Source organism: Aethalodelphis obliquidens, unplaced genomic scaffold (genome assembly GCF_003676395.1).
Source record: "Aethalodelphis obliquidens isolate GAN/ISIS:26980383/991018 unplaced genomic scaffold, ASM367639v1 scaffold8, whole genome shotgun sequence".
NCBI lineage: Eukaryota > Metazoa > Chordata > Mammalia > Artiodactyla > Delphinidae > Aethalodelphis > Aethalodelphis obliquidens.
Genome location: NW_020837952.1, coordinates 36,378,898 through 36,523,076, shown reverse-complemented (window position 1 = coordinate 36,523,076; position 144,179 = coordinate 36,378,898). Strand labels below are relative to the sequence as shown.

Here is a 144,179-nt window from a genome sequence, read left to right as displayed (position 1 = left end):
ACAATCTGATGAAAACTAATATACCCTCTCCCAGTAAACTGTACAAGTGCCCTATGTAATCACTGAAGCTTCTGGGTACAACACCTAGTTAAGAACCCCTGCTTTAGAGTGTTACATTAACTACTGAAGTTGATTTTGTCACAAATGATCTCGACTTTTACCTGCAGCATGGTCTGCCAGCTTTCCTTTAGAAAGCAGATGTTCTCTGAAAGGAGAATTATGAGATCTTGAGATACCACATGCTAATTTGCCCCCATGCAAATTTTAAGCTCAGTTTACCCAATTTCAAAGGCAAATACTTCCGTGTTAGTGCACTCGTATGACCGTAAGAACTCCCACACTTTGTCACATTAAAATCCCCAGTTAAGCCATGATTTTCTTATTTTCTTCTCAAAGTTTCCCTAACTGTTCCAGCCACAGTGATATTACCAATTTTTTTCTTAAGAAAAAGGGGAGCACAGTCTGTTTCCACTCAGATTGCATCAGGTTGGATTAAGTAAGAACTTGAAGGTTGCCCAGCCCAAACATAAGAGTTGCACTGAGTCATAAAAGAGAATTCCAAGTGAAGACAGTTACTAATAGCTAGGAGAATGCTTGGTGAGCAGACATGCAGAACCTGATCTCCCAGTGACCAATGAGGGGACTCGGACCAGCCCCAACCGGGGCAATTGGGTCAAAGAAATTGTTGTTTTATAATTCTGAGTCAAAACGAGAAACTTGAGGTACTTGGGACACTAGCATTGAGTGTCTCTCTTCCACACGCATACCCCAATTCTTCTGTTCTCTAAGCTAGCTCATTTTTCTTAAAAGAATAAAGACAAAATTTCAATAGTCCTCCTCTCCAATTTCAGAGAAAACAAAGCCTGAACTAGAATAAGAGATGTATGTTTCAGCTGTCTTCAGGAGGAAGGATGCTTTTCTTTAAGGAACTGTGACTGATTTACATAAGAAAAAGTGCTCTTGGTTTACTCAGCTACAGATGATTGAGGCCTTTCCTCCTTCACTTCTGAAGGAGGAATATTTGGACATCGCAGAGAACTGATTCTGACATCTTTAGAGAGTGGAATCACTTGGCTGGGTTCATTTCCTGGCTTCTGTGTTTTTATAGCACAGAGTTTCAAAGACATGTAAAGCCAGCACGCACTTATAATTCTCGGTCTCTATCAAAACAAATCTGCCATTTAGCTTCACTTTTTCAGCGAGGCTCATTACAGTCCTAAATTTGAACCTCATTAGAGAATAAAATCTACACCTGTCTTTAGATCGTTCCTAAAAACTAACTCTCTTATTTCTTTGAAAATGCTACTGTACACAAACTTGAAATTCATAATTAATATTATTGAGTAAAAATGTTACCAGATGGTTTTAAACTATGAAAGAAAAAGTGTGTAAGTTTTCTCCTCATTGCCCTTTAAGAAATCAAATTGAAGTTTAATTCAGGTAGGAAACAGGTTAATGACAATAAAAAAGTTTAATCTAGACCCTTGTTATGCAAAGGGTGTTTATTGCATCAACAGTGTCAATATCACCTGGGTGTTGATTAGAAATGCAGAATCTAGAGCCCTACTGGAGATCTACCTACTCTTGATATGCATTTTTTTAAGATTCCCAGGTAATTTGCATATACAATAAAGTTTTATTTTTATTTTTTTGGATTTCAATGTATCAAGGTCTTTATTTACAACTTTATTGGCAAAAAAGAAAAGGAATAGTTTAAAACAGTTTAACACAGGGCATTGCAGCTGATCCTGGCAGACTAATGAAGTTTCATTTTAAATGTCCATCTAATTGTCCAAAGATATACAATACTGAATCTGCATACACAGTTTCCTTTATGAAGTACAGGCTCATATCTTAGGCAGCCTTTTGAACATATAAATACAAAGGAAAGAAAATCACTCATTAAAAACTGCATTAAATGAAGGGTAATTTAAATTTATGTTGTCCTTCTAATAACACATACCCAATGAAAATCAAAAGCTGGAAAAGCAGTTACACTTCCTACTTGAGTGGACAGTTAAAATAATCAATCATTTTCTGCAATGACCATTATATTTTTAATTTATCATGAACTACTCTGAACTTACTATGAGATGTAGCCAAAGTCAGAAGACAAGATGTAGGGAGAATATTCCTTTTTGGGGGGAGAGTAAGCCCTCCAGAATCAGCATGGGAAACAAACATCCTGTTGAATTCTAGGTGGAAAAAAATTAATGTAGTCAATTTCAACTCATGCTGAGCTGGCTTAATTTTTTCATTGACTTGTTTGGTGTCATTCTTCTAAATCAAGTGTGTTTAATTCTTCTTCTAGTTCATCCAAATCTTCCCCAGTAAGAAGACTTCCGTCAACAGGAACAGAATCAATGGCTCCATTTTCCTGTCCCTCCCTTTCGTTGTCCTCTTCCAAATCACTTCTTTCACCATTTTCAGCCCTACCTCCGGAAGCTTCACTTAATTTGTTTTCATCCTTTTCTGAAGTATATGTGCTGAATCTTTCAAGACTGGCTACAGTAATACCTGTCTCATCTACATCTCTTGGGATGTACAGGCTTAAATCTATGTCATTTATGCTTACTGAATCATCAACCTCATCACCACCTGTTCCCTGGGTATAAAAGGTATCATCAGCTTCCTCCTCCTCATCGTCAACCAGTTCAGAACGAAATTCAAACACCTCACAACCACTAATCACTAATGCTTTCCCTGCTTTGAAGTCTGCTTTCCTTGTTTCTATATCTTGCTCAAGTTTATCAATCTTTTCTTGTCTTTTTCTCTTCTTCCATGCAAGAAAAGATTCTAATGTAACTTTGTTAACATTTGGACCTACGGCAGAATGCTCTCTTTCAATTAGATCTTCTAATGAAATTTCATCTTCTTTTTCTTCTTTTTATCTTTTTTAAAGACAAACTCAGGAGAAAGTGCATGATGATACATGCAAATATTACCCCCTCTAGGGCATACCCCAAACCAGCCATATTTGTTGTTTTCAATAGCTTCAAGGAAATGCTTGCACACTATTTGAGTTTTTGTTTTTTTCTTTTCCACCTCACCGTGCTGCTTGTTTACTACTTCTTCCAGTTTTTTCTCATCCCAATTGTCCATAGTATCTTTATCAAGCTCTTAATCTCTTGCATCAATGTAAACACTTCGCCTTTCACATTTTGTCTCCAGAGTCAAGTCAAGAGAGAACTTACACTTATCTCCTTTAGTACACTGTCCTTACTTGAAGAATGCACATACCATGGATTTGGGATCTGCACCTTTACTTATTTTTTGAGCGGCAACTACAGGTTTGAACAACTCATTTAGCTCTTGCAATTCCTTCTTCTTGTCATCTTTCTTCAACTTCTTTTCAGCTTCACTTTATGCTACCTAAAGTGGATTTTGTTGACCAAGTTTAACTTGATAAGTGACAGCCTTGATAAACTTCTGTTGCTTTGCTCCTTTCTTATTCTTTAGATCAGAAGTTTTGTCTTCGATAATCTTCTCCTTTTTCTGCTCCGCCTTTTTGCTGCCCCCAGCCTGAGCCTGTTTCTTGGGGGGCATGGCAGAGACAGGTGGCACCCGCCAGACTTAAACACAGCTGGACTCCCTCAGGGACTCTGGCCCTGCAGTAGGAGAAGGAGGAAGACGCCTACAATAAAGTTTAAGGAACACTGATCTAAGCCACCTTTGTGAAGCTATCTAGAGACACAAAATGTTTCATCCCTTAAAATGCACCATCCTGTGACTAACGCCAGCTACCACGGGTATTTACTGTCCTCAAGATTACAGCACTCCATGTAAATTCTCTGAGCTGGACAGGTTTGGAAGAACATGTCCTTGAAGAAATCTAATCAAAAACAGAAAGTCAAAAAGATACTCAAGTTCTTCATGGCTCTGTTAAGATCCTTGTGCAAAAAACATTACTGCAGAATGACCAAATAAAGACAAGAGTATGATTCAACTAAAACTACCAGTTTTAGTTGCAAAAAAGAAAATTAAGGGCTCAAAATAATGAATTAAAAACAGGCTCACTTTGTTTTACCTTATATATTTATATTGCTAATTTAATTTATTATTAAAATTAGTATGTAATAACTTAATAACTTCAGTCCCCAAATAGTAATGCTAAATATTTTGTTGTTCTTTTTTTCATTATAAATAGAGGGTCTGAGAAGCAATACTAAAACTTTGCTCATATAGTCAAAAATATCATTCAATGCCAGGTACTGCTCTAGGTATTTAAGATACAATCAGTAAAGAAAAAAAAATTGTCCACTTTGGTGATGCTTACATTCTTGTGTGGAAACATCAGCAATAAACACCAACAAGAAGTAAATTGTATAGTAGGTTGGAAGTGATAAATGCCATAAAGAGCAGTGTTGGGAGTGGGGAGAAAGTTGCCATTTTAAACAGGACTATAAGTTGTGGAGGTACCATTTGGGCAAAACTTGAAGGAAGTGAGAAAGGCAGGAGAAAGTAGAGGAAAGCTTAATTGTTTTGGTCAGTGAATGATGCATGTAAATCTCTTCCATGTATTTACTATTTTTCTTTTTTCTTCCAGTTTCATTGAGATATAATTGACATAGAGCACTGTATAAGTTTATAGTGTAGAGCATAATGATTTGATTTACATGCATCATGAAATGATTACCACAATAAGATTAGTGAACCTCCATCACCTCATAGAGGTACAAAATAGAAATTAAAAAAATGTATTTTTCCTTATGATGAGAACTCTTAGGATTTACTCTCTTAATAACTTTCATAAATAACATACAGCAGTATTAATTATATTAATCATGTTGTACACTATATTCCTAGTGCTTATTTATCTTATAATTGGAAGTTTGTGCCTTTTGACACATTTCAACCAGTCCCTCTTCCCTTTATCCACTGCCTCTGGTAACCACAAATCTGATCTTTTTTTCTACGAGTTTATTTGTTTTTGAAGTATAATTGACCTACAACACTATGTTAGTTCCTGGAGCACACCATAATGATTCGATATTTCTCTATATTATAAAATGATCACCATCATAAGTCTAGTTTCCATCTGCCACCATACAAAGGTATTACGTTACTACTGACTATATTTCCCATGCTGTACATATCATACCCCTGACTCATTTATTTTGTAACTGAAAGTTTGTACGTCTTAAGTTCCCTCATTTATTTCACACATCTCCTGACTCTCCTCCCCTCTGACAACCACCTGTTTGTTCTCTGTATCTATGACTCCGTTTGTGTTTTGTTTGTTCATTTATTGTTTTTTAGATTACACATATGAGTGAAATCATACAGTATTTGTCTTTGTCTGACTTATTTCACTCAGCATAATACCCTCTAGGTCCACCTATGTTGTCACAAATGGCAAGGTTTAATTTTTTTTTTTTTTTTGCGGTACGCAGGCCTCTCACTCTTGTGGCTTCTCCCATTGCGGAGCACAGGCTCTGGACGCACAGGCTCAGCGGCCATGGCTCACGGGCCTAGCCGTTCCGCGGCATGTGGGATCCTCCCGGACTGGGGCACGAACCCGTGTCCCCTGCATCGACAGGCAGACTCTCAACCACTGCGCCACAAGGGAAGCCCTCATTCTTTTTTTATGGCTGAGTAATATTCTGTTATATATATACCACATGTTCTTTATCCATTATCTATTGATGGACACTTAGGTTGCTTCTATATCTTGTGCTATTGTAAATACTGCAGTGTGCATATATCTTTTCAAATTAGTGTTTTTGTTTTCTTTGGAATTGCTGAATTGTATGGTAGCTCTATTTTTAATATTTTTGAGGAAACTCCATACTGTTTTCCAAAGTGGCTGCAGCAATTTACATTTTGATTAACAGTGCATGAGGATTCCCTTTTCTCCACATCCTTTCCAACACTTGTGATGTGTTGTCTTTTGCTTAATAGCCATTCTGACAGGTGTGAAGTGATATTTCATTGTGGTTTTAATTAGCTTTTCCCTGATGATTAATAATGTTGAGCATCTTTTCATGTGTCTGTTGGCTATCTGTATGTCTTCTTCGGAAAAAGGTCTATTCAAGATCTCTGCCCATTTTTAATCATGGGGTGTGTGTGTGTGTGTGTGTGTGTTTTGATGTTGAGATGTATGAGTTCTTCGTATATTTTGGATATTAACCTCTTATGAGATGTATCATTTGAAAATATCTTCTCCCATTCACTAGGTGGCCTTTCATTTTATTGATAGTCTCCTTCATTGTGCAAAAGCTTTTTAGTTTGATGTAATCCCATTTGTTTATTTTGATTTTGTTTCCATTGCCTGAGGAGACATATCTGAAAAAAAAAAAAGTATTGCTAAGACAAAGAGTGTACTGCCTATGTTTTCTTCTAGGAGTTTTATGGTTTCAGGTCTTACATAAGTCTTTAATTCATTTTGAGTTTATTTTTATACATGGTGTGAGAAAGCAGTCCAGTTTGATTCTTTTGCATGGAGCTGTTCAGTTTTCCTAGCACCATTTGCTGAAGAGGCTGTCTTTCTTCATTGTATATTCTTGCCTCCTTTGTTGTGGATTTATTAATCATGTAAGTGTGGGCTTACTTCTGGATTCTCTATTCTGTTCCATTCATATATGTGTCTGTTTTCGTGCCATTACCATACTGTTTTGATCACAGCAACTTTGTAGTATAGCTTGAAATCAGGGAACATGATAATTCAGCTTTGTTCTTCCTTCTCAAGATTATTTGGTTATTCAGGGTGTTTTGTGTTTCCATACAAAGTTTAGAATTATTTGTTCTAGTTCTGTGAAAAATGCCATTAGTATTTTGACAGATATTGCACTGAATCTGTAGACCGCCTTGGGTAGTATGGTCATTTTTTTTTTTAACAATATTTATTATTACAATCCATGAGCATGGTATATCTTTTCGTTTGCTTGTGTGGCCTTCAATTTCTTTCACTGGTGTCTTATAGTTTTCCTAGTACAGGTCTTTTACCTCTGTAGTTAGATTTATTCTTAGGTATTTTATTCTTTTTGATGCAATTGTAAATGAATTGTTTTCTACACTTAAGGAAGAGCAAGGGAGGGAAGTGTTCTCCTAACTTATAATATGATTGTTGATCCACTGCTTTAGTGATAGTGTACAACCCCACTCTATAATTTTATATATCATCCTTTCTGGTGAGCCATACATTCAGCCAAGAGTGAACTCAGATTTTATTTTTCAGTAGCCCTTATTTTATATGTAATTACATCTAGAAATTAAATACCTGACAATAACATTATTATGTGCTTACTATGTACAAATTTTATCTTTTTCTAATCTTGGAAGAAGATATATATTTTTTAATTTTTAAATTTAATTTTATTTATGTTTTTATACAGCAGGTTCTTATTAGTTATCCATTTTATACATATTAGTGTATATATGTCAATCCCAATCTCCCAATTCATCACACCACCACCCCTGCCCCCACCACTTTCCCCCCTTGGTGTCCATACGTTTGTTCTCTACATCTGTGTCTCTATTTCTGTCCTGCAAACTGGTTCATCTGTAGCATTTTTCTAGGTTTCACATATATATGTTAATATACGATATTTGTTTTCTCTTTCTGACTTACTTCACTCTGTATGACAGTCTCTAGATCCATCCACATCTCTACAAATGACCCAATTTCATTCCTTTTTATGGCTGAGTAATATCCCATTATATATATATACCACATCTTGGAAGAAGATACTTTTATCCTTATTTTAGAGATAAGAAAACACAGGGTCTGAGATAATGAGATGGCTCCTCTCAGAAACAAAAGTCACATTTTTTTTTACTAAGCCACACCCACAATTTGAGCTCAATGCATTATGTTAGACACCTCTAATCTCTAATTTTGTTACAAGTTTACTTATGGGATGGACTACACAAAGTTGTTACTATAGACTTCATACAGAAGTAATGGACACAAAAAGAGGCCACACAGACAAATAACTGATGGAAGCTCAATACTTAAGCCATAATAGAATTTCAAGGCCCTAAAATAGTCTTTATAATACAACCATTTATCAGTCTTTTTTTATCTACAACCACTATCATTTTCCACACATATAGTTTTTTTCATTGACTGAATTCTTCCTATGAGTTGGAGACTATACCATGTATTCCAAATATATAATTGCATTTTATCTAAATGACATTATTTTATAGATGAGAAAACAGGCCCAGGAAGGTTAAGCAGGCTTGCATCCTTAAGTTTCATGATGAATGGTGAGTCTTAGCTCCATATTTGGAGATCTAGAAACTTCTATGTAAGGAACTGTTTAAGGTACTCAGTGCAGAGGTAAGAAATAGTCCATCAGAACATGGTAAATCTAGGGGTGGGTAGGGAGTAATTATCTTGGACTATGCACAGGAAGTCAGGAGAAAACACAAATCATGCCTCTAGAAAGAAGGTTCAGGAACCAACTACATTGCATATTAGTACAAATCTGCCATTTTTGCCCATCAAGTCCCCAGCAAAGGACCTAGACTCTCTAGGTGACATGACATATCTTTATAAATCTATCCTTGGTGGGGGGTGGGGGGCAAAAACCCTCTCAGGGTCTGAAACGACTCTTAGTGTCCCTGGTCATCATAAGCAGCTGGCAAACTGAGATGAAAAAGGAGACTAAAAAATCAAACAGCACTGTTTGTAGCTCTAAGTACAATAAGCTATTGATGACAGAGATCCTGAGTCATCAAGAATATACTGAAGGAAACAGAGATGTGTGCCGTATATGACAGAAAGCTTTTCATTTCAAATTGTTAAACTGAAAGTCTAGGCACTTGATCTGGCAAGTTTTATGAGCCCTACTGGAGCATGCACTTTATGTGGAATTCTCATTTCCTGACAGCCCTGGATAGATCAGACCGAGCTGTGATAATGCTCATCTCTGTGCATTATAATGAAGCTGCCATGGTAACTCTAGAAGTCACTTTTTAAATGTGCAATTTTAAAAGTTCATTTCTCAGAAAAAAAGATTAGCACAGCTGTAACACTCATAATAATCTAATGAGACATGAAAGGAACATTTGGGCAAAAAAAACCATATAGACTGCTCAGATTTCACAATTGCACTGTCCTTCTGAGAATGACATGGTCCACTCATGACTCCCCTAATCAGGGAAACAAGGGGGGCATTAGATCAGAAACTTAATTAAATTTTGGTGCGTATAACCCAACAGTAGAACTCATTAAACTCCTACTTAGCTCAGTATGCTTGCTAAGTAAGCCAGAGTGCTTGAATGAAAAATTTTATGTACTTGTCATTTTCATAATTTAAGGAGCTAGGTATAATAAATGTTCCTAGCATTAGTTATTTAGGAAAGGTTGATTGTACCTTTTATGACTGGTCACAGGAATCATACTGGGAAGGAAACAAATGTGACACATCTGAATTGAATCCATTTCCAAAGTAAAACCCTCTATACTCAGCCCCACCCACCTCCAGCTTTTTGAGAAGGAAAAAGCATAAATCAATGCCCAAGGTCTCTGTACCTTGTTATGGAAAACATTTATCTTCTTTTCTAAGGGAGATTGTAACTTTTTAAAAGTTCATTGTTGTTTGGAGACTGAATCAGTGCCACTGATCTAGAGCAATGGCATGCTCAGGAAGCTCCCGTTATCTCTGGGACCTCATAAGCACCAGAAGCATACATTCCTCGAGGCATGATGTGATGATTTCTTCGAGTGGCATGTTTAATTGGAATGTCTTTTCCAGTGTTTTCCTTGAAGGCTTACAATTTAGGACCAGGGCCCTGGCTGCAAATTCAAATAAGTCAAATTTAATAAATATTTATTAGCAGAAGGCTTTTATGGCCATCTGCTAATAGAAGAACCTTAATCTATATGTAGCATTCAATATTGCTCAGAAAACTGTCCTACAAAGTTCAAGTAGTTATTAACCTCACAAATGCCTTTTTTTTTTTTTTTTGCAGTACGCAGGCCTCTCACTGTTGTGGCCTCTCCCGTTGCGGAGCACAGGCTCTGGACGCGCAGGCTCAGTGGCCATGGCTCACGGGCCCAGCCGCTCCGCGGCATGTGGTATCTTCCCGGACCGGGGCACGAACCCGTGTCCCCTGCATCGGCAGGCAGACTCTCAACCACTGCGCCACCAGGGAAGCCCCACAAATACCTTTTAAAGGAACTAAGCTACATCGTCCAGGAGTCACAGAATTCCACTTCCCCACTTAGCCTGGCTTTTCAAAACACCCAACAGTGACTTGATCATTGATTTCACCAATTTCGTTAAAGAGAAGGACAACGGAACTGTTTGCTTGATACACCACCCCTGCTCACACACACACACACACACACACACACACACACACACACACACACAGTTCCTACACCAGTCAAGTGAATTGATTGACATCGTGTGGAGAAAACGATGAGTAAAAATATATTGAGTCATCTGTTTTGACTTCATGTCAAACCAGCCTTGCCATCAAAACATTATTTTGGCCCTCTCAATAATTTCTAAACATGCTGGTGGCAGTGGAATCAGGTAGAGGTGGACAAGTTTCCTTGAAACTGATTATATTACACGCAGTGGAAAAGAAGTAGAAAATCAAATTAGGCCAGTCAGCCTGCTTAGTAGACTTCCATAATATTTGGTTGTCAAAGGACCAAGAAATGTTAGCTCAGACTTCTGCCCTGAGAACAGTGACAGGGCTCATTCTACCTCACACATGTTTAACTTGAATCTTTTATAAGAATTGTGGCTAGTTTCTTGGGGCACTTCACGACTCTCACAACTTGAAAACTTAGTGGCTGGAAAGTTCTATTCAGCAGGTAGGAGCAAACACCGGTGAACTCAGAGTCCCTGCCAGTTCTGTGCCCCATTTAACCCATAAGATGACAATGGTTAGAGAAACTCCACTCTAATCATTTACATTAATAGCAGCTACCTTGTCCTGGATTGTGTTTTAAGCATTGGGCCACAGAATGAAAACGACAGAATTCCTACTTTCAGGAAGTTTGCTCCAAAGTGAACAAACCACTGCTAGAGTGGGAAGAATGGACCCTCTTTCTACTCAGCCATTCACATTCATCCATCCCCAGGTGCCTCACTTCCCCCTTCCATCTGAAGGTTTTCCAAAGTTTTCACATGTTCACCTTCAACCAAACCACTGCCTTCTTGATTCTATCAGGAGATCTAGCAACTTATTTTATCCAGTAAAAAAAGAGACATGCAAAATCATGGATTTCCTCGACTCCTGTCCCCTCTACCTCAAAATGTATACCTTGGACTAAGTGTCCCCAGTTCTTTTCCTGTGATGCTATCTTTATCCCTTGCAAGGCTATTACTCATTTTCTAAATATCCTCTCTCATGCTGCTGATCTTAGCTCCTTGTAATCCATGGACACGACTGGCTGTTTCATACCCCAGTGCCTCTCTGAACTCTTCCACTCAGCTTAGAGCATTCTTCCACAATTGCCCTGCAGGAACACTATCACTCAGCTCTTACAACTCATCTTCCACCTCTCCCTTTTACACTCTGTGTGCTCCCTTATCTTTTCTTTCTTATATTTTTGACCTCTCTTTCTCCACTGAATCTATATCCCCTTAGCCTTCAGAGGGGTGTAAGTCATCCTAAAGAAAAACTGAGAAAAATCAATGCTTTTCTTAAATGTTACTCATCAAATTACTATAATCTTCTCTTCCCTCCATATCCCACAAGAAGGACATTCATTAGCTCTACTTTCTTTAAAAAGATTTGACTTGGATCTTTTAAATTATAAAATGGATGTAGAAAATGTGGAAAACATGCTTAAGAGTTATAAGAAGAGAAATAAACACCCCTTGTAATCCCACCAGGTAGAGAAAAATGCTAAGATGATGGAAGGCAGGATACTGTTGGCATAAGTGAGCAGCCTCCAGAAACAGACTCAAGGTTTGAGTCCTGGTTCAGTCACACATCAGGCGTGTGTCTTTGGCCAAGTGACCTCACCTCTGTTCGTTTCCCCTTGTGCAAAGTGTATAAAAGCAGCCCTTCAGGGGATTTTTGTGAAAATTAAACAGGTTAATGTAAGCGCATGTAAACCCCTTATAATAACTGGCACTAGTAAATAGAGCAATAAATACGTTCGTACCTTTTTATAGTTGATATGTATATTTCTAGTCTTTTCTCTGCATGTATACTTAAATAGTTTTTTACTTGGGATCTTGCAATCCAAATTAACAACTTGATTTCTTACGTAACAGTATCGTGCATCTCCACTCCCTAAGTCTTTATTTACTCTTCATGTGATGGCAGCATGGCGTGGGCACCTGTGCAGCAATTCAGCCACTTGGTCAGAGATAAACTGTGATCTCTAACAACATGTGAAGAGATCATCCCTAATTCCCAATCTTGTTGAAGTTTTAATACTACTGACCTTCCCTTACTGAAACTCCTTTCTTAACTTCACTGACACTGTTCTCTCATCGTTGTTTTCCACGTGTCTTGGTCTCCTGTGAGACATTTGCCTTCTGCTGTTAAACTGCTAAACATTGTCAGTTCTTTTCCAGAGCACCAAATGCCTATTTCCTGCTTTGTGCTCTACTTCTTGCCTTGCATATATACATCATCTACTTTTCAAACTTAAGATTTTCAAAACTAACACTATTTTCTTAAAAAAAAATCTTTATTTCATTGTTCATCCAACTACAGTTAATTGCATTACCACCATGCATCCAACCATCTTAGTCACTGTAAAACTTTTGCTTTCCCCTTGAGGATAGCCTCACTCAAAGCACTTTATCTTGTGTGAAACTGAACTTTTATAAGTTCTCCACACCTCAGAACTCATCTTTCAAATCTGTTCTTACTCATATAGTTCCTATCTCAACCACTGGTACCAAACTCCACCTGGTTTCCCCAGCCAGAAATATTGGAGTTGTCCTCAACTTCTAACTTCACTACTTCTTCTGCTTCCTCCAAACATGACTTCCTGTCACTGTGACCTCCTTCCCACCTACCTCTTTATTTCCTCTGTTCTCCTTTATCTGAGAGCCTCACACTCCTCTGCCTGTGTTATTGCAATTGCCTCTTGTGGTAGTTTGAATAGTGTTTCACAAAAATGCATGTCCCCCTGGAACCTCAGAATTTGTCTTTATTTGGAAATAGGGTCTTTACAAATGTACTTGAAGTAAGAATCAAGATGAAGTAATTCTGGATTCAGGTGTGAATGTCTTATAAGAGACAGAAAAAGATACACATAGACACATACAGGGAAGCGGACCATGTGAAGATGGAGGCAGAGATCAGAGTGATGCTGCCACAAGCCAAGGAATGCCAAGAGCCATCAAAAGCTGGAAGAGGCAAGGAAGATTCTCCCCTAGAGCTTTCAGAGGGAGCGTAGCCCTGTTGATACCTAAATTAAATTCCTTAAGCACAAAATTTGGGGTAATTTGTTATGGCAGCTCTAAGAAACTAATACAACTCTCAACTAGTTTTCCCCACAAATCCACCCTCTGTGCTTCTGCCAGAAATATGAGACCACACTATTTCTCTGATTAATGTCTTTCAATACAATACAAACAAAGCTCTTACCAACCTGGCTTTTCTTCCTTTTCTTATTCTCTTCCTGCATTCTTTATACTTCTGACCCTCTGTGACTCCTGAGCACAAGTTTCATTCACACCTAAGTGCGTTTTTGAATTCTACCCCTTTGTTTGGAATTCCTTACCAGCCTTTCTTCTCATGCTATTAGCCATCTATCACAACCTAGCCTGGGTGTAATCTTCTCTGTTTGGTCCCTCTTAACTCTTCTCTCTCAAGTTCATTTCATGTTCATGTTTTACATTTTCTTCTATTATTATGTTTATCACACATTGTGATCCTTTGCTTATATTCTCTTATTCATCTTTATAGTCCAATACATAGTAGGTACTCAACATATATTTGTTGAATGAAAGAATTCCTTCTCCCTTATAAATTACACATAACTAAATGTATATCAATTTTAATTCAAAAGGTCAGTTTTTAGTCTTTCCTCCCAGTTTGCTCCCCAATCTTGTTCTCTTGGTTCAAAAGTTCAACTATCGGGCTTCCCCGGTGGCGCAGTGGTTGAGAGTCCGCCTGCCGATGCAGGGGACACGGGTTCGTGCCCCGGTCTGGGAAGATCCCACATGCCGCGGAGCGGCTGGGCCCGTGAGCCATGGCCGCTGAGCCTGCGCGTCCGGAGCCCGTGCTCTGCAACGGGAGAGGCCACAACAGTGAGAGGCCCGCGTACTGCAAAAAAAAAAAAAAAAGTTCAACTGTCTCTCTTAAACGGTTTTCCTGCCTCCATAGCCCTGTTCTCCACTTTGTTTCTTCTTCCACCGTTAATAGGGTCTTTCTGAAGCACATCTGGGATCATTCCCTCAGCTGGAAACTTCAACAGTTTTCCATTATCTTAAAGATAAAGCCCTAATTTTATACCATGACTTATAAAGTTGTTCCAATCTCTCTCCATCATGAATGCCATGCTCCAATTTCACTAGATTTCCTACAAATCCTTAAACCCTATCTCTATGTTTGTGTTTTCATATCTTTCTTCTTCAGCTTTCTCCTCCTGGTGGAGTCCTCTTCCTCCACAATGGGGCTCAAGTGCCTCCTCTTTGAGATTCTTCTCAGATCCTGGGGTGGGCATCAAGGAATCCATTACTCTTTCTTCCATCTTCTTGCAGAACTCTGTCAGAACCTCTTCATTAAAACTCAGCACAGTGTAGCATAGTTGTTTGAATACATTACATAGCTGTCTCTGTCTCCCTGAACTGTCCCACACAGATTATGGAAATTTCTAAACTTGGGACCTTCATTGTAGTTCGATATCCAGTAAAGAGTAGGTGCTCAGTAAGTATTGTTTCAGAGTTGGCTAATTCTTCTTCCCTCTTAAGGATTTTACTAATTTGTTTTCAACCATAACATATAAATATACAAACACATACAAGTGTACAATTGTGATGGTTAATTTTATATGACAACTTGGCTGGGCCACTGTACCCAGATAGATGTCTCTGCGAAGATATTTAAAGATGAGATTAACATTTAAATCGGCAGGCTTTGAATAAAGAAGATTATCCTTCATAACAAGGGTGGGCCACATCCAATCAGCAGAGGTCTTAATAGGAAAAAGATTCATGCTGCCTGAGGAAGAGAAAATTCTGCCAGAAGATAACCTTTGGACACGAACTGTAACTCTTCCCTGGATCCCCAGTCTGCTGACCTACTCTGAAGATTTTGGACTTGGCAGTCTCCACAGTCCCATGAGCTGGTTCCTAAAATAAATCTCTCTCTATGTGCACATCCCACTGGTTCTGTTTCTCTGGAGAGCCCTGATGAATACAACAGTCAACACGTACTTCTTATCACATGAAACATTTCATTGGTTCTCTTTCCACACAAAAGTTTCTAAAACACAGTAACACACAAATATTTATAAATAAACCTCATGAGTTTAGATTTGGAAATCTTTGTTTGTGAAGGTGTGTTTGTGACCCAGTAGTCCCGAAGTCACTCTAAGTGTGAGTTTGAATCCTGGCTCTGGCAGCTGGGTGACCATGGTCAAGTTACTTGGTCTCTTGGTTTTCTGTGACTTTATTTTAGAATGAGGTCAAACTACCTACCTTATATGATTGCTGTTGTGAGGATTACATGATTTACAATGAAAACATGTAAAGTGCTTAACACAGTGCCTGGCACATAGTAAGTGCTCAATGAACATTAACTGTCATGTTAATAAAGCCTGCTCTGTCTGCCTAATTGCTTCAGTTTATTCACTTCCCCTTGTTAATTTACCACTGGAAAAAAAATAGGAATTATGTTTCTCTGCAGTTCCGACAGTTTAAAAATTAATGCACAATAATGTATTATTATAAAATTCAACTATTAAATTTTTTTAGATGGCTTATATTTCTTGATGTAATGATATTATATGTGTATTCCTAGGGTATTTTTTGTTTGCTTATTGTTTAAACAAACATATCTACTTTGATTCTAGGATATAGGACATGGGAAAAGTTCAAATATATAGGTAAAAATAAAAGGTATCTTCATTTACTAAAGCTATAATCAAGACAGAGACATTAATTAATTACTTAAGAGAATAAAAATGTTGTTTTTGAGTTTGCTAACTATTCTTCCCTGCAGAAGAGTTGCTACCATTCTGTCTTGAGCTATAACATATGCAAATATATATGTAGTTAGAGCCAACTCTGGGTTTTCCTTGCTTATGAAAGAAAATAGTGGTTCAAAAAGATCTGAAAAGAAATTTTGTTTGGCCTGGAACTGGACCACATGATTTAGGGGGCATTAGTGGATTTATTTTGGAATATGTATGTATGTTTTAAGCCTTAATCTAAAACAAGACAAAAATCAATCTATTTCTTAGCACAGTCCTGCTTATTATTTAAGAATCTGTCTCAGAATTGTGTTAATAAGATAGGAGAGTCAATCAGGAAGAAAGGAAAGGGAGTGTGTGAGAGTGTGTGTGTGTGTGTGTATGTGTGTGTGTGTTTCACACATCATTTTCATAAGACATTGGTTTTTCCTCAGTACTTTCTGTTTTCCACTTATGGCACTGAGTTCCTCTTGCCCTTTCTTGATAAAGCATCATGTCCCTAGGTATATACTAAATGTTGAAAGAAAACATTCTTTTTTTTCTTTTCCCCCTTTGAGTATGTGAAAGAGTGATGATGAAGACAATTCCTATCTTCTCTCATGCAGTTCTCTCTTTAGATCATTACTAATAATTTGGCAATCAAATGCACTTGAAAGATGTAGATGAAATAATCTTCATTCTTTTTATCAGTGGCAAAAGAATTTCTGATTTACAAGCGGATCAAGAAACAGACACACATTTCACTGAACTATATTAATAAATATATAAAAGACCTACAAGCATAAATGATAAACTGAGCATAAAGCAATATAAAATAAAAATATAAATATAAAAGGGCCCATATTCCTGAAGTCACTTAAGTCATTTCTCATCTTCCAATCAGGCTTCATTAAATCAATACAGATTGATGAGTGTTTATCTCTTTCTTGTAAATTTCCAGGAAGAAAGATGCCTCATTTAAGGAGTAATTATTACCTATATATGTACATATATGCATATATATATATATATATATTATGCTATTTTTAAAAATTCAAATTAAGTTTTAACTTGTAACCTTGCATTAAGCATTTGCTTCTGTTTGAATTCTGATAGGACAACCTCACTATAGTCTTATGATATCAGAATTGTTATCTTGTTTGTAGAAAGAAAAAAATGAGGCACAGACTTTCCTTCATTCCACAGATAATTAAATTTTTAAAAAGGGTTTCGCTTTTTAAAAAAATTTTAATACTAGGGTTCTTTGTTCAGCCCAAGTCATTTTTTTAAAAAGTCTAAACCATTTCTCTCAAAAGTATTATGAATGGAGGGAAATCTTCAGTTGGCATAATTTTTCTCTCTCACACCTTACCTTTCCCACCCCAAATTTTCTTTCATGTTTAAATAAAAACTGCTTAGAATCACACTCCATTGGTATACTGTGGTAGATACAGATTAAACTAGCCCCTTATTGTCAGTATTTCTGTATGCAAAAATCAGTTTGGTTTGAAATCTTTGTGCTTGGGTGTTTATTAGACTTGCTGACTAACACAGATGCATCTGGTGAATTTCCTCAGCTTCGAAAGGACTTGAGAAACAAACCCAGAAACCCTTTGAAAGACAAGCCCACTAGATCCCAAGGCAGTTGTCTGATATCCATGGTCAGCTTAGTTTGGCTGATTTCCAGAGGCTGGAATGTGAAATGTTCCCTGATAGTTTCATCAAGCCCTTCTTATAAATGACCTGTGTCATATCTTTAATTAGACTCGTCATCCTTCATACCCCTTCCTTTTTTCCCCACCTGGACCCGACCCCAACTTTTCTCTCTTTTCTTCCAACCTAATGTTAACACCGTGGGAGCTGAAACAGCATAATATTATCAAACCCATTTTCCTTTGACTGATAAGCAGAACCTTACTTCTACGTCTTTTAATGCCTAATTTCCAATCAGGCCTTTCCTCTAATCTCTCCTATGCTTCAGTTTCTCCTTCAGTGCAAAAGGAGTTTTCCTTAATGCATTCAACAGATGCTCCTTCCCAATGCCATCTTTTCAGAGCGCTGAAAAGTGCCCTATTGTGGAGCCTAGCGGATATGCTTGAATATACAAACACAGCAATACTTCTTTTCTTTATTGACTTGCACTGAAATCTGTGCCTCTACTAAATAAAACACTTCTCTATCCCAGTATCAGGCCGCCCATGTGCTGAGACATTTGTGTCTCCTTTAAATGCATCAAAACTTCCCAGGTTTGCCTCCAACAATATTTTAACAGATAACACACTGCCAAAACCCAATCAAATGCTTTCCAAATCTTCTCGACAGCATTATTGATGACAGATGCTTAGCCTCCACATTTCACCAAACCGTGGGACAGTATTAGAAATAAGATTGCCTCTATATGATTATGTAGGAAGACAGCATATGTAATTCCTGCTCAACTCTTGACCCCTGCAAGAACATAAACATTTAGAAGAGTTCCAAAGTACTAGAATAACTATAATTGCACATGGTTTTATGTGAACTGTTTACTTACGGATCCCCTTAGCTGAAGGGGAATTATTTATTTGCTTTTCTTTTCATAGGAATCATGTGTCATTCTACTATATTTATAATGCCCATTTTCAGAGCTTACCAAAGAAAGGCAGCTAATTTTTCATGAGTGAAAAAGCTCTGAAAATACATGTACTCAGGGCTTGAAAATGCAATTTCTCAGAAGTCTGTTGTTGTTTCCAGTTAGGAATTTTTAAACTAGAAATAAAATCATATATTGTTTTTTCTAATTACTGTTTGGTTCTCTGTGATGTTAATCCTTGATCTGTAAATATCAAAAAGGTCATTAATATTGCACAAGATGTGTTACTAATGTAGCTGCTTATGTAAAAATTTTAAAATTTGTAGGTAGTTATAATTTAAATAAGTCTTTTGGGCACCAAAATATGCTATCATAATAAATAGCTTATCTTGGATGTGTGGAATGGTGGTCATGTTCCCAGCTTCTTAAATACTCCCAACTATTACCTTCCTAGATTATAAACTCCCTGAAGATGGGGATTATGTCTGTCCTGTTCACTTTTGTATACCCATTGAGAAGCATAGAATCTGCTGCCATAATTGCTACTCAATAAATATATGATGACTATCCAGATGACTAGATGGATAAACGGATGGATGGATGTATCTAGCTAAAGCATATTACAACTTTCGTCTTTTTTTTTTTTTTTTTAAAGAATTACACAGTGAGAGTTAGTATACATTATGGGTAAAAGCCTGGCTTTAGCTCTGGTTATACTTAACAGCTTTATAAAGTGGAAGGTTCTTAAAATCTAGTGCAGTTTCCCCATCTTTAAAATGGAAGTAGTAATACTTTCTACAACATAAGACTATAGAGACAGTATTGTGATGGTGCTAAGCACATTGGTTCTGGGTATAGATTTTCTGTATTTGAATCTATGTCCTACATGTAATAGCTATGTGTCTTTGCTCAAGGTTTTTATGAGAATTTGGTAAGTTGATACTTACAAAGCTCCAGCACCTAGGGCTTAGTAAACACTTAAAATAAATGTTATTTTCATTGTATGATACTATTTTTTTCTTTCTTGAACCAAATAAGGGTTTTTTGTTTCTTTGTTTCTCACTGTGACTAGTTTAAAAGAAAAAAATTCAGTAATTGTAATTTAAGAGCTGTAAATATGAATTCATCAGTCAAGTTGCAAATGTGAAATAAAAGGGCTTTAGGGCTAGGAGTGGTGATGGAAAAATAACCCTTCAATGTAATAGGGCTTTACAGAAAAAGATTAACTTGTTTTTGCTATCCATCTATTCACCTACTTCAATCAATTATTTATTCAACAAATGTATTGAGCCTTGGCTCTATGGAAGGCACTACTCTAAGTGTAGTAAATATAGTTAGCAAATAAACAGAAATCACAGCCTTCGACAGTGCTTAGGAACATGTATGTGTTGTGAGGGGTGTGTGTGTGTGTGTGTGTGTGTGTGTAGAAAACAACAGTAGGCAAAATAAGTAAATACATATTTTGTCTAGTGCTAAAGTAGGTTAAATTCATGTAGGTAATTCATGTTAAGGAGAAAATAGCTGAGAAAGAGAGAATTTTGGCAGCATAATTCTCCCAGAGTAGACAGGGGAATCTTCATTTACATCGTGGATTTAGAATAAAGATCTAACAGAGGTGAGGGAGTGAATCATGCTGGTGTCTTTGGAAAAGACAGCCAGGCAGACTGAGAAGCAGCGGGAAAGACCCTGAAGAGGAAGCCTAGCTAGTACATTCCAGAAACATCAGGGAGGCTGGACTTTTTGCAATCAAGTTCCATAAGGAAGAGAGTAGTAGGAGATGAAGTCAGAGAGGTAGGTGGGAGTGGGCTGGACTGTGTAGGGCCTTGTCTGTCAAAGGAATAATTTGAAATTTCACTTGTGAATTTGAAGGTTTTTAGCAGGAGGATGAAATTATCTGATCAGCACTTTAACAGGATTATTTTAATTACTGTCTTGAGAATATACAGTAGGGAAGGTAAGGGTGGAAACAGAGTCAGGAGACTTCCAAAAATCATAGTAGGAGATGATGTGCTTTTGGACCAGGATGTTATAATACGAAGATTGTACAAAGTGGACAAATTCAGAAGCTAGTTTGACGCTAAAGCCAAGAAGACTTATTGACAAATTAGATGTGAGAAAGGAAAGGACAGAGAGCCATTTTTTAAAGATCTGGCGCTACTGGAAAGATAAAGTTACCATTAACTATTTGGAAAAGCTGAAGGAGGGAAATGAAAAAATATATATATGTGGTATTTAAGCATAAATGGTTTTTACTGTACATATTGTTCTCCCACATAATTTTTCACTTGAAAATATGTCTCAGAGAGTTCCATATGATATATAGAATTCCTTTAATTGTTGCATGATATTTTATATGATACCCTCTTGATGAAACTTAGAGCATTCTCAGTTTTATTGCTGTTATCAATAGCTATGTAACCAACATCCTGGGCATGCCTCTTTGTGCATATAGGTGAGTGGTACTCTAGAGTCAATGTTTATAATCAAATATATGCACAATGAAAGTTTAACTGATACGTCACACTTTCCTCTAGGAAAATGGTTCCAGTTTATACTTTCACTAATAGAGTAAAAGAATAAAATTAAAGGTTTTTTTTTTTTTATTAAGGTAGAAAGAATTTGCAAAAGATAACTTCCTAGTGTTCTTTGCACATAAATAAAACACTGGCAATATGTTATGGACGGATTAAAAATTATTGATTTTTCCTAACATACTTCCACATAGTAAAGACATATCCATGGGGAAGCTTGGCAAAGTTCCTGCTGTGATGAAGATAACACTCTAGGGGGTATAAATTTTGTGGACTCAGGGTTTTGTTTGGATTATCTAATATATTAAAGAGAATTTTATTTCTCTCATATTCTCTAATTGCCATGTTCTCTTTGAGAAATTGAAAATGTATACCTAAAAGTCTAAAAACTTTTTGCATTAAAAAACCAAATAACTAAAATGCAATAATTAATTACAAATCAGGAAAATATTTTTCAATTTATAAAACAAATATTAAAATTCCTTATAAAATTTCTTTAAAATGAGGGAAAAGATGCCTAATAATGGACAACTCAATAAAAATAATGCAAATAGCCCCAAAACATATGAGATGCTTAAACTCTCACAATGACAGATTTACAAATGAAAACCATAGTGAGATAACATTTTTCATTCACCAGCATGCCAAACATCAAGGACTTACACCATTAACTTTTGGCAAGACTCTGGGGAAACAGGCACTTTCATTTACTGCTGGTGGGTATGCAAAATGCCATTGTAAGGGAGTTTGGAAATATCCAGCAAAATATATGTCTTTATTCATTTTTTTTGAATTTTATTTTATTTTTTTATACAGCAGGTTATTAGTTACTTATTTTATACATATTAGTGTATATATGTCAATCCTAATCTCCCAATTCATTCCTCACCGGCCACCGCCTTACCCCCTTGGTGTCTATATGCTTGTTCTCTACATCTGTGTCTCTATTTCTGCCTTGCAAACTAGATCATTTGTACCATTTTTCTAGATTCCACATATATGCATTAATATACGATATTTGTTTTTCTCTTTCTGACTACTTCACTCTGTATGATAGTCTCTAGGTCCATCCTAGAGACTCTACAAATGACCCAATTTCGTTCCTTTTTATGGCTGAGTAATATTCCATTGTATATACGTACCACATCTTCTTTATCCATTCGTCTGTTGATGGGCATTTAGATTGCTTCCATGACCTGGCTATTGTAAATAGTGCTGCAATGAACGTTGGGGTGCATGTGTATTTTTGAATAATGGTTTTCTCTGGGTATATTGCCCAGTAGTGGCATTGTTGGGTCATATGGTAATTCTATGTTTAGTTTTTTAAGGAACCTCCATACTGTTCTCCATAGTGGCTGTATCAATTTACATTCCCACCAACAGTGCAAGAGGGTTCCCTTTTCTCCACACCCTCTCCAACATTTATTGTCTGTAGATTTTTTGATGATGGCCGTTCTGATTGGTGTGACGTGATACCTCATTGTAGTTTTGATTTGCATTTCTCTAATGATTAGTGATGTTGAGTAGCTTTACATGTGCCATCTGTATGTCTTCTTTGGAGAAATCCCTATTCAGGTCTTTGCCCATTTCTGGATTGGGTTGTTTGTTTTTTAATATTGAGCTGCATGAGCTGTTTATATATTTTGGAGATTAATCCTTTGTCCATTGATTCATTTGCAAATATTTTCTCCCATTCTGAGGGTTGACTTTTTGTCTTGTTTATAGTTTCCTTTGCTGTGCTTTTAAGTTTCATTAGGTCTCCTTTGTTTACTTTTGCTTTTATTTCCTTCACTCTAGGAGGTGGGTCAAAAAAGATCTTGCTATGATTTATGTCAAAGAGTGTTCTTCCTAGGTTTTTCTCTAAGGGTTTTATAGTGTTGGTCTTACATTCAGGTCTTTAATCCATTTTGAGTTTATTTTTGTGTATGGTGTTAGGGAGTGTTCTAATTTCAATCTTTTACATGTAGCTGTCCAGTTTTCAGCACCATTTATTGAAGAGACTGTCTTTTCTCCATTGTATATCCTTGCCTCCTTTGTCATAGATTAGTTGACCATAAGTGCGTGGGTTTATCTCTGGGCTTTCTATCCTGTTCCATTGATCTATGTTTCTGTTTTTGTGCCAGTACCATATTGTCTTGATTACTGAAGCTTTGTAGTATAGTCTGAAGTCAGGGGGTCTGATTCCACCAGCTCAGTTTTTTTCCCTCAAGATTGCTTTGGATATTCAGGGTCTTTTGTGTCTCCATAAATTTTAAGATTTTTTGTTCTAGTTCTGTAAAAAATGCCATTGGTGATTTTATAGGGATTGCATTGAATCTGTAGATTGCTTTGGGTAGTATATTCATTTTCACAATATTGATTCTTCCAATCCAAGAACATGGACTATCTCTCCATCTGTTTGTGTCATCATTGAGTTCTTTCATAAGTGTCTTATGGTTTGCTGAGTACAGGTCTTTTACCTCCTTAGGTAGGTTTATTCCTAGGTATTTTATTCTTTTTGTTGCAGTGGTGAATGAGATTGTTTCCTTAATTTCTCTTTCTGATCTTTTGTTGTTCGTGTATAGGAATGCAAGATATTTCTGTGCATTAATTTTGTATCCTGCAACGTTAGCAGATTCACTGATTAGCTCTAGTAGTTCTCTGGTAGCATCCTTAGGATTATCTATGTATAGTATCATGTCATCTGCAAATAGTGACGGTTTTACTTCTTTTCCAATTTGTATTCCTTTCATTTCTTTTTCTTCTCTGATTGATGTGACTAGGGCTTCCAAAGCTACGTTGAATAATAGTGGTGAGAGTGGACATCCCTGTCTTGTTCCTGATCTTAGAGGAAATGCTTTCAGTTTATCACCATTGAGAATGATGTTTGCTGTGGTTTTGTTGTATATGGCCTTTATTATGTTGAGGTAGGTTCCCTCTATGCCCACTTTCTGGAGAGTTTTTATCATAAATCAGTGTTGAATTTTGTCAAAACCTTTTTCTGCATCTATTGAGATTATCATATGGTTTTTATTCTTCAATTTGTTAATATGGTGTATCACATTGATTGATTTCCATATGTTGAAGAATCCTTGCATCCCTGGGGTAAATCCCACTTGATCATGGTGTATGATCCTTTTAATGTGTTGCTGGATTCTGTTTGCTAGTATTTTGTTGAGGATTTTTACATCTATATTTATCAGTGATATTGGTCTGTAATTTTCTTTTGTTGTAATATCTTTGTCTGATTTTGGCATCAGGGTGATGGTAGCCTCATAAAATGAGTTTGGGAGTTTTCCTTCCTCTGCAATTCTTTGGAAGAGTTTGAGAAGGATGGGTGTTAGCTCTTCTCTAAATGTTTGATAGAATTCACCTGTGAAGTCATCTGGTCCTGTACTTATGTTTGTTGGAAGATTTTTAATCACAGTTTCAATTTTGTTACCTGTGATTGGTCTGTTCATATTTTCTATTTCTTCCTGGTTCAGTTTTGGAAGGTTATACCTTTCTAAGAATTTGTCCATTTCTTCCAGGTTGTCCATTTTATTGGCATAGAGTTGATTGCAGTAGTCTCTTATGATGTTTTGTATTCCTCCCTTTTCATTTCTAATTTTCCTGATTTGAGTCCTCTCCCTTTTCTTCTTGATGAGTCTGGCTAAAGATTTATCAATCTTGTTTATCTTCTCAAAGAACCAGCTTTTAGTTTTATTGATTTTCGCTGTTGTTTTCTTTGTTTCTACTTCATTTATTTCTGCTCTGATCTTTATGATTTCTTTCCTTCTACTAACTTTGGGTTTTGTTTGTTCTTCTTTCTCTTGTTCCTTTAGGTGTAAGGTTAGATTGTTTATTTGAGGTTTTTCTTGTTTGTATTGCTATAAACTTCCCTCTTAGAACTGCTTTTGCTGCATCCCATAGGTTTTGGATTTTCGTGTTTCATTGTCATTGGTCTCTAGGTATTTTTTGATTTCCTCTTTGATTTCTTCAGTGATCTCTTTGTTATTTAGTAATGTATTGCTTAGCCTCCATGTGTTTGTGTTTTTTACATTTTTTCCCTGTAATTGATTTCTAATCTCATAGCATTGTGGTTAGAAAAAAGGCTTGATATGATTTCAATTTTCTTAAATTTACCAAGGCTTGATTTGTGACCCAAGATGTGATCTATCCTGGAGAATGTTCCACATGCACTTGAGAAGAAAATGTAGTCTGCTGTTTTCGGATGGAATGTCCTATAAATATCAATTAAATCTATCTGTTCTATTGTGTCATTTAAAGCTTGTGTTTCCTTATTAATTTTCTGTCTGGATGATCTATCCATTGGTGTAAGTGAGGTGTTAAAAGTCCCCCACTATTATTGTGTTACTGTCGATTTCCTCTTTTATAGCTTTTAGCAGTTGCCTTATGTATTGAGGTGCTCCTATGTTGGGTGCATATATATTTATAATTGTTATATATTCTTCTTGGATTGAACCCTTGATGATTATGTAATGTCCTTCCTTGTCTCTTGGAACATTCTTTATTTTAAAGTCTATTTTATCTGATATGAGTATTGCTACTCTAGCTTTCTTTTGATTTCCATTTGCATGGAATATCTTTTTCTATCCCCTCACTTTCAGTCTGTATGTGTTCTAGGTCTGAAGTGGGTCTCCTGTAGGCAGCATATATATGGATCTTGTTTTTGCATCCATTCAGTGAGCCTGTGTCTTTTGGTTGGAGCATTTATTCCATTCACATTTAAGGTAATTATCGATATGTATGCTCCTATTACCATTTTCTTAATTGTTTTGGGTTTGTTTTTGTAGGTCCCTTTCTTCTCTTGTGTTTCCCACTTAGAGAAGTTCCTTTAGCATTTGTTGTAGAGCTGGTTTGGTGGTGCTGAGTTCTCTTAGCTTTTGCTTGTCTGTAAAGCTTTTGATTTCTCCATCAAATCTGAATGAGATCCTTGCCAGGTACAGTAATCTTGGTTGTAGGTTCTTCCCTTTCATCAATATAAATATATTGTGCCACTCCCTTCTGGATTGTCGAGTTTCTGCTGAGAAATCAGCTGTTAACCTTATGGGAGTTCCCTTGTATGTTACTTGTCATTATTCCCTTGTTGCTTTTAATAATTTTTCTTTGCCTTTAATTTCTTTCAATTTGATTACTATGTGTCTTGGCATGTTTCTCCTTTGGTTTATCCTGCCTGGGACTCTCTTTGATTCCTGGACTTAGGTGGCTATTTCCTTTCCCATGTTAGGGAAGTTTTTGACTATAATCTCTTCAAATGTTTTCTTGGGTCCTTTCTCTCTCTCTTCTCCTTCTGGGACCCCTATAATGCGAATGTTGGTGTATTTAATGTTGTCTCAGAGGTTTCTTAAGCTGTCTTCATTTCTTTTCATTCATTTTTCTTTATTCTGTTCTGTGGCAGTGAATTCCACCATTCTGTCTTCCAGGTCACTTATCCGTTCTTCTCCCTCAGTTATTCTGCTATTGATTCCTCCTAGTGTATTTTTCATTTCAGTTATTGTTCAGTGTATTGTTCATCTCTGTTTGTTTGTTCTTTCATTCTTCTAGGTGATTGTTTTTTAATTCTTCTAGGTCTTTCTTAAACATTTCTAACATCTTCTTGATCTTTGCTTCCATTCTTTTTCTGAGGTCCTGGATCATCTTCACTATGATTATTCTGAATTATTTTTCTGGAAGTTTGCCTATCGCTACTTCATTTAGTTGTTTTCCTGGGGTTTTACCTTGTTCCTTCATCTGGTACATAGTCCTCTGCCTTTTCATTTTGTCTGTCTTTCTGTGAATGTGGTTTTCCTTCCACAGGATTCAGGATTGTAGTTCTTTAAATTTACAATTAAATAGACTTTTCTTCCCCTAAAGTTATAAAGGAATTTATTTATGTTTTAGTCTAGTACTTCTATGGTTTTACTTCTGATATTTCATTTTTAAACATTTAGAGAGTATTCTGGTGTTCGAGGTATGGTTTGATTAGAGGTATAGATCCAATATTGTCTTTTTTCTAGCTGGCTGCCCAATTGCCTCAATACCATGCACTTACATATTTCTATTTGCAGATGCTACCTTTATCATATGCTAAATTTTCATACATATTTGGATCTATTGGTAGACTTTATATTCTGTTTTGTTGATCTTTCTATTAGTAAATCTACTGTTTTATTATATAAATTTGTAATATGATTTAATACTTGGTAGGGTTAGTACCAATAATATCTCTACCATTTTTTCATAACTTTCCAAAATATTTTTACTTTTTAATTTGTCCTATGCATTTTTGAATCACTTTTCTTAGTCCCCAAACAAAACAAACTACAACAATCAGCAAACAACATACCTTTCCCCCCCGCAAAAATCCTAGAACAGGAAGAACATGGCTTATCTTTCCCTTGATGAAGTATATTTTTGTGTCTTTCAGAACTGATTTAAAATTTTCCTTGCAAAGGATTTGAATATTTCCTATTAAGTACTTCAAACAGTTATTAATGCTTCAAAATCACTGAACCTTAGTGGTATAAGACAACCATTTTGTTATGCTCATAGATTCTATGGATCAGGAATTTGGAAAAAAAAGAATGGTGACAGCTTGCTCCATTTTGCATGACATCAACTGAAAAGAAACAAAGGCTGAGGTATCTCAATTGCTAGAGACAGGAATCATCTGGAGGCATCTTCATTCACAAATCTAGCAGTTGAGTCTGACTGTTGTCAGGAATCTCAGCTGGGGCTGTCACCTGGAAACCTATATATGGCTTCCCTATGTCGTCTGGGCTGACTCATGGCATGGTGGCCTTGGACATCTTACATGGTGCTCAGGGATCCAAGGGCAAGTGTCTCAAGGGAACCAGACGGAAACTGTATCACCTTTGATAATCTATCTTTAGAAGTCATGTAGTATCACTTCTACCGCAGTCACAAGCCCATCTAGTTTCAGGCAGAGGGACATGGACCCTACCTCTTTTGATAAGAGGAGTGTCTAAGTCGTATTTTAAGAATATGTGGGATGAAAGATATTGCTGAGGTCATTTTTTGAAAATACAATGAGCCAGAGGATTTTTCCTTAACATTTTTTTCTGTTGCCTTTATAGATTGGGCCTTTTCTTTCATTTTATACCCTAACTGGGTGTTTATTATTTAATAAATGTTCCTGATTTCTGTATATGATTTCTATATCCTACAACCTTATTGAATTCTGTCGCTTTCTTTTTTGTGTGCTTGATTCTTTAGGGTAATTAGTTATAAAATCAGATAATCAGCAAAAACAGTTTTATCACTTCTGTTCCAATTTTTGAGATTTTTTTACTCTAAACTTTTACTCTTGCAAATTGTGTTGGCTTTGAGCTAGTATAATGTTAAATGTAATGTTGACTGTGGATATCCTTGCCTTTTTCCTGACTGTAGAAGAAATGTCTCTTTGTTTCCATTAATTAAAATGCTACAATTGAAAAGACCATATTTTCTCCACAGTCTCCTCCTTTTTTAAAGTTGTGCTATGGTGTTTGATATACAGGTAATCATTACTTCACATTTCCATTTTGAATCACAATCTTAACTATTATAAAGTGTCTCTTTCTTTCTTCCTCCCTCCCTTCCTTCCTTCCTTCTTCCCTCCCTCTTTTCTTTCTCTTTCTTTCTTTCTCTCTTTCTTCACTTTTTGGTCTTATTTCTACCTTATCTGATATTAAGATCACCAACCCTGATTTTCTTTTATGGCTTATACTTTCTTTCCTTAAACACCTTGTAGGTGTTCCTCCACTGTCTTCTGGCATTAAAAGATACAGTTTGAAAAGTCTGATACTGTCTTAGCCTGTTTGGGCTGCTATAAAAAAAAATCAGAGACTGGAGTAGTCTGTAAATGACAGAAATTTATTTCTCACAGTTCTGAAGACTGGAAATCTAAGATCAAGTTTCCAGCATGGTTGGGTGAGGGCCCTCTACTGGATTGCAGACTTCCTTGTTGTATCCTCACATGAAGAAGAGGCTAGAAATCTCTCTAGAGCTGCTTTTATAAGGTCATTAATTCCATCTGTGAGGGCTCTGCCCTCATGACCTAATCACCGCAAAGGTCCCACCTCCTAATATGATAGTATACTGGACGTTAGGATTTAACATATGAGTTTTCAGGGAGACAAAAACATTTAGCCCATAGCAGATACTAATCTTATTTTTTTTTCCTTTATAAGAGGGTTGACGTTTTTGTCTATCCAATGAAATTTTCTTTGCCTTTAAAGCCCAATACATTTATTAGGCTATGTCCTGGGGCCAGTTTTTCTTGGTACACAGGTTCAATATATAGATTCACATCTTTTAGTTCAAACAATTTTTTAAAATATGTTTTAAAGTATTAATTCTCTCTCATTGTTTTTCTTCCTTGGAAGCTTCAGCTATGCACATTCCTTTACCTGTCTTCTATATCCATCATTTAAGATTTATTTGTTTCCATTTCATTTGTTTGTTTTCCTCTATTTGTCAGACCCTTTACTAAACTTTCCATGTCACCATTTTCTTTCATTTTTGAAATAACTTTGTCCTTTTCTTTTCCTGAGTTCTGTCAATTTCTTTTTTCCTTTTCTGGTTTTCTAGCCATTACCTCTTATAGTCTGACTGTTATTCCAGGACTCTTGTACTTCTGCTTTGTAATCTTTCCTTATAGGTGCAAATAATAGGTGCAAAAAATTCTTATTGGGGCTTCCCTGGTGGCGCAGTGGTTGAGAGTCCACCTGCCGATGCAGGGGACACGGGTTCGTGCCCTGGTCCGGGAGGATCCCACATGCCGCAGAGCGGCTGGGCCCATAAGCCATGGCCGCTGAGCCAGCATGTCCGGAGCCTGTGCTCCGCAACGAGAGAGGCCACGACAGTGAGAGGCCCACATAACGCAAAAAAAAAAAAAAAAAACAAAACAAAACAAAACAAAAAAATTCTTATTGGAATAATGGATTATAATTATTTGCTATATAGTACAGAAGTATTTTAGTGAATGTTGCTTTGTATTGGAAATTTTCTGTATAATTTTTCATGTTTTTTCTTACACTATATTCCTATTTTTTGGTTTTTTGGTTGTCATATATAGATTAGAGCAAAATGTTCCTGGATGTGAGCATGGAATGGAATGGGGTGAGAGCAGGAATAGTTTCCCTGATTCACAACTCCCACTAGAATGGTATGGACACTGGTATAATATGGAAACTGATCAGTAAGAACAGATATTTCAGGGGGAATTCCCTGGAGGTCCAGTGGTTAGGACACAGCACTTTCACTGCTGTGGGACTGGGTTCAATCCCTGGTCGAGGAACTAAGATCAAAAAAAAAAAAAAAAGCTATCTCAGCCAACCATTTCAGTTTTTAAAATAAAAAAAAAAGTGTTCAGCAGTGAGTTTATATTGAAAATCAGCCCTGGGCTCAAAAATCTTTCCTTACAGTGTGCTACTTCTATGTCGGCATCCTTCCTTTGCCACTTGGAATCTAAGTTGGCTCTGGAGGGCTTCTTCCTCCAGCCCTGTATCTCCTCAGCTTATTCTCTCAGCTGCTGTTACTGAGGGACAGTAATCCACTCACTTTTAGAAAGTACATTATTACTGATGTTTTCTAAATACACTCTCCTCTGCACTCATCTCTGGCCAATTTCAAGTCTTGCTTCTGTCCCCAGCGCTCATGTCCAAATGTCTTTCAATGCTGTGTTCAGAGCACTTGCGTACAGTTCGGGACCCTCACCTCTTGGAGAGTAGATACGTATTTTGCTGTTGGTTTCTGGGATGGGCCTCTGCAGTGTCAGCACTCTCCAATCGTCCCAACTACTGCATCATGGCTGCCCTGGGGGCTTCCTGCCTGGCTCCGCTGGTCTCAGTTGCTTTTGGCAGCATGCACACATAATTTGAAATTTATGGGCTTTCTCTATCTCCTATTTTTAAGTGAAACTGGAGCTTGTGATTTTTTTGTTCTTTTTCTTTTCATTGTCTTGTTGCTCTATTTCCAAGAGAAGCAGAAAGATTCAGAATTGGGCTGCCACCATGCTCTTCCAGAATCATAATTAATATAATTATTTTTGTCATAGTGAAGATATGAAGGATATTCTCACTTAAGTCAGGTAAAGAATGGACTTTTCATGTGGAAATATGAGATTCTCTAAAAGACGGATCCCTGGGCAAAATATATTCCCCACTGGTGACTTTTCAAGATGTGCTCTGGACATAATTGAGAGAGCGCAGCTCGATAAACTTATTAGGTAAGCAAATCTATGCAGAGAGTCTGTCACACCCTGAGAAATAAAACTGGGTAGAGGAAAAAGATTCAGATTTACATGTTACAAAAATGCTGTTCTTTATTTTAATCGACAGAATTGAATTAGACTCCAGCATCAGCATGCATTTCCCATTGTTTTCTTTTTATATTAACTACAGGAGACTCATTAGAATTTCATGGATGTAATTGTTTCTGGGTTACATCCTCAATTAATGACTATAATTGAAAAATTGGATAGGATTTGGATAACGTGACTGTAATTTAAGTGTAAGACAGACGTCTGGGCCTCTATTTACAATGCATTTGTTATTTCTTTTCTTCTACTGTGGAGGAGTATTTACGAGAGGCAGAAATAAATGCATTTCAAACAGCAATGTCTCAATCAAAACAATGTGCATATTGTGTGCTGGGTACTGTCTTCTCGGGCTGTTTTGTGACTCTGCAGGCCTTAGCAGGATGCATATGCATAAAAAGAGCTTGTGCTCAGATCTTCTGGGAGGACTTGGGGGAGGAGAACAAGCTTCAACAAAGGGGAGGTGGAAGAGAAGGCTATCTCTGTCCTTCTTTATGTTCTGTTACAACACTGTTCAAAACCCAGCATCTCAGCCTGCACTTGCCAAGGATTCCTTAATCAGTTTTAGATTATGTCATGGGGAAAGAAAAAAGGACCACCTCCAAGCTCTTAATTATGGCTCTTCTCTGCTTTCCTCTCCTTATATTTCCCCCCAGAAGTAGATATTAACCTTATTAGCTTTTTTGAGCAGTGCATCACTGATTATCTATACACAAGCTTTGAGGCAGCTGCGAGGGGCAGCTGAACAATTACCCAGGGTTAGCCAGATTTGCTCCAGACTCTGGAAACACAGAAGTCTATAGACCAAAGCTCTTGGGTTCAAGGATGTCTGCTATTTCTTCATCCAAGGTCAAATGTGGACTGTGTAGCTCATTATGTGTCTTTCTCAATACTAATGACCTTTCTTTCTCTGTGGGTCTTATGATCTGGATGAAAGGGCAAAGACAGTATCAGGATTGAAGATGTGATGGATGAGCTGGAGAGGCCAAGATGTGTGGCTAGACTAAACCACCATGGAAAGAAAAGAGAAAGTGGGACAATGAATAGTAGGAATAGAGAGTTAGGAAACAGAGAGGATGGGAAGGGAGGGGCCCCTGATTCAGAGATGATTTATCAACAATGATAATAACTTGACACCTATGGTACCTCTTGTTGTGGCTCTCATGCTAATTTTGTGAGCCGAGGAGTATTTCCTAATATGTCATCTCTGCTTCAGAAACACAAAGGTGGGTGCTTGCTAGAATGCAGATTATCAGACCCTACCACAGTCCTATAGGAATCAGAATTTCTGGGTATGGTTCCAGGATACTTCATCTTTCCAAGATCCTAGGTGATTCTGATAGACGTTGGAGTTGAGAGCAACTGGGGAGGAGGCAGTGGAAAGCAGAAGGAATGACATGATGGTGATGGGCCAGAGAAGGTGGCTGGGAAGGTATGGACTGAGAGCAGACTCAACAGGCACATATTCAGTTCTTACAGAAGGGGGGCTGGTAATCAAGGGAGTTCAGTGTCTTCCTATAAGTTATGCATCTGATAAGTGGCAGAGCCATAGTTTATACTTCTAAGTCCAAGGCTCTTTCTTTGTACCAAACCTAAGTCAATACGGTTAGGAAAGTGTTAGAATTTGGATGGCAGGTTACGGGAAGAAGGCAACACGCCTTGGATCCAGGTCTCAAATTTATCTGTTGAGATAGGGACAATTTCAGGAAAATAGTGTGGAGGCAAAATATGTTCTATTTTTTTTGACCTCATATTCTAAACTCTTTTTTTTTTTGCATATTTCATGAATATTTGGGGGCATGGTTGCATATTAGATGTAAAGTTACACACTCAACTTATTCTTTTGTTAAATTGATGGCTTTTAAAATTTAGCATGGTTCTAGCTCATAATATTGTAAAACCAACATTTGATATATTAATTAAGGTGTTTTAGTACATATTAGCAAATACCCAACTAATAACTTCTTTTAAAACTCTATCTGTATAGTATTTAAAATCACCTTGCCAGCAGTACTACACAGAACTTTGGAAGTAATGAATTTATCAATTTTATCTTCTGCTCCAGACAGATGCCTCTTTCCATTGCCTTCCTGAGTCTTGCTGTCTTGCATGTCTGCATGATCTCAAATCATCACGTTTACCGGATTGGCTTGTTCAGCACTGCTTTCCCAGTGGCACAGCCTGGGTCACTCTCTCTCTTCAGTATCTTTTCTTGTCCCTCTCTGCATTTTGCCACTGAGCTGCTCCTCCAGCTTTCATTTCTGGCTGAACTTTACCCACGGAATTTGGATCTCTCTGCTTTTAGTGGTCATAACAAGCTCCCCTCTCTCTTCATCTATTGAATGTGACCATCTTTATGAATAGTCTTCAATCATAATGCCCCTTATTGACATGGTGTCAGTAAAATGTTTGATTGATAAATAAATTAATAAATGATTTCAGATCACTAAGTAATTAGATGGTTTTTAAGTGCCCAAATGACAGGCATTAAAAATGAACAAATAAATATAATACCAATACTGATTTCCTCTATGAAGAAAATAAAACAGAGTAAAGTATTAGAGAGACATGAAGGTTTTTACTCTCTATGTGGGATGGATAGGGAAGATCTTCTTGAGAGAGGAAGACTTGAATAATGAGAAAAAGTTCATTTAATGGTAGAAGAGTGTACAAGGGAGAGGTGTGCAAAGGCCCTGAGATGGGGATGAATTTGAAGCTCCGGTGGGAACAGAGAATAAGCCCCCATAGAGCAATAATAGGAGAGGTTAGAGAGGTAGGCAAAGGGAAGATTCTACTGACTTTTCTAGACCACAGCCAGGAGTATGATGTATATTCTAAGTGGAATGGAAGCCACTGGAGGAGGTTCCCAAGGGAGGAGCCTGATCTAGCCCCCCCATCCAGGTTCTGGGGAAACTGAACCTCTTCAGAGAAGCATTCTAGACATTTAAGCTAACCTAGTCCTTCTTTTTACAGTTGTAAAACAGACATAGTCATTCTCTGATGATTGTCTTTTGTATTAGGGTTCTCCAGAGAAACAGAACCAACAGGATGTGTGTGTGTGAGGAGAGAGAGAGATTTATTTTCAGGAATTGGCTCAGGTTATTATGGAGGCTCACAAGTCTAAAATTTGCAGGGTGGGCTGTTAGTCTGGAGACCCACAGAGTAGCCTAACCTACAGTTCAAGTCCAAAGGCCATCTGCTGCAGAAATCCCTCTTACTTGGGGGAGGTCAGTATTTTGTTCTATTCAGGTTTTCAACTGATTGAGTGAAGTCCACCCACATTCTGGAGGGCAGTCTGTTTTATTCAAAATCCTCTAGTTTAAATGTTAATCTCATTCAAGAGATCCTCACAGAAACAGCCAGAATAACATTTGGCTACATATCTGGGCACTATGGCCCAGTCAGATTGGTACATAAAATTAACCATCATGCTTTTCTTATAGGACAAGACAAAGGAAGAAACATTTTCCATTTTAAGAAGTAAGTCTGTATTTCATCACAGGTGGATTTGCATGTATACAATTTTGATGTTGCAGTAAATCAGCAACCATAGAATTAACAATCTCCTTCCAATAATTGTTATATTTATTAAAGTTTTTTCTGAAATAAATGTTAAAAGTATAGTAATCAGACTGGAAGAGTGAAATAAAGAACAATAGAACATAGACCAGGTCAGGATAAGAAGAACAGAAAGGAAAAGACTCATAGGAATTTACTGATGAGATTCCTTAGTAAAAGAGAGTAGAGACAGCTAGTAGGAACCTAAGTTTTGTTGATGCAGAATGGGATGATGAATATTTTTTTTTTCCAAGAGAAGCACTTCATGCAAATGAATAATGGAGGTGAGGCTTATCAGCATGCTGGAAGCTTACAATTATTCAAATTATGCAAAGCCACCAAATATGTGAAAATCAAAACAGAAAGAACCATTAATTCCCATTCTGTCCCCTAGCATTCTAGGGTTTTACCCACATTTGTGAAAGAAAGATACTTCAACCTTGAAATTAAACAGAGAACACAGTGTGGTGATTTAGTTACACATTCACTATTTAATTGTTTTAAAGGTGATCTAGGCAAATGTACAACATTGAAGTATGCATGTTTTTAGTGTGCAGTCCAATTCAATTCATGTCTTGCATGATGGATTTGGAGTTTCAGAGCATTCTAGTTAATAGAAAATGTGTTAATTAAGATCAGTTTAATAATGGTGTTTTTGGAGAATTAAAAACATGTTTGATTCAAGCACCACATTTCCATACTGGAAAGCTACAGTGCTTTGAAAATGAATATATTGGACATGACATATGTCCTTAACAAATCATCCTTCAAAAATTGGATTTCTGTATTTTCTAAGTTTGAATCCATCTGTCAATCCACAAAGGACCCCTCCCTTTCCTCTCTCCCAGCCGTCCCCTTCCTCTCCATACACCTGTGACATCAATAGCTTAAGACAGTGGCTGCCAACTAGAGTCCTGGAGACCCACTGGGGAGAGAGGCCCCAGAAAATGTTGGCTTTTTGTTGAACTGGAGAAGAAATTCACAGCATAAGCGTCCCTCTGTTAGTTCCCATTGAGCTGAGTCCCAATTATAATGTGGCCACAGGGACCCCTTCCTGTGTGTCCTAACAATGTCTCTTTTAAAGATGTCAGGAAAATGGCCTAATGGTAAGTTCCATCAGAAAAGAAATATCAGACTGAGGGGATCTGATAGTCTGGAAAATCCACTGCCACTAGCAAGCATTTATGTTCTGGGGCGAGCTACCAATCTTGTTGTGCTGATATTCTTTCATCTGTAAAATGGATACAACTATTGTTTATTGAGGTTGTACTATGTGCTATGTACTTTCATGCTTAATCTCTCTTAATCTTCATGATAACATTATGAAGTAGGCATGATTATACACTTACTTATCCCTTTGTAGAAGAGAAAACTGATGATTAGAGATGTCAGGTATTGACCAAGATTGCACAAGCATGGAGAAAAGATTTGAAAGCAAGCCCTCCTCAGTGCTTGATCTTAATTATTGCACTGATTTCCAGTATGCTACTTAGCACCTACCTCATAGTGTTGTTTCTGGGATGAATTTATTTAATGCATGTAAAACACATAGCACAAATACCTGAAAATAAAAGCTAGCTTCAGCATCCGGATACAACAGCAGCAACAACAAAGTCTTCTTAGGTAAACTTTTTACTAATCCCCTTCCAACATTCCCCTCACCTTTCTTCAGTGCTAATGAATTCAGAGACAGTACCATCTAATGGGTATCTGTTCATGTAATCAAGACCTTTTCATTATTCCCTAATTATTTTATGAAGAATATGTTCCTCTACAGTTCTGTTGTTTTATGTAGGGAGAGTCAAGGAGCAACAGGTTTTTGGTTAGAAGATCAGCATGGATTCTTAGCTCTTCCACTGGACTTTGAGGAAAAAAATCTAAGTTCAGTTTTCTTATTTCTGAAAAGGGAATAATGATACCTGTTCTTTGCTCCTGTCAGCTCTAGAATAAAATTCAAATTAAAGCAAGCATATGAAAGGCTTTATAAACGTCAATGTGCCATAGAAATATAAAGGTGGTGTTAGCAAGGGTTATGACATCTTCTGCTTCCCTTTCATTCATCCATTTTTGTGTGTCTATCAACATAAAAAGCAAGAATTTTTGACTTGCAAATTTTACTGTTAGACTGAACTGTTTTATGATACAATCAAAGGAGGATGCATTCACATTTTATTTTTATGTGAATAAATTAAGGACAATTGTTTTTCCCTTTTACTTTTTTTTCCCCCTTGTGGCAAATGAGCTCATCTGTTGATGTTTAGACCAAAGATTCAAATTTCCTTCTGGAAAGTATTTAGGCTATAAAAGCTCATGTGAGCTAATCAACCTGTGTGAGGTTGTTTGGTTTGTTTCAGATGGTGTTAGAGGTCGGCCCCCCTGAAGAAGACTTTGACACAGAGATTTGAATATAAGAAGGCTATTAGGAAACACTCTTGGGTTCAAAACCTGGAGTGAAAGAGAAGTAAATAGGATTGGGCAAAGGGAAAAGGTTACTTTAATCAAACTCAGAAAAGGTCTCAGCTGACCCCATGGGTAACTCTAACATGGGATGATCCTTCAGAGTTGCCCTGAACTGGGGAGGAGGGACTGAATCTTTGTACTCTCACAACAGCCAATCTTGGATGCAAAGCTTCCCCATGGAAGATGACATGGCTTAAGGTGAGTTGGCTTTCTTCAGACAAAAGCAATTCCCAGAAGAGACTGACAGCCAGGAGCACTTGCAGCTGCTGGGAGATCATGCCCTTTAGTTCTAAATGGGACCCTGTGTAGCATATTACAATATCTACTACAGATAGCAATGTACCTGCTTTACCAGATCTACTTAAGATTCTCATCAACACCTTCCTGGTGAATTATCATGCAGACTCAGGTAAGTCATTACCTTACGAGTATTTCTATCTAAGTTTAGACAGAAAATAATTCTTATTACATTATGCTGAACCTTATATTAAGCGGAAATCTGACACCAGATTCTTTAATGCTTGAAAAGAGAAGATTCTGAGGGAACTGTACTGAAGAGCTCGACTTAGCATTGGAACCAAGTGAGAATAGTACAATATTTGGAGCTCATAAATGTTTGCTGGAGGAAGAAAATGTTGGGTGAAATGGAGAATTTATGTAGCTAATGGCTATAACACCAATCTTTACTCACAGTCACAGTTTTCAGCCCCTGAGTAAGAATAATGCCTAATACTTCTTGAATATTCACTACATACTGGATACTGTTGTAAGTTCATTACATAAGTTAACTATATTAATATCACAATAACCCTATGGGATGGGCATTATAACCACATTTTACAAGTGAGAAAATAGGCTCAGAGAGATTAAAATGTATATCTAAAGTCACATGACCAGTAAGTAAGGAAAACCAGAACACTTACATCACATAAAGGGAATGGTAGTAAAGGAAATTTGCATCTCACATTTTAATCCTTACTCATTTTCCTAACCTTTTCTTCTTCTCTTTGCCATATGCATTAGTTTCCTAGGGCTTCCCTAACAATGTAGCACAACTTGTGTGATTTAAAACAACAGAAATTTATTCTCTCACTCTTCTGGAGGCCAGAAGTCTAAATTCAAGGTATTGGCAAAGTTGTTTTTTTTTCTAGAGAGCTCTGAGGGAAAGTCTGTTCCATGCCCTTAGCTTCTGATGTTACTAACAATCCTTTGCGTGAAGACATACCACTCCAGTCTCTATCTCCATCATCACACGGTATTCTACCTTCGTGTCTGTCTCTAATCGAATTAAGGCCACCTTAATAAAGAATGATCTAATCTTAATTACATCAGCAAAGGCATTGCTTCCAAATAAGATCACATTCACAGGTACCAGGGGTTGGGAATTCAACATATCTTTTTGGGGAATACAATTCAACCCATAATATCACATAATTGTCAAGAAGATTAATTCTCAGAGAACACAATAATTCAACCAATGAATATTTCTTATGTGCCTAGAATGTGTCTGGTATCATGTTAGCCACTGAAGGGAGAGTGATTAACAAGCAAACTCTCTACCATTCAGTCAAAATATTTATTAAGCATCTATTATTTATCAGGCACCGGTCCAAGAAGAGAGAATACAGTAATTAACAGGATAAAGTCTCTATTCATAAGGAGTTTATCTTCAAGTGAGACGAGATAGACAATAAACATATTAACAAATATGATAATTTATACCAACATGTGTTATGAAAAAATTAAAGTAGGAAAATATGAGGAAGAGTGACTGGGGAAGGGTGGGTAACTGTATCTAAAGAGTCAAGGAAGATCTTCCTGGGAGGGTAATGTTTGAGTTGAGAGCTGAGTGACTAGAAGAAAGTGGCCATGCAAAAATGTTGGAGCAGAGAATCCAAGCAGAGGCGCAGCCAAGGGTAAAGACGCTGGTTGGGAACAATGTAGAATGTTTAAGAAAGAAAAGGAAAGCCATTTCTCTAAAGTGTATGAACTAGGGAAACATGAAAAGAAACATGTTAGAGAAGTAAGTGGTTAAGGGGTTTGGCTTTTATCATCCTTTTCATAGGAAGTTACCTAGGGGCTTATTAAGGACAATATCTTAAATATAAGTTTTAGAAACAAAGCTCTGGCTGCATTCTGTAGGGTAGACTATAGAGGGATAAGAACAGAATCAGGAAGACCACTTAGGTGGCTACTAGATGAATCCAAACAAAAGATGGGAGGACCGTGGAGTAGGGTTGTAGCAGTGAAGTTGGTGAGAAAGAGTTTGAACAGAGATATATTTTACAATTAGAGAGGATGGACCCTTCTCATGAATTAGATGCAGGGTTTGAATAAAAACATAAATCAAGGATGATACCTCTTCATCAAAAAGCTTATGATATAATCGGTGGCATCACAGAAAGGGATAATTTTAATTCGTTGTGATAATTGCAAGAATAAGCCCAGATGGAATTCCCAAAATCATCTGGGAAAACTTGAAGGGAAGCTAGAGTTCCCTCAAGAGTTGTGGGGATGTATCTTTCATAGCTGATGTTTTGTCCTATTCTCATTTCAAAGGCTGGCTTGCCTTTGAGAAACAGGTTACAGATGGTTTTCTGCACAGAGAGAACCCATATCAGAACACAATGTTTTGATGAAGACTCCCATTTCATGTCTCCTGAAATGTAACTGAGTGTGTTTTACAGTATTGGGGAGCCATTTGATGAGTTGAGGGAGGGCTGGAACCAGAACATGAGATTGACCCTAGCTGTCTCTCTCTGACTCTAGGGGAACAAGACTTGAGGCAATGGGGTGTTGTTCTTGAAAAGAACCTCATGTGAGAACATAATGGGCAGACATAATTTATTTAAGGCCAGTCTCTCAAGATACTGTGGGTCTTTAGCCAGCACAATTCCTCTCAAAATGTATAATGGGCTCCCTCAGAGAGCACAAGAACTCAGGGTGGAATTTGAATGACTTCATAAGCTCCCAAATCCCATTTCCCTAGACAGCATCATCTGTATCAGTATATAACAAAACTATCAGTAGCATAACCTTAATAATTACAATTGCTGTGTATTTATCACATTAAGAGAGAAATATACTATTGCCAAACGGGTACAGAACTTCCTATAATACCTAAGCAGGTTGTAACTTTACACATACACTGCTTTGTGCTTACCTCACTTTATCTTTCCAATATTAAAGTTTAGTTTGACATTGCCCCAGGCTGTTAGCTTATCTTGCTGCTCTTCTAGGCTTCTGACTACTAATTTATGGGTTGTTTCTCTTGAGGATCTATCCCTTTACTGTATCTTCCCCACCATTGACCATCCTGTTGATTTGCTGCTGGGGTTCTATTTATTTCACCCCATCTGCATGGTAAGCTATTCCAACGTACATTTTGTTAGTCTCTGATTTAGTGGGTGGCTTCTGTGATATATTTGTCTGAAAATATGTTAAGTCTTTCAAACAAGCCATGATCTCTTAGAACTCTGCTTGAAATACCAATCATTACCACCATTTGGAATAGTAAGTTAACCTCACTATTGTGTGCTTTTCTATAAACATAAAACTTCTAAATAAAATACTCAGTGTAAATACTGACTAAAGTAAACTGTAAAGGAAATGTCTAAGAAAAAAAGATAAACTGGAACAAGATTTAAACAATTACAACTGGGTAAGCACCGATTAAAGTATTTACTTGACTCTCAACCATGTATATGTATTTGCATATATATCCACATATATGCATGTATATAAAATCAAACTTCTGATATTCTCTCAGAATTAATTTCTATATCCTAATTTTTACTCTTTAGGTTCATAAATCTTTCAGTGTTGTGCTAGAAGTTACTAGTATTTGAAAGCTTAATGCACATCTACTTTGGGCAGTCTTTTGTATAGATACTCAATCCTTAATTGAGTAAAAAGTAGTTAGCATTTTCACTATCTTAGTTCTTTCATTAAGCTTCTCAACTGACTACCTAAGGCCATCCTATTTTCATGTGATAAGGGAAACAAAAACAAATCTTTTTGTATCATTTTCTTCTAAGGCATACTGAGAAAAGGAAATTAATATGTATTGATTCTCCTTTCTTTTCTTAGGACTGATTTAAGAAAACTGTGAATTCTCACATTTGCCCATTTTGCTAATTTCTGCTTTTACACTCTACTTCTGAAAAATGGTCATTGACTTTTCTATAACATGTTTAAACTGCTGCCACTTAATTTTAAAGATGCTGAACTCTGCTGCCATGAAAGTTTTAACACATCCTGAGCAAATCACACTGCAACTATTTTAAGTGAAACCAGAGAATGGCTTACCCCAAAACAGTAACTAGTTTTCCCGGTGGAGATAATTATTCCTTTCAGTATAGTTCAGAATAAAAATCAAGACCATCAGTTTAGAGTATAAATAGAAATCTACTCTAGGTTCTCTAGGTTGTCCTAAGCCTTGGTGAGTGCAAGAATGAAAAAACAATCAAAATTAAGTGAAAAGAAATTCTAGGCAATATATTTTTTTAAGATGTGATAAGAAAAAACCTGAAAGCCCACTCTCAGACCTTACAATTTCTAAGAGTGAAAGGAATGTCAAAACAGCATGTATAGGAATTTTTTAAAAATCTGAATACTCAGGACTTACCTCTGTGAAACAGCTACTGACTTGTAGAATTTTGGAGGTGATGGTAGCCAATCAGAATAAGCAGATTTTTGTCAAATATCAGATTCCAACATTAAATACACAATCAAAATCAAAGTCAGGCATCAGCCCGCATGCCCCACATCTTTCCTGAAAAGCAAAAGATATGAACAGAAAGGATGACAACATGTTACCATGGGGAGGTCATCCAAAGAAATCATAACTAATTAAGCAAACACCATTAAAAATAAATTATTGTACTGTCACTGTGAACTTTCCTGTTATATTAGCTCCTAGATATTTTATTATTTCTAATCTCTTTCTGCAGGTACTGATGCTTTTTGATAGTAAGTGAGAGCAAACCAAGAAAAAATGCACATTGTTCATTAAGTCATCTCGTAAGTCTTTCAAGAACGCTATTTGAGAAATGTTGATTTCCACATTGCTATACCCTTTGGCACACTGAGATGTATTAACTGGTGAGTAGTACATAAAATAAAACATCAACATTCTAAGTTTCATATTCATGACAGCTAATGAGGATTAACGTAGTGGTCTTTTTTATAGATACATGTTTTGGAAAATGTCTCTCTATATATCATTAGTGTATAATGGCATCATTTAGAAATTTAGAGAAAAACATAGCAATTTTATCTTACTTAAAATATTCTTCTGAAGGGATTCACTTTCAAGTAATTCAATGTTCCTGAGTGCTGGTGACATTATCTTTTCAATAATGATTAGACAAAAATGAAATCATTGTATCATGGAAAAATTTATTGCAAGTTGTATATAAAATCATTTCCCTCTGTTGCAGATTTTATCTTTCCTTTGGAATTACTCTGAGGTGAACCATTACAAATGATTATTGAGGGATATAATTAAAGTTGTGCTGCCTTCTGATGTTTGGGGGCATTAAATACCCCTGGTTCTTTTGATGTTTTTTGTAACTTATATTTCTTTCAAAGCTTAGGTAGCTTAATTTATATGACTAGGTGACAGTGTACTTCTTCTTATATGTCATAGAAAACTGATGAAAAGATGAGAATATATGGCTCATCATGATGATACTCAGGTATAAAGAAGTATTAGATAAAATGTAGAGTAATTGGGGAAAAGATTTATGTCTTGTGCCAGTCATAGGAATGTTAAAAATAGCTTTACTTTCTAACATTGAAAAAGAGAATGTTTAGTATCTATTTTCTTCCTTATATTTACCTGTACCATACATCAGTACATGCGCGCATTCATTAAACTAAATGTGGGCTTTTATTTTGTAAATCAAGAAAATAGAAGCAGTTTCTATAGAGGAATAGAGAGGAAAATGAATGGAGGGGACCAGCATAGCTTTTGTTCCTTCAAACTCTCTGCTTTTGTTATTGTTTTTGATTACTTAGTGTTAGAGAAGCTATTTTGATGAGAGATTTTGGAAATTCATGTATAGCATATTTTGTTTTGGGATCCAGATGACAAAAGCTAGCAAAAAATTTTGGAGAAGGCAATTCTTACCACATATACCAAACATTCTACAATGTTGTTGCTTCGATAACATTGACAGGTAGCCTTCTTTGTGCCAATGTTCTTGTAAGGGGTAGCAGCAATGAAAAGGCTCTTCAAATGACTTGTTGTGTATCACTCTTCAAAAGGAAGATCCAGAGCAAAAGCAGAATGTGATGGGTATCACGTATGCACTGTAGCTGATAGTTTGGGTTGCAAACACACTTATATGTTGGGGGAATGTCCTAGAAAACATGTGGGAATCATAAAGAGCCTGGTGGTTCTGCGTGAATAAGTGAGGGTATTTTATAGGAATATTGGTTTATTGATTTTATTGTAGGTTTATTTGTACTCATCAGATAAAGTGGCTTAATATTTGGGGGTTGTACATTTTATCCTATCTTAGTTTTAATCTCTGGATTAAAGTCAGAATAAAGTGTAGATCCCAAAATATTGTGTTAGGATACTTTGTGTTAGCTGTCTCAGTGATGTGTGATATAAAGGTTTGTTTCTCACTTAGGGGAAATCTGATGCAGGTCAGATGTCTTCCATTTTGAGTTATGCTCCGTGGAGGCCATGATTACCATGTTCACTGCAACAGAGGGAGGAATAGAAGAGGCAACCCACTCCTGGTACCAAAATCTGTATTAGTCAGCCTTCTCTAGAGAAACAGAATCAGTAGGACATAGATAGATTGATGGATTGATACATGTCTATCTATCTATCTATCTATCTATCTATCTATGTGTCTATCTATCATCTATCATCAAGAGATTTATCATAAGGAATGGCTCACATGATTATGGAGGTGAGCAGATCCAAAGATTTGTATGATAAATTAGCAAGCTGGGACCAGGAGAGCCAATAGTTTAGTTCCAGTCCAAAGGCAGGAAAAAAAATGATGTCACAGTTTGAAGGCAGTTAGGCAGGAAGAATTCTCTCTCACTTGGGGGAGGGCAGCCTTTTTGTTCTATTCAAGCTTTCAATTGATTAAATGAGGCCCACTCACATTAGGGAGAGCAATCTGCTTTACTCAGTCTATCTACCAATTTAAATGTTAATCTCATCCAAAACATCCTCACAGAAACACCCAGAACAATGTTTGACCAAATATCTGGGCACCTTGTGGCCTAGTCAAGTTGTCACATAAAGTTAACCTCAAGTTTACACCTTGCAATTGGGCACCCATACAAATCTCCTTAAGCCATACTTAACCTTCAAATAAAGATAATACCAAGGTCATCACTCTACCTAAAATGATACAACTATCCTGTGTATAATAGAAAACTCACTAACTACTTTCCCAGAAGAGGAAGTGAAGCTCTTGAGTAATGTTTACTCTTTTTGATATCCTGCATTTAAATATGATGTACAGTTAACAGTACTTAAATACTATGATATAAAATCAAACAATCAACATATTATTTTACGTTACAAGGGAATAAGAAAGGGAAGAAAACAGACATTTGCTTAAAATTATACACACACACAAACTATCTGTTACAGTCTTAACAAAATAAGGAGGAAATACTTATGACAATTATAGTCCTTGGTGAGCCCTAAACATCTCCAGTATGATAGCTGAAGTTTGAAAAGTGAAAAGCACATATACAAGTCAAGTTTTGTACCAAAGCTTCAAAGTCAAACAGACGTTTGTACTTTTGGACCATATGAAGCAGTTTTATTTGAGTATCAATTCTATGTTCTTTGCCTAAGTGAAAAAAAAAAAGATTTTTATGTCTCAGTTCTGGATGACTCTTCTATTGATTTTTTGCTTCCCACACTGATGATATAGCCACATTGGCTATTTCCTTAGGGAATCTCAGACATTTTCACTATAGAGTCTGCATTAATCAAATATGAAGTTATCCAGGTTATTCAGTAAGAAACGAAAGTCCACAGTAGATTCTATCATCTTGTAGTCATTTTTGAGGTGTAGACAAGCCTCTTCACCAACTATTCCTCTTCTCGTAAAAGTACATTTTTGGGATTCAAAAAACAAAAAAATTGTACCACATGGACTTATTCCTCTGTTTACCCACAAAGTATGGTGCTCCTATGTCATCTTCTCATCCAAAGTATCCATCATACAGAAATAAAATTGTAAGAAACAGGTCTACTTCTACCCTTAAAGACTCTTCCTTCCATGAGTCTTGCTCTCTATCCAAGACTAAGCTAAATACCAGGTATGCTTAAAGGTTTCTTGTTTATCCTCCTCTCAAACAAAACACAACTATATAAAAAATTATTATTATAACTATAGTAATAATAATTCTTATTTTACTGAAAAGCCACAGTTGAGAAAAAATGGATGAAAACCCAGAAGAAAGGAGAAAGGAAGGAGAACAATCAGAAGCATGCTGCCAAAGGAACACAAATTAACGAGCTGATTTTACTACCAATTACTCAAGTGATTTCCTAGATCTTTATTTACTTTTTTATTCTCCAGTAGTTTGATTGCAGCAGTTACCTTCTAGTGTGGCTCTCTTTATATGATACTTAAAAATTTGATAGATTTAGTCAACTAATAAGAATACTAAATTTACGTTTGTCATCATATGACTAGAACAACAAATATTCTCTGGATTAATATTTTTCTACTAAGTTCTCTTGGAATCAAGGACACATGGCTTGACCCAATTAATATACAAAACAAAGTTCTCTCTATCACAACTTATTCCAATAGATGTGTTCAGTGGGGGGTATTAAGCAAGTCACCTGGTTCTTATTTAAATAATATTCTTCAGTTAAGCAAACCCAGGGTTATACACTTTATGATAAAGATTTCTTCAGCATGCAGAAGGGTGTACAGAGTGTGTATACATCTGTGTGTTGGCATATGTATTTGTGTGTATGGATTCTGATGCAAAACAAGATTTAAAATTAATTCGAGATGGGACACAATCAAATCTCCAATTCAGTTTTGTAGTGTTCCTGATCAGCTTTTTTCTTTTTTTTTTGACTCAGCGCCTTACCTTTAGACTTTGTTCTGAAAGAATATGGTCACTATCACTACTTTGTGACAATACAGATTTTCAGTCAACATGTTTGCAGTATGAACATTTCTTCTCATACTGTACTTATCTGCTTTGATGTTTCTGACTCTTTCCTTACATAGGATTTCTTGTGTTATTTTCTTCTCCCAGATCAAAGAAATGTCACAAAGCCCAGGGATTTCATATCTTAGTGTACAGAAAATTCAAGGGTATGAAGTTTAGGAAGATTTAAAAGAAACATCTGAGTAATGCAACTCTGATAGCCAGGTGTTACTTGCAGCTTTATATTATCATATAGGGATGATAGAATTAAGATGAGGTCTGGGAATCACAATACATTTTTTTTTGGTACAAAATACAGTTTACAAAGAACATTCATATATATCATATATATTCATATATATTTATATATATACATATAAAATATATAAATATATTCATACATATTTACAGCAACTCTAAAGAAAGGTGGAGCAGATATTATCTTAATTTCACCAACCATAAAATCAGGAGCCAAAGAATTTTTGAAAACTAATATTTTAACAGTGGGACAATGATTAGAAACTATCTAATCTAGTGTATGTCAAACAATGCTAGTCCAAGTTTATACAGCTGGTAAGGGGTAAAACTAGGACTCTGGTATTCCCAGCCGAAGTTCTTGAGTAAGAATTGAGATTCAAAAGCTGGAGAAACCAGATATATAGATGAGATCCAAAAGACTAGAGTGAGACCATAGGCAGGCAATGGAGCCAGTGGTCAGAGTGATTGAGTAATAAGACTAGAGTAGTTTGAACAGGCAGAAGACTCCTAGGTCATTATTGGAAAGTGATGGGGGGCTATGAATTGGAAGTGTGCTACGTCAATCATCATGTTGGTATAAAAGCACAGAATCAGAAGAGACGATGTCTCCATAGAATTTCTGGACTGTGAAAGAAAGAACTTGGTCATCAGATTCACTAGTCAAATCAATGTTTGATCCAGACTGACTCTGAAACTCAAAGATAAAAATTAGTATATTTAGCATTTGGATAGAAAGAGTCACAGGCACTGCTGAATCATAGACAAGATTTAATACCAACGTGGCAACAGGCATTGACAGAGTGCTGGAACACTGGTCACTCAGGTGTGGCCTTAGGGAGTTGGCTTGCACAGAGTGATTCTCAGATAAAGTGAGAATGTTGGACTAGGGAGGGAGGGCATTAATAAAATATTTTGAGCTGTGAAGCCCTTTCTTCAAAGGATATCATGCACGATTACCTAGTCTGTAAGAGAAGCATACATTGTTGAAGGTTGGTGGGGGACCCAGACTCCTGCTCTCTCCCACTCACCCCATAGTTAGCCCCTAAGGTACACTTCGGAATCCCTCATGACCTACAGAGCATTGTTTAAAAATCACTAGATTAGATGATTTATAATAATACTTTCACTGCTAACAATACTAGGTGACTGTGGTTCTAGATGCAGGCTTTTACATTTGTTAATGAAGGTAGAAGGGGTGTGTCATTGCTCTAATTTATGATGTTTGTCTATGACTTCTTGGATAAGTCTTGCAGGGAAGAAGATCCTAGCCGCCATCTGACTTTTACAGGACTCTTAAGTTTGGGGATATGATAGAGAATGAGAATTAAAGAAGCAAAAATGTATGTCAAGGTTATAATTCCCACTTCCCAGGGTCAGGGGATTCATTGCCTTCTTGGGCAGTCGGGGGTGGGGATCAGTCCTTCCAGACAGCCTGAGGGATTGGACATTGAGAGCGTAAGTAGCATCTGCTGTCACATCAGGTATGGTTTTCTGAACACGGAAAAGCTGAGTCTGAGTAGAGTGGACAGTACTGCTTCATTTTATTCCCTGACTTCGGGATTTTGGATGTATATCACCTGACATAGCAGTAAGCATGGTATTTAGCACGCCGTTTGGAGAGTTAAGAGACTAGAATCTGTAGCCCTGGTTTGCTAATCCTTAGTTTTTTGACCTTGGGCACGTTAGGGTGTTTGGAGGAATAAATGAGCTAAGTGGCAGTACTAACCATATAGCCAAGCAATATAAATAGTATCTATAAATGATAGGTACAACTAGTCCATCAGCAATCATAGTGGTATTATAATTTCTTCTCTGTGACTAGTCTTTTCAGCAGCAAAACTATAATAACAAAATACCTAATAAACCCTTTTCAGGGGGTTTCCCTAGTGGTGCGGTGGTTAAGAATCCATCTGCCAATGCAGGGGACACGGGTTCGATCCCTGGTCTGGGAAGATCCCATATGCCATGGAGCAACTAAGGCCATGCACCACAACTACTGAGCCTGTGAGCCACAACTGCTGAAGCCCACAGCCTAGAACCCATGCTCTACAGCAAGAGAAGCCACCGCAATGAGAAGCCCGCACTACAATGAAGAGTAGCACCTGCTCGCCGCAACTAGAGAAAGCCTGTGCGCAGCAACAAAGACCCAACGCGGCCAAAAATAAAATGAATAAAATCAATCAACCAATCAATCGTTTCTGGGGGCGGGGAGCGTCTTTTATTTCTATCCAGGCAGCTTTGTGATCTTTCTAGAGGTGGAGTCACATTTTGGGGGGGATTTAGCAGCAGAGTCTCATGCGTCCTCTTAGGCCTGATCTCAAAGGGTTCTGCAGGAGTCACTTTGTCACCTATTTTTGTGTAAGTGGAGTAAAGGGAACAGAGGTATGATTACTTGGTACATGCTTTAGGGGCAGGTATGGGACAGCACCCTAACATTCTTAAAGACAAAATACTCTTATCTGAGGTGACAACATTTATTATCAAGGAAGTAGAGATCCTTTGTTGCTGATATAATAAGCAGGTGACATCAGGCCACAGAGGACATACATTTCCATAGTGCATCAATATTTCCTTGATTTTGCTGTTACTGATAGGAGACATATAATTGGCCTTTGCTCATTCAGGAATCCTTATCATTTGCATGATTTCAGATTTTAATAAGATAGTTGATTGACAGAGGAAAACTAGACTTTGAGGGAACTACATAATAGACTATCCATAGTGTGGAATCTTAGAATATTTTCTAGCAAAATTTGATGGAATCCTTCTGAATAAGTTCAAACCAGGAAGAAACAATATTAAATAATCCTAAACATTGCAATGGAGTTTGGGACACTAAGGTTGATTAGGCTATTTGTTTTGTGATGTTCCCCAGGGTTATTTCGTTGAGAGTTTGCCATTAAGTGGTCTAATTGTGTCAGTGGATGGGGGCCTTTTCAATTTGCATAATTTCCTCAGGGGACCGTAGCTGCTAATTTGGTGATTAATTATCCATATTACACATTGTTTATTTGACCATGCCTAGATTAATTTCTTTTTCCCAGCAAATCACATTTAGATATAAATTTGCATATCTTGATTACATTTTAATGCCTTGGCTATCATTGTCTCTTCCCTGGACACCTCATCAGATTATAGAAGAGTGCTCAAGCAGAGAATGATGGAATGTCTTAAATGACATTGCACATCAGTGGACAGATAATGCACATGACTTATTTTAAATGAAGAATGTGTTCTTCCATAATCAAGTGAGTTATGACATCTAATGTACAATACATTTTGTGTTTTTACCATTTCCATTTTACCATTATCAATAAATTAAAAAAAGTCTTAATTTACATTTTGAATATTGCTATATATTTGTTTATCTCTTTTTCTGTCAAAATATTTTATTTCTATTCATTTGTAATCTTGTATTTTGCTGTCAATTACTTGCAAGCTGGGTTAATATTTAAGTTCTCTAATTAGTTAATCTTCTACCCAATTTTTTCCAAGATTTAAAACCACCAGGATTCTGGTGGCACTAAACCATAGGTTTCTTGTAATCAAGGACTATGTCTCAATTTTTCTTTTATTTAATTTATCTCATAGAGTGTCTTTACTGCTATCATTATTGCAAAAATATATAATAATTAATATTTATAGCTACACATTTTTGAGCACTATCTGGGTTCCAATATAGTGTTAAGAGCTTTACTTGCATCATCTCCTTTAGTTGTCAAACCATCTTATAAGAAAAGTATTATTTTCCTTGCTTTACAGTGAGACAATGAGTTTTAGAGACAGACAGAAAGGAATTTGTTCAAGGTCAGATAACTAGGAAATCATGTAGCTAAAATTAGAAACTGTTTTCCTTCCTCCCTCCCTCCCTCCTTCCCTTTCTTTCTTTGCACCATCTCTTCACAAGTCATGACCATGTATCACAACCAATCTCTTACTATCAATAGTCTCTTATTTAACATTTGTCTACCATTTTTACTCCACATCTTTAAAAAATGTTGGTTTATTTCTCAAATATCTTTTAACCATTCTCAGGCTGCAACCTGTTAGTCTCCCAAATATTCTTACCATTTATATTGGCTTCTACTCACCCTACAAGCATCCTAAGGCTCAGTTTCCCTACATCAACTCTGTGAATCCTTACCTTCCAGCACCCAGAGCTAACCAGCAGAGCTGAGGGTGTCACAGAACTCTGGTATATCCTGTATGATTATCTTAGTTTGTAACTTTACCTAAGCTTCATCGCTACTTAGAAATTTTTGTATACTCCTTGCTGCAAGAGTCACATGGCTGTTTTAATTACCTTACAACTTCTTTATGCCATTTAGTATATTCTGCTTTATGTTGTATATATGTGTGTGTGTGTGTGTGTGTGTGTGTGTGTGTGTGTGTTTGTGTGTGTAGTTCTAGACCGTACTTCTTAGAGGTCAGTCCTCATTTTTAATAAATGTTTGTAGCACCTATTATATCTATTAAATTTTTATTTATTTATTAACAAATATTTATTGAATGAATTCTATGTGTTAGAATGCTCTAAGCATAGGGAATCCTGCAGTATCCCAAATGAGAACATTTCCTGCTCTCATGAAACTTATATTCTATCAAGAGACATACAAAAAATACATAAAGAGATAAATAATCAAAATAATAGTAGATAATAATTAAGTTACTTATCCCCTACAAGATTGTTACCATTAATGACAATAGAAGTAGAAGGAATCCTTGGATAGGAGTCATGACACCTCAGGTCTAGTCACAACTTAGACATGAATTAGGTTGCATCAATTGTTCTCTCTCGGCCTCCATGTCCTCTCCTGTAAAATGAAGGAGCCAGCCTGGATAATTATAAGGCACTCCCTTTCCAGCTTACTACAGTATATTTCTAAGATCTATGATGCTGCCATTCATATCTAGAAGCCCCAATTGATGCATCAAAGTATGCAGAATATCTTTGAAAAGATACTGTAAATGCCTTCTGGGAACAGTTTCATTTTAATAACGATTATGACAATAGGAACACTGTGTCTTTTATTAAATTTGTCTGTTCTCTGGCGTTGATAGTATCTTCAGAATATAAATTGCACAATATAATATAATAAAACACAGTTTAGAATTGTTTTCATAATAGTGCATGCCATAGTACTCGGCCATAAACTAAGAACTGAAAGTACATCTTGTTCTGTAAACTCATAATTTTCAGCTGTCTAAAAACTTGGTGTAAAAAGGAAATTAATAAGAGAAAAACATTTCACAGCATGCATGCACAGCATAAAAAAAAGATTATGATCTTCGTAGGAAAAAAAAAGCAGGGATGTCATTTTTCTGGAATTTGATAACCTAGAAAAATGTTTGTATTTTTTAATCTTTTGTTTTTGCTAATAATTATTGCTGTCACGTGTATTTATTCATTGATTCTGTAATTCTCTTAACAAGCATTGGTTTAGCAGTTACCATGTACTCAGCTCTACTTTAAGATCACCTAATGTGCAGATTCATTAGACATTAAAAGAAAAGGTGGCCCTGGAAGCTTGGAAGTCATGAGATTTACATTAAGGATAAGTGAATATCTTATCCAGCTGATAAACATCAGCTGAAGTCGAATACCTTTAATTTGAGTTTTGCCAACCTGTAGGATTAGCTTAAAAGCGATTTTTTTTTCTAGTAGCATTGCTAAATTAACTTTGGGAGATCATTAGTTAACATGGGCATATGGTAAGTAAAAGTACAGATTGGATGCAAAGCTTGTTCTGGTAATGCAGTTTTGTTAATCAACTTTCTTGCCATTGGGACCAAAATTATGGGTTTGCTTTTTGTGAAGCTGGATAATATAATAATGGCATTAATAATATTATTATTTATTGTACACTTAACATATGTCATGGGCTTTATTCTTTCATTGTATAGGCATCATTTCACCATATTCTTGGGAGAAAATAGAAAAAAAAACAGCAAAGTTACTGTCTTCAAAATGCTAACTCAGGAAGCTCATAGTTACAAAAGCGTGTGATAAATGCTAAGGAGTGTATGGAAGCACGTACTAATGGTAACCAGACTAGCCTTAGAAGAGTTAAGTGGACAAATTTACACATTGTGTGTGGTTTATTTTTGTGGTATTTTTTAAAATTCCTATTGGAGTATAGTTGATTTACAATGCTGTGCTAATTTCAGGTGTACAGCAAAGTGAATCAGTTACACACATACATATATCCACTCTTTTTTAGATTCTTTTCCCATATAGGCCATTAGAGAGTATTGAGTAGAGTTCCCTGTGCTATACAGAGGTCATTATTAGTTATCTATTTTAGATATATTAGTGTGTATATGTCAATCCCAGTCTCCCAATTTATCCCTCTCCGCCCTTACAGAGTTTTGATTGTTTAAAATCTTAGGTAGATATGACAATCTACATTATACAGATAAAGAAATTGAGGCTGGAAATGATAAGTGACTAGACCAAGATCATGCAGGTAGAAATTTTGACAGCTGAAGTTTTAACCCTTAGTTCCAAAGCACTTGCTCTATTTGCTACAGCAGAGGTTGCAATCCCTGTCTCTTTCCCAAATGCTTGCTTGCTGATGGCTGTGGGGAAAATGATTAAAGGAATGTGAGCAGAGCAATAGAAAAGCAGATAAACAATGACACAACTACACATGAATATATACACATATACACACTATATACATAAATATATATACAAACTAATAAATGCCCGTATTCACACATACACATACATATTCTACTTTTTTGAGTCAATGGACTCATCCTTCTGCAAAAAAATGGTATAAGAGGAAAAAATTGGCTTGCGGAGCCAAATGACAGTATTTAAATTCCATTTTCAACACATGCAAAGTGAAACTGCCTCCTTTAGAGGCTCATGTTCCACATCTGTAAAATGACATTAATAATAATAATATTTACCATTCCCATATGTTGAATGTTACACATTCAATAATGCACTTGTAAGCCACTGTAAACATTAAATGTTCTACATATATCAGTAGTTTATTTTAAAGGTGGTGATTTGTATGAAATTCTCAGATGCCAATGTTAATCTACCAGCCTCTCTGCTCAGGGTCCAGTCTAGGTGAATTTGAGGCAGCAGTAGATGAAATAAAGAATTACATGAATAATTACATTGCTCTTATCATGGTATTTTTGAAGATTCATTTTTATACCAGCATGTGGAGTCATCTGGATAAATAACATTTTTTATGTAGAAGACAAATTGTGTTGCTAGATTCAATGGTCTCAGTTCACCTATCCAGAACTATGACACACTGATAACTCTGCCAGAAAACACATTTGCTCCAGTTTCTACCTTTATAGACATTATTCTTCATCATCTCCCTGCCCTCTTTTTTTTTTTTTTTTGCGGTATGCAGGCCTCTCACTGTTGTGGCCTCTCCCGTTGCGGAGCACAGGCTCCGGACGCGCAGGCTCAGCGGCCATGGCTCACAGGCCCAGCCGCTCCGCGGCATGTGGGATCCTCCCGGACCAGGGCACGAACCCGTGTCCCCTGCATCGGCAGGCGGACTCAACCACTGTGCCACCAGGGAAGCCCTCCCTGCCCTCTTAAAGCTGTAGTGTCCTTGGGATTAGGACATGGACTTCTTTCCTTCCCAATCTACATTCACTGCCTTGGTGATCTCATCCACTCTGATGACTTTTAATGCCATTTAGATCTTGAACATTTATTTTTTCAATACAAACTTTACCCCTGAGCTCCAAACTCATATACTCAACAGCCTACTTGACATCTCCACTTGGATGTCAAAAACACATCTCAAATTTAACACGATCTACCCTGAACCAATGATATTAATACCATTCACTCTTTCTTGTCCTTCAACTTTCTCTCATTTAACTTAACAAAATGTTATCTATTTTGTTGCTCAGATCAACAACTTTCATATAATCCTTGACCCCTTTCTTACCCTCAAATGCACATGTAGTCTATCACCACATTTGACTCTACTTGCATAATTTGACCCGTTGTAGACTCCAGGGTTGCCATCAAAACTATCCTCACCTTGCATCTGGATTAGACAAGAACCTACCTGCTGTCCTTGCTTCTACCCTTGCCCTATTCTGTGGTCTATTCGACACAGCTGCCAAAGCAATTCTCTTAAAATGTAAGCCAGAGCGCATCACTTCTTTGCTAGAAACTTTCCAATGATTTCCCATTCCACTTAAAACAAAAATCAAAGTCCTAACAGCAACCTAGATGACCTTCATTTGCAGCACCCTCCCCCAAGCTCTCCGACCTCCTCTTCTTTTGTCTCAATCTGCTCCAGTCTCACTAACTCCATGCTGCCCCTTGAAGCCCCAGGCACCCACTTTTGGTCCTTGGCAATAACTATTTCCTCTGCCTAGAGTACTTTCCCCCAGATATCTGAACAGAGCCCTCACCTCACTCTTGTTTTACCAAAGTACACCTCTGTGAAACATGCTCTGGTCATTCTTCCTAAAATTACACTATGCCTATGTTTTATATTACTTTTTCCTGCTCCACATTTCCTCCTTGACAGTTATCACCATCTAATTACTTTATATTTTAGTTATTTGTCTGTGTCTTATCTACATCCCTGCTTCATGGAAAATAAGTTCCAAAAGTATTTTTGTCTGTTTTCTTTGTCACACTACCCTTAGGACTATAACAATGCCTGTAACATAGGTGCTCATAAGTATTTATTGAATTGACGAATTAATAAATTTTGTTACACACATACACACATATCAATAACATATATGTGAGATATGTGTGTAACATATATGTTACACAAAAACAAATCATACAAATGTGCCCTAAACTTGAACAATCTATATAAATATCTCAAACATCTATTCTATTTAATTGTATAGGCACAGTCTGAAGACAATTTGCATCAGAAAAAAGCCTGTATTCATTCCTTAAATAAAGGACTGTTGGGAATGTTAGAGAGAAATTAGGACAATCTGAAGGCAAAATTAGTTGTGTAAGTTTGCAGATATCATAGAAATATGCAGGCCTAATTAGCTTAAAAATTCTCCCCAAGACTACCCTACTCAGCTGGTGGGCAAAACAAAACATCATGAAATGTAACCATTGCCACAATGCGAACCAGAATTTCAGCATAGATTATTTAGTTGTAGCTTCAAGTGCAGTTTGCTTAGTAGTCAAGCAATGCAGCAGCTCTGGTGAAAATATGGCACATTCTTTGTGTAGCAATTAAAGTCTGCATTTTTAAGTTGAAGTTAATAAAATGGATAGAGTTGCATTTTCACCCAGAAGTCGGTACCATCAGAAGCTGGTACTATCCTCATAAAAGGAAAACAGGAACTATTAAGTTGACCTAGAAATATATTAAAGACAATTGAATAATAGGAAGTAAGTGAGAAAGCACTTAAGAAATTTTAAAATATATATTGGAAGGTCTTATTAATTGTTATCTAATTCTATAGTACCATGTTGTATCTAATGAATGTTTGCCTTGCCTTCTTCTTTATTATAAGGTTATAGAGGGTAAAAATCATAAAGGCAGGTAATTGGTTACTTAGTGTCCACACTTAGTCACGTAGCATATTAGAGTAGCAAGTAGGGAGCAAATAACAAGCCAGAGCTGGAATAAAATTCCAGAAGCATGGTCTTCTCAAAATTATGTGGTGGCCTGAGGATTTCCCCAGGAATCTCCATTTAGTTGGTATAAAAGCCATCTGGTAATCCTGAGATAACCAGATTTAGGGTGCATTTCTGGAGTAATGTATTTATTCAACAAATATTTTCTGAATTTCTAGTATGTTCCCGATATTATTCCAGGTGCTGGGGATACTGAGGTGAACAAAAAATTCCTTTCCTTATGAAACATATACTACAGAGTGATGGATAGTCAATAATATATAGCATTGCATAGTATCAGCATTGCATACTATTATAAGGTTAGATAGAAAACAATAAAGCAGAGATAGAGCAAAAGGGAGGGGTGATTTTTCTTTTCATTTTTTATGACTTGGAAAGAAATTGTGTCTCTGAAGAGGAGACTAGGGAAATTACGTGGTGGAACTGTCCATGGGACTATACGGAAAAAAACTCTCCAGGTAGAGGGAACAACACAATTCTGGGAGTGGTGAGGGAGGGAGGGCATGTTTGGTGTGTTTGAAGAATATCAGGAAGCTGATGTGGTTGGCACCCAGAGAGTTACATCGTGTAGAGTTTTGTAGGTCAGGGTCAGATCTTTGGACTGAGTTTTGAATGAAACAGAAAGTTATGGTGAATAACAGAGCTATGGTGAATAGCTATGGTGAAAAGCTATGGTGAATAACAGAGTGTCTTTACACGATTCATGTTTTAAAGGATAATTATGGCTATCATGTGGCAAATGCATGATAAATGATGTGAAGTAGAATTGGGAAACCATTAGGAGGCTATTCCAGTGTGCAGAGGAGACATGATGGTGGCTTGCACCATGTATAGTGAAGAACGGGGAGTATTTTTTAATACAACATGAAGATAGAGCTTATATGATTTGGTAGCAGACTGAATATGGAGAGAGAAAGCACAGAGCAAGAATGTCACTTAGGTTTGTGTTATTTACTAAGGTAGAAAACACCTGAGGAGGGTAAAGTTTGGGGGATGTTGAAACTCAGAGTTCATTTTACAGATGTTAATTTTGATGTTTCCAGGGAGGAACGTTGAATGGGCAGTTGTACAGATGAGAGTGACGTTCAGAGGAGTGGACTATAGATTAAAAAAAAATTTGAAGATGTAAGTATATGGAGAGAAGAGAAGAGCGAGATGCACCTAGCAGACACCAGATCCATTAGGAAAGTATAGCAAAAGCAAGAGCAGAAGATCTGTCAGGAATGCTGGATTTTAGGTTGGACACAACTTAATTCTCTTGAAGATTTATTGCATGATGTCCTTATCAGCACAAACACTCAGACACAAAGCAGCAAGCTGTTTTCAGATCTTTTTCTTAGTCTTTACAACACCTGTGGTCCTTGGCTCAGGACTATGGATTTTTGCTAATAACAAGACAGGGTTGAGCAATCAGGTCTTTACAGAGCACCATGCACATGGAGAGTATACAGTCTGAATCAATTAATTAATGATAATTAATTTATTTTCTTTTCCCCCTCAGAACTGAGATTCAATATTCCCAATGTCCTCTAAGTGTTTGAAAACATTAAATCAAATAAGAAGGCCTGGGACTTACAATATAAATGGTTCCTGGACAGTGGGTGCAAGTCCAACTTCGATCAGTGAAGGCATCACTTCTTTTGGTGCTTGCAGCTTATGTTGAAATTTTATCTTATGCCAATCCATTTCTTTTCTTAAGAAAACAAAATATCTTTGTCCTGAAAATAGTTTCCTTGGATGCCCCACTGTGTTATTGAACCAAACTTGGGCCTACTTGCTTGATGCACAGCAAAGAAGCTAATCTACTGACACCAGGTTGTGGTGAAGGAAAGTACAGCATTTATTTCAGGGTCAAGCAAGGAGAATAGGCAGCTCATGCTCAAAAGACTCAAAGCTCCCTGATGGCTTTCAGGGAAGGATTTTTAAAGAAAGTGGGAAGGAAAGGATCACAGGGAGTATGATCAACTCATGCATAATTCTCTGATTGGTTGATGGGGAGGTAACAGGGTGATGTTTCAGGAATCTCAATCATCAACCTTCTGGTTCCAACCAGTCTGGGGTCTACATGCTGGTGGTGAGCATGCAGTTAACTTCTTCCACCTGGTGGGGGTTTTAGTATCTGCAAAACAACTCAAAGATATGGCTCAGGATATTATCTATAGCCCTTGAGGAGGAATCAAAGGTCCTTGACTTTGTTTTATGGCTAAACTATTATTATTTTGTCTTGTTTGACTGCTTTTCTTTGTTTCTGTATTTTCTCACCTCTCTGATTAAATGTGCTCTTTGAAACTCGGAGAAGGCCTAGGAAGCTAGTTTTCTATAAACAAAGGTGGGGGACAAGGCAGGGGGGAAGGTGGTCTTCCCCTGGGAAGGCCCCACAGTGTCCTGATCTGTTTCAACTGGTCCTTTTCTTCAATATGTAAAATGTTTTAATGGGCTTATATCCATATGAATTCAATAGGTCTTATCCTGTATTTATGCAATCAAAAGTTTCTCCAGTGTATAAATCATCCTTCCTCATTTTCTCATCACCTCTTGTTACTCTGACCCAGTGACTACTGGTTTAGTGTGATGTCAAGGTCAATTGGACTTCACTGTCATGGTGAGATTATACAACTATGAGTTTTGGTAACTATTGTAAGGGGAGCTTGTTTATGATAAGAAATGTTGGAAAAATGAGACATCGCAAGTGGAGATATGATAAATTGACATGTCAGAGGTTGCCTTAACATTATATATAAATACTAATTATTTAATGTTATTCACTCCACATTATAAGCTTATGTTTAACCTATAATGTATTCATTCAACAACTAGCGAGCAGGCTTTAGTTAGACCCTGGATGTACAATGTTGTAAAAACAGAAACTAGGTTTACCAGTAAGCTTCCATGCAGACAATAAACAAGTAAGCACCCTGTAAAAATATAGCAAATTACAACTTATGAGGGAAACAAACAGTGTGCAAAGAAAGATGGGACTTGCTTAGGTAGAGAGACCAGAAATAGCATTTCAGAGGAAGTGACAATTATATTGAAACTTGAAGGATTTTTAAAAAAAGAGTCAACTGTGTAAGTACTGAGGGAGATGGGAACAGTGTATCAAATTCCTGAGACAGGTGTGTTAGGAAAAGATTAAGACATTTGTGTTGAAGAGGGGAAAGACAAGTAAGTGAAGGAAAAAATAGAACAGGTGAGGTTGGGAGGCAAATGAGGTCTTTAAACCTTGGTAAGCTCGTTAGTATTTCATTTTGGAAGTAGACCAAATAGCAGCAAACACTAGCTTTACATGAATCAGTGCTTGCCTCTTCAGATCAGAGTCCTTTTACCCTTTAAAATTCCATACCAATTGATATGTTATGTAATAGCATATTCCCTATGAGCTTTATGATTCACTTTACCCTGGAGATTATTCATTTATTCCTAATTTCTACCATATTATTTTTAAAAATCTTGAACCATAATAAGTACCTAATGTAGGTGTTAGAATCAAAGAGGCCTGGTAAATATGTATGGGTAAGTAGTTAGCTGTGTGACTTTTGGCAATTAATCTGAGTGTTAGTTTTCCTTAGCAACAAAATGGTAATAAAAATATTTACATAGTCAAGTTGTTGTAAGAATTAACTGAAATGATACATATAATGTGCAAGGTCTCAATAAACAGAAGATTATTATTGTTATTGTCATTATTATTATATTATTATTATTACGGCAACTATTGCCCTTACGGCTGTTAGATAAAATCATTTTCTTTTTGCTTTAGAATAAAATATAAGCTTAAATATTTATCTTAAACAATGGCAAGTTCTGAGCAAAGTTTATTTTATATGCTATCTGAGGGGAATAACAGAATATAAATAGAGTAGCCTCCCCAGAGGGATGGCCCAAGTGTATAAAGAGTTCTGAAGGTAATTGTGGTTTCTTCCTAGATTGGAAATAGTTATTCAAAGATTTACAGAAATCCAGCTTACCACACACCTATGTACATGGTTTTTTTCTTCTTTGCGTCTTTGTGCTGTATATTAGAGGAAATAAAACAGCAGAGAAATTACAAGATACTATGAAGCACTTCTTTCAATTAAGTTTCAGAAGCAGATTGTGAAACTCATTCTAGAGAAAGAGTGAAGAAATACATAAGTTGTCTCTAAAGGCTTGTCCTTACACTGTAGTGAAGCTTTGGAAATGAAGCTGACAGTATGAAGGTATGAAGGGCTTCTTTGGGATGTGAATGGAGGAATGACTGTATAATGTTACTTTGAAGAAGTTCTGTTTTGACTAGCGGTATTTTTCAATGGTGTATAACTCTTAAATTAAAAATAGATATTTTTATAGATATGGTAAAGAGTTAATCCTAACATCTTAGTTAGGGAAAAACAAATTAGTGAGTTGAGTATGTCAAAATGTCTTAAGAATTATCTAGACAGGACTCAGTCATTGTAACTGGAGGGGGCAGACTGGTCACTTTATATGTGAGTAATGCAGAAAATATACAAGGAAAGTAATCCTGAGGAAGTTGTATACACAAGAGGTTTGGTTTGAGAGTCAAATCCCAATGGCAAAGGTCTCAAAAAATGTAACCAGAATGGAGACTATAGGATTTGCTATTTTAAAACATTTCTAAATTCGATTTCAATATTATAAAATTTAGTGAAATTTATTATGTATGCACTACTTGTTAAACCAGAGGTGTACACAGATGAAAAAAATTGTACCTGTCCAGGAGAGATGACACATAAATAAATGAGTGTAATACAATGAGAAGTAAGGTGTATAGATGACGGTCTAGAAAATGTCAATGGTTTAGCATTCTAAAACTTGGCACATAGCTGGATTTAATTCTTTGTTACATTATAGTACATATGCACACACATGTGTGCAGTAAACATACATGTGTGTGCATTTATATGCAGTACATTATGGGGTTATGACGCTTAGTGATAATTAAGAAAGCTCCTCTAGAAATAGGACATCTGTGACCCTATAACCTGGTTCTAACACTTGCCGGGAAAATTATTTAAACCCTCTAAGCTTCCATTTCTTCACATGTGAAACAGGAATATTGGTATCTATTCCATAGCCTTGTTAAGATTACATAAGATAGTGCTAGTTAAGCACTGGCCCAGTGACCGACACAGGGGATTTCAAGAAATATTAGCTATTACTTTCATGTTGCTTTTGTCACTTTTAGTAGTAGTAGCAGCAGTTTTATAAAATCAAGGTGACTAAAAGAATAGTTTCTCAGTGGCTATTATTCTCCTATCTATCTTAGAGGACACATATCGAGAAGATCTTTCCCAAACTTTCATTGTATCAAGAATAGAGGGACTTCCCCGGTGGCGCAGTGGTTAAGAATCTGCCTGCCAATGCAGGGGACACGGGTTCGAGCCCTGGTCCGGGAAGATCCCACATGCTGCAGAGCAACTAAGCCCGTGCGCCACAACTACTGAGCCTGCGCTCTAGAACACGCGAGCCACAACTACTGAGCCCGCATGCCACACTGTTGAAGCCCGTGTGCCTACAGCCCATGCTCTGCAACAAGAGAAGCCACCGCAATGAGAAGCCTGCGCACCACAATGAAGAGTAGCCCCCACTCACCACAACTAGAGAAAGCCTGCGCACAGCAACGAAGACACAACGAAGCCAAAAATAAATAAATAAATTTGAAAAAATAAAAAGCGTTTAAAAAAAACACATTTCTGTGACATTTGCTAAGTGCCCAGCAGTGATCTAACCGCTATACAAGTATTAACTCATTTAATCAGCATAATAATGAGATAGCAATGATGATCATTATACTGTGTCACATTGTACTAACGGGGACGCTTCTCTACTAACCACTGAATGGGAGGAAAGGCAATTTCCAGAAAATTAGTGCTGACAGGATAATCCCTTAAATACACTCTCTCCCTCTCTCTCTCATATTGGAAAATAGATCCAGATTATACTACAACTCTCCAACTTTCCTTCTAATAATATGTCATGTACATCTTTCTACGGTATTACCCATAGATCCACCTCATCATTTTTTAAGTTTATTGAGTTTCAGTTTTGCAAGATGAAGAGTCCTTGGCACGGATGGCGGTGGTGGTTGCACAGCAACATGCACATTCTTAATCCCACTGAACTGTACACTTTAAAATAGTTAAGTAGTAAATTCTGTGTTATGTGTATTTTACCTCAATAAAACACTGGAGAAAAAGAAAGTCTATAGAATGTCAAGGCTGTACTAGATTTTGAATGATATATAGATTACTTCAAAATCTTTACTTTTATAAGCAGTGCTGCAATAAATATCACAATAATTTTCTTCAAACACTGATTTTCTGTAGAGTATGATAAGAAAATAACAACTATCATTTATTGAGTGTTCACTGTGTGCAAGGCACTACACTTTATACAGATAATCTCATTTGAACCTCACAATAACCCTATAAAGTTGATAATCCTTGCCTACTCTTTTCAGATGATGCAGGATGTTCCTTGCGCAGGAACACCTGTTTGAAGTGGCAAGTTGGGGCTGACATCCAGTTTGAACATCTTTTACCAGCAGTGGCTCTGAAGTTCCCTGCCCTGAGGTTTCCCATAACTTGTATGATACAGAACCAGGGTTGAATTCAGGAAGTCTCACATGAGAATACACTGAATCACTACACAAATGCCTCCTGTAGAACTAAATTCCCAGGAGCACAACTGCTATGTCAGAGGGTAGACACGTTGAAGATGTTTCTTTCAAAAAGAGTTTCACTTTTTACTCTCCACCAATGGTTTTTGAGAGTGTCTGTTTCCTCATGCCCTAGGTAACCCGGATATCACAATTCCTTTTTTTATTTGTTAGGTGTTTATTATCATAGTGCAAAAAGTTGCCAGACAATGCTATATTTTTTTCCTGGAAAAAGTCATTGTGGTTCTTTTATCTAATCTATGGTAATTGACACTTTTCTGTTATTTGACTTTTTGTCAAAAGTAGATGTTTTAAAATCTTGGAAAATTGATGTTGTGATGGCATTGATTTTGCTGCCTGAGCAACCTGGCTTGACATACATTGACACACTTGATAAAGGGATTTGGTTACACAAAGTTGTAGACTTCTTTTGGATGACATTTTGAAATTTTTGAGAGCAGACAAAGATACTTAAATGCCTTATTGTATTTTTAAAGGCCGTTTCATCCATTGCAAGGCCATTTCCCTTGGTATGAACAAAATCAATTTTATTAGAATATTTGCCAACCATAAGCTGTATTTATAGACAGCATATGTGCTTTATATCAAGCTACTTCAAAGCCTGTGTTAATAGAATCATCAAGGCCCTCCAGTCCAGGCGTACTTGTAAATTGTTAGTGTGTCCTTTTATCTTTTAAGATCTTCTGATGTGGAGAGTGGATAAAGGTTTGGAACAATTTTTAAAGACTCATGTAAAATTTCATCCATGCAAAAGCATTTTACGCAAATGCTTTTTCTATTAGATTAGTGCAAACTTTACCTCTCATTTTAATCTAGTCCATGCATTCACATTTTTAATTGTTTACCATCTTTTCATGCCCAATAAACGTGTTGCCTCAAATAAAGAATTAGATCTCATTCTCAGTTCAACAGAATGACTCGGAAGAGTCTCTGATAACACACATATTCAGTTTTCCATTTCTTTAAAATAGATATCATGGCAACCAAAATTTTAAAATTCAATAGTACAAGCAGATTGTATGAAATCTCTCCATGTCTAAGACTTTTATTCTTATGAGCCTTCCTTAGAGTACCCGTAATACATTTGTGTTTCTCTTGAGCCTCAAGCATGAGAGCAGTTGCTTCTTTTCATTTGGATACTGAGTTAAGGTGAGTATTAGGGCTAGATATGTCTAATAATCATAAATAAGTTTTGCTCACAGTTATGTCAACTCATATGTTCTTTGTGGTTTTTTTATATAAGGTCAAGCAAATGAAACAGTAGGACATATGAATAGTTCCAGCTCAATTCTTATTTGGAACAATATCATTCCTGGCTACAAACAACAATGTGGTTCAGGTTACATCCTGATTCAGACACAGAGATAATAAGTGATCAGTTAGACCCCAATGACTGCAAGCAGTAGAAACTAATTCTAGCTAATTCATACAGAGAAAAATGGACATCAGTTAGCTGGATGATGAGAAGAGCAATGGGAAGGTGATGAGAAGAGTAAAGAGTCAAGCTACTTCTACACTCAGAAGATCTGTGGGTTTAGATTACAATAACTACTCCAAATGAACATGCTTCACCTGATATTTTTTCCTGCACCAGCATCATGCTTTTCAAGATTTAAAGTCTTCAAAGAGAGAATCTGATTAAACTTGCTTAGGTTAGGGGGTAAGCAGTAACACACTGAATAAGAGTTCTACCATGACTGTGCATAATAGAGGCAAGATAATTCCTTAAAGTACTAAAAGAAGAAGAGTGAGTGGATACTAAGCAAACACAAATCAGAAAAAAAGTATATTATGGCAGAAAACGAATCATTCCTGGAAATAACTCCATTATTTGGCAACATATTTTTATTTAAAAAATTATACACATTTTATAACAAGTTTTTTTAAAGTACTATCTAGATTTAATGTAGAAAGATATATAATAAAACTTACTGAATAAGCATTGTTTTTTAGCCATTTTTGGACATGGCAGAATAAACATTTATTTCATAATTCTGGCCTTGCCACTAACCAGCTGTGTGACTTTGGGTCAATAATATTATTTTTCTGGATATCCAATGTTTTGCCTACTTAAAATGAATAAATTGGGCAAAGATCTCTCTAAGGTATCAACTATAGCATAAGCATGATCCCTGGATCCCACTTACTTTTTCAACCCTAACCCGAACTGGAAAGGTGAGTAGTTTATGGCCATGCTTTCAAGCTTTGGCCATAATGAGCTGGATTAGCTTTTCTTGATTAACTTGTCTTGTTCCAATAAAATAAGAAAGAAGTTCCATAATTATTCTCGGCAAGCATCCAAAAATATGCCTCACTATCCAGTTCCAATTAATAATGTGTGACTTGTTAAAAACAGATTTTGTTCATTTGAAGGTTTTAATAGCACCCAGTTTCAACTTAGTTCTCTTGGGAAAATATTTAGCATGCATTTAGCTAGCTTGACACACACAACTAATTAATTTGTCTAAAGTGAACTATTATATGAATCATAAACAAAGAACTGAGAATTGAAATAGTGCCAGAATTAAAGCTTGAGGTAGTTTATGCTTAATTAGCCTCAGGTTGTTTTTTTGGTTCCTATTTCTATTAAATAAGGTACATAGATTAATATTATATCATTCTTCAGGCAGAAAACTGAAAACTCACGGAGTAATGGGTGCTTTTATGTATTTTGAGAAATTGAAAGAGCTTTCAGAAACGTGATTTTTAAGAAATATGTCTAAATGGCACAGATCAACTGATGATGGACAGGGTGACAAACTAACATGAGCTGCTATGCCTCACTCCCTAGCTCAATCCTAGAGATGCGCAGAAACGGGAGGGAGGTTGATGGATCTAAGTAGAATATTTACGTTACACACTTATTAAATGTTTAATACTTTCCATTTCTTAGTAGGAGTATTCATTTACTGTAAAAAATCTTGGGAAACAGAGCTGGTTATATTCTAGTGTAAGGGGGAAACAGTCCTCCAAAGTAGAAGAGAACCAGGTGCAATGAGAGGGAGAGGTACGAGGACAAATCTTTAGTTGTGATGTCTCCCTGCTCCCTGTCTTCCACTGGTATTGCTTTGGAAAACCATTGTCCAGCCAGTAATTAATGCAAGATAGAAAACCAGCATGCTGTTTTAGCTTGGGCATGGGATCGTATTATATCATCGGGCTGAGATGGGGTGTAGATAACAAGAAATATAAGTAGATTGGTTGGCCATTGCCATTTATTACTTCTTATCCTCACCTCTTTTTATGAAACTGAAGGTGAGAAAATTATATCCCAGTAAGATAATATTGGTGGAGGTAAATTTGCCTGGTAAATAAATTTGCCTGGTGTGGAACAGTTTGTAAAGACTGTACCTTGAGACACTTCTATTCCCAAGTACTAAATTTATGGGTGGCTGCTAAGTAGGGCCTGGGCTACTTTAGCTACTTCTCCCCACACTCATCATCAGCCTCGTGGTTGATATGTCCAGGGGAAAGGTTACCGGAGGGAAGCACAGCAATTTATATGAGGAAGACAATTGCTTCAGAAGACAGATATTTAACATCTTGTATGAGAAGAAGCAGAATTTCTTGACCAGATGAAAAAAGGATTTTAAAAAAAGAAAAGAAATTATCTTCAAAAGATAAAAAAAAAAATATTGGTATAACAGAGTAGGTGTTTATAAAAAAGAATTAATTCAAAATACTGGGTATGAAATGTATAATAATTTGAACAGACAACTTAATGGATGAACAGCAGAAAGAAAACAACCAAAGCATGAATTAGTAAACTGAAAGATCAGATTTAGAAACCCTTTTCATATATCTTAGGAAAAGATCAGTAAGGGATAGAAAGAAGGAAAATTAAGAGTTAAGACATGTGAAAGCTAGAGGAATTCTCAGTAGATGTATAATGGATTTTCCATAGACAGAGAAAAATAAACAATGAATAAATAGAAGGAAATAGTTGAAGAAATAAATTACCCTAATTTCTCAGATTAAAAAAAGAAAAGAAACTGTCATTTTAAAGGAACACATAGAATGCCAAACAAAAAATAATGAATAGAGCAAAGTAAAACTAACCAAAAAAAAAAAAAAAACCCTTAGAAACATTAAACTGAATCTTAAGAATATCAATAAAAGACAGGGGAAAGGGATGCTCTAAAAACTTACAGAGAAAGAAATACATTACTTCCATAAGTATAAAATTTGGATTTGTGTCAGACTTCTCAAAAACTTTAAAAACAAGGATGAAATAATATTTTCAAAGAAAAGAAGCTCTAACATAGAATTTTATATCTGTCTAACTCTTTACACAAATGTGAGAGTAATACACAATCATTCCCAGGCATATATGACCTCAGAAGTTTTATCAATTTAGTTTACTAATTTTAAAAGGAACCTCAGATGAAGTATTTCATTAAAAACAAGAGCAAGAATTCTGGTAGGATGTGGCAAGATATGAGGACTAAGGATGAGTAAATAATTTAGTAGAATTTAATATCTTCTTTAAAAAATCTGCCCCAAAAATGTGTATAAATCACAATCCAGAAGTAAAGTCCTATGGCACAAACATGAAGTAAGAGTAGGACAAGTTACTAAGCACTTATCTTTTCCATGAAGAAGATATAAATAATAATACATTTAGAAAATTGAAATGAAATATTAAACATAAATGAGTCAAATAAATTAAGCCCAATTTTAAATGGTATAAAAATATAATGCAGGGCTTCCCTGGTGGCGCAGTGGTTGAGAGTCCGCCTGCTGATGCAGGGGACGTGGGTTTGTGCCCCAGTCTGGGAGGATCCCACATGCCGCGGAGTGGCTGGGCCAGGGAGCCATGGCCGCTGAGCCTGCGCATCCAGAGCCTGTGCTCCACAAGGGGAGAGGCCGCAAAAGTGAGAGGCCTGTGTACCGTAAAAAAAAAAATATATATATATATATATGTGTGTGTGTGTGTGTGTGTGTGTGTGTGTGTATATATATATATATATATATATATATAAAAAATGCAAAACTTTCAAATAAACAAAAAGCATGAACAGAGAAAAAAGAAATAGAGAATGTGGTAAATATGTAACATGAAATAAGATGGCTAAAACAGCCATAATACAGCTGTAATTGCAATAAATGTAAATAAGTTAAATTTATTGATCAAAAGAGCATCTCAGATTGGATGAAAATGATCTGTCACTCTCATAATTTTAGTTTACCAAGAAACAGACTTTTAGACAGTGATTTGTGTGCAAGAGGTTTATTGAGGTGAGCTCTTAAGAACAATAGTTGTAGGGAGTGAGGGAAGGAGGATTGAGCAGAGGAAAGTTGAACTGTGATAGAGTTTCAACAAAACACACAACTGATTCCACAGGGACGTCTAAAGCTGGAATGGTCTTTCAGATATGTCCAATACTTGGGAAAGGAGGTTGGAACTTTAGGCCAACTCATTAACCAGGTAAATATTTGGTGTGGGCTAACACTAGGAGGTGACATAACCTTGAATGAAGCAGTTCCCTTTGGCCAAGGGTAATCCCTGGACAAGGACTCATCTGTAAGTCATAGAGGGGTAATAGTGCCAGTGACTGAGAGAATGAGTTTCTCAGTCCTGAAACGGAGAGGGTTGGTGAGGACAGTTACAGTCGACACCTTGAGCCACTCAATTTCACTTGCTTCATGAAATATATTCACCCGTCTGTGAACTACTTCTATAAAACTCTAGCTGGTCTCTTCCTGGGAAAACTTCAAGAAAGATTAGTGGGGCAAACTAAAGTCCCTGCCCCTGTAGTTAGTGTTGGGACCACAAATGATACTCATCATCTTCCTGTACTACTACTCATGCTAATCACATCTCAATTTCACCTAGTATCTCTGCTAGTCTTGGTGACACTAACATCTATATGAGGTCTGAGCCCCTAGTTCAGGATATGGCCGCTACACTTTTCATTTACTACTGAGATTGATTAAGGCAGCATCAAGCAGCCACCATGGATAACTAAGTGTCACATACATTCTTTCTGCCTCCAGGTATAACAGCAGCCCTACCTCCTCTTGATAATCAGGGTCAAATAGCTCCATCAGGATGGTGTCTCCTTCCCTGGTCTGCTGAGTTTTCAACATGAAGAGCCTGAAGTGACTAGGGGTTAGCCATGGCTTAAAGTTTCATGGAAGTGAAAGTGTTTCCATCTGGGATCCAGAACCTCTATATCCATAGTGCTTGGAGTTGCAGGAATGGAAATCAAATATTTCCCAAGTGGATCAGTGAACACAACAATAACTATACTAGTTCTATCCCTGGGTTCTTGCACTCTATTTTTTTGGGTCACAGCACCCCAACATATATTGTTGATTTAGAGTATATACTATGACTGGAAGATGAGACCCTGTTCTTTCTGGGTATCAGAAACTGATGCCTCAGTTTGAGTGGTGCAGTATGTGGTAGGACCAGTGGATTCCATGGTAATGTATCACTGCTGGACCTCCTTTGCTGTGAAAGGAATCCCTTGCACTGAAGTGATACTTTGTGGGATTCCTTGTTGCTGGAACAAACTTTATAAACCTTCAGACAGTGATGTTAGCCACCAGTACTTGCCACCAAGTGCTGGTTGGTTTCACTGAGGCATGGTACCAAATCAGAAGCTCAGTTGCTGGAAAAGTAAACATTCTGCAGTGTCAGTACCTAGATCAGACTTAGTGATATATAATCAGAACCATCACTTCTGCATAATTTAGTTTTTTAAGGGAGGCACCAATCTCCACCAATACCCAGATAAAATATTGGTTTGCATTAACTATTTTAGCTAGGTTGATGAGGGGAGTTTTCAGAGTCTTCCTCTTGGCTTTCCCCACTCTGATAGTTCTTATCCCACAGACCAAGGAACTAATGTGTCAGTTCTGCTAACTAGCAAGTATATGTATTCTAATTATTTAGTTGGTGGCTGGAAAAAGTGACCACTGGGTGAACCCTTGAGCTCAGTGAATCTACTGGTGAGCTGGACCTAGACCAGAGTTCTTTAGTTAATCTCCATACATCCTCATTCTAACAGGGACACCATAATCATGTTTCAAGTTCCCAAATATCAGTATCAACTCAGATTTTGTATCCAACATTTTCAAATATCTGTGCAGTTTGAGTATTCCCCTTTTCCCAGTGTAGTTACCTGCATCAATGATCATAGTTACATTTGGGGAAAGACTGAGGGAATCATTACAATAAATACTTGTAATTACTACAGAGTTCTCCTCCTAAGGACCTGGTATTTCTTCCAGTCATTGGGTTCTTGGTCTAAGGTGTGGCTCAGAGCTAGAAAGTGGCAAGGAGTCATGATTTTACTGGATTGGATATCCTCAGCTTCCTGATCATCCATCCTTGAATTATTTTGATTGTATAGACTGAGTAATAACCTTCTGTGTTGCTGATCCATCTTGCTTCCAGGGTACTGTGTTCTATCAATATATAACCACCTTCATAGCTTTCTGTAGGTCAGCACCACCCGTTTTCTGGCTGCCATTGAGGTCTTTTTGCTTATTTCTATAGTTGCCGCCACATGCCTTCTCATAAATACCACCAGTTGGTCTCTGTTATTTTGAGATCTTACCATGTCCCATTGTTATCAGTCTGTAACAGCATCTTCTACCACCAGATGGCAAGCTTCTCAGTGATGCGGGTGCCCCACTCAATAGTGCATTCCTTAGAACTTTGGAAAACCAAGTGTCTCTGGGCTTTCTCATGGAACATTGTTAGATGGTGGTTTTCCTAGTTATTCTGGTTATCACTGAGGGGAGCTATAAGCCAAAGGGGACTAGTCGTGGATACAGGTTGAGAAGGAGCCAGGGGTTTTTAGTGGATGAAAACAGCAGAGGTGAAAACAATGAACTAGGTACAGTCCTTTGGAAACAGTAGACTTTATTCTGCTCAATAAATTAGTTCTTTGTCTTCTTTCCTTTATTTAATATATGCACAGCTGACTGTAGCCCAATGATACTAACAAAAAATTGAAAAATTAGAAAACACAATACTCAACCTTGGTTCAGAGTTCTTATTAATTCTAAACCCAAATATATCCAATGATTTATTTCTGTGAATTATTAAAATCCACAAATTTATTCTCTTAGGAAAGAACTTATTGGCCCCATTTTAAACTTCACTAAAAAGTAAGAACCATGGATGCTGAGATGTTTTCCCTATTGTTTACTTAACCTAAAGTCACAAAGACATTTTCCTGTATTTTCTTCTAGAGGTTTTATAGTTTTCAGTTTCATTTCTAGGTCTATGATATATTTTGAGTTAACTTTTGTATATGGTGTGAGGTATAGATCAAATGTCTTTCTTTTTTTCCCCTTATGCATACGGAAATCTAATCGTTCCAGTATCATCTACTGAAAAGACAATGCTTTTTTTCTACTGAATATTCTTCTCTCCTTTGTTAAATGACTATATATATATATGTGGGTCTATTTCTGGACTCTATTTTTTCACATTGACTTATTTGCCTATCTTCACATTAACACCATACTCTTTTGAAGTTTTTCATTTTGGGGTGCTTTTACTTTTTTTCTTGCCTTATTGCCTGGTTAGAACCTCCAGTATGATTTTGAATAGAAGTGGTTGTGAGTGGATATCCTTGCCTTGTTCTTGATCTTAGGAAGTAAGTTCAGTCTTTCACAATGAAGAATAATGTTAGATGTAAATTTATTATAGATCGCCTTTATTAAATTTTTTAAAAAGTGTCTGTTGCTAGTGCGCTGACAGTTTTTTAAGTAAGTAATGGGTGTTGGATTTTGTCAAATGATTTTTCTGTGTCTAGTGAGATGATGATATATTTTCTTCAGTCTGATAATACAGTGAATTGCATTGGTTTGTTTTCAAGTGTTAAACTAACTTCACACTCAAGATAAATCCCAATTTGTCATGATGTATTATTCTTTAATATATTGTTGGATTCAATTTGCTAACATTTTATTAGGAATTTTTGTATCCTTCTTCCTGAGAGATATTAGTCTGTAGTTTTCTTTTCCTATAATAACTTTGCCTGATTTTGATATTAGAATAATACTTGCCCCATAAATGAGTTGGAAAGATTTTCCTCTGCAATTTTCTGGCAGAATATGCATAGATTTGTATTTTTTCTTTCTTACATGTTTGGTGGACTTAGTGAAGTTAACATATTTTTGGAAAATTTTAACTTGATATTCAATTTCCTCAATAAATATAGGACTATTCAGATTATCTGAGAAGACCCAAATTACTCTTTGATACTGTTTAACTGATAGTCTTGCTTCTGAAGAAAATTGGACAAAAAGAATTCTCTAGCATTAGAGACTTGTAAAAATTAGAGGAAAAAGAAGGTAAGAAAAATAGAATAAAACCAATTGCAAAAGAAGTTTTTAAAATTCATGTGAATTTTGACAGTGGGAAAAAAAGTATGTCAAGGGGTTTTCTTAATCTAAATACATCTAAGTTTGTAAGGTTTGTTCTTATCAGATATCATTAATTTATATATGCCATATAAAGTTTATGGAGATGGATAGGTCATGATTAGTAATACATAATATTTCATATTAGTACTGATATAATCAAGATAATGTAAATGTCAAGAAATAAAACTCCTTTATTCATGCATTTATTCACAAACTCACTTATATATTCATTGATTCAGTATCTTAACACATTCATGAACTTATTTATTCCCAAATGTCAATTACTGAAGATCTTTTATGTGCCAGACACTATTTGAGGCCCTGGAAATTTAGCTGTGAACCATAAAGACCAGCATAAGAAAACAAATAGGAAAACTTCTGATGACCATAAATACTGTAATAAAAATAAGGCCAAATGATGCAAAAGAGAATGATCCAGGGGCTGCTCTAGATTGGGGGATCAGAAGGGTATTAATAAGGAGATGGAATTCAAGCTGACCTCTCAATGACAAAAAGGAACTTGTCACGAACATATTTAGAGGACAAATAATTCATGCAAAGGAAACAACTCATGAATAAAAGAACATGACGGAATGAGCTGGGCCAATCTGAGGATCTCTGAGTCCAGTAGAGCTGGAGGAGACTGAGGGAGATGCAGACAGTGGGAGCTAAAGAGAAGTGGAGAAGATCTACATAAAAGGCACTTTAGGCCAAAGTGTAGTGTAATTTAGTTAGGAGAAATGGGAATTTCATGGACAGTAACAAGCAGAAAAGTGACATATGACGTACACTTTTAAAAGGTCGTCCAGACGCTATGTGGAGAATAGACTGGGGCAAGAGTAGAAATGAGGAGATCAGATGAAAGATGATGGTAGCTTGAACCAGGGTAATGGTAACAGATATGGAAATAAGTGAATAGATATGTGTTACACTTTGGACATAGACACAACATGCTGCTGGACTGGATTAAGGAGTTGGAGAATATTTCCCTCCAGCTGACTTGCACATTTTTGGCCTTAGTGGCACATGTGGTGTTATCATTTCCTCAGATAGAAGGTACTGAATAAGAAGATTTGAAGGAATACAAATTAATAGGTTTTTTGGGATATCTTAAGTTTGAGGTATCTAATGGATATTCCAGTGGAAATGTCAAATAGGCATTTGAATTACATAAATTCAGAGTTTAGGGTGATGTCACTCACTCATTCACTCATTACACAAAAACTTACTAAGAGACTATTATATGTGAGGTAACTGTGACAGCAATGGGGATGTTAATATAAGGAAGAAGTAAGGTCATCTCTTCAAAAAAATTCACCTTCTAGAAAGGGAGACAGGCATATAAATGCATAATTACTATACAGTGGGGTGATATAATAAAGGAAGGAACAGATCACTTTAAATATCAGCTGATGGCAAATCATTTCTGCTTGAGGGAATTGATAAAGCAGCTGCTAAAATTTTGAAGTTGATAGTATTTTACTTTTAGTGCAGAAATGATGCCAAATTACTAGAGTAAAATTTCTGAAAATACTCTTGTAAATGTGTATGAGATCTTTGAAAGTTAAGCTGAATATCTTCAGAAAGAAACCATAGCTCTCATACACATTTACAAGAGTATTTTCAGAAATTTTACAGACAAATAGAAGAATCAATGCACCACATGCACTGAAAGTAGAGCATTTCTCACGTATTGCATGTGGTCCAGTTAGTTTTATCACCTTTTTTGGATAACGTTATTATCCAATGAGTAATTCAATGGGCATCAATTTCCTTTCCATCTTCTTTAATATTGTCTAGGCAAGTGAGAATTTGTCAAGGTATATTTAAAAAATAGCAATAAGTGCCCACATCCTCCAGGCAGTTTCCTGGCAACACTTATATAGCAAATCTTATTTTCAAATGCTTGCTGCTGCTATCACGTACTCTACTTAATTAAGGACTTTGTGGACTTCTTGTCCTACTTCTGTCTGTTTCTGCTTCACATATAGCCTTGAAAGCAGCAAGCAAATTGCTTGAAACCAAAAGTTCAATTCCTTCTTGCACCCTCCTGGAAACTGTGAGTGTGGGGCAAGAGATGGGTGATTAGGTAGATAATTTGCCTCAGTCAGACAGGTTATGTATTCCCAGCAGAGTTAAGAAATAAGAATGCTCTAAATGGAGGAAGCAGTTTTCCTGTCAGTTTTCAGGTCCCTCTTCAGGTGTGTAGTGCAAGGCCTAAAATTAAGTCCCAATATTATGTGCTGTCTTGACATCTGGTGAAACCAGGAGGACCTCAGATAGCCTAACCACAAGCTCCCCTTCCAATTCTGCTTCTGTGAATAAGGTCTCCTAGCCAAGCAACCCTTCTTATCAAGAGGACCAACTGAAGTTTCTGGTTATGCCTGAGAAGTCAGTTTCAGTTCCCTCCCAGTCTATGGGATTATGCAAACAAGCCAATTATATCCTCCCACAGAGCCAGGGGTCATCCCACGCTCTTGGTACTACAAAGCCCACCTCCCCCAGCTGTTCACTCTGTTTCTGAGTGCAGCCTCCATGTAGCCCTGAATTGAATGCAGTGTTTTACTCCTCTGGGCTGTGAGTATACGTGACTAATAAACTGCTGTCAAGCTCATCCGTTTGATGTCAGGTGTTGTGCCTTTGGCCATCCCCATAATATTAGGGCAGGGATCTCTTCTTCATGAATGGGGTGACTAGGGGGTGGTTGAAACAAGTTGGTACTAGAATACACACAGCTTTTTGCCCTGGACAGGAACAGAACACTTTAAGAACAGGAGGGGTACACCTTCACCCCAAGAAGTGTGGGTTGATATCAGCTAATTTCCAATGTAACCAAAAGAAATAACTTGCTTTCTTTGCCAACATAAATTGTCCTGTTTTCTGAAACTTGATGTTATATATACACAGTTCTGCTTTCTTCCTGCCTCTTTGCCTTTTGATATGATCCTCTACCTGCACCAGTATCTTAATTCTCAGTTTTGCATAGATTAGTCCCTTTTCTAATTAAACTTTCTTTTCTGGGGGCCTTTCCAAGATACACAGCCTTCTCACACTGTGCTACAATGGGTGTTCAGAAGCAGGCGTTCTGTGAAAACAAATCCTTTCCATCCTCTCTTGGCCCTTGACTTCTACAATTATGATCCTTCAGGTTTTGATTGGAGTCTATTCTTTGCTCGTCAACTCCTGCCAAGTTCAGTAGTTAGGATGCTTGCATGTGGTCTCATTATTTTGTTTGGAGTATTATCCATTTTTAGATCACCAGGCAATGTTCCTTCCAAAAATGTAAAAACTCCACCACAAACGAGAGCTATTAGGGTTTCTTTCCTGCTCCTTGGATTAGCACTGTGAATTGAAGTTGACTAACATCTATTACCCACATGGGTATGTCTGCGAACATTTGACACAGTAAGTTGTGACCCACTTGCAGTTGCCTTCAGTCTCCAAGCACATACAGTTTTCAGAAATAACTGTTGATGCTATCAGCTTTGTAGCTATTTTCATATACATAGGTAGCCACTCTGTAGTCACACATGTGCACATACATACACACTCATGCATACTCCATTTTCATACATACAATAGATTACTTGTTTGTTCCCCATTCTCTCTCCTCTGCTGCAAAAATATTCCATTTCCATTTGATTCTAATGGAAAATGTTCTCCAGAGTGAAAGGGGGCACTTGGTTATCTAATAAACTGGAGCTGCAGTGATAACACATTCAGAGTTGTCAAGGAGGAGGAGATTGATTTCTGCAAATGGAATCAGATGGCAACCAAAAGTGATAGCTTCAAAACTATCTCCCCCTTCTGTTTGACATCGATCTTTTCTACATGTGCCAGCTCATTATCTGGTGGGCAAAGGGGAATTGCGACTTGACGTCATCCATGGCAGTTTTACAACGGAGAGTGGAAGGGCAGACTGTCTGGTACTGATTGACAGAGGTTTTTAGCCCACAAATGATGGCATGATATACTTATCTGGGAAGAAAAGTATTTATTTGTGGATCAAAGTTGCATTTAAATAGCTGGAGATCATGTTGTAAATGGTGAGAAAACCTACAATATTCAATTTCAGTCTACGCTAGTATTTAAAAAAATAGGCTTGTATTAATATGACATTTCTCAGCTCATACTTTGATCTGCTCTGCAAACTGAAGACAATTTTATTTTAGTCTGAGTCTTTGGAGCACTTTGGTGTATTTCCAAGGGCAGATTAAAGACAATTCATGGGCTGTGGAATGCATCACAGTTACCCAAGTTAGGACCTGGTAATTGATACAAATGAATGAATGCATTTACTATAGAAGGGTTCTGATATCAAGCAGGGCTAATGAAATTGTTTTAAATGGATCCTTTACCTCATTTAAAAAAGAGTGTCTGTAACCCCATCAATTTACATTAAAAGGTCCTTTTGGCCTTCCAGGGAGATCCGTATATGCATTTATTTTTGACAATCAGTATATACATTTATTTTTGAGTTGTTGCTGCCCTCTATTACACTTGTGTCTGTCACAGTGTGCTCTCAGTGTCTGGGAATTGTGTATCACATACTTTTTGCATTAACACTGGAGATAATACAGCTTTAATAGAACTGGAATCCTGTGGCACACGGAACAAACAACTCCCTGCTTCTAGGCAGAGTGCACTAATAGTACATCAAAATACACTGCAGCATAGGCATTGAGTCCACATATTCAGTTTTTTTTTCCCCCTGGTCCCACACATTTTATTTTATTTATTTATTTTTTAACATCTTTATTTGAGTATAATTGCTTTACATTGTTGTGTTAGTTTCTGCTGTATAACAAAGTGAATCAGCTATATGTATACATATATCCCCATATCCCCTCCCTCTTGGGTCTCCCTCCCACCCTCCCTATCCCACCCCTCCAGGCGGTCACAAAGCACCGAGCTGATCACCCTGTGCTATGCAGCTGCTTCACACTAGCTATCTATTTTGCATTTGGTAGTGTATATATGTCCATGCCACTCTCTCACTTCGTCCCAGCTTACCCTTCCCCTTCCCCATGTCCTCAAGTGCATTCTCTACACCTGTGCCTTTATTCCTGTCCTGCCTCTAGGTTCTTCAGAACCATTTTTTTAAATATTCTATATAAATGTGTTAGCATACAGTATTTGTTTTTCTCTTTCTGACTTACTTCACTCTGTATGACAGACTCTAGGTCCATTCACCTTACTACAAATAACTCAGTTTCATTTCTTTTCATGGCTGAGTAATATTCCATTGTATATGTGTGCCACATCTTCTTTATCCATTCATCTGTCGATGGACACTTAGGTTGCTTCCATGTCCTGACTATTGTAAATAGTGTTGCAATGAACATTGTGGTACATGTCTCTTTTTGAATTATGGTTTTCTCAGGGTATATGTCCAGTAGTGGGATTGCTCGGTTGTATGCTAGTTCTATTTTTAGTTTTTTAAGGAACCTTCATACTGTTCTCCATAGTGGCTGTATCAATTTATATTCCCACCAACAGTGCAAGAGGGTTCCCTTTTCTCCACACCCTCTCCAGCATTTATCATTTGCAGATTTTTTGATGATGGCCATTCTGACTGGTGTGAGGTGATACCTCATTGGAAATAAACACAGAGTAATTCTCTTGTCATCTTGATGTAAATTTTACTTACCTTTTAAATCATAGCTCATGTCCTCCCTTCAGTTCTCAACCATTCTCCGACTTCTATGCCCCACTTCCATGATCCTTACTCTCAACAGATAACTTTGCCCCTATGGTATGAAAAAGATAAAGGCCATCCATAATTAGTAGAAATCCTCACAAATTATCTCCTCTCTCTCTCTCAACAAAAACTTCTTGAAGAGGGGTTCATATCAATTCCACTTCCTCTTCCTCTGCTTGTTCTTCACCTATTGCAATTCAGCTTTTAGCCACACTGTTCTATTAAAATAGGCTCCCAATACAATCAAGGAGGACTTTCTAACTGGTAAATGAAATCACTGTATTCCTGCCTCTCTCCACACGATCTCTGTGACATTTGGCGTTACAGTTCTATCTTCCTTTCCCTTCCTCTTCTTCTTCCTTCTCATCCACAATACAATTTTCCCTTGCTTTAACTTTTTAAAATGCAGATTGTTCCATTTCTGATTGCCCCAGGGACTCCTTTGCCTATGCTTCCTTGGAGTAGAGGTGAGGGAGGCTTATGCTTGGTTTTAGGTATTCTCAGAGTCACATGGCACCTGGGGCTGAAGGGCTCACCCCTACCCCCTTAACACTGATTGGCTCCTCTGCTTTGCTTTCTGTCATGCCTGGTATGCCCTCTGTGACCATTTCAACTCCAATTTGGTAGCCAGGCTTGGGGATAGAAAGTGCTTATGTCATTACTTGGTATACAGTAAGTGCTTAATTAAAGCCAGACAATTATGGATGGATTTAAGTGATTTAATATAAATATTTTAATATTTTTTATAATTTGCATTTACCATTAATTCTCAATAATGCTTCCTCCTCTTTAAAATAATTTAATTTATAAACAAATTAAAATTATCCATGAATTATCCTATGTCACTACTTTCTTCATTCCTCTATATTAATCATTTCTTTTATTAAACTTGGATCAATAGTTCTTTATATATATCATCAGAGTTCCAGTAAAGCCTTTTGGTAATTTCCTGTATAATTAAAAAAAATATGTTTCACAGAGCAGGAATCGTAGAAGAATTTTAAGGTAAAGTTAAAGGTATTTCTGAAATAAAATGGAAGTTATACATTTGCTTTGGATGAGCATTTAGTTGGACTAAAAGTAGCAATTAACAACAGAAATCACCACGCAAAGCATTTTGGGCTTTAGTTTTTATCTTCAAGTTAGGATCTACCACCAAAGCCTTTGAAAAGACTGCTAATAGGCCAAACGATGTGTCATAACCTCTGGCTGGTGTAAAGAGGTGATGAACATGAAAAAAAAAATAGAGAAATGGGGCAGTGAGGTTTAGTAGAAAAATATAGAGGGCCTAGATTCAAGTTATATCTCCAGCACTCATAGCTCTGTGATAACTCAAACTCTCTAAATGGGACCCTCCACGTTGGGAAGAATTCCACCTACCTATCTGTCTTCTAGTGCTGGAAATTTCTTCATGCATGGTAACTGCTATATACAATGTAAAGGATTATTTAGACTATCTTGCACCCAATAAATGCATATTATCAGTTGGCTAAATTGAATTGTCTTTTTCCTAAAAGACAGTACTTTCATGGACCAGGCAGATCAATCCCATGCTGCCTGAGGCAAATCATTTTTATCATAGTAACTGTTACTTTTACATCCCCAAATTTTACTTTGTTCATCTATAAAAAGGAATCATTAGTAACACTTGTTTCATGGGAGAGTTGTAAGGATTCATTGAGATGATACACGTAACTGGTTGGCAAATAGTGAGCAGTCGCCATCTCTGCCTACCTTTCTAGTCTTATTTTTAATAATCGTTTCTCATGTACCTTAAGAACTCTTCATATTGCCCTGTGTTCATGTTCTGAAATGCCATCTTCTCTCACCTCTGCTAGGAACACTGTTCTTCCATCCTCCTTTCTACCCACATTCTTCCCATAAAAAAAATGTACCTCTGTAAAGACAATTCACTTCTCCTTCTGGTGCTTGTCACTTCTGACCACCAGGCACGTTTTGAATCAATCTCTAGAATAATAGCCTCCATTCCAAAATAACACCTCACTGTGTGAACAGTATTTTCACTATGGCTTTAAAAATGATAGGCAAGGTAGAACATCAAGCAACATCTGCCGCTGCTTCCTCCCCCAGCCCCTACCGTTCTAGGACATTTTTTTATAATGCTAATCTTTGAAAAATACATAGAAGAGTGCTGTTAGAAAAGAGTGATATTTTAAAATCATGGCTAGACGTACACGACTACAAAAATCCTAGGAAAGCAAAACTACAGAAAAATGGAAGTCTATTACCATGCGAAACATTCAACTTTAAATTACTTTTTTATTTTTACCATATTAATCATTTTTGAAGTGTACAGTTCAATAGTGTTGAGTACATCCATATTGCTGTGCAACCAACCTTCAAAACTCTTTTCACCTTGCAAAACTAAATCTCTGTACCCATTAAACAACAATTTCCCATTTCACTCTCCCCCCATCCCCTGGCCAACCACCATTCTAGTTTCTGTCCTTATAAATTTGACTATTCCAGGTACCCTGGATAAGTGGAATTATCAATATTTCTCTTTTTGTGACTGACATTCCATTTAGCATAGTGTCCTCAAGTTTCATTCATGTTGTAGCATGTATCTGAATTTCCTTCCTTTCTAAGGCTGAATAACATTCCATTTTGTTTATCTATTTATCTGTTATTCAACTTAGGTTTTTTACATCTTTTGTCCATTGTGAATAATGTTGATAAAAACATGGGTATACAAATGTCTCTTTGAGACCCTACTTTCAATTCCTTTGGATGTATAACCAGAAGTGGAATTGCTATATCACATAGTAACTTTTTTTTTTTTTTTTCTGTTTTTCTTTTTTTGCGGTACGCGGGCCTCTCACTGTTGTGGCCTCTCTCGTTGTGGAGCACAGGCTCCGGATGCGCAGGCTCAGCAGCCATGGCTCACGGGCCCAGCCGCTCCGCGGCACGTGGGATCTTCCTGGACCGGGGCACGAACCCGTGTCCCCTGCATCGGCAGGCGAACTGCGCCACCAGGGAAGCCGAGTAACTTATTTTTAATCTTTTGAAGAAACACCATATTGTTTTCACAGCATCTACACCATGTTACATTTCCACCAACGCTGAATGAGGGTTCCAATTTCTCCACATCCTCACCAGCACTTGATGTTTGTTTTGTTTGTTTTTATAGTATCCAGCCTAATGGAAGTGCTTCACTACCCTTTTTGGGGTCTGCCATTGATCCTTTTTGTAGAATCTTTCTTCTAACACTGGCTCCCTAGCCACAAAGAGCAGATCCAAAAACACAAAGAGCCACAAAGAGCAGATCCTTGTGCTGGTGCAAGTTTCTAGGCCTCAAAAAAGCAGAGATTAGCAGATGTCTTTGACTTTTTGGCTATCGAACTCAAATTTCCAGATACATACGTTGCCTCCTCAGGATTTTTGTTCTGTCTTAATTTGGGTTTACACTAAGTTAATCCCTTAGACTCAAGACTGTTCAATTTTCCTGCCATTTGTAAAACACTGATTACCTCTTCAGGCAGAATTAATGTACCCTTTAACTTTTTTCCCAAGACTTTCTATACATTGCTTAAGTTGATACATTACAGTAAAATTATTTGCTTATGTATTTCTCTGGAGCAGACCCAACAGACCCCACTTTGTTTTGACTAAAAGAACTTTTTCTTTTGAATAGCCTATAACCAGCTAAAAACCTATATTCCACAGACTCTTACAGCCAAGGCTACCCACATGACACAGTTCTGATTAAGAGAATAACTGGAACATTGTTGGTTATTTCTGAATAAGTTTTGTTTTCCTAATGTAGGTATAACTTGTTTTCCTAATGTAGGTATAACTTCCTTCTTTATAACTGGAATACAGATGAGAGGATAGACATGGAGCAGCCATTTTGGAGGTCTGTGGCAACCGTGAAAATAAAAGCCATATGTGAAGGATGATGAAACAAAAACATAAAAAGAAGCTATAATGATGTAATGGAACTTCCAGTACCATGCTTAGCTGTGTACTATGGATTTTTAAAAAATATGATAAAATATCAACCTGTTTGGTAAAGCCACTGTTTCCCAGTATTTTTTTCACATCACAAAATATATAGAAAATGATAATATTTGATACTTACAAGGAAAAGGCAACTCAGACAAAGTTGAATATTCAGAATGCTCTTTTTGCTCTCAAGTAGAAGTACCTTATCTTGTCACACCTATAACACATCGGCAAAACAATAATGTACTGTGTAGCATGCCTGTTGGGAATCTCTGACTAAACCACAACAGTCATATTGTTTTTTCAAGGAGCTGAACATAATTTCTTACTAATAGAGTTTCTCTAGCTAGACAATGAGATTATTGAGAGTAAAACTATGCATTATTTATCTTGTTTCTCTCTTACCCAGTATGCTGCTAGAAATACAGTAATTACTCAACAAATATTTATTGAATAAATGAAAAGAAAAAATAATTCATTATTTCAGACTGACTGGTTTTCTCATAGTTCTGGATTGTGCTCCTTTCTGACTAAAAGGCGTTATTCATTTTCTCCCTGCCTGGAAAAACTTCCTAATTCCTCTCCATGTACCCAAATCCTATTCATTCTTCAAAGTTCTTCTTAACTCTCATCTCTTCCATAAAACTCTTCTTAACATTTTGGGTCAGATCATACCATTTTATTCCTTTCTCTGTACTTCTATAATTCATGCTGAAAGAAAGGTTCACTGTGGCCTTAAAAATACAGGTGTCCTCCAACTAATGACCCAGCTTTTCCAGGTCATATGCTAGCCATATTTCCTAATGACAGAAGGCTGTACTTTGGATATTCCTTTTCTAAAAACATATTTCATTCCATGAAAATACAAACAATTGACAAAATAAAAAATTAATCAAGCAAACAATAAAAAAAATAAGAATTACATTTTAAATGTTCTCCTTGGGGCAATGCTTTGTCTGAGATAAATCAGCTGCAGTTTCCTAAAGTATGAATCCAGTAAAGTTGGGATAAGCACACTAAATTAGTCAGAATCTCCCTAGGTTAAACACTGAGATTTTTCAGCTCTTAGAACTGCATTTAGAGATATTATCATCTGTCCCAAAATTTCTACTGAAAATTTGATACAAGGTAGGCTTATAAAGGTCTTTGGATGGTAAACTAGAGCTGGGCCTTTTATTTCCTGCAACAATTCTCTCCTGTCTAATTCATCACATTCAATACTGTGGAGAAAACTCACCTTTCTGGACATAATTAGATGCTTTTGGATCAATGCTTAGAGCTTCCCCTTGAGCGCTAGGAATTCACTAGTATTCCTCTTGCTACAATCAAATTATTCTTTCCTCACTCTAAAATATCTTTTATTTTTCACTTTTCCTGTTTTTCAGTATTTTGGAGAGATAATATTTTACCAGAATTTTTGCTCAGGTATGTTTGATTGTACATTCATATCATCAAAAGTTATTGCATTTATATCCATGTATTTAGTGAACTGGATACTGTTTAAACAGTCTGGTGTATCACCCTCCTACTGCTTTCTTTTAGCTGGCTTTGAAGAATTACTCAGGCCTCAGTTTGAGTCTACCATGAGGAACACTGCCATCTAACATAGTACCTTTTTAGTATATCCAAAAGGGTACTATAATATTTTTGAATTTGATATATTTAATGTTTCTAGAATTTGCAGCCTATTAAGACCTTTATTCTTTGTTGGAGTATCATTTGTAGGTAACCCCTTTAAAATCTCTACTGATAAATACAGCAGGACTGGTTGAGATGTTGAAGAAGGGGCAAAGACTGAGAAATGTACACTAGCCTTAGACCAAAATTTTCTACTGTAGCTCTTAAAATTTTTGTGACTTTGGACAATAACTAAGTCATTATAAGTCTTTGCTTTCTCATCTGGAAAATGAAGCTGGTTCTAAACTTACCTACCACACAGAGTTGTTATAAAAATTCATTAACATATACAACATGCTTTGTAAATTGAAAACTTTATTGTGAAAATCCAACTACATATGTTAGTATCCAGTATTCACACATTGACCCACATTCTCCCTATGAAAGGGAATAGTGTTTTTCATATTGTAGGGCTATTTCACTATTTTGAATTGTATTAATGTTCTTAATCATTTGGTTAATGTATCCCTTGGATATTTCTGGGTTGGTTTGCTCCCAGTTTGCTACCAAACTGAAATATTACTGTACTGTACTCTGTTCTCATTGAGGGAAGAAATGCTTACCTTCTTGCTTAAAGTGATTTAAATCTGAAATAATGGGCTTTACACCTTCAAATTTTTTATATTCCTTGATAACTGGATGGGTAATAAATGTTCTAAATTTGTTGAGCATTAAACACTCATGGCTTATAAACAGACTTTATTTGGGGTTGTACTCTTTGCTTATCTTTTGGGTTTTCATATCAGATACCTTTCAGTCTTGAAGAAGCAGTTACAATAAAATATCTTAGAGGGAATTCCCTGTCAGTCCACTGGTTAGGGGTCCATGCTTCCACTGCAGGGGGCATGGGTTTGATCCCTGGTCAGGGACTAAGATCCCACACACTACGTGGTACAGCCAGAAATAAAATAAAATAAAATAAAATATCTTAGAACTGAGCAGTCACTTATCACTGGTTAGAGATAATCCGTGGCCCTGTACAATGTGCCCATGGCCGGTTCTGGTAGTTTATTTTGAAAGGTTCGTTCACAGTACCAAAGAAGCCCTTTTAACAGGAAGCTCATAGGGCCTGTTTACCAGGTAATTCTGCCACATGCATTCAACTTGCAACTGTTTTTAAATTCAGAGCCATAAGGCCTTCTGCAGGTATGGCTTTCAGTAGGTTGTAAAGTGTTTAAACAGATGGGACATTGTTATTAGCGTGGATAATATATTTTCATCATATTAGCGTTGAAAGTGATTTTCCAGATAATGGCTTAGACAAATGTTTGTAGAATCTGTCTAGTTAATTCACCAAAAATGCAGCCTGGCTTTCAGGAGCAATTCTACTTTTATTGAATGTTTTTGATTAAACATTTAACTCCAGTGAATTTCTTACCACATTGTTAAAGAAACTCTATTGCTTTGTTTTCTTCTTGGAGTCATTGTTATTGTATTATTTAACCTAATAGTGACTTCTGACTAATCCAGAAACCCATTTTAAGCTAAATAGCTACACATTTTACTATATATTAAGTGATTTATTTAAAAAATAATCTCAACAAAGGTCTTTTTATATTTCCATAGGTATCATGGAGTACAGGGCAAAGTGTTGTTTGAACTTACTAGATGAGATACTGTAGCGGGGGTCCAAACCTGATGAATTGTGCACTCTTCAACCTAAGAGTTAGCCACAGAATAGCTATGTCATCTATTTATTCCATCAGCAAATTAAGTGTATCATACGTAGCAGTCACTGGGCTAGGTGCTGGGGACACAAAAGATAAATAAGAGTACCTTTTCTTTGTGAAGACAAGGAAATGACTGACATTTAAAAATTACATTTGCAACTTGTTGTAATTAGGGCTCCGTGGGGACTTAATACTTATGAGCTGAGTGGCTGAGTTACATAAATTGTTCTGTCTCAGCCCCAATTTCCCCATTAGGATGGAGGATATTAACCATATAGGCTTCCAGAGTTGCTGGAAGAGTTAAATGGGATATGGCTGGCCTGGTATAAATGGAAGCTGTATAGAGTGGGAAAAAAAAATAACGAAGATTTGAATAACTTAGAGTTCACAATATTTACACACCATTTATGTCCTTCCCTAAATTTCTCAGCTGATAAATATTCTAGCAACTATTTCAGTATTGCTTTGATTAGTTTTGAGGTTCTTTGAGTCTCTAAATTGCCAAGTTCCTGGTTATTGTTATAACCTATGTGAGACATAGAGAAGCCCTGATAGCAGCTCTTGGTTTGGCTGACTGACATTTTCTTTGTTTTTGGTTTCCTGACTCAGTTATAAAACCTATATCACCAATACTAACACCCCTCCACCAACAAATAAAAAATTACTCATGGGCTTCCCTGGTGGCGCAGTGGTTGAGAGTCCGCCTGCCGATGCAGGGGACACGGGTTCGTGCCCCGGTCCGGGAGGATCCCACATGCCGCGGAGCGGCTAGGCCCGTGAGCCATGGCCACTGAGCCTGTGCGTCCGGAGCCTGTGCTCCGCAAAGGGAGAGGCCACAACAGTGAGAGGCCCGCGTACCGCAAAAAATAAAAAAAAATAATAAAAATAATAAAAATAGCTGTGTTGGTTTCCTATTGCTGCTGTGATAAACTACCACAAATTTAGTGGCTTAAAGTACACCAATTGATTCACTTAGAGTTCTGGAGGACGGAAGTCTAAAATGGATCAGCAGAGATGCATTCCTTCTGGAGGCTCTGGGGCAAATCCATTTCCTTGACTTTTCTAGCTTCTAGAGGCTGCCCACATTCCTTGGCTCATGGCTCCACATCACTCCAACCTCTGCTTCTGTTGTCACCTTGCTTCTCTGATTCTGACTCTACTGCCTCCCTATTACAAGGCCCCTGTAGTTACAATGAACTCACTGGCATAACCCAAGATATTCTCACATCTCAAGTTTCTTAATCACATCCACAAAGCTCCTTTTGCCACGTAAAGTAACATATTCACAGCTTCCAGGGATTAAGCCAGGGGCATCTTTGGGAAGCTATTATTTTTACCTACCACAAAGTATAAGAGATGAAAAGAAATCTAAAACATATTTTATTTTTCGGGAATTAGCTGAGATGGCAGAAAATAGACAAAGAACAGGTGACGAAGAAATGTGACACTCTCTTTCAATGGACATAATCAATTCTGTTAGGGCTAATTGAGGGAAAAGCCAGACAGTGGTGTGAATTATATAGTTTTGTTCATCAAAGCAGTATATTGGCATTGACTAACAAAGAATAACTAGGACTAAGCTAATTGAAAATGACCCAGTAGACATTGTTAAGAAATTTGTTTGTTAAGAAATTTGTTTGGGGGAACAGATAGGAAGAGTTAGAAATTAGCATATGGATTCATCATGAAATAATCATAGTTTGTTATTTTTTATGGTAGTCTAGAGATCAAAAAAGTTTCTTGGATATTATTTTCCTTTTAATACTGTGAGCACCCTTATAAGGTGTATGTGTTTTGAACCCTATATTTCTGATGAAGCATTGAGGCTCAGATATATTAAATAGCTAGCTCAGGGTTCCAGACTGGAATGCTAGGTGAGGGACTAACTGGCAAAGATCGAATCTGTGAACTCTGATGACTCAGTGTACCTGAAACCCATTAGATCCCAAAAGTAGCTGAAAATTTCCCTTTCAAGTCTTGTTTACACTATGAATTCCCCTTGATGTGCTAAATGATCACAGTTTAAGACTACAGAAAGTTCTCTCAGTTAACAAATAACACCCTTTTTTTCTTATTTTCTTATTTCTAATATCACTGTTAATGCAATTCATCACATCCCTGAGGTGAGCTACTACTGCATTCAATAGTACACTCTTTATCTTACCTTCTTTCACAACCACCAGCAAAACTAAATGCTGTCTTTTATTTTCTGAACCATTTCTAATAAAGGACTAAGCATTTTTACCAACTCTCAAAGATGACCTACCTACAATTGTTTTCACAAATTATTAATCCCTGTTTAGTAATGAACCACTTGCAGCTGGTAAACATTGGAGCACGCTTACTAGAACCTGCTCATGTAAGAAGCAACAAGCAAATTAAACCTGCATCTGCCTTTGTGACTCTCAACGTGAGACTCACAGCAGACATGCCATGCCTTCCAGTTGGGCTCCTACTGCAGCTCCTCTGGAGGACAGATACCTATGTTTTACTGCTTCTTGTTCCATGAAATTCATTTCGTGTTGACTAGAGAGCCAACATTTTAAGTCAGACAAACACAAGCATACTCTTATAATTTGGTGCAAAATCTGTCCTCAGTTTTAACTAATCTGGAGGATAACAATTTATCCCTTTGAACTACCCCCAAAGGATCCCAAAGTGACATTCCATCATTCTAAATTTATTCTCTAAACGCAGGCAATTACCATCCAGATGTTTTCCTGGGGTGAAAGAAAATCTTGATTTTTATGTAAAGGCAAGAGATACTATTTATTTAAAGATATATTAACAACAACAAAAATCTGCCAAATAACTCTCTGGGCTCTCCAGCTTTATAGATCCCATGATTCAAATTTGTGCCTCAGCAAAATACATCACAGTATATTATAGGTCATCAGTTTCATTGTCACTTGGTCCACCTGTGCATTTTCCAAGCATCTTCTGAATTGATTTACTTAGCTAACTTCACATGTATTCATCATCAGGACCACAAATGGCTTACAGTGAACTGAATAATGTCAAGAAACCTTTAGTCTAGCCTCTGTGTGAATTACCAGAGGATCTTCCTACTGCAATTAATGAAGTGCCAATCAGGGAGACTCCTTATATACTCAATTTCTGCACACACCTCACCCTTCACTACTTCCACAGTCATTATGCTTTCATCTTCTCACATCTAGCCTCGACAGCTGTTACATCTACTTTAAAATATTTTTTTCCTTAACAGACTCCTTGTTTTATGTTATTGTCCAGTGAGGCTTACAGACTAGAAGAAAAAAGCCAACAAAACAAAACAGCAGGTACTCTATCATTTTGAAAGGTTCCAATTGCATAAGCCTTTATGACACAGACTTCTGCTATATTTTGTATCAGCAGCTTGTCACATGGGTCCCAGTTCATAGTATGGGTCATTATTTTCCAAATTGAATTTGCTTATCTGCTCTTCCCTTTATGGGTAACACTACCTAGGACACCAAGCTCACACTACTTTTAAGAGTGCTCTTTTGAAATCTTTTTCTCTCCATTTTTGAACACTGCACTGGAATTAATAATATAACATATGTATCTGGTAAAATGGCTCGTTTTAATCAGGCTCTTCTGTTCCTGTGGTGTCTCAGACTTAAGGAAAAAACTTTGACTTTTGATTATTTTCTTCTATTTCATTTTTCAAACTCTCATTTTACCTAGTTCTGCCATAAAGCAATTTTTTGAAAAAGCACTGCTTTCTGGTTTCTCGATCAGTTAAAAAACCTGTGGTCTGAGATCCTCCTTCCTACTCAGCCCCACACTAAAGCAAGTGACCTTGTTGCAAGCCGAATACTGTTCTTTGCTTTGATGCTCACATCCCCACCATTTTGTATGCTATTACTATTGTCGGCTCTTATTAGTGTGGACAGAGCCATCCCCAGGATAAAGCCCACCAGAGAAATGGCTTTATGCTCCAAACACTAGGTAGCTCACACTTTTGTCACTAGGCTGCAAGTCAGAGAGCTGTGGTGGGGGGCAGGCAAGGTAGGGAGATGGTGGGAGGAAAGTCCTTGATAGAGAATACTACAAAGAACCAGAGCTCACATTTTTCAATAATTTATCAACCTCCCTTTCTGCTTCATATCCCTACCCTCCTCCTTTTCTCTCACACTGCAATCAAGTACCCCATCCCCAAAAGAAACAGGCAATACTATTCCATCCATGTATTTACACATTCTCTGTATCAGTTTTGGTTTTAAACGATCATCACCAACTCGGCCTTCTTCACCTAAAGTGAAATTTACTGAACTGTTATGGGGCCTCACAATATTAATGGGAGGTAAGTGGACAGAACTGATAAGACCCAAGAATAACTGAGGAACGGGAAGTAGAAATCACATCAAAAGTAACGCTGCAGGGCTTCCCTGGTGGCGCAGTGGTTGAGAGTCCGCCTGCCGATGCAGGGGACACGGGTTCGTGCCCCGGTCCAGGAAGATCCCACGTGCCGCGGAGCGGCTGGGCCCGTGAGCCATGGCCGCTGAGCCTGCGCGTCCGGAGCCTGTGCTCCGCAACGGGAGGGGCCACAACAGTGAGGCCCGCGTACCGCAAAAAAAAAAAAAAAACAAAAAAAACAAAAGTAACCTTGCAGAATTGGTCTGATCCACAAGCTGCTACAGCTGAGGTGCATATGAGGGTGTCTTTAGAATGCAAAGCCCTGGGAGGAAGATCTGAATGACCACAGCTACTGTTAGTCCAAACTGAATTTTTGTATGAATTATTGTAGAATATGGCATCCCATCTGGGGAGACACAGCCCCATAGGTGCCAGGCGTGGCAAGCAGACCCCAGCTGATTTTCAGTCCCCATTGACCATCTTGATAGGGTGTTCTTATGAATGGGGCTCAACCTGCATAATCTTTCCCAGGACTCTGAGGTTGGGTTGTGCCTGACTGAAACAGGAGGGGACGGAGAGAAGGATCTGATTCACTTAATATTCTTAGTGGGAGGTGGGCACTGTATACGGTGGAGAATCCACCAAAAGGGAAAATGGAGGAGGATAATTAAAAAGAAGTTTAAATATTGGAAAAATATTGAGAAAGACCCATTGCGTGCCCAGGGATCTAAAGACATCATTTGTTACATCATTTCATTTTCATTTTCCCTTGAATGAAAGTACTTATAGGCTCCGAGGAGTGCCAAGGATGAAAGGACTTCCCCTCTTTATGATTTGTATGGGCTTCGACACCCCTAAATTCAGCCTCCTTAGACTTTACAAGATCACATGTAAGTGATATTATAAGAAAAGGATACATAGTCAATGTTAGACAACTAGGAAATCATTCTTCCCTTATTTAGTATAGCATTTTTAGGGAGAGAGAATTATACAAATTATACAGTTTAGGAAATGTGGTCTTTAATAACATGAATGCTTAGACCAAATTTTGGTTTTGCTTAAATTAAGTGCATGTTTCGGTTAGTGATCATATGCCCTTGGTATATCTGGAATAAAGTAGTACGCTATCCCTTAAATTTTTATTTTGTATGTTTGTAATGATTCCAGTAGCTTTCTGATTATACAAAGATTAAACACATGGTTTTCATTTCAGTTCTCTCCCCAAACCTCATTAAAGTGAAAGTAAAGGAATTAAAAATGGTAAAAACGCAAAGAAAAAGAATGCAAGAAGAGACAATAATAGATTGAAATGGCAACTACTTGTAGTAAATGGAAAGTGAATGGAGGAGTTAGTATTGCTGAGAAAGCTGGATAAAAGTACTGGCTGGAGAGAAAGACAGTGAGAACCGTGCTTAGTTCTTTCTCCAGATCCCTGCACAGGCTCTGGGAAAGGGCATTACACAAAGCAGGGAAGGTATGCTGCAATCAGGAAGGTGGTGGGAAGTCTCCTTAGAGACAGGTAAAATCTTCTTCCCTGGTGTGTGCAGTCAACAGATTCAGCCATCTTGAGTCTGGCAGGAGACTGCAGGTTTATCCTGAATCGGAATAAGAGGCCCTCATCTGTGACATGAATGGACCTTGAGGGCATTATGCTAAGTAAAATAGCCAGACAGAGAAAAACAAATACTGTAAGATATCACTTACATGTGGAATCTAAAAAAAAAAAAAAAAAAAAAATCATAGAAATAAGAGTAGAATGGACTGGAGGGTGGGAAAAATGAGATGTTGGTCAAAGGGTACAAACTTCCAGTTATAAGATGAATACGTTCTGGGAATCTAATGTACAGCACAGTGACTATATAGTTAACAATACTATATTATATACTTGAAAGTCCTTTAAAAGAGTAGATCTTAAATGTTCTCACCATACCAACACACAAAACGGTAATTATATGAGATGACAGATGTATTAACTAACTTTATTGTGGTAATAATTTCACAATACACAGAAGTATCAAATCATCACATCATATACCTTAAACTTACACAATGTTATTTGTCAATTATATGTCAACAAAGCTGGAAAATTTTAAATAAAAAATCAATTGCATTTCTATATACTAGCAGTGGACACATGGAAAACAAGGCAAATGAATTACCTAGGTATAATTCTAGCAAAACATCTACAAGACTTGTGAGGTAAAAACTACAACATATTGATGAAAGAAATCAAAGAAAATTTAAGTAAATGGAGAGGTACCCTATTAAAAAAAAAAAAGAATAAGATGAACTGAGCTCAGGGACAGGAGGTAGAGCAGAAGGCAGAAGAGAGGAGCCAAACTGAAAACAGATAATTAAATAAATGTTTAGACACTGAACTATGCAACTAATGCCCCCCATAATGCTTATCATACACTGCTACCAGGAGATTGGAGGGTTATGTTTTGGGGAAAATGGGATGGGCTGTGGGGTGGGATTCCCAATATGAAATGAAAAAATTCCAAATCAATCACTCTCAAGGAGAAGTCTCTCAGCTGGAAGATTTCATGTTCTCACACAGACCTTCAATCCAAGCTTCTGATGCCCCAATCTTAAAAATGAACAGCTAACAAAAATCCCAGGCTATAGAGGAAAGCCCCACCTAAAAATAAAGACATCAAAGAGAAAAAAAGAACTCACAGAAAACAGGAATGCAGAGAACAGATGAAGACTATAATTAAAACTATAATTTATGGTCTCAGATAAATAAGTCACTGCATCCAGTAGGATACTATAAAAATGGAACTGTCAGCTAGAGCTCTTAGAGACTAGAAATATGAATATAGACATTAAAAACTCATCCAAAGAGCTAGATAATAAAACCAAGGTATCATAGAAAGCAGAACAAAATTAAATGAAAAATATGATAGACATAAAAAGATAAGATTATTAGTAGATCAGTCCAGGAAGTCCAAAGGCTGACCAAAAAGAGTTCCCCAAACAAGATAACAGAAGGGAGGAAATTAGTAAATGAAGAATACAATAAAAATTTCCAAAACTAAAACAATGAAGTTTCCAAATAAATAGAGCCTAGAAAATGTCTAGCAGAACTATTAAGAAAATGATCACACTAAGGCCCATTACTGTGAGACTTCAAAATACTGGCAATACTGAGAACACGCAAAAATATTCAAGCAGCAAAATCAAGAAGTTCACATTTGAAAGGAAACAAATTTAGGATCAAATTGGACTCCTCAAGAGAAATATTCAAGGCAAGAAATCAAGGAAAAAATGGGGACAAAATTCTGGATTCTCCAAAACCAGAAGAAGTCATTACAAGAAATAAAAACTAGAGACCAATATTGTTCGTGAGTATAGAGGCAACATCCTCAATCAAATATTAGCAAATCAAATCCAACAATATATTAAAAAAATTATACAACATAACCATGTGGGATTTTTTTTCTGGATATACAAGGCTAGTTCGACACTTGAAAATCAAGTAATGCACTATATCACATCAACAGGATAAAGAAGAAAATTATATGATCTTATCAATAGTTGTAGAAAAAGCATTTGACAATATCTAACACTCATTCATGAGTAAAAACAAAAACAAACAAAAAACCCCAAACCCAAAACAAAACACTCAGTAATCTAAGAATAGAAGAGAAATTTCTCAACTTGATATAGAACATTTACAAAATACCTACAGCTAACATTATACTTAATGGTGAGAAATGAGATTTTTTTCCCCCCCTAAGATCAAGAACAAGGCAAGGATGTCCCTCTTACCACTCCTACTCAACATCATAGTAGAAGTCCTAGCTTTTACAATAAGAAAAGGAAACAAAAGGTATACAAATAGGGAAGGAAAACAAAACAAAACAAAACTGTCTTTGTTCACAGATGATTGCCTACAAAAATTCCCAAAGAGTTAACAAAGAAAACAACAAAATTAAACTACCAAATGCTGGTGAGGATGTAGAAAAATAGGAACTCTTAATTATTCATTGTTGGTGGGAATGCAGCATGCTGCAGCCACATTGGAAGACAGTATGGTAGTTCCTTACAAAGCTAAATTTGGTTTTACCATATGATCCAGCAATTGTGCTTCCAGGTTATTTACCCAAATGAGTTGAAAACTTTTGTCCTTACAAAAACCTGCATATGAATGCTTAAAGAGACTTTATTCATAATTGCCAAAATATTGGAAGCAACTGAAATGTTCTTCAAAAGATGAATGGATAAACTGATACATTCATACAACAGAATATTATTCAACAATAAAGAGAAATGAGCTGCCAAGTCATTGAAAGACATGGAGGAAGCTTAAGTACATATTGTTAGTGGAAAAAGTCAGTCTGAAAAGGCTGCACTCTGTATGATTCCAACTATATAACATTCTGGAAAAGGCAAAACTTATAGAGACAGTAAAAGATCAGTGGTTGCCAGAAGTTTGGGGAGAGGGAGGATGGATGAGTTAAAAAAAAAGTTCTGGACTCTAATGACCGACAATTATCCCACATGGAGAATGAACTTGCCCCTTCCCAAGACCTCCAAAAGTCTTATCCCACCATGAGGTCAAGTTCAGGCTCAAGTTCAGAATATTTCATCATTTAAATTAGTTTGAAGTAGAGTGGGGTAAGAGGAGGCTTCTCAGGGGAAGTTCCTCAGTCACAGCTTTTAAAGAATAATTTATATTGATTTGAAGGCTAGTGAACTGAGAGACCAGTTGTCTGACACCTTCCCTTCCTCCTTTGTATACATACACCCTGTGATTAGATAATTGTAAAAAAAAAAAAAAAAAAAAGGTAAAGGGAGGCCCAGAGTAGTCACTAGTCAACAACAATTATGAAATCCAATGGGCACCTGCTTCCAGTCCTTGATCAGGGCTCAGTTCTCCTTTCTGCAAGAGGCTCTTCCTATCTCTTAGTGAGTCATCTTCCTTTTCTTTAGAAATGGCCTGCGTTTGTAGCTGAGTAGCTTTCTCAGTCTGCTTCCTGTTCATTAAAGTTGTTGGCCCAGAAGCCTCTTTTCAGTGTAAATGATTTCTGTTCAATTCATTCAAAGCTGTAGGTGCTTCCATAGTTATAGTTTCTTATAAATCTTATTGTAGTCGACTCCATTAGACAAAGCCACTCCCACAAGTCTCTTTGAGATGGACTTCATTTTACTTTGGGCCAAGCGTAAGGGTCTTTTGGACAAGGCCTTTAAGATTCTTAAAGCCTTTATCTAGCTGAGAGGGTCTCTGAGATATAACCTTAAATCTCTCTGAGGTTACAACTAGAACTCTTGTAGCCTACTCTAATATGACCACCTAATCAAAAGTGTTCTTCCCCTTTCCCCTACTGTGTAGTCAACCATAGAACTTAATATTTCTTGATATTTTCTAGTTCATTTTAAAAAATTTTCATTTGATTGTTATCTGCCGCTGCTGATTAAAATGTAGGATCCATGGGATAAACGATTTCATTTTGTTTTCCATAGTGTACCCAGGGCCAAATCCAGTGTCTGTTACATAGTGGGTCATAAAAATTGATGACTGAAACAATAAGTGAGCATTACTGATAATAGTGGTATTGGTACTACTGGTTATTGATTTAATAATAACAGTTAGTTGAAATGCATTTAGAGAAAAAGCCACATGTTTCCATTAAAAATGAGTTTTGGCTTAATTATAGGGCCCTTGTGGCTATACCAAAAGTGGGGATACACCCCAAAGGATGCCATCACACTCCCCCTTGGCCTATATCTGTATTAGATTTCCATATCAATGGAATTAACTATTCTTATTCCCAGTTTCCTACTTATCTCAGAGGGCTGTTAGAAGAATTAAAAATAAGTTCCTACCTAGCACTTGATAGAAGAAGCACTAGATGTAGTATAGCTTTTACTATTGTTAAGAGAGGGAAAGAACTTCCATCCTGGAGTGAATCTTTACATTTCATTCATCATCCTTACTTCAGTAACAAATTATTTGATCATGAAATGTGTTTTAATAACTATTTTTTCATTATTAGACACTCTGACATGCTTCTATATATTTATTTTTTTGAGGGTTATCTGCATCTTTCCTTTTTTAAAAAAAATTATTTTATTGAAGTATAGTTGATTTACAATGTTGTGTTAATTTCTACTGTACAGCTAAGTGATTCAGTTATACATATATATACATTCCTTTTCATATTCTTTTCCATTATGGTTTATCACAGGATATTGAATATAGTTGCTTCTATATATTAAATAGAGATTCCCATCCCATCATGAAATAGTCAATAATAGAGTAACAATAAAAATAATAACTAATAAAGTATTGTCTATGGCCAAATTTTACCTCTTATTAAAATGGATGCTGAATTGTTACTGGCAATTTATAATCCAGGTGCTATTAGGTTAGACCAGAATGACAAAATAGGGACATTTCCATTTTTCTACAAATATCTTCTGACACCAGCATTCATTCTTGTAAATTGAGGGAAGTGATAGTATGTTGAGATTATTTCCCAGTTTGTCTTTTTTTCTGTCCTTGAGAGGTCTTCACACACAGCCCCATATTCATTTTCAGAAGCAGCATAAGCCCAGGGCTTCCTCACTCTAATTCCCCGCACTAAACACTTTATATAACATTCAATCCTAATGGTAACACTGCAAGGTAGATATTGCAGCAGGGTTAGATAAATGTTTTCAGTAAAGGGCCACAGATTAATTTTCTTAGGCTCTGTGGGCCATGCAGTCCCTATTGTAACTTTCTGTCTGGTCACAAGAAAGCAGCATAGAAAGCAGACCATACGTAAACAAATGAGCGTGGCTATCTTCCAATAAAGCTTTATTTATGGATCATGAAATTTAAATTTCATACTATATTTGTATGTCATGAAACATTCTTCTTTCTTTGATTTTAATACTTAAAGATTTAAAAAATTAGCTTGCAAGTTGAGCCAAAACAGATGGCAAGCCACATTTGTCCCAGAGGTCCTAGTTTGCTGATCCCTGTAATGTACAGACTAGGAAACTGGGTTCAGAGAGGTCACAAAACCTCCCCAAAGTGACACTACCAGTGAGTGGGGGAGCCCAGACTCAAAAGTGGGTATCTCTGATTCTCTCTTTTCTTTTTTTTAAAATATGGAACGCTTCACGAATTTGCATGTCATCCTTGTGCAGGGGCCATGCTCATCTTCTCTGTATCGTTCCAATTTTAGTATATGTGCTGCCGAAGCGAGCATTCTGGTTCTTAACTCATGTGGTATATTGCCTCTTGGACAGTGATCTTAACTCTTATCTTAAATTTTAAAACTGTAGTTTAAATAAACTAGAAATTCAGATCACTTTTGTTTAGCCTGGAAACCTGACCACTGCTTACAACATTTTATATATATATATAGGAAAAGATAGTTCCATTTCTAAGTCACATCATTAATTTGGGATTATTCTCTGCTCTGGGAACTACCTATAGGAGGTTCATATGCACTTACATATGAAAACATTTGTTCCTTTCTTCTACAAGCATTTAAACAATAGCGTTATAATTTAATATATGATGATTAATTTGCACCAGTGTGTAAACAGATGCATATTCAGCTAAAATTCAGTTTCCCTTGTGATCTATCCACAGTGCCAACAATTGCAAGACCCCTGGCCTCCACTCCCCCACCTCCCAGTCGGGAATAGAAAGAGGTTGGCTCACTAGCCAAACTGGAGACCGGATTTCTCCTGGGTAAGTCGGGATGATCATAATATTTGCACAAAGCTCTGCTCTGCCTCATGTTAGTATAACTATAACTATATAGTTGACTGAGCATCTGGGACAGTGCAGGATACAAAAAGGTTTTCCCAGCCCTGAACAAAAACAAGTCATGTACAAATGCTTATGTTTTTATCTCCTCTCCCCGATGTTTTCACCTGTCAAATCTTTGCTCTCTGGGGGAGATTTGGGTCCAGTCTGTTTGTTGAGGGGCTACTTATTATCTTGAGCTCTAAAACTCTAACCTTTTATATTTTAATTCAAAAGGGAGCATTGTTCCAAATTATCCATTATTTTCCACGAGGGCAAAATAATACAAGCTGTCGAGAGCCCCCCAGCACAGGTAATTTATTGCTCAGAAATTCTGGGTTGAATGTATTCTTCAGGAAAGCATTCTTCAAAACCAAATATCAGGCACCACCGTGTAGGAATCAGACTGTAAATGATTAAAAACACGATGGATCACTGGTCAGTCGTTTGGTCTGTCTAGAATCATTATGCTTGGAAGAGAAGTTAAGAAGCTAGGAAAGGAAACCCTTTGAGGTCTGCTCCCTATAAAGAAAGAGGATTAAAAAGAAAGCCCAGTCCTCCTCCTCCCCCAACATCACAGACAGTGTACGTGTACACACACAGCCACAGACAAACACACACACAGCCACAGACTGCTCAAATAGCCCAGGGCTAAAGGTTAAGAATTATAAGGTTAACATTTAAAAATGCAAGTTTGGGCAATGATTTAAAACAGACAAGGAAGAAGTCAAAGCAAAGAGCATTATTTAATCCTATAAATGCGCTAGCCTATGGTATACTTAAAGATGTAGGTAAAGACATTTGTTTGCTCACTGTTGTGGCTAGAAGCCTAGGAAAATAAATTTACTCAGGCACGCCAGTCTGTCTGCAAAGACTTCCATTTTGCCTTTTATGGGAATTTTGAACAAAGAAGGCGATCTTTGCTTCTGTCACGAAAGCGGTTTCAATCAGACTGATGAATAAAAAGCACAGCTGCCAAAACTGATCCATGGCAGGGTAAAGTTTAGATGCCCAACTGCCCATTATACTATTAAGATGTGTCATTAATGTTGGCCTGGCTAATAGAGCAGGGCAATGCAACATGCTAAATTGCTTCCCAATTTTAAAATATCAATTCTAGGAAAAATTACATAGGATAAAATATGGAACCTCAGTGTCACAAAACGGAGGCAGTTCAGTGAGACAAAGGTTTGGTTTTGCAGCCACCACAGATAGGTTTATGCTATTTACATATTTGGTAGCTCTGTAGTTACGCCTGTTTCCTGAGAATTGTGTTTGATAAATGAATATTCTGGGACAATCACATTTTTTATCTGAATTTAGTGAGCTTAACATCTCATTTGAAAGAAGCAACATGGCACTTTTATTTTCTAAAATAGTTCCGACGAGACCTTCAAGATGGCGGAAGGGAGATCACCTTCCTCCCTACAAATACATCAGAAATACATCTACATGTGGAACAACTCCTACAGACCACCTACTGAACGCTGGCAGAAGACCTCAGACTTCCCAAGAGGCAAGAAACCCCCCACGTACCCGGGTAGGGAAAAAGAAACAAGAAAAAACAGAGACAAAAGAATAGGGACGGGACCTGCACCAGTGGGAGGGAGCTGTGAAGGAGGAAAGGTTTCCACACACTAGAAGCCCCCATCGCAGGCGGAGACTGCGGGTGGCGGAGGAGGGGAAGCTTTGGTGCCGCGGAGGAGAGCACAGCCACAGGGGTGAGGAGGGCAAAGCCAAGAGATTCCCGCACAGAGGATCAGGGCCGACCGGCACTCACCAGACCTAAAGGCTTGTCTGCTCACTCGCCGGGGCAGGCGAGGTCTGGGAGCTGAGGCTCAGACTTCGGTCAGAGCACAGGGAGAGGACTGGGGTTGGCGGCGTGAACACAGCCTGAAAGGGCTAGTGCGCCACGGCTAGCCGGGAGGGAGTCCGGGAAAGAGTCTGGAGCTGCCGAAGAGGCAAGAGACCATTGTTTCAGGGTGCTCAAGGAGAGGGGATTCAGAGCACCCCCTAAACGAGCTCCAGAGACAGGCGCGAGCCACGGCTATCAGTGCGGACACCAGGGACGAGCATGAGACGCTAAGGCTGCTGCTGCAGCCACCAAGAAGCCTGTGTGCAAGCACAGGTCACTATCCACACCTCCCCTGCCGGGAGCCTGTGCAGCCCGCTGCTGCCAGGGTCCCGTGATCCAGAGACAACTTCCCCGGGAGAACAGACACATGCCTCAGGCTGCTGCAACGTCAGGCCGGCCTCTGCCACCACAGGCTCTGCCCGCATTCAGTACCCCTCCCTCTGCCGGGCCTGAGTGAGCCACAGCCCCCCTAATCACCTGCTACTTTAACCCCGGCCTGTTTGGGCAGGGGAACAGATGCCCTCAGACAACCTACACGCAGAGACAGGGCCAAATCCAAAGCTGAACCCCAGGAGTTGTGAGAACAAAGAAGAGAAAGTGAAATCTCTCCCAGAAGCCTCAGGAGCAGTGGATTAAATCTCCATAATCAACTTGATGTACCCTGCATCTGTGGAACACCTGAATAGACAAGGAATCATCCCAAAATCGAGCAGTGGACTTTGGGAGCAACTGTAGACTTGGGGTTTGCTGTATGCGACTGACTGGTTTCTGGTTTTACATTTACCTTAGTTTAGTATTTAGAGTTGATTTGGTTGCTCTCTCCCTTTTTTTATATATATATATAGATATATATATATTTTTCCTTTTTCTCTTTTTGTGAGTGTGTATGTGTATAGCTTTGCTGTTACCATTGGTCCTAGGATTCTGTCTGTCCATTTATTTATTTATTTATTTATTTTTGTATAGTTTTTAGTGCTTGCTATCACTGGTGGATTTGTTTTTTGGTTTGGATACTCTCTTCTTTCTTTTTTGGATTTTTTTTTTTACTTTTTAATTTTTTTTACTTTTAATAATTAAAAAAATTTTTTACTTTAATAACTTTCATTTCTTTCCTCCCTCCCTCCCTCCCTCCCTCCCCTTCTCTCTCTCTCTCTTTCTTTCTCCCTTTTCTTCCAAGTCGTGTGGCTGACGTGGTCTTCGCGCTCCAGCCGGGCGTGAGGCCTGTGCCTCTGAGGTGGGAGGGCCGAGTTCACGACATTGGTCCACCAGAGACCTCCTGGCTCCACGTAATATCAAATGGCGAAAGCTCTCCCAGAGAGCTCCGTCTCAATGCTAAGAGCCAGCTCCACTCAACGACAAACAACCTACAGTACTGGACACCCTATGCCAAACTAGCAAGAGAGGAACACAATCCCACCCATTAGCAGAGAGGCTGCCTAAAATCATAATGTCACAGACACCCCAAACACACCACCAGACGTGATCCTGCCCACCAGAAAGACAAGATCCAGCCTCATCCACCAGAACACAGGCACCGGTCCACTCCACCAGGAAGCCTACACAACCCACTGAAACAACCTTAGCCACTGGGGGCAGACCCCCAAAACAACGGGAAATATGAACCTGCATCCTGTGAAACGGAGACCCCAAACACAGTAAGTTAAGCAAAATGAGAAGACAGAGAAACACACAGCAGATGAAGGGGCAAGGTAAAAACCAACCAGACCAAACAAATGAAGAGGAAATAGGTAGTCTACCTGAAAAAGAATTCAGGATAATGAGAGTAAAGATGATCCAAAACGTTGGAAATAGAATGGAGAAAATACAAGCAACATTTAATGAGGACTTAGAAGAATGAAAGAGCAAACAAACAATGATGAACAACACAACACATGAAATTAAAAATTCTCTAGAAGGAATCAATAGCAGAATAACTGAGGCAGAAGAACTGATAAGTGACCTGGAAGATAAAATAGTGGAAATAACTACTGCAGAGAACAATAAAGAAAAAAGAATGAAAAGAATTGAGGACAGTCTCAGAGACCTCTGGGACAACATTAAATGCACCAACATTCAAATTAAAGGGGTCCCAGAAGAAGAAGAGAAAAAGAAAGGGACTGAGAAAATATTTGAAGGGATTATAGTTGAAAACTTCCCTAATATGGGAAAGGAAATAGTCAAGTCCAGGAAGTGAAGAGAGTCCGATACAGGATAAATCCAACGAGAAACACGTCAAGATACATATTAATCAAACTATCAAAATTTAAATACAAAGAAAAACTATTGAAAGCAACAAGGAGAAAACAACAAATAGCATACAAGGGAATGCCCATAAGATTAATAGCTGATCTTTCAGCAGAAACTCTGCAAGCCAGAAGGGAGTGGCAGGACATATTTAAAGTGATGAAAGGGAAAAACCTATAACCAAGATTACTCTACCAGCGAGGATCTCATTCAGATTCGAAGGAAAAATTAAAACCTTTACAGACAAGCAAAAGCTAAGAGAATTCAGCACCACCAAACCAGCTTTACTACAAATGCTAAAGGAACTTCTCTAGGCAAGAAGCACAAGAGAAGGAAAAGACCTGCAATAACAAACCCAAAACAATGAAGAAAATGGTAATAGGAACATACATATCAATAACTACCTTAAATGCAAATGGATTCAATACTCCAACCAAAAGACATACACTGGCTGAATGGATACAAAAATAAGACCCGTATATATACTGTCCACAAGAGACCCACTTCAGACCTAGGGACACATACAGACTGAAAGTGAGGGAATGGAAAAAGATATTCCATGCAAATGGAAATCAAAAGAAAGCTGGAGTAGCAATTCTCATATCAGACAAAATAGACTTTAAAATAAAGACTATTACAAGAGACAAAGAAGGACACTACATAATGATAAAGGGATCAATCCAAGAAGAAATAATAGCAACTGTAAATATTTATGCACCCAACATAGGAGCACCTCAATACATAAGGCAAATGTTAACAGCCATAAAAGGGGAAATCGACAGTAACACAATCATACTAGGGGACTTTAACACCCCACTTTCACCAATGGACAGATCATCCAAAATGAAAATAAATAAGGAAACACAAGCTTCAAACGACACATTATACAAGATGGACTTAATTGATATTTATAGGACATTCCACCCAAAACAACACAATACAATTTCTTCTCAAGTGCTCATGGAACATTCTCCAGGAGAGATCATATCTTGGGTATGATCTATCTATGAAATTTACCAAATCAATCCTTGGTAAATTTAAGAAAATTGAAATCGTAACAAGCATCTTTTCCGACCACAACGCTATGAGACTAAATAGCCATTACAGGAAAAAGTCTGTAAAAAGTACAAACACATGGAGGCTAAACAATACACTACTAAATAACTAAGAGATCGCTGAAGAAATCAAAGAGGAAATCAAAAAATACTTAGAAACAAATGACAATGAAAACACGAAAACCCAAAGCCTATGGGATGCAGCAAAAGGGGTTCTAAGAAGGAACTCTATAGCAATACAATCCTACCTCAAAAAACAAGAAACATCTCAAATAAACAACCAAAACTTACACCTAAAGCAACTACAGACAGAAGAACAAAAAACCCCCAAAGTTAGCAGAAGGAAAGAAACCATAAAGATCAGATCAGAAATAAATGAAAAAGAAATGAAGGAAACGATAGCAAAGATCAATAAAACTAAAAGCTGGTTCTTTGAGAAGATAAACAAAATTGATAAACAATTGGCCAGACTCATCAAGAAACAAAGGGAGAAAACTCAAATCAATACACTTAGAAATGAAAAAGGAGAAGTAACAACGGACACTGCAGAAATACAAAGGATCATGAGAGATTACTATAAGCAGCTATATGCCAATAAAATGGACAACCTGGAAGAAATGGACAAATTCTTAGAAAAGCACAACCTTCTGACACTGAACCAGGAAGAAATAGAAAATATAAACAGACCAATCACTAGCACTGAAATTCAGACTGTGATTAAAAATCTTCCAACAAACAAAACCCCAGGACCAGATGGCTTCACAGGAGAATTCTATCAAACATTTACAGAAGAGCTAATACTTACCCTTCTCAAACTTCCTTCTCAAACTCTTCCAAAATATAGCAGAGGGAGGAACACTCCCAAACTCATTCTATGAGAGCACCATCACCCTGATACTAAAACCAGTCAAAGATGTCACAAGAAAAGAAAACTAAAGGCCAATATCACTGATGAACATAGATACAAATATCCACAAGAAAATACTAGCAAACAGAATCCAACAGCACATTAAAAGGATCAGACACCATGATTAAGTATGGTTTATCTCAGGAATGCAAGGAGTCTTCAATATATGCAAATCAATGAATGTGATGCACCATATTAACAAACTGAAGGATAAAAACCATATGATAATCTCAACAGAAGAAGAAAAAGCTTTCAACAAGATTTAACACCCATTTATGATAGAAATCCTCCAGAAAGTAGGCATAGAGGGAACTTACCTCAACATAATAAAGGTCATATATGACAAACCCTAGCCAGCATCTTTCTCAATGGTGAAAAACTGAAACTGTTTCCACTAAGATCAGGAACAAGACACGGTTGTCCACTCTCACCACTATTATTCAACATAGTTTTGGAAGCTTTAGCCACAGCAATCAGAAAGAAAAAGAAATAAAAGGAATCCAAATTGGAAAAGAAGTAAAGTTGTCACTGTTTGCAGATGACATGATACTATACATAGAGAATCCTAAAAATGCCACCAGAAAGCTACTGGAGCTAATCAATGAATTTGGTAAAGTAGCAGGATACAAAATTAATGAACAGATATCTCTTGCACTCCTATACACTAATGATGAAAAATCTGAAAGAGAAATTAAGGAAACACTCCCATTTACCATTGCAACAAAAAAAATAAAATACCTAGGAATAAACCTGCCTACAGAGATAAAAGACTTGTAAGACACTGATGAAAGAAATTAAAGATGATACAAACAGATGGAGAGATGTACCATGTGCTTGGATTGGAAGAATCAACATTGTAAAAATTACTCTACTACCCAAAGCAATTTACAGATTCAATGCAATCCCTATCAAACTACCAATGCATTTTTCACAGAACTAGAACAAAAAATTTCACAGTGTGTATGGAAACACAAAAGACCCCAAATAGCCAAAGCAATCTTGAGAAAGAAAAACGGAGCTGGAGGAATCAGTCTCCCAGACTTCAGACTATACTATAAAGCTACAGTAATCAAGACAGTATGGTACTGACACAAAAACAGAAATATAGATCAATGGAACAGGATAGAAAGCCCAGAGATAAACCCACACACATACGGTCATCTTATTTTTGATAAAGGAGGCAAGAGTATACAATGGAGAAAAGACAGTCTCTTCAATAAGTGGTGCTGGGAAACCTGGACAGCTACGAGTAGAAGAATGAAATTAGAACACTCCCTAACACCATACACAAAAATAAACTCAAAATGGATTAAAGACCTAAATGTAAGGCCAGACACTATAAAACTTTTAGAGGGAAACATAGGCAGAACACTGTATGAAATAAACCACAGCAAGATCCTCTTTGACCCACCTCCTAGAGGAATGGAAATAAAAACAAAAATAAACAGATGTGACCTAATGAAACTTAAAAGCTTATGCATAGCAAAGGAAAACATAAACCAGATGAAAAGAGAACCCTCAGAATGGGAGAAAATATTTGCAAATGAAACAACTGACAAAGATTAATCTCCAAAATTTACAAGCAGCTTATACAGCTCAATATCAAAAAAACAAAGAACCCAATCCAAAAATGAGCAGAAGCCCTAAAGAGACATTTCTCCAAAGAAGATATACAGATTGCCAATAAACACATGAAAGGATGCTCAACATCACTAATCATTAGAGAAATGCAAATCAAAACTACAATGAGGTATCACCTCACACTGGTCAGAATGGCCACCATCAAAAAATCTACAAACAATAAATGCTGGAGAGGGTGTGGAGAAAAGGGAACCTCTTGCACTGTTAGTGGGAATGTAAACTGATACAGCCACCATGGAGAACAGTATGGAGGTTCCTTAAAAAACTAAAAATAGAACTACCATACGACCCAGCAATCCCACTACTGGGCATATACCCTGAGAAAACCATAATTGAAAAAGAGTCATGTACCAAAATATTCATTGCAGCTCTATTTACCATAGCCAGGACATGGAAGCAACCTAAGTGTCCATCAACAGACGAATGTATAGAGAAGATGTGGCACATATATACAACGGAATATTACTCAGCCATAAAAAGAAACAAAGCTGAGTTATTTGTAGTGAGGTGGATGGACCTAGAGTCTGTCATACAGAGTGAAGTAAGTCAGAAAGAGAAAAACAAATACCATATGCTAACATATATATGGAATCTAAAAAAAAAAAAGGTTCTGAAGAATACAGGGGTAGGACAGGAATAAAGATGCAGACAGAGAGAATGGACTTGAGGACACGGGAAGGGGAAGGGTAAGCTGGGATGAAGTGAGAGAGTGGCATGGACATATATACACTTCCAAATGTAAAATAGATAGTGTGAAGCAGCTGCATAGCACAGGGAGATCAGCTTGGTGCTTTGTGGCCACCTAGAGGGGTGGGATAGCGAGTGTGGGAGGGAGAGGCAAGAGGTAGGAGATATGGGGATATATGTATATGTATAGCTGATTCACTTTGTTAGAAACTAACAACAACAAAAAAAAGAAAAGTGGAAACCAAAGTGAGAAAAAAGAAAAAACAGGGAGAGCAGAGGAAATGCAAATGCCATTGAACAAATGTTAATGAAAAGCATGAATCTACTGATTCGGGAAACAATCCATCTCATAAGAAATTCACCAGTGTTAATAATCTCCTACTTTTTTTGGTTGAGTGGTAAATTCATGGGTGTTCATTGCATTATTATGCTTTTAATATATGTGTATGTTAAATATAAAAAAATAAATAAAAGATTCTACCTTGTTAAAAAAAAAAAAAGTTCCAAGACCTTAGGAAGCTCCAGGAAGCTGAAACAGCATCTGCATTACCCTTTCATTTTACAAGTGAAAACACTTAGAAGAATTTCAAATTCTCTCAAACCATATGTCTGGAAGTGGCAAAGCAGAAGCCAGAATCTTTAATTTCAAATCTATACTCTTTCCGCTCACATTCTCGGTGGAGAAACTTCAAGTTTGTGGCTCCTGAAAAATTTTCCCAGAAAGGTACACCTGATATTTTGATGACTACAAAGAACAAAGAGACAAAATAGCAGCAGCCAAAAGATCACCAGCAGAGAGAAGTCCACCCTTATCGCTAATCTTTCCTGCTAAAGGCATGTCCTGTCAAAGTTGTTCTTGGTGTATTTAAATGGCATTGATTCTAACCTCCTTCTATTGCCACATGACAATTACCCCATAGCTTAGTGACTTAAGACAATAGCATTTATTTTTTCAAAGTTTCTTTGGGCCAAGATTCCAGCATGGCTTAGCTGTCTCAGGGTCTCTCTTGAGATTGCAGACAAGGCATGTAAAGGGGCTGCATCATGTAAAGGCCAATGTCCTTTCTGCATGGTCTCCTCACTCCCACTCCCACCCCTGTCTCTTTTTACCTACTTTCTTACCTTTTGGTATCACAAAATATTCCAGTCTTATCCTGAAATTTCCCTGCCTCAGCCCTAGAATTATTTCTTTTCCTCCAAGGAGCTCTGGTTCATTCTATTGGAGAATGATATTTAGAAACCAAGACCTGAGCATTAGTTGTGCTCATTGGTTCTGGGGTGTCACTGCTTCTAGGCTCTCTCTGCAGACAGAGCCAGGAAATGTAAGTGTATAAGTTGAACCAGGTTAGCTTTTATTTTTGAGTGTCTTCCATGTGTCACGCACCATACGAGGCATTTTATATCCCTCATTTCATTTTGTCCTAACTGCAACTCTGTGAAGTAGGTTTTATTAACCTTGTTTTTACAAGAAAAGTCATAGACTCCAAGTAAATGAGAACAAGGAGGAAAAAGAGCCCAAACTAGAAGTCAGGTTGGTGGACTCCAAATCATATCTCCTTTTCTTTAAATCAGCCTAAATAGCTACCTATGTACTCTCCCTTTATATGTCCCTCTTTCAATCTTTCTCTCCTTATTTTTCCTTCCTATTTTGTTTTCCTCCCCTTATTTCCATCATAGCAATAGAGAAATAAGATGTATATTTAATGAGTTGAGTCTTGATAGTGGAACTACTGTGGCCTTTAAAATATTTTTTTAGCTTAAATTTTTGCTTTCACAAGGATTTGGATATTTGGATGGGATACACCAAGAGATTTCCTTCACCAAGTGTATAGCACTGCAATTTTTCATTCACCATTTCAACAAATATTATTATTATGATGTACCAGGATCAATTCTAGATGCTGGGATACAATGGTGAACAAATAGATAAAAGGGTCTATTCTCATGGAGCTCCTCAGCCAGTGTGGAAGAAAAACAAATGAAAAATATAATAAAATAAGTAAATTTTATAGTTTATTTGAAAGTGATATGGAGAAATAAAGCAAGAAAGGGGATGAGAAGAGGTTGAACTTTTAAACAGGGTGATGGGCATGGGCTTCTCTGATGAGGTGACAGTTGATCAAAGACTTACGGGAGCTGTGAGGTCTACATGCATTTATGGGTAAAGTACATTCCAGGCTTCCAAAAGTCAATTCAAAGGCCCTGAACCAGAACGGTGCATGTTGTGTTTGAAGAACATATAGAACGTCACTGTGACTTGAGCCAAATGAGCATAGGAAAGCAGTGGAATAGGAGAGTGTGTTGTGGCATGAAAGCATAGGTCATACAGAACTTGTTAGGCCATTATAGGAGCTTTGGCCTTTCCTCTGAATGGGATGGGAGACTTTAGAATGTTTTGAGCTGAGGAGTGACATTATATGACTTACTTACATTTCAAAATGACCACTCTGTCTACTGTAGGGAAAATAGTAGCAACAAAGGTAGAAGCTGGGAGTACAGTTAGAGGTGGCCCAGTGAGACTCAGTCATGGCTTGGATCTGCATGGAGATGGTGAAAGATTGTCAGATATTAGTGATATTTACAAGTTGAGCCAAGAGAATTTTCTTAGTCATTGCATAAGTAGTATGAATGAAAGAGAGGAGTCAGTCAGGACTCCCAACATTTTAGTATGAGTGGCTGGAAAGAGGAAGTTGCCATTTCAGTGTGGGAAGAAGTGTAGGGTGTGTGAGATAATAGAAAATATATGCATTGGTCTCTGCCGCTGGTTACTGGCACAGAGGTCCTAAAACACTTGTAATTTCCTAAGTGATAAGAACATGAGGAGCACCTTTCGTTCTAACGAGGTGACTCTGAATGGGCTTCTGGATGGTTCCTGGATGGGGGCTGGTCACCAGGAAGACCAAACCATGATTAGAAGCTTGGAATTTTCAGTATCACCCCCGTCCTCCAGAGAGGGGAGAGACACTAGAGGGGTTAAAAATAGATCATGCCTACATGAGGAAGCCTCCATAAGATCCCAATAGTATGAGGTTTGGGGAGCTTCCAGGCATGCACACTAGGAGGGTGACACACCCCCAACTCCATGGCACAGAAGCTCCTGTGCTCAGGATCCTGCCAGACTTTGCCCTAAGTGCCTCTTCATCTGTATCCTTTGTCACATCCTTTAATAAACTGGTAAACAAAAGTAAGTGTTCCCCTGGGTTTTGTGAGCCACTCTGGCAAATTAATCCTACCTGAGGAGGCGGTCATGGGAACTTCTGATGTGCGGCCATTGGGTCAGAAGCACAGGTAATAACCTGGACTGGTGACTGGTGTCTTAGGTGTATGCAGTGGTATGGGGTCTCAGTCGTGTGGGACTGAACACTTAACTTGCAGGACCTGAGGCCATTTGCAGGTTGACAGTGTCAGAATTGAGTTAACTTGTAGGACACTCAGCTGGCATCACAGAGAATTGCTTGTTGTGGGGGAAAAAAACTTCCACATTTGGCGACCAGAGTGTTGGAAGGGAAGGGTTCTGAGTGAATGGTAAAAGAGACTCAGAGGGAAGAAAGTCGTAGTAGGGAAGAACTGGGTTTTTCCCTACTCAGGAATGTGGAAAATTGAGTTTTTCTATTTTAGGGTGGAAGATCAGAAGTTCAACTTTGGACATGTTAGATTGTCTATATGTTTGGAATGTTTATATATGATTTGCATGATGTAAGATGAAATGAGGCTGGAGAAAATCTGAGCCTCCAGTAAACTAAGAAATCTTCTAAGACTGAGCATAGCACAGAGGATCAGAGCCCTGATCTAGTCTCAGGGAAGCAAAGATATGGCATAGGAAGGCTGGGTTTCTTGGAAAAATAGCAATGTCAAGATCAGGGAATGTTTCCAAAATATTTACCAGCACTTGAAAATCCACACTGGATTCTTCAACTCTAAATTTATTTGTATCCTAAAAATGTAACTTTTATCTTCCCCCATTTCTGCTGTTTAAAAGAACACTTCTTTTATTTTTCTTAACAACAGAATTTGATGATAATTTCACATTCATTCTAAACCTACTTTGTTTTGTTTGTCTTTTCAGACTGTAAAGGTATACATTTTATCAACTTTTTTCCTATGATCAGCCTCACTGAAAGAATTTCCAAAAGAAATTTCTTTTTTCAGAAGGTCAGATAAATAGCTATTTAAAGGAGCAAGTACAAAGCAAGATAGAACCTCAGGTATGCACCCTGCCAATGATTAAAAAAAGGAGAAAGTCTTAAAGGGGAGAAGGAATGAGTTTGTCAGAGACTGCTTCTTGAAGGTGTTAGCTTTCAAAGAAGTGACGGCTGACAAAGAAAGGTCCAGGAACAGAATAGGGTCTGTTTATAAGATTGTTTTGCCTGAATGCATGAGAAAAGTTCATATGTGTATTTTTTGAAGGCAAGGCTTTCTCTTTCATTTTCTTTTGCTTTCTATTTTCAAAGCACAATATTTCGAAGAGGCTCTGCCTACTTAACTCTCCTGTGGTTTAAAAATCTAACCTAGACATATGTTGTTAATACTTTTATATGTTAGGAGCCTGGAGGGCAGAAACAATTTTAAACTTAACTTTTTAATTTTGTTTTCCTGACAACACCTTTTTTTCTCAGCCTGAAGAATTTTGCAATGCCAAAAGTTATCTTTCCAGATTTAACCAATAACTTGGGTGACATGAAGCAAATGATTGATTACAAACAAAATGATAGAAAACAGAAAAGTGTCCCTATTTATTGACACAAATTTGTATATTCATCATCATATTGAAAAGGCTGATTACATATGAGATAAAAATTAAAATAAATAAAAATAAATAATTTAAAAACAGTACCAAAGGAAAAATAGTTCAGTAAGTCAATTATAGCAAGGATGTCCTTCGTCCCCCAAGAAGAACATAAACGTTTGAGAAGAGGCAACATGTTATCTCCAACAGGAAGGTAGATGCATAATAAATGCATTTAAATAATGCAATTCAATAAATGCATTTAAATTGAATCATTATTACTCAAATTGTTCAATTTTAAAAAATTAATTTTTAAAAATTTAATTCTGTAGTCTGAAAAAAGATCAACTATATTTCTCTCATTTGGGAGTATTTTCAGATGAGTGTTAAAAGAGTTTTTTTTTTTCTTTCTTTCTTTTTCTTTTTTATTCAACTGCTGGAGAGTAACTAGAAACAAATCTGTTGCTTGGAATAAATGTTCAGTCCATATGTTATCTTTCATGGTAAGTGATGGAAGTGTGAAGTCCCCCTCAGTAAATTCTGCTTGAGGTCTTGCTGTCCCTTCCCCACCACCATATGTAACACATTTTGAGAGTGTGGAGAATTATTCCTTCATCACTGACTTTGTTGCTTGCATTTTTCCTCGAGAAACATAAAATTTTCAAAGAGAATCAGTGTTACTAATACGAAGCGTGGACAAACCAACCAAGCTACTCCGAAAGGCATTTGAGAGAAATGATGGGCAATGGAAAAAAAAGACAAAAAAGACAGATGAACTGTAAGCATATTCTCCAATTCTCTGCACAGTGGGAGACAAAAGAATTATCAAGGACTTTGGAGACAAAGAAATCTGGGTTTGTTCCCAGCACCACCAACTACCTAGCAGATCTGGGCAAGTTTCTTAATCTGACTTTAAATTTTCCCATCTGGAGAACAGTGGTATGTGATACCTACTTCACAGTGTTGACGGAAAAATTTAAAGAGATAATCCAAGAAAAGTGACTGGAACATCATAGGTATTTAATAAATATTAGTTTCCTTGTTAACAATAATGAAACATTTTTGTTTATGTTTCAATGACTTATGGGCATTCAGCCAAGACCATAAGTGTGATCAAGTACATGTTTTATAGCAAAAGATTTACCAGAATTTTTTCTTTCATACTAGAAAGTCAGTCTAAATTGACTTCTCTTGTCAAAACTTTTAGTGTAGCCAGAAGACTTGGGAGTTTGAATACAGACCGATACTTTAGGAGAATTTAACCCTAGGCCAAATGCTTTATGCTGAAAAAACAGTCTTTGATGTTTGAATGGGTCTGAGTGTTGCTCAGAGCCAAATGTGTTGGGTAGGACCCCTTGTGAATTGAAACATCAAAAAAGATTTGCATTAATTCCCTCCAAACAAAACATATAGAGTTTCATGCAGCTCTAATTGAAATGTAATAACTATTTACAGATTTGAGTGCACTATCAGTACAGAGTAATTGCTTTTCCACACCAAGCAAGTGGGAGATGAAGTAAATGTGTCTAGAAGGGTTTGGAAGTTCAATAAAATGTTTCCAAAAAACACTGTTTTTAGTGGTGTCTTTCCTGTCTCAAAGTTCAGTCAGAGCCTGACCTCTAGAGAGTCAAGTTACTGCTGGCCTTGGGTGTCAGAAGAGACCTTTATTACTCTGGCTTGGGTTCATTAAAACATGAAACTTCATTATCGCAAAAAGCTGCATTACAAAAGTTACTTATTGTTGGCTTTTCATATGTTCTGCACAGTGCTGGGCTCAACAAACCAGAGGCATCTTGGTTTTTTATGCAAACTAAGTATGTTGGCATCTCTGCAGAGGGCAGAAAGAAAGAATGAAAGGAAAAGTGGTAAACTTGAAAATTCCTAACGAATCCCACTGCGATTCGTTCATTGTGAAAATGCTCAAGAATCATTTACAGTGGAATAATGACTAGTCTAGCTCAGAGCAACTGAAAATATAGTTTAAAAAATAAATAAGAACAAAACAGTATTTGGGAAATGATTTACTGAACATGATAAGTGAAAAAGTGGTTTCCTCCATCCCCAATCCCAAAGGCTTTAGGATATCTTTATAAGAAGCAAAATAATCAGGGAAAGGGGGAGAGTTCTGCCTTTTGAGAATGTTAGAAAAATAATACTCCATGAGAGAAGGAATCTAGCTTTTTTGAGAGCTTATATAACAATCTCATGAGGCCTGTATTATTTCCTCCGTTTTAAAGATAGGGAATCTAAAGCTCTGGGAAGTTAATTATTTTCCATATAGAGAAAAAATTGCAAAATACAAACTCAAATCCAATTCATGTTTTTTCCAAAGCCAGTGTTTTTTCCGGAATAACAAGTGGTCAATTTCAAAATTAAAAAAAAAATGTATCTATCATAGGTTCAAAGAAAAAACACATCTTGATATAAAGGTCTGATGTGAAGTTTAATTATTTTCACGCATTATATGCTACTACTCAGAAAGTTAAAAAATGGAAGCATGATTGAAATAAAGTTACTAGACCTTGGGTTCTTACTCTAAAAGATGGGATATATAATGTAAATTTTCCCAGGGGTAGTATGAAGGATAAATTAAAAACAATACGTACAGGGTGGTTCAGAAATATTAGTGCCTTTTATGATGAAAACTTAGTGGTAACTGAAATCATCCTGTCCCATCACCTAATAGTGAGCAGACTTGAGGTAGAATGCCAGTTCCACTTGTGCAATAATGGGCAAGAACACTTGCTTTTCTAAAACCTCAGTTTCTATGTTGGTAAAGTGGAATCATAACAGTGCGTATCTCACACAATGAGAAAATGCATGTAAAGGGTGTAATGCAGCAGTTAGTACATAGTAAGCACCCATTATTTTTTTATTAATACATCAACTCCAGAAATATTGATACCTAACAGCTCAGAGCACAATAATACTTTTTGCAAATAAAAAGAGTCTTCTCCTAAATTATTCTAGTTCTTTGCTGATACATCTCACATCAATATTTTAAGAACTTCTCTTTTGAAAGGTATAAATACTGGCAAGGTACTTTTATTGATGACCTTAACAGATTAGAGGGTTACAATATACTCTGTGTGAGATGGTACCTTTTCTAGAACAATGTCATTTTTCACAAAAAGTACAAAAAAGCCTTAAGAATTTCCATGTTAATTTTCTTCATCACCATATTTAAGGTTTTCATATTGCCTCCTTTAACATGAACTACACACTGTATGTGTTCAAATTCTACCTGCCAACATGCACAATAAATAGAAAATACTAGGGCAGTTGTGTTGTGGTTGGCAAAGTACTGTCTATCACCCAAGATGTCCATTTCCTCCAAATATATTACCTTACATGACACTTTGCTGATGTGATTAACTTAAGGATCTTGCTATGGGAAGATTATCCTGGATTATCTGGGTAGGTCCAATGTAATCACAAGAGTTGTTTATAAGAGTGAGGTGAGGGATCAGAGTCAGAAAAGGAGATGTGGTGAGGGAAGCAGAGTCAGAAGGACAACATTACTGGAAAGAACCATGAGCCAAAACATGGAGGTAGTTTCTAGAAGCTGTAAAAGGCAAGGAACGGATTCTTCTGCAGAGTCTCCAGAATAAACACGGACCTCCTGACACCTTGCTTTCAGCCTATAAGATCCATTTTGGAACTTCGGACCTCCAGAAATATAAGAAAATAAACTTGTGTTGTTTTAATTCACTAAGTTTCTGGTAATTTGTTACAGCAGCAACAGGAAACTAATACACGTGTCTTTTTCATATTTAGTACCTATTATATTGGAGAACTGGAAAGTTATTATCAAGAAAAACATTTTGTCAAAAATATATTTTGTCAAATATCAAACCTCTCTCTCTCTATATATATATTTGTCAAGAGGTATATGCCATAATAAAATTGCTTTACATGTTATTTTACTTTAGAGAACTGTGTATGAAACTGTGTGTACAATTATCTTAGAAAAAAATGAAATGGGAATATACATGATAGCATTACTCAAGCTTTAAATAAAAGTTTCTCTTTTTATCTTTATAAAAATCTTTATTGTGGGCTGTTCAAGAACCTTGACCACAATCTAAATATACTTGAGAAGCTGAGTTCACATATTTTTAAAGGAAAGTCTTTTCATATAGAATTTTCTATACATTTAGAGCTCTGCTACCCTATGATATATTTTGTTTGTCAGCCTTCATTCAAATATAAGTTTTCAATACATGAGAGGAGACTTGAAAGAATTAGAGGATTGTATTTATTCCTTTTATTCTTTAGATGAGTGTCTAAAAATGGTACATGGAGAATTTTAATTTTTCTAAAGAAGTTACTAAAAACAAGTAAATGGATTTGTTTCATATTTTCTTTTCTTATGGTGATTATGGTTATAATAAATTTTAGAGGGCTTAACAAAATGGATTTAAATTGGCAAATCAATTGGTTTCATAGGTTGGATAAAATGAAGTCTAGAGAATAAAATTTTTTTCTCCTATTGTTATTGGTGAAATGACCATTGAAACATGCCAGGTCTGTACATTTGATTCCATTGTTCTCGCTATTATGTCAGTTGACCTCATGCTAGTCATTGAAGTTGTCGTTCCTCTATTGTTCCCTCAAACAAAACATAAGGAGGATATCAAATTGCTTATAAAAACAGCTGTAAAGGACTTGCTAAAATATCCCATGCATGTAAATTGCTTCATAGACTATATAACATACCCACAGAAGCTACTGAAATTAACAATGAGTTGTCATTAACTATGTGTCCTCAACATATGTTCTTATTGGCCCATAGAAGAAGAATGATGAATGGTCATAGCAGGGTTTTCAAATCTTTAAATTTTAAAACAAATTCTTCAAAACGGTAAATCCTAAAACCAACTCCAACACTGATTTACCTATTTAATTTCAGATAAATGTTACGGGAAAATCCAAATAAGTATGCTTCATAGTTGTAAAATTCAGAGGTTCATAGAAAGTTAAAACTGGAATAGATCTTAGATATTATTTAGTCCAGCCCTCTAAATTTACTGCCTGAGACAGATGCCTAGATATCCTCGGTTATCCAATTAGGTGGGAGAAGGACTGAAATTAAAACTCAGTTTAAAGACTTATGAAGTGCAAATTTCACTACTTCTCTTCATGAGGGTTTCTAGCAAATGTTCTGCCCAAAACATTACCACTCATCCCACTAGTATAAAACTCAATTCTTGTAGAGTTGTGAAAGTAGTTTGTTGCTTATAAGTTCCTTATTGAATGGCAAACACTGCTAGCAGGGAATGCTATAATTAACCTCCATTCCCCTCATGTTTGAGCCACCAGACAGCACCTACTCAGGGGTATACTACCACATAGTTAGGCTGGGGCTGGACAATGACCAAGAAGATAGTTACGTCAAGGGAAGAGGCTGGAGAGTGAGGAAGGTAAGAGAGATGCAGTGACCTAAAGGATAACCCCATTGTTATCCTTTCCTCAAATGCCAACAACTTCCTCTAACTTTTGCTATTAAGTGATGAGGAATTCGAGATCAAGAATCAAGGCTTGGGACTTCCCTGGTGGTCCAGCGGTAAAGAATCCACCTTCCAATGCAGGAGACGCGGGTTCGATCCCTGGTCGGGAAACTAAGATCCCACATGCCACGGGGCAAATAAGCACCAGCACTACAACTACTGAGCTCACATGCCTTAACGAGAGAGCCCATGTGCCACAAACTACAGAGCCCATGTGCCCTGGAGCCCGTACGCCATAACTAGAGAGAGAAAACCTGCATGCCACAACTAGAGAGCAGCCCGTGAGCCTCAATGACCCAATGCAGACACACAAAAAAAGAATCAAGTCTTATTTACTTTTTTCTTACTTTCCTTCTTCACATTCTACATGTTAATTAAACTCATAGAAAATTTTATTTGTTAAATGAATGAATGATTACAGCTCCCCTCTACAAAGTGCACCAGATCAGCCATGTCTAAATCTGAGCTCTGAAAGATAACTCATTATTCATAATAGCCAAGGTGTGGAAACAACCTTAGTGTTCATTGACAGGTGAATGGATAAAGAGAATATGGTATATTTGTACAATGGAATATTATTCAGCCTTAAAAAAGAAGAAAATCCTGTCCTTTGAGGCAACATGGATGAACTTGGCATTATGCTAACTGAAATAAGCCAAACAGAGAAAGATAAATACTGTATGGTATCAATTATAATGCTTGGGGGTGAGGGAAATAGAGAGAGGTTGGTAAAAAGGCACAAAATTTCAGTTATAAGATGAATGAGGTCTGAGGAGCTAATTACAACATGCTGACTAAAGTTGATAACACTGTACTGTATAATTGAAATTTTCTAAGAGAGTAGAAATAAAACGTTCTCACTAAAAAAAAAGATAAATATATGAGCTGATGAGTGTGTTAATTAACTTGATGGGGAGAATTCTTTCACAATATTATATTAAATCATCATGTTGCACACTTTAAAAAAGGAATCTAATTATATATTAAACAGAAAGTCTCAGAGATTTAAGAATATTTATTTAAAAATATTTCCATCATGCTTCCTGCCAAAAATAAAATGTGATTCAAAAGCCAAAATAAATAAATAAAAAATAAATAAAAGATGCTTACTAGCTATGCAACTTATTATTAACCCCTGTGCCATGATTTCCACATTTGTAACAAAGGGTTAATAACAATACTTACATTTAAGGTTGTTTTGAGGATTAAATAAATTGATACTTGTAAAATGCCTAAGCATTGCTTAGCATATAGGAAGTGCTCAATAAAGATCACTATTATTGGTGGTTCTCCAGTGGGGAAGGGGGTTGATTTTGCCCCTCAGAGGACATTGGTCATTGTCTGGAGGGGGTTCTGTTTGTCACAACTGGGGGAATGCTACTGGAACCTAGTGAGTAGAGGCCAGACACACTGCTAAACACCCTTTAACGCACAGGGAGGCCCCACAACAAAGAAGTAGACCAGAATGTCAATAATGCTAAAGCAAAAAAACTAAACTCTTACTACTACTACTACTACTACTACCATTGCTACTAGTACTCTTCCTCCTCTTCCTGAGTAGTGTAATGTAGGTATAGTCTTTCCTTTTTCATTATTGTTGTTGTTTATTTTTTAATTTGTCTATTTTTATTTACCTGTAATTCCTTCTCAGATAATTATCAAAGCAACTCTCTGGAGTAAGGGGAATTTAATCAATGTCTATTACTTTAATATAAAAATTGCTTCCTATGGATAACATGTTTATTAAAGTAATCATCAATTCAGAACAAGGCAAAGTCAATTTTGTTAAGAATACCACCAAAGCTGGTCAGAATCTTAGGTATTAAAAACAAAAGTGCCAATTCAGCATTAACATTCCCAAGGGTCAGGGACCCCATATTTCTAAACAGAAGCAAACATGTTCACTGGCTGGTGGATTAAAGATGATTTATTTGTGTAAAATTCAACTTCTTTGAAGTTATCGATACCACTGATGTTCTAAATATGAGGTTATATGTTTTTTTTCTAACTTTTGAGTTCAGCTTGTGTATTTGTCTGCTCTAGCTGCCATAACAAAATTTGACAGACTGAGGGGCTTAAACAACAGAAATTAATTTTGTCACAGTCCTGGAGGCTAGAAGTCCAAGATCAAAGTGTTGTTAGGGTTGGTTTCTGTTGAGAACTCTCTTCCTGACTTCTTAATATGTCTTCACATGGCCTTTCCTCTGAGAAGGACACAAGTCCTATTGGATTAGGGCCCCACCCTTATGATCTCATTTAACCTTAATTACCTCCTTAGAGGCCCTATCTCTAAATACAGTCACACTGAGAGTTAGGGCTTCTGCATGAATTTTGGAGGGTCACAATTCAGTCTATAACAAGCATGCTCAAGGGATGAAAATAGAAAGATAGATGAAAGCAAGGAGTGAGAGAAGAAAATTGTATTCTACTCCATTGTAATTGCTTTCTCTCTTTGGGACTAATTAGAGCTGGGAATTTTATTGGAAAGCTGTTTTAAATTTTGTATGTTGTAGTTAATTAACTCTGGAGAAAATTCTTTAGGTTTACTTTTCTGTGCATAGTGTTATTCTTTTCTATTAGTCTGACAGTTAGACATGCAGAGAAAAATGCTTGCATTTAAAAGTATGCGCTAATATACACCATACCTACATTTTTTCATCACAGAACATTGTTCATGTTATTAAGAAAAATGCATGTGAAGAAGTTTCTAGTATTTTGAAAGTCTAACACTTATTCTGATTTTAAGTATATGTTGAAAAAAGCAGCATTCACTACATAGTTTTGACATTTATGTCCTTAGCAAAACAAAGAATCTTAACTGAATTCCTATGATCTGTTACTAGGGAAAAATATTGTTAGGCTTTGAATGTGACTTTGGATAATCTTAAGAAATATTTTAAGTATGTAAAAGTTTAAAGTCCAGTTTCCTCTGATGTACTAATTTGTTGAAAAATATCAGGTCATTTTTTTGCTTTCTAACTAGGTTACCAAAATTTCTGCCTTCATCTTTCTTCCCCCATTTTGCCTTCCTTCCATTCTTAGTGGGATAAAGGTCTGCATTATCTGGATTTGGAAATACCCCAGAGAAAAAATTCTTTACTATAAATCATGGAAGAAAAGCTCTATACTATGTGATTCATGACAACATTATAGGAAGTCCCTCTTTCAAGCCTGAGGATTATCTCTTCAGTCTGATCCTTCATGATCTTTCATGGGTGATGGCAAAATCTTTGTAATGAACAAGATTCTCTTGGATACAATTCCACTGTTGCCTCCCTACCCCCACCCCCCTCAGTTAATTCTCCACTGAGACATTTTCTCAAAGAGTAATTCAGATAAACACCGCCCCATGCCTACAACTCTTCAAAAGGTTTAGAACAAGATCCAAACTCTCATTGTTATATGGTGCTTCCTTTCCGTCATGTTGGCCTTGACACAACTCTCATCTTTCCTGACAGTTGTTCCCTGACCACCTTGGTTAAAGTAGCACCCAAATCCCCACCAAGCCAATCTCTAACTCTTGCCCTGTTTTATTTTTCTTTGTAGAACATGCCTCTCTTGAAAATCTATATATACATTTATTCTATTTTCTGTGTGTATTATCATATTGTCATTTTTACCCCATTATAAGCTTAGGTCCATTAAGGTAGAGCTTTTCATCTGTCACGTACATCATTTTACCTGTATACATGGTTCAGCACTGGCATATAGGAGGTGCTTGCATTAGTTTTTTTTTTTATCCCTATGCAACAAAGAGCCAGAGACAAATTGCAATAGAAATTAAAACAATTCAAATTTATTACCTCAGGGTTTTGAAGGTCAGAAGTCCAGGCCTGGCTAAGCTAGATTCTCTCCTTAGGTCTTCATCAGGCTGGAATCAAGCTATCACCTGGACTGTGTTATTTTCTGAAGCTGGGGATCTTTTTACAAATTTACTTGGCTATTGGCAGAATTAAGTTTGATGTTGTTCTAGCACTGAGGCCCCTGGTTTTTAGCTGGCTGTTGAACAGGGGCTGCTCTCAGCTCCTAGAGGCCCTACACAGTTCCTTGCCCCATGGCCTTCTCTATTGAACCTGTCATACTTTGAACTTCTCTGACTTCTTCTGTTGCTGACCACCATCCCCTGATTAGGTCAGGCCCACACACACACAATGAGAGAGTATTATGCAGGTTGTGCACCCTGGGAGGCAGGTATCTTGGGGGTTATATACTCAATAAATTCTGAATTTATAAAGTGGTGCCACTCCACATTTGCAACAAATTTCTGAAATTGCAAAAGTGAAGACATTAAAGAAGTATTTAATTAGTTTGTACTAAGAAGCATTGTTTGTTGTGGTTCCTTTGTTTTAATCTAAAGCCATATATATCTTCCCATTACTAAATTTTGAGCAGCCATCTTTGTTAGACTCATGAATGACTAACCAGAATTTGGTCACCAGTGTATAGACATGCTTGTTCACACCTAACTAGCCTTCAATTAGAAAATTGAAAATGTTTCTCCTCTTAAACTACTTTCTTAATCCAATGCTTATTTTATCTTTTCCTTCCAATGGTTTGTGGTTTTCTGAGAATTTAGAAGATATTAAATAGGTTGTCATCTTCTTGACATTTTGTTTTATCCTTTATCTAATGTTTTTTCTCCAAAATATATTTAAAAAAACCCTTTATTCCTAGTATTGATTATGAATGTGTCTTTATCATGATAGTAAATCGGAAAGAGCAGGGTCTTTGGTCTTATCAGTCTCTGAATTTTGACTTCATTCTTTATATGTTGTACCATCATGAGGAATGTATCTTTCTTCCACCTCAGTTAGCCTGTCAATAAAATGTGGATAATAATATTTAACTCAAAAGACTGGTGTAAAGAGTAAAGAAATAAATTGTCTGTAAAAGCAGCACACAGTAGGCATTCAGTGAAAGTGAGATTGTTTTTCACAGGTAGAAAATATAGATATGGGTAATATTTCCCTAAATACTTGTTTAAAAAGCAGATTCCCATGCTTTTCCCCAGACCTACTAGGTTAGATACTCTAGAACAAGGATCCACGAATTTACATTTTAAACAAATACCTCAAGTCATCAATAGTACACCAATGTCTGAAAACCGAAGATAGGGAATTACATAAAGAATTCATTAGAGAGAAATTTAATATATTTAAATTATTGAAAAATAATTTTCTGCTTTTAAAGATATAATAATTACATAAAAGGTCAAGCATACTTCCTGTTTTGTTAAATTCTGTGTATTCTATGTCAGCTCATATTGTATTGAAATATGTATTGCATAGTTTAAGAATCTTATTTTTGCTTTTTCTCCTGATAGGCTGCAAACTGAAATTAGTTTATCCCTCCCACCCTCCAATGTCTTAGAGTCCTGTCTTTGTTTTCAAAGAACAATATTCAAGAAGGCAAATAATATTCACATTTTGATTCTTCATTTTCACATTATAAATATAGGCTTATTGCTATATATGTTTGGTCTTTCAATTAGAAGCAAAACGGCGATGTTCACAAACCAGTATGTCTTATAGAAATATTTTTGGAACAAAAAATCAAGATGTGGTTAAAATAGATGGAGACACTTGGAGAGAATATTTGACTATTTAAAACCAGTGTATCCTGGAAAATCAGCCACAATCCTGAGGTTCACTAAATGTCCACATGCCTAATTACACTCTTGGATAAAGGTAAAGCTTTTAGTTTTCTCTTTTAGGGTTTCACGTTTCAACTGTTATCAGTTAAATTCAGAAAATTGTCTCTCTTCTCTTCAGGAACCCCACCCCCACCCGACCTTGAACTATCTCTAGTTCTTATTTTTGATTAGAACCATATGCAGTGATAGTCTTTACTGGGATGGAAGCAGATCATTGCAGTGCAGCATAACTGAAGCTCATAAAGAGCTTTATTGCCATCGTCCTTTGAAACTGGAAGAGAATGTGTCCCGTCTTCCCACTGTGTCTCATCAGCCAGGCAAATTATATCTTTTCCCCTTATGAGGAGCTGTATCACCCCCAGATGTGTTTCTAAAGGACACTTTGAAGATAGTGAGACAAATACTGGACACAACATGCTTCTGACAGAGGCCACTTGTTGAAGAGAATTAATTTGTCCAGAGGCTGCAGCCTTGGTTTAGCTTCCCTCACTTCGTGACCTGGATCATCGGGCCTCTCAGATTTAGGAAATGCCAATACACAGATCAAAAATTATATTCCAAAATGAAAACAGCCATTTTAGAGCTTTGAGTGGCATGTGGCTTTGCTCATGAATGGCAGACCTGGGGGAGGCTAGTTATCAATACTTATGCAGGTTAAAGTGTTCACATGCTGAAGGTTCAGATTTAAACTCTCTCACTCTTCATTGTCCCCCACACAAAGGATTGCTTCTTTGTGGATTTAAAAACTAAAGGACTTCATACATTTCTTTAGATGCTGCAGTTTTACATTTAACATTTTGTTGTGATATTAAAAAAAATCTTGCCTGGTAACAAATATGACAAAAGGTATGTAAAAAGCTCATACAAATAATAAAAATAACCTAAATTCATCACAAAAGGATAGAAAGCATGTAAAACTGCCTTAATGGTTATTATATGCCAGGCTCTCTACCGAGAGTACAGACTTTGGAGAAAGAATTTCTGGGTTCAAATTCTAGCTCTGGCAAGTTACTAGTTGCAGAACTTTACAGAAGTTACTTCAAGTCTCTGGGCCTTAGTTTCTTAAAATGACTATAAAACCAATTGCTTAGAGCTGCTGTGAAGAGTTAGTACATGTACAGTGCTTAGAATATTGTCTACACATCCTAAGTACTTAAAAAATAACTATTATCATCATTGATAACTATGCTACTAATAGCTATTATCATTTCTAATAACTCTTAGCATTAATAACTATTTTAATTATTATTAGTGACAACTTATAGTTACTGATAATTATGACTAATGATAATACATCATTTTTATTACTTTAAGCATTATCTTTTCTAATTTCACAAAAATCTTCTTAACTTTATCCATTTCCCTTTATACAGATGCTTTGCCATACAAAGCCCAAAAAGAAAAAAAAAATGCCTGATATTATATGATAATAATTGGCAGTACTGGACAGAAGTTGTCTAACTCTAAAGTGTGAGGCATTACGTGTTTCTACCTCTGAAGGTAGGCACATAATTCAAAAACAAATTTAAAAAGGCAACCAGCATTTATTGAGCTTCTTCCCTGTTTTATTAGAGTCTCTGTCCTGTGTTGGGACGGTGCTTCCCCACTGAGCCATCTTGGAGCAGATTTTCACCTGGTTTCTTTTAGCATCACTTAATACGTGCATATGTGTGGGTGGCAGGGGGGTGGGGTGGGGCTGGGGGTAGGGCGAGACTTTTCCTTTCAAACCTTCACTACCCCTCCAGGATCATTTTTTGCAATGCAAGTACTTGTGAGCAACCCAGGACACTGAAAATGGTAAGCCAGATAGGATCCAAGCAATGTTCAAAGACAAAGACCCATTCATTCATCCATTCATTACCAAACTGAGTGCCTATTATGTACCAGACAGTGCTCCAGACAAAAGGAACAGCACTGAAAAAGACAAAAAAAAAGCTTTTCTCCGCTCTCATGGAGCTTACTACTGAATGGAGAAGACAGACAACAATCAAGCAGATGAATATATTATAAATTTTTATTAGTGTAAGAGCTAGATTGTGTGTGACGGAGAATAACTGGGTGGTTACTTTAAATCTAGTACTAGGAAAGACCCCTTTGAACATTTAAGTTGAGATTTGAGTGACAGAAAAAAAGTAGCTATGGAAAGATGAGAGAAAAGTACATTCTGGGAAGAGGGAAGAGTTAGAGAAAATACTCTAACATGGGATGGACTTGGAATTTTCAAGAAACTGAAGAAAAGAAAAACCAGTATGGCGGAGGCTAGTAGACAAAGAGGACAGAGGTAGGAAATAAGTTCAGAGAAGTAGGTGGGGGCCAGATTAAAGAGAGCTTGATAAACCAGGATAAGATAGATATTACTGAAGGAATGAAATGATCTGATTTACTTTTGATTTTTTTTTTTTCAATTATCCTGGCTGCTATGTGAAATATGGATGGTAGAAGGATAAGAGGAGAAACAGGTCCCTGAGAAACTAATTAGGAAGTTTTATAGGATTCCAGGGTGAGATATGAGGGTGGACTGGGCAGAAGTAATTGTACTATAAGATGGAGAAAGGGGACATAAGTGGGGATGAGCTTGGGAGTTGGAGCTGATATTTTTACTGAATGCTTGTGTGTCGACATTCAGGGAAAGAGCAGACTCAGGGGTGGCCGTAACTCCTAATGATGAATATGCAAAGTTCACAGTTGAATCTAGATACCAATGGGAAGGCAGTCAAGGTGGGTCCTGAGCCCAAACACTTTTGATGCCAGTTGGGAGTTTGCAGCATTTCCTCCACAGAGCTGCTGGGATATGAGGGTGGGCGAGGTAGTGCTCTCTCCACCTCTGGATGCTGATTTTGGTCCTGTTCATGTGGTCCCAGCAGTTCCTGTTGCCACATCCTGGGCACCATTGACCTCTCCATCCTCAGGCAGATTCTATTCTGTCTCTCAACCTTCCTGTGAAACCAAAGATGTCTCTCTAGTTTTAGGAGAGGTGACTGTTCTCTTACACAATGCACATTCTCCCAAGTCTCTTGCCTAAGCACCCACCCATGTCTCCCATTTCCTAGGCCTAAACTTTAGGCTTCTAAAACACAAGAGATATAAATCTGTTCCCTTTTTGTTTTCTGCTATGTAATTTCCTCCCTTATTGAACACGTTGCTGACCAAATAGAGGGGAGAATCAGAGGGTAGAAGGAAACTCCAATAAAGTACACACACTCACACTACACATACACATACACACACATACTCACATCAATAATTCAAAATCTCTATCCCTCTACACTTACCTTATTTAGTCTCAAATGTCACTGCTCCCACTACTCACTAACTGACTTTAAGCTTGTCCCTTGGCTTTTGTTTCAGTTTTATCACATATTAACTGAGAATAAATAATTTTCAAATCCTCTTTAGATCCAAGGTAACTATACTTCCATTCTAGATTCTGGGCAGAAACTAACATTCATTTGCTGCCTACGATCTCCCAGGAGTTTCAGGAAAGTGGAGAGGGGGATGGTCACCCTAAATTGTATCTCTCACTTAGTTTCAAGGATTTTTGATAAGAAGATGGATCAAAGTTGCTAGGATTGTATTTGAACTTGTTCACTAGTTGTCCTCTAGAAGAGAAGTCATCCTAAGAGTCCAGACACAAAACTTTAGTTGCATGTTGGGAGCTGGGGGCTATTCTCAGAATAGCAGGGGCCGGCCTGGTGGGAGATAGAAACCTACTGGGAGCAGCTCATCTGCCAGTACTAAAGGCAACAACTGAGATTAGAGAGAGAGAGGGACAGAAAGGAAGGCAAGGAAAGGCAAGGGAAGGCAAGTGAAGGGAAAGAACATAGAAGATGCATGCGGTAGACTTATACATATTAAACACGTATCATGAAAAAAACGTAAGTAGGGCTAGATATCATGCAACAGAAGCTGGGGAACACAGTTTGCACTTTTAATCTGTTATTCCAGAAACTGAAGTTTTAAAAGTTTAAGTAACGTTACAAGGTTTTATATACATAACTAGGAAAAGTAGAAAGGTATTAATTCATCATTCAAATATATTTGTTGATCACTATTTTAGACATGTGTTAGGTACCTTTTTAGACATTGAGAATATAGTGATACCAGATAATAACTGCTGCATTAGATGTCTTCTAGAAGAGAAGTTATCCTAAGAGCTGACCTCAGATAATATTGCTGACCTCACAGAACATACATAAGGAGTTAACAAATAAAACAAGTAAATACATGGTATATGAGATGATGATAGATGCCGCAAAGAAGAAAATAGAACAGGGTTAGCAGGGTGGGACAAGCCATGTTATTTTCTATCAAGGAGGTTCTCAGTGTGAAAGGGACTGATAGGTTTATCAAACCAAAGTCTGAAAAAATGTGGCTGGTGGATACTTGATCCTCCAGTGCCTGAGCATAGCATGTGTTTTTTACATATTTATGATTCCAAAGACAACGTAACCTTTTGATTACAACATTGCCTTATTCATGGTATATTCAACACAACATGTAAAATAATTTAAGTAGTGGATAAGATCAGGAAGAAAATTCTCTTCTAAATATTAAACTTCTAAATCATATAATTCTTCCTCCTACTTGAAATGAATTATACTACCAAACATAATATTTTAAATAGGGATCAGACCATGAGAGAAAAATTTAAGAACATAATATCAGAGGTAATCTAGAAATCTGGGATAGGCGATTGAAAGTCAGATAAGAAAGCTTCTATTTGCTCTTTAATCAGAGACATTCTGGTGCCAAAACACTGGTACTGACATTTCATTTTCCCAAACACTAAAGGAGTCTTTTCAAATGTTTTCTTTAAAATAGTTAATTCTGGTTCTAGTTCTTCTTGAACTGATTAAAGAAAATCTTGTTTGAATTTGCTTTAACCTTGCAAGTCAAAATATCAACTGTGTTTTCATCCCAAAAAAGGAAAAGAGAGAAAGTGTATTGCCAGGTTTAGGGAACTGCTCATATCATTGTCTCCTTGAAAATTCTTTAAGTTAGAAACCCAAGGAATTTGAGATTTCCTTAGATAAACAATGACCTGATGCTGGAATATTAGCAGGGAAATTGGTAATTGCCAGCCTCAAAAGTTTTGATGGAGTATTTTCTGTATCACTGCCACCCTCACCTGTAATTCAACCCTCTATCACCTTCCGTCCTGGTTACACAAAAGCTGAGACCCAAAGTACACCGTATATAGGAATCATATTTAACCACGTTAGACTCGAGAATCTAATTTCCTATAATGAACCTTCTAGTTCCTGCTGTGCCACTCCCTAGTTATAAAATGTTGAATTTAACTTCTCTATTGTTTCTTCATCTTTAAAAATGTTGTTACATAGTTTAAAAATCTCTTTAAGCTCCAGTAGTCTTAGGTATTTACACAAACTGTAAGATGTTTTGCAGGTTGCAAAATATTTAAACATTTTCTGAGTCAGACAAATATGCATTTGGATCCCAGTTCATTAACTTACTGGTTGGGTTATCTTAGGTTAGTAACTTAGACTGTTAGTGTCTCATTTTTTTTTCTTTAAAGTGGAGATTAAAAATAAGACATTCTTTGAATGGTAAATGAGGTAATGCATGGGAGGTACTTAGCTCAATGCCCAGCACTTAAAAATTCAGTCAATGTACCCTTGTGTTCCCATGTGTCATATTTTCCCAAAGATTCCTGATAGAATTTGACCATAACTGTGCTCATCACATTGCCAAATAGTGTATGGTTTCTGCAGTTTTATTAGAAAAAAACAGCAATTAGAGGTAGTAGTGGAAGAACAAGCTGTGCCTATATGTCAGTATTTTTAAGTTTAAAACAAACTTCCTCTTTGAATGGAATTGTTAGCTCTACCAGTATTGGCGAGGCATTTGGAAATTTCCTAAAAATATTGTATTTGTTAGCTTTTACTGTGTAACAAACTACTTCTAAACTTAGTGGCACAAAACAACAATCACTTTATGTAGCTCACTGTTCCCTGGGTGAGCTGGACAGTTTTTCTGGTCTAAGCAGGCTTCTCTGAGCTCTGTTAGGCTGTAACTACTGTTGAATTTATATATATATGTATATGTATGTGTGTGTGTGTGTGTGTGTGTGTGTGTGTGTGTGTGTGTATAGTACAATTACGAACATATATTCTTCAAATTAGAACATTTCTATTACTTATCCTTTAACTGACATTCTAATCTATGTGGAATTTAATTTGGGAAACTCCACTCAGTTGAATCTCTAAGCTTTGTTGATACTATATATTCCTTCATTTAAACTACTGTTTCTAAATAAAGACAGCACACTGTAAAAATGAAGAAACAGAACTTGAGTTAACACAGATTAAAATCTTCTTTTCCTATACGGCCACTTTTTATTTGTTCTTAAAATTTAAATCAGTGAAATAGAGGGCAAATTGCCAGGTGTAATATTTTTGGTTGGTAAGTGGAAAACTTAGTTTACAGAAAAAATATATATTTGTTGCATTTTGTGAATGTTACTGAAAATAATTTTGTCAAATGAGGGGGAAGGTGTTAAACAATTATTGCTCCAGGTGTCAAATATGCTAGGTATACCACTGATTAAAAGCACAATCAAAATGTATTTCTGGGCTTAAGGGCTATAAAATATAGTAAGTCAAATGGACATCAGAATAAGTAATAACAATACTGCACCAGATCTTAGAGATATGTATGCAGCACTCTGTTGAAACAGAGAAAAGACAAAAACATAAATGTTGTTCCTTTAAAATTGTTCCAGACCCATGTATTGAGAGCTTAAAATTCTCAACAAATTTCTTGGAAGGAGGCTGTGAAATAATAGAAAATATATACATTGGTCTCTGTCCCTAGTTCCCTGTGCAGAGCTCCTAAAACCCGTATAATTTCCCAAGTGATAAGAATACTAGGAGCATCTTTTATTCTAAATTTGGTCTTTTACCCTGGTTCTTGACACAGAGTTCCAAAATCCTTGGAATTTCCTGGGTGATAGGAGAATCTTCTGTTCTAATGAGATGACTCTTGGTGGGCTCCTGGATGGGGTTGGTCACCAGAAAGACCAAGCTATGATTAGAAGCTTGGAAGGTTTATCTCTGCTCTCCAGAAAGGGTTGAGGGGCCGGAAATGGAGTTTATAATTGATCATGGCTACATGATGAAACCATAAAAAATCCCAATCGTATGGGCTTTGTGTTGCTGAACATGTGGAGGTGCTGGGAGGGTGTCACGCCTGGCAAGGGCATGGAACTCCAAGCCCTGTCACCATACCTTGCCCAATGCATCTTTTCCATTTGGATGTTCATCTGTAACCTTTATCATATTCTTTATTATATAATAAACCAGTAAGTGTTTTCCTGAGTTCTGTGAGTCATTCTAGCACTCAAGAAGGGGATTGTGGGAACTCTGACTTATAGCTGTTTGGTCAGAAATACAGGAGACAACCTGGGGCTTGCGTTTGGCCTCTGAAGTATTTGGGGGGTGGCAGGAAGTCTTATGGGACTGAGTACTTTTAACCTGGGGATCTGATGCTATCTCCAAGTTGACAGTGTCCAAACTGAATTATATTGTAGGACACCTAGTTGGTATCACAGAGAATTGCTTGGTGTGGTCTGGTTTTAGAAGTGTTGTGAGCGTGGTAGTAGTGTGAGAATAAAGGAGAAACACAGAGGAAGTGTTTTTTTTTCCCACACAGAAGTCATCCTGGAAACAGCCTTACTCTTCCTGCTATTATTTTCCAAAATACTGTGACCAAGAAGCAAGTTTTTCAAACTAGAATTATATATCTTAACTGTGTGATTGAATTTCCATTTCTGTGTTATCTTTACTACTCTCCCTTTTTCTATGTAATGAAATATATGGCTGCAGATAAAAAAACACTAGTAATAATTGTTGATTTGGAAATATCTACTTCATAGGAATCTTGTTTCTGCCTGTGTTATGCACACATGTGCACTTATTTTCTGTTTCGAATAAACGTTTAAGGCTGCATACCAATCATTAACATGTCCACAATGCCAGAAAAGATACTCTGTTAGGAAAAATATAAAGGCTTTTATTTAAATAAATGATTTATAATATAATCAATGAACTCTAAATTACATTTGCAAGTTCTCTTAAGTAATTACATTACTAACCTTTTTGAAATGATATGAGTAAAACAAATGTTAGACTTTCATTGCTTCATTCTAAACGATGTTTTAAACCAAAATAATGGATTTAAAAAATACTCTATGTTACATCATACATATTAAGTAGAAAGAGGAAGAAATCTTATGATATTACAAAAATTTATAAACATAACAGAATTAGATATTTAATTATGAGGCATTCTCAAAAATTAGAACACAATGGGGTATAAAAATAAGCAATATCTGGGATTGATTTCTTGTTTATTTGCTACTTCCTAAAAATATTGTTTCAATAGAATAATCAGAGACAAGTGAAATATATAAAATCAGAGCCAAGTGACCTATCTATCTATCTATCTACTATCTATTAGGGTGATCAATTTGAGGAACAAACCCCATAGGATAGAATCTATCCCCATAACCTATAGTATAAAGGAGATAAAAGTGATGATAATTAGGCAATATCACAATATTTTAATAATCCCTCTTCAGGAAATTTATATTTCTTTGAAACTCAAGGATTTCAAAAAGCAAAGCTTAGAACTCACATGACATAGAAAAATATTGAATTATTCAAAATTGTAGATAGTAGGGAAGAATCTGTGCTTTTTAATATGCTAATAAAAATCTAAATAATGCTGCTCATGAGATCTGTTTTCTGTAATAAACAAGAACTAGACTTATAATAACATGAGAATTACATATGTAAAATTGAATTTGACTTCAGTGTAAAAATACAGAGAAAGCAACTAACTTGTGTTACCTTGCACAATAATTTTAATATCTAAGTTTTGAATTTATTTTGCCAACAATCTTTTTTTGTGTGTATAAACTCAAAAGAAATAAAAAAGACACTAGGAATACCTAGGTGTGCTTTATAAATAAGCAAAGTAAGGACATGATCTCTTTAAATTTCCAGTGGCAGAGTTAATTTTGTTTTATAGGAGTTCAAGCTACTAAGCTTAAAATAGCAGTTGTAAAGGACCCCTTGAGAAGTAAGAAGGCATTTTCTTTTTAGTAGACAGGAATGTATATAGATATTGATCTCATTTCTTCTCTTAAATATGTATAGGATCTACCTAAATACTCCAAGCAAATTTATCTCAAAATTATAAGATATAAATGTTTTCCTCACTAATATTTAATGAGAAATAAACTCTCGAGATAAAACATTTCATTAGGAAGGATGGTAATATAAACCTTGGGAAAAGCAGAATTTGCCAATGGAATTTTGTTCCTTGCCGTATAGCCTTTAAAGACATCTCTATCAGATTGTTCAGAGTTCATGTTAAGACTTGATTCATTTTACCTTATTAACATAGGTTCTCATTTCTTTGCTACTGCTTTGTTTTTTGTTATACACAACATATTGCCCTCCTTAGACTTCCCGATCTTGTTAGCGTAAGTTATTCTGTTTGCTTGTTTGTTTTTAGTTATAAGGTATAATGAAGCCAACAGGGATTCCAGAATTTAGTATTGTTCAGACTAAGCTTAATCTCATCTATTACACACACAATATGGGAGAGCTCAATCAAAGAAGGTAGTTTATTCTTCAACACCAGTTATTTTCTGATGGTCAGAACCATCTGTGGCCACCTGGTGAAGCTCCATGGACTGCAGATACTTTTCATGATTTTTTTCTGTGACATCTTAGGGATGCTATCCTCTCAGGCAAGTTATAACTCTCTGGAATTGATGAGATTAGGTATTAAATAAAAATGTCTCATAATGTGAATATTTAACAAAAAGAAATTAGGAGTTCTGGCTTACTGGCATTTGACTTTGTCTAAAGAACTTTGGTTTCTTTATTTGTGAAATATGGATTACGTGAAAGGCTGCAGTCGCTTTACCTTAAACAATGAGAGCAAGCAAGCCTCTCCATCTCTGACCTTTTTTGCCCAGAATCTAAAAGTAACTAAAAGAAGTGAAAACAAGTGAGTCCTTGTCTGGCAATAGAAATTTGATCTCTCAGGACAATTTTAGGTCTAACCTGTTGCTCTATCATGTTGCTAGGATGGTACCCCATGAATGAAAAAAGCTACTATGGTTTGAGTTATTATTGTGTGCTAGACTTTGTGCTAAGAGCCTTACACATTTTGTTCCATTGAATTCTCACAGTAAATTATTCACTTTTTCAGACAAGAAGACTGAAGCTTAAGTATCAGTAACAGTTAAAAGGTGGTGTTTAAAAATGGAGGTGTGTAATTCCAAAGGTAGACAACTGAATTAAAGTGCATTTGTGCCCTTTTCTGTTCCAGTATAATCCATTTGGGTGGTTAGGATCCATCTTCACCACTACACTTAGGTTGTTTCCTCAGATTCTGTTTTGTATTTAGAGCATTGCTGTTTTTCATTCTATTGGTTAGGATGGGCTATATTATGCTGCAGTAACAAGCAATCCACAATCTCAACGGCTTAAAACAATACAGACTTATTTCTTGTTCATGCTACATGTTCTTTGCTGGTTAGCTAGGGATTCTGCTCCACAGTATCTGTACTCCATGACAAAAGTCACTTTTCTGGTTAATCAATATAATGTGAGCATGTTCCATAGCATAAAATAATGTTATTTCATCTATTATGTAGATATGCCATAACTTTCTTAACAAAGCCCCAGCCGTTGCATCTAAGATGGTTTCATCATTTTAGTTAGCTGGTATTCCCATCCTCATAAGAAGCAATATTCTCTAGTGCATAAGAGCACAGTCCCCAGGAACCAGAACCTCTGGGTTCACAGCCTTGTGTGCCAGTAGCTATGTGATCTTAGGTAAGCTACCTGAATTTTCCATGTCTCAGTTTCTTTACCTGAAAGAAATGTAACTGTGACCATTTCATAGGGTTGCTATGAGAATTAATTGAGGTTTTATTCCAAAGAGGAAATGCAGATGGCCAACAGGCACATGAAAGATGCTCAACAATGCTAATCATCAGGGAAATGCAAGTCAAAATCATCATGTCACCTCACACCTATCAGAATGGCTATCAGCAAAAAGAACACAAATAACAAATGTTGGCAAGGGCATGGAGAAAAGGGAACCCTTGTATACTGCTGGCGGGAATATAAATTGGTGTAGCCACTGCAGAAAACAATATGGAGGTTTCTCAAAAAGGTAAAAATAGAACTACCATATGACCCAGCAATTTCACTTCTGGGTATATATCTGAAAAAAACGAAAGCACTAATTCAAAAAGATACACGCACCCCAATGTTCATAGCAGCATTATTTACAATTGCCAAGGTATGGAAGCAACCTAAGTGTCCATCAACAGATGAAAGGGTAAAGAAGATGTGGTATATATATGCAATGGAATACTACTCAACCATTAAAAAAGAACAAAATTTTCCCAATTGCAGCAACATGGATAGACTTGAAGGGCAATATGCTAAGTGAAAGAAGTCAGACAGAGAAAGACAAATACTGTATGATATCACTTTTATGTGGAATCTAAAAAACACAACAAACTAATGAATATAACAAAAAAGAAGCAGACTCACAGATATAGAGAGCCAACTAATGGTTACCAGTGGGGAGAGAGAAGGAGGGAGGGGCAATATAGAGGTAGGGGAGTAAGAGGTATAAACTATTATATATAAAATAAGCTACAAGGATATATTATATAACATGGAGAATATAGCCAATATTTTATAATAACTATAAATGGAGTATGACCTTTAAAATTGTGAACCACTATACTGTATACCTGTAACATATAATATTGTACAGCAACTATACTTTGATAAAATTTTTTAAAAGAGAATTAATTGAGGTTTTAGATGTACATAAAGTATGTAGACTTTGACTCATGGTAAATACCATATATGTGTTATCTAATAATTTATGAATAAAAATAATAATTACTAGGAGTAGAAATTTTGAGAAAAAGTTTATCTAAATATTAAGGTTTTAAATACACAAAGCAATGATGGAATATATTTTTAAAATTTAGGAATAAATTTTTAAAATTAAAATTTAAAAATAAATATATTTTTAAAATGTAATAAAGGATTCCCTGAGAAGAACTAAAGTTACTCTATGGAATAGGCTCTGCACAGTTTACTAATGAAGTATAGAGAACTGATGAAGCTCTAAGCTACACGTAGATACGTTAGAATCTTTTCAGTAACATGTTCTTTGTAAAGAGTCCCAAATCTACAATCTCCATAAATCAACTTCCCCTCTACACTCTGGCCTATGTCCGACCCTGAACCATAGGAACATTTATTCTTTGTTACAAAGCTCATTTCTGAACCTCGGGCTAACCTCAATATAAGGCAGACTTGCCCATCAGCCCCACCCTTCAGACCTTCCATCATTTTACTGTATGAAGCTAAGCAAGAATGATTCAACTTAACAATCATCCATGACACAGGCATGTCCCAGTTCCCCGGTTCTTACACAGTAACTTTGTCTCCTCTCTTTTCTGTTTCTGGGCTCTGAGAAACATGATCTTCCCAGACATTTGATTATCTCCCATTAACATTTACATTTTTCATACATAAGGCTATACCATCTATCTAATTTTTACAGGAGGCAATGGAGTTTCCAAAAACGAAAAGTAGTATTACAGTGCATTCTATATGTTGCTAAGATTATCATTATACTTACTATATGACTTATTTTTTTCCTGAAGAATTCTAAAGCCTCGTTTTATTACTTGCAACTCCATGTATGTACTCCATATTGCTTTTTACTGAAAGGATATGCACATTACAGAGAAATAAACAGAAAAATTTGCATTGAAATTTCCTAAGCAGGTAGATGAGTTGACTACTGTAGTTTTACTAACAAAACATGAGGCTACATATCACTGTAATTTGAGAGTCCGGCAATCCCCATATTGATGGATGGAAAGACTCATATACCATTGACTTAAAAGCTCAAAGTCCATTCAAAATACAGAGTCTAGACTTAGCTCTTTGTTCCTTGACACATCTGACTAGCATTTGGTTAATGTCAGTGTCTTGCTAATACTTTCAGTGTAATCTCTTCCCCAGCATGATTAACTGTAATAGGGCTGCTGCTGAAAAGGTGTGCTTAATGTATTGTAAAGGGTCACAGATGGGGAGTATTAAGTCCAAGATGCCCAGCTAGCTAGACTATGAAAGATATAATCCCTATTTAATATCCTTTCCCATTAACAGTAACAATCACATGTAAGCGATTTCAGTTAAGAACTAATCTAAGGCAGTAACAAAGTTAGATGGCATCTCTAATTACAGAAGGTAGGGCCCCATTAGTTCCACCCACTATTGGCTGTTCACCAATGTTGGCAGAAATCAATGTGGGCTTTATGACAACAGGTAACTAAAGCAGATATTTGGTATATGGTTATTCAAGAAAAAAATCAAGAGGATCAAGTTTATTCCACACCTTTAGCCTATTCCTTTTGAAAAACATGATTAAAAAAATCATCTAACTTAATATGCACTCATGGGGTCTTTTATTTTTCTTCTTTTCTAAAATTAATGGACACTGACAGGGCAATTTACTTATCAGCATAAGTGAAACCTCTTTCAAAATATGCCTTTTTCTGGATCATCTGATTTTGTTTAGTGGGATTAATTAAATTTACTCTATTTCCATCTGACAGACTCTCTTCTTTGGATAGTACACTATAAAAATGACATAATGCACTTACTAATTTGCAACCAGACCAATTAACATGAACTCACAGTCTAAAAAATATGATTATATTTAAAGAAAACATAGCATAGTTAAGCTATATTGAAACTGTCAAGGTGCCCACGGCAGAAGAGTAGCCATGCTTGACTGTCTATCTTATCACTTCAGATTTAGTAGGAATTTTCCATATGTGTTTGAGACTTTGTACCCACAGCCTCTGACAATTTTTCATTCCTTCTCCATATGGGATTATTAGCCCAGTACACATTCATGACTGGGATTCATTCATTCAATCAGTATTTATTACTCAGTGTATCAGTCAATGTGCTAAGTGCTAGAGATACAGTTGTAAACAAAATAAACATAAACTCTAACCTTGTGATACTAACCTTAATAATCTAGTAGGGAGACAAGTTGTTCAACAAACAAACACAAAAATGTATATAAATTGTCGTGAATTTATATAAGAATAGTGTATATAAATGCCTAATCAGGACTTTCTGTTATAAAGTCAGCAGTGCACTGGTTTAAATTGGGTGAAATGGAGAAAGTCTTTTAAAAGGAGTGTATTGAATGTGGGGCATAAAGGATGAATAAGAGTTAAGCAGACAGGTAGGGGGATGTTCCAGACAGGAAAGAGCACGTGCAAGTTCCTGGGTGGTTATGAGCTTGGTGCTATAAGGAAACTGAGAGACGGTCTGAGTGAGTTAAAAAATTGCCTTTTGCATGATTAATCTTGGGGCACAAATTATAAACAGGTGGTAAAGGATAAGTGCACACATCTTGTCACAGAATTTAGCTTGCTCTGGTTTAACACTGAAGTCTTATTTCATAGTTTCAGCTGGATTTGTGCCCAAGGCAGGCTCTTTTTCTCAGCTCCAGGCCTTGGGAAAGAACAATGTACCCAATCTACCCACTACAGTCTGGATCCAAATGGACTGATTCCAACAGCAATTGCCTCACATTGAGCTTTTTGCTGTTTTATTATGAATCTCTTGCCCAGAAGCTCTTTAAGCACCCTCTCTCTGTCTCAGTCAAATTGGACCTACTGCTGGATTTCTAGTCGTCTTACCTCAAAAGAATGTATAGACTCCCAAACCCTTTTCTTCATTATCTTCTGCAGGCATTCTGCTTGCTGTTTCACCAATCTCTTCAACTCTGGAGACAAACAATTGCTAAGCTTTCCAACTCACTATTCCTTATGTCCTGTCAACCAAATATCTTACATCCCTAAAACCAGTTTGCAAAGATCACAGTTAAGACAGGTAAGTTTTTTTTAATAGCATCTCTTATGGTTCATGTATTATATAAAACACATTAAGATATAATGGAGAATAAAACAGACAAAGGTTTATAGTTAAGTAGTCAAATATATATATATATACAGATATAAATCATATATATATACAGAAATATAATTACAAATTATAATAAATAAATATATAAAAACCCAAATTAAATTTAAATCCGAAAGATGGGTATCTGTCAATTTGACAAAGAATGGGAAAGGCAATCATTTCAGAAAGAAATGAAAATGTATGTCAAGCCCTGGAATGAGAAAACACTATATAGTCAGTTAGGGCCAGAATATGTGTTGAGAAATAGACAATGGTGATGAATATAACCAAGGTATTGGGGTAAAGATGTTAATAGATACTGATTTTTTTCAAACTTTTAGGCAATAAATCTTTGCTTCACACTCTCCTGTAAATGTTTATGAAATTTTGTTTAAAAAATACTGTGAGACAAAGAGAAGCAAATTAACAGATGGCAATTAAAAGTATATATCAGAAAAGGCTGCATGGCATGGATTTCTTTGTGGGGCACCCTGTGGCTATAACACTTACTAATTTGTGATATTAAGGAATTTTTTTTCATTCCTTGATGTGTGACTCATAATACATGCTTCCCCATATTTGCACTATTTATGCAGGATAATGTTTTTCTGTTTTGTTTTGCTTTTAGATACTACCTGGCATCAGGCAAACTGCAAATTCACATATACATATGTCCACTCTTTTTTAGATTCTTTTGCCATATAGGCCATTACAGAGTATTGGGTAGAGTTCCCTGTGTTATACAGTAGGTCCTTATTAGTTCTCTGTCTTATACATAGTAGTGTGTATGTACAGTAGGTCCTTATTAGTTCTCTGTCTTATACATGGTAGTGTGTATGTGTCAATCCCAATCTTTTAATTTATCCCTCCCCCTCTCTTATCCCTCAGTAACCATCAGTTTATTTTGTACATCTGTAACTCTATTTCAGTTTTGTAAGTAAGTTTACTTGTTGCCTTTTTTTTAGATTACACATATAAGTGATATCATACGATATTTGTCTTTCTCTGTCATGACTTAGTATGAGAATCTCTTGAAAACTGTGCATTCAGAATTTGCAGTTTAATGCCATTTGTAGCAAACTGCAAATTCTGAGTGCACAGTTCTCAAGACTCACTTCTGACAGCAACTACAAGTTTGGTGGGATTCCCAAAACTCACCTTCCAGTTGGACAATTCATTAGAAGGACTCACAGAACTCACTGAAAACTATTATACTCATGGTTATGGTTCATTATAGGGAAAGGATACAAACTAGAACCAGCCAAAGGAAGACACGCATAAGGCAGAGTCTAGGAATGCTCCCCACATGAAGTTTCTATTGTTCTCAGGACACTTTACTCTCCTAGCTTCAACATTTGACAACATGCAGAGTATTGTTAATCTGGGAAGCTCATTCAAGCTTTGGTGTCCAGAGTTTTTACTGAAGCTTCCTTACATAGGCATAATTGACTGATTGATTGCCCATGTGATTGGCCTCAGTCTTCAGCCATCCCTTTCCTCAGAGGTCAGGTCGATATCAACTGGCCAGAGTGCTTCACCATGAGTCACCTCCTTAGCACAAACTATCATATGTGGGTAGAGGGGCAAATCATGAATAACAAAGACACTGCAATCACACAGGAAATTTCAAGGGTTTACAGACTGCCTCCCAAGAGCTAAGGACAAATGCTAGACCTCTTTGGGTGAGGCCAAGTTCTTTACTATACAAATATTTAGAGGTATTTCCAATACAGCTGTACTGCTCCAGTAATGACCAGAAAATGATGCAATTTATGCTCTGAGTAATTTGTCAGGTTCAAGCATAGCAACAAAGTACAAAATAATTGAGAGAGGAGAATAAGTATAGGGGTTTATATCCACCTATTGTTATGGTGTGATCAGTGAATAATTCCTACCCATCACCTTGTAATAACCAGTATTATTACAGTTGGGAAATAGGTCAGTCATATCATTTAACATATCAAAAGGTTTCCAATCATGAAAAACAACTGGCCATGGTATTGAGCTAATTGTCACATACATGAACTGAAAACTAAAGCCCCAAGAAAAACCTTTGAAAATGCTGTGTAAGCATAACATTGTGGTTGGATTTTATAAGTCAGGTAAGAAAAGCCCTGGGAAGTGTGGTTTGGGTAATAGGTATGGTAGATTTTCAGGGTTATAACCAATGCTGTATTACATAATTGAACAAACTAATTATGTGCTTCTTATTTGGCAGAAAGAGAAAGGAAGGGCAAGACTTTATATTTTTGTAACTAGAACATCTAGGAAGATGCTATTTGTGATGGTTAATTTTATGTTTTGTCTTGACTTGCCCAGGTAGTTGGTCAAACATTATTTCTGGGTGTGTCTGTGAGGATGTCTCTGGATGCAATTAGCATTTTAATTGGTAGACTGAATAAAGCAGATTGCTCTCCCCTATGTAGGTGGACACCATTGAGGGCCTGAATAGAACAAAAAGGCAGAGTAAGGAAGAATTTGCTCTCTCTCAGCAATACTATCTTTGAACTGGGACTCTGGTCTTCTCCTGCCCTCAGACTGGAAGCACACCCCCAGCTCTCCTGGGTTTTCAGCTTGCCTACTTCAGATTGTGGGGTCTTCTCAGCCTCCATAATTGTGTGTAACAATTTCTTATAATAAATCTCTTTAAATCTCTCTCTCTCTCTCTATCTATCATCTGCCTATCTATTTACCACCTGCCTATCTATCTATCTCTATATAGATATATATCCTACTGGTTATGTTTCTCTGGAGAACACTAGCTAATGTCTGTTCTAATGTCAACATATATGAAAACTTATGCTTTACAGTTAGCAATATTTTGATTTATGAATTACACTTGTATAAAGATTAAACTCAAAAATTTCTAATTCAGCTTTATCCAAGACAATAGGAAGAGAATTTCTAAACACCTTGGTCTTCAAAATGAATAAGCAGGAAGATGATACAGAGAAATAAAGGCAACATTCATAGTTCAACATCTATGAGTAAGTCCTAAGTGAAATGAGATTGCAATTGATAATCAAAGGAAATAATTATGTCTTTTACGTCCTTTTAGATGGGAACTAAGAAGGACCCACAGGTGCATACTATATATCTGGCTCAGGTGGCAGAAGTGGCTCATTGAGGAAGAGAGATAAAACTTATCTAAACATTTGGTAGAAAATGTGGAAAAACACACACATACTTTAGGCTTTGTACACAGCAGGATGCAGGTGATAAAAAAGGTACTTCCTCCCTTTTTTTCTAATCATTATATTCTATCATCTCTTTTAGGTGTCTCTGAGAAGTCTTTCTTTATAAACACTAAAACACAAAACTGACACAAAAACAACAACAAATAGGAAATACTGCATTCTGAGCAGAAACTTGAAATCCCATGAGATTGCACCCATGTACATAGTAAGTAATCTGCCTGTATTTGTTAGGTCTGTTTTGATTATGCTTAGTGACATGCTAAGGACTGTGAAGCATAGGGAATAAAGGATATTGATGGAGTCATTCGTTCAACCTATATTTATTCAGCATTTAGTAAGTGTAAGGCACTGTGACAGATACTGGGGATAGAGCAATAAGCAAGATGAAAGGAATCCCTGCCTTTGTCGGGTAGCTTATATTTTAGAAATAGAGATATGCAACATAGGAAAGAATCCCCCAAGGAGGTAATACTGTGAGTCAAGACTAGGAAAATGCGTAGAAATCAACTAATAAAGAAGGAAGAGGTGGCAAGAGTAGTTGGTGGGCAGACCCTTGGTTGTACAGGGCCTCTATAGCTGTAACTCAGAAAGCAAGAGACATCAAGGCATGAAGTCAGGCTGCTAAGGTTGGTCTGGGCCAGATAATGCAGAACCTGATAATAATTTGGGTGTTTTTCGTTATCAATATATGGAAAGATGTTGAAGGGAAACCTGAGATGATCATGTTTTTAAAAGATCAATCTGCCTGTAAGATAGAAAATGTCTAGGGCAGGATCAAAATGGGATACACGAAGGTCAGTTAGGAGTCTATATCACTATAGCATCATGCAATAAAGGTAGCTTGGACAGGAGTTGCAGAGTGGATGGGGAGAGCAGTAGACAATCTGGGAAATGTTTTAGGAACTGACATTGATAAACTTTAATAATTTACAATATAAACGTGAGAAGGGGGAGTGTCAAAAATGATCTCTACATTTCTTGCCTCCCATTTTGGAACTCCACATTTTGAAGAAAAACAAGAATTGATTGTAATTTCTTTAAGATTCGCAGATCTCTGACATAGAAATTTGCCGCTTTATTTTGATATCTGTGAAGATGCCCTTTAGTAGAATTAGATAGACATACTTTTGGTAGCTAGGATTCTGATCTTTCTAAGTGCTCCATCAGATTCTTTTCTTTAAAATGGGTCATGGGGAGTAATGGTTCCTTAGAGGAAAAAAAAAAAATTAGAAAAGCAATGGTTAGGTGGCAGTGATAAAATGCGTTAGCAGAGCCTATACACTTGTCAGTTGGCAGTGACCTATATCATGGAGCCGTGCTACCATTTCTGACAGTTTCATTAGGCAAGTCAAGTTCAGAGTCGTCAGGAAAGCTAAACTCCCTTCTCAGTCTTAAAAACTGGTCCAAAAATTTATCTTGGTGCATGTGCAGAAGAGAGCCTGAGACTGCTATCCTTAGAAAGTTCTGGTTGCAAAGTTGTTCCTGGGCTGGTGTCTAGCAACTTGGCTGGCAAATAGCTCCCTACACTGACATAAAAATTTCCCTAAATGATAAGAGAGGCTCACTGTGCCTAAACTGTTTATATAAACAATATGGTTTACACTGAACACCTGCTTTCCTTTTGGGAGTCTGAGATTTTGGTACATGCTATGCAGAGGGTACCCATGTGACAAGTCCCCAGTAAAATTCTGGGCACTGAGTGTCTAACAAGCTTCCCTAGTAGATAAAATTTCACACACATTGTTGGAAATTAAGGATGAGGAAAATTAAGCACTTTGGATGAGGAAATTAAGCGCTTGCATTCTTTGTGACTCCACTGGCTCTTGGTACTTTGTGTCTGGTTTCCGCTGAATTTCACCCCATGTGCCTTTTCCTTTTGCTGAATTTTGCTTTCTATCCTTTTACTGTAATAGTCTTCACTGTAATAAATCTTCATGACTGTGACTATAGGTTGAGTCCTACAAGTCCTTATAGGGAAACATCAAACCTGGGGTGGTCTTGGGGACCCTTGACACAGTAAATTATTGGGGAAAATTACCTTGCTATTACCTAAGTTATTTCTATGAAGAGACATTGGGCATGAATTATCAATATATTAACTCATGGGAGTAATGATTTTGTCATGTAATTTTGGCGGAGATTATTTAGAAAAATTTCAAGTATAAAGGAGTATTTTATTGTTAGTATACCTTAGTATACTTAGCATAAATTTGCCAGATTCACCTGAAGATGACAATACAAGACATCATAATTTTGCATGCGAACATCCTCAGTAGTATGACAATAAAAAATCACTAACTTAAGTCCTACCTTGTTTTTATTAAAATTTCTTTGTTACTAGCATTTTTTTTCTTTTTTTTGCGGTACGCGGGCCTCCCACTGTTGTGGCCTCTCCCTTTGCGGAGCACAGGCTCTGGACGCACGCAAGCTCAGCGGCCATGGCCCACGGGCACAGCCGCTCCACGGCATGTGGGATCTTCCTGGACCGGGGCACGAACCCGTGTCCCCTGCATCGGCAGGCGGACTCTCAACCACTTCACCACCAGGGAAGCCCTAGCATTTGTATTTTTGATGTTATATTTAGACCACAAAGCTTTTCCATGAGAAGGCTCTAGTATTTAAAATGTTTTAAACACAAGGTTAAAACATCTCATTGAAATGATGGTGAAATGAACAAGATACAGGAAACTGCTGTAAGCATCTTCATTTTAAAAGCTAAGATGCTTTTAACATGTTACAGAAGATGGAATGGCATCAATAACATTATCGACCATAAGTGACCCCCCAGATGTGAATTGTGATTGTGGAAATAGCAGTGTCCTTTCATTTAAGTAATTACTAAGCCTCTTAGAGCACCTGTGTGTGCAGGGTCCAGGATTCTTATTACCTTCTGAAGTCTTTATTAACCTGCACACATTTAGCATTCACTCTCTAATGCTCTGCCTTATCAAATTCTCATAAAATATCAATAACATGTCCTGAAGAAAGTTCTACTTTTCCTTTTTCCTCTGGAGTCATAACTGAGTTCTTTAATCTCTGGTTATTATTTTTAGGTTGAAACACACCAGGCTGCTCCTTAAGTGTATTCCTCACCCCACCTCACCCATGCCCCATGATTGGATTGACTCTATGTGTGTGTGTATTTTCCTACTAAGAGTGTCCTTGGGTAAGGATAAAGACTAACTGTGAATATCACTTTAAACTTCAACTCACATAAATTTTTAACTCATTCTTAAGTTTTCCTAAGTTTTGAAAATGAAAACTAAATATTTATTAAGGGCATATTACTTGCCTGGTACTATTTTAAATCTATTTAACGTAATAATTCCTTTAAATCTCACAGTAACTTATGAGGTAGGTGCTACTATTATCTTCATTATATTGTTGGGGAATCAAGACACAGAGGTGTTAAGCCACTTGTCAAAAGTCACACAGCTACTCAGGGACAGAGCCAGGGGAGAGGGAGGCAATCTGGTCCCAAAGCCTGAGCTCTTAATTTTTGCCATTTTCTTCCCCTGGGCATGCCTTTGTTTTTCATATTCACTGCCTCAGTTATGACTGACTCCTTCTAACCATACTTTGTCCCTTTCTTCAGCTGTATGTTGGTCTACATTTTTGCCCTGATGTGACTTGTCCAATGCATAATCATCCTATGATACTCTTCTCTTATGCCCTCTCTTCTGGAAAAGCTTTCACAGTCTGATAGGCAGCCTGGGAAATGCTGTGCAGGCAGCACAGGAAAAATTTTTGCCCATAGGGCTCAGGCTGGGAACAAAGTGTGAAAGATTATTTCTGATTCCATTACTTACAATGATTTAGAATCTCTTTCCCTAGCGTGAAGAAGGGCAACTACCACAAAAATCTAGATTTCTAACATCAAACAATGCGGTTCTAGAAGAATTCTGACAAAACCGGACCCAGCTTTGCTTGCTTGGTGTTAACTCTATATTCAGA

At 36.9% G+C, this 144,179-nt stretch overlaps 1 long non-coding RNA gene, 1 other non-coding gene and 1 pseudogene across 5 annotated transcripts; 1 reads left to right on the top strand and 2 right to left on the bottom strand.

Moving 5' to 3' along the window:
• Positions 1-1,645: 1,645 nt before the first annotated feature.
• On the bottom strand, positions 1,646-4,216 carry LOC113620824 (zinc finger CCCH domain-containing protein 15 pseudogene; annotated as a pseudogene). The gene has a single exon (XR_003432934.1). The product of XR_003432934.1 is annotated as a zinc finger CCCH domain-containing protein 15 pseudogene (transcript).
• Positions 4,217-33,961: 29,745 nt separating this feature from the next.
• LOC113620823 (uncharacterized) lies at positions 33,962-84,597 on the top strand. 3 transcript variants are annotated; one of them, XR_003432931.1, is made up of 6 exons: positions 33,962-34,916; positions 37,606-37,652; positions 40,014-40,120; positions 42,407-42,557; positions 60,568-60,686; positions 61,754-61,865. It is a non-coding gene; the product is annotated as an uncharacterized LOC113620823 (long non-coding RNA). The 3 variants fall into 3 exon arrangements; XR_003432933.1 differs by lacking the exons at positions 60,568-60,686; positions 61,754-61,865 and adding an exon at positions 48,759-48,796 and having other exon boundaries at positions 33,967-34,916; XR_003432932.1 differs by lacking the exons at positions 60,568-60,686; positions 61,754-61,865 and adding an exon at positions 82,069-84,597 and having other exon boundaries at positions 33,968-34,916.
• Positions 84,598-97,027: 12,430 nt separating this feature from the next.
• LOC113621369 (U6 spliceosomal RNA) lies at positions 97,028-97,134 on the bottom strand. The gene has a single exon (XR_003433156.1). It is a non-coding gene; the product is annotated as a U6 spliceosomal RNA (small nuclear RNA).
• Between the last annotated feature and the right edge of the window lie 47,045 nt (positions 97,135-144,179).